The sequence below is a fragment of the Musca autumnalis genome, unplaced genomic scaffold (genome assembly GCF_047663935.1).
Source record: "Musca autumnalis isolate F117 unplaced genomic scaffold, ASM4766393v1 scaffold_5, whole genome shotgun sequence".
In the NCBI taxonomy this organism is placed as follows: domain Eukaryota; kingdom Metazoa; phylum Arthropoda; class Insecta; order Diptera; family Muscidae; genus Musca; species Musca autumnalis.
The window spans coordinates 140690695-140813501 of record NW_027412088.1 but is presented as its reverse complement, the minus strand read 5'-3'; the positions used below and the strand labels follow the sequence as shown (position 1 = coordinate 140813501).

At 35.6% G+C, this 122807-nt stretch overlaps 6 protein-coding genes and 1 long non-coding RNA gene across 12 annotated transcripts; 2 read left to right on the top strand and 5 right to left on the bottom strand.

Moving 5' to 3' along the window:
• Positions 1-42186: 42186 nt before the first annotated feature.
• Positions 42187-47750, bottom strand: LOC141386771 (tudor domain-containing protein 7-like). The gene is made up of 5 exons (XM_073955687.1): positions 47681-47750; positions 46832-47115; positions 46482-46607; positions 42674-42803; positions 42187-42608 (listed from the first exon to the last, which is right to left on the bottom strand). The coding sequence occupies exons 1-5, from the start codon at positions 47748-47750 to the stop codon at positions 42382-42384; spliced, it is 837 nt and encodes a 278-aa protein (XP_073811788.1). The 3' UTR covers positions 42187-42381.
• Positions 47751-51075: 3325 nt separating this feature from the next.
• LOC141404831 (uncharacterized) lies at positions 51076-51775 on the bottom strand. The gene is made up of 3 exons (XR_012413081.1): positions 51400-51775; positions 51222-51338; positions 51076-51165 (listed from the first exon to the last, which is right to left on the bottom strand). It is a non-coding gene; the product is annotated as an uncharacterized lncRNA (long non-coding RNA).
• Positions 51776-51920: 145 nt separating this feature from the next.
• On the bottom strand, positions 51921-53596 carry LOC141404830 (tudor domain-containing protein 7A-like). Its single transcript, XM_073988567.1, has 2 exons — positions 52960-53596; positions 51921-52244 (listed from the first exon to the last, which is right to left on the bottom strand). Exon 1 carries the CDS (start codon positions 53543-53545, stop codon positions 53009-53011), a length of 537 nt encoding a protein of 178 aa, XP_073844668.1. The 5' UTR covers positions 53546-53596; the 3' UTR covers positions 51921-52244; positions 52960-53008.
• Positions 53597-65333: 11737 nt separating this feature from the next.
• Den1 (SUMO peptidase family member deneddylase 1) lies at positions 65334-68612 on the top strand. The gene is made up of 2 exons (XM_073989925.1): positions 65334-65542; positions 67074-68612. The coding sequence occupies exon 2, from the start codon at positions 67156-67158 to the stop codon at positions 67801-67803; it is 648 nt and encodes a 215-aa protein (XP_073846026.1). The 5' UTR covers positions 65334-65542; positions 67074-67155; the 3' UTR covers positions 67804-68612.
• Positions 68613-76489: 7877 nt separating this feature from the next.
• LOC141404828 (fatty-acid amide hydrolase 2-B) lies at positions 76490-102103 on the bottom strand. Of its 5 annotated transcripts, none has more exons than XM_073988561.1 (4): positions 101961-102103; positions 78954-79383; positions 78671-78890; positions 76490-78060 (listed from the first exon to the last, which is right to left on the bottom strand). In XM_073988561.1, exons 2-4 carry the CDS (start codon positions 79230-79232, stop codon positions 76880-76882), a joined length of 1680 nt encoding a protein of 559 aa, XP_073844662.1. In that variant the 5' UTR covers positions 79233-79383; positions 101961-102103; the 3' UTR covers positions 76490-76879. The 5 variants fall into 5 exon arrangements, with proteins under 5 accessions (XP_073844662.1, XP_073844664.1, XP_073844663.1 ...); XM_073988563.1 differs by having other exon boundaries at positions 101568-101985; XM_073988562.1 differs by having other exon boundaries at positions 101701-101983.
• A 7967-nt stretch (positions 102104-110070) lies between these two features.
• On the top strand, positions 110071-113115 carry LOC141404827 (cytochrome b5 reductase 4). Of its 2 annotated transcripts, none has more exons than XM_073988559.1 (5): positions 110071-110175; positions 110539-110870; positions 110938-111940; positions 111997-112086; positions 112467-113115. In XM_073988559.1, exons 2-5 carry the CDS (start codon positions 110555-110557, stop codon positions 112678-112680), a joined length of 1623 nt encoding a protein of 540 aa, XP_073844660.1. In that variant the 5' UTR covers positions 110071-110175; positions 110539-110554; the 3' UTR covers positions 112681-113115. The 2 variants fall into 2 exon arrangements, with proteins under 2 accessions (XP_073844660.1, XP_073844661.1); XM_073988560.1 differs by having other exon boundaries at positions 110174-110460.
• SdhA (succinate dehydrogenase, subunit A (flavoprotein)) lies at positions 113100-122427 on the bottom strand. Its single transcript, XM_073988558.1, has 5 exons — positions 122116-122427; positions 115958-116472; positions 114149-115025; positions 113878-114080; positions 113100-113812 (listed from the first exon to the last, which is right to left on the bottom strand). Exons 1-5 carry the CDS (start codon positions 122167-122169, stop codon positions 113482-113484), a joined length of 1980 nt encoding a protein of 659 aa, XP_073844659.1. The 5' UTR covers positions 122170-122427; the 3' UTR covers positions 113100-113481.
• Positions 122428-122807: the final 380 nt, after the last annotated feature.

Sequence of the window (122807 nt, the reverse complement as noted above, 5' to 3'; positions counted from 1 at the left end):
GTACTGCAATTCTCTAACTCATTTTTTGAGTTACCGACAAAAATCGTTATCGTGTCGCGTCGCACGTTAAAAAAGTGATGCCAAGTTTATTTTCCAATTTTTCATGTGGTTGTTGTAACGCGACACTCAACGGACCGTATGTGCCGTGGCCTTGGTGGTATAGGTGCTCAACGTTTATATTTGGACTAGAAATGATCAGAGCGAGAAATACATATCCAAACCAATTACCGGGTGTCATATTTGAATAGAAGGTTAGACTTGGTGGAAAATAGATAACTATAGACAATAGTTCGCGACAGCAGCTTTACTTTTTCCACAGAATACATCCCAATCCCTCACATTTCCTTAAATACAGTCCACAGAATTTGTATTGAGTTCTGGCCTTAATATCTATAGCTCCACTATTGCTGGTCCAGCAAGAGATAAGGAGATCTGGATTCTGAAGCTCCAGTATTGACAGTTAATGATCTTGACACCCTTTTGAAGGAAGGCGCTGCGAACTGACGTTGACTGATTTTATTATCACAGAAAGAATGACAATCAAAAGATCGTTTTGGACTAGCCTAGAACAAGATGGTTGTCTTCTCGGTACTGATCTTATTGTCCTTGGCTTTCTGGGCAATGGCAGCTACTTGGATGATGGCCACTAGAAGGTCGTCAGCGGTCATCATAGGGCCGGTCTGGAATAAGGTTTATTGCGCCCTTGTCCATGTGCCTTGAAGGTTGTTTTTTTTTCGGGGACGTGGTTACTATCTCGATACTCATCTGCATAGGAGGTCGATGGGTTGACCACCTGAGAAATCATCGTCTTCTTGAGTGAAGGCTGGGGGCATTCAAAAGAATAAATCCGTTTTATACTATGTTTAAATTTACGATTTTTTTTGCTTTTCTACGCAGCTTGGAGGCTTTGGCTTGAGCATCTACAGGGTCTGGAAGAAAGATCGTGTCCACCTGAAGTTATCGTCGGGGTACATTAGGTTAGATTCTCTCGAATTTCCTGATATATGTATGTATCCCAGTCTGCTTCTGATGAAGAAGACATCTTTTTCAGAGTTCAAATCCTGAGCTCGCCCTAGACGTTTGTAGTGTTTTGTATATTTGACACCTCTAGCAGATCTGTACTTAGAGTCGTTGTCTCTTGTTGGATCCTCTTGGTCGTTGTCTCTTGTTGGATCCTTCTCATCATCAGTCAATTATGCTGTGGCATCCTGCTTTTGAAGATTATCACCGGCATGTGCCGATATAGGTCCATCTGGAACTAAGCTTGATGTCAGTTAAGCAAAACACATCCAACGTTTCAGTAAAGTTGGGCGCCATTTCTGATAAAAGAATAAAAGAGCAAGGGACAAAATAGATCGAATTTTCTTTATTCTTTTATCAACAATGACACCCAACTTTACTGAAACGATGGATGCGTTTCGCCTTTTCTCTCATCTTCCCTTGCAGACTTGGCTGGATTCACAGTGGTGTCCAGAACGTAGTCAGTTAGTTTCGAATTGAGTAGTATATCCTCCGGGGGTATGTTCTACTCCATACCTTGTATTTCTAAAGGCCTGGGTACATAAGAAGCTTCGCCGCCGTTTTTTCCTGCTATGCTTCATTTCTAACATAATAAAAGTAAAAGAATAAAGAGGAAAAGGGTAATCTAGTTCGAAATTTGCTCGGCCCCCTTTATTCTTATATTTTAATTATGTCAGAAATGAAGCTGAGCTAGGAAGCCAGCCGGCGAGGCTTCTTGTGTACCGAGGCCTAAAAGCCTGGGTAAATAAGTTGCCTCATCTGTATGCCTTGCTTGCTTCTGATGAAAGAAAGAATAAAGAACGGCCGTGACAGATTGCCCTTTGCCTTTTATTCTTTTACCAGAGATGATTTGACTCGGTCGTTCTTTATCCGTTTGCCTCAAAGTCTAGTAGCTAATGACAACTGAAGGTTTTCTAATGATTCTAAAATATTAATTTTGCTTTTGTTCGGGTTTGATTTTTCAAAGTAAACAAAAGACCTAGCAACAGTGGCTTTGATTGATTGCAACAGCAATCTGTTGAGATTACTCTTGAATTGGGTGATAAGGCTGAGCTGATTCTTTTTGTTTTTTACATGGCAATTGGCATCTTTCTTCACAGCTATTAACCATTTTAAAAACTGGTTTTATAAAAAAACATTTTCATACTATTTGTAAACGACAGGCAATCCAGTATGGTTTAATGGCTCATGAAAATAGTACACGAGTTCTTTAAAATTTAATTTTGTCCTTGTTTTTGTATTTCATCATTCAATTATACGTATTATGCTGATAACCCACTCAAATGGGAGGCCATATTAAGTTGGTCTTGTTTTTCGCATTCGTTTCGGTAATTAATCTTGTAAATTATAAAAATGAATGTTTTTCATTCTTTATATGGAAATTGGTGCCACCGTGGTGCAATGGTATGCACGCCCGCCTTGCACGCAGAAGGTCGGTGGTTCGATTCCCCGGCCAGGCAACACCAAACATTTTTCAACGGTGGCAAAATACCCCTCAGTAATGTTGGCGACATTTCCTGAGTATTTCAGCCTTGAAAAACTTCTCTATAAGTGGTGTCTTAGGACACGCCGTTCGGACTCGGCGATAAACAGTAGGTCCCATATCATTGAGCTAAATATGAATCGGGGTGCACTCATTGATATGAGAGAAGTCTCCCTTGTCCCGTATGGGATGTTGTGGAATAATGTTTTGTTTTTATGGAAATTGGAAGCAACTGAATTTAAAATATTGAAGACTCTTTCGGCAATGTGCATTGGCAAGGAAAACTTGTTATTGCCATATTAGTCGAAGTTCACACTAGAGTAATTTCAATGAAAAAATAACATGAAAGAACATATATGGTCTGTTCCAGTACTGCAAGAATCTACTAATTTCTACTATTTTTTTCGATAACATAAAGGAAAATTTTTTATCGTAGTAAAAATTAGTAGATTCTTGCAGTTTTGGAACAGACCATTTAATAGGTCTGTTAGATAACCCAGAAGTTTGTACAAATTTCGATAACAAACTTGTTCAGTGAAGCATAGTACACACGGTCCAACAAAACTGACAGTCATCGAGGTCTGTTTCGTTAATATCAAAGTCTAGCTGAATATTTACTTTCCTAATCACTAAATTATACCTTAAATGTTGTATTTCAATCATTTTTAGCTAACAAAAAGTTTTTATTTGCCAGAAAATTACCGTAGAAGTACGTTGACTGTCAGTTTTGTTGGACCGTGTGTACTATGCTTAAAAGAGAAATGATAAGTAGTTACAAGTACTTGCAAATATTTTTTACTTGCTAAGTTATCGAACAGTCCTAATGAGAAAATACATGCGTCAGGTTGCTTGAAAGGAATATTTAAACAAAACAACTATGACGAACACTTGAAAGCGTGTGAACTAGTTCTCATACGAAAACGCATAATTTCATGACATTTCTTTTGGGAAATTACCAGTTTGTTGACTTCGATTTAATTTAAATATTTCTGGCGAGATTATGCAAATCTGAGTGCAAAAGCTTTCTGACACATATTCGACATTCGGTTATTGACATTTTACATTGGACTGTTTACAACTGCAACAAAGTTCATTGGATTAATGAAAATCTTATCAATAAATTATTTGAATGCTGGCATGGAGTTTGTTATTCGCTTGGTGAATATGGAAGCATTTAGTCCCAATTTACATTGGGCGAGTTTACTTGCGGCAATTGTCATTTTGTGGGAGAGAGAGGTGAGGCATATGGTAACCCTTTTCTTCTCAGCACCCTCTCTTACCTACAAACTGACAATTGCCGCAAGTAAACTCGCCTAATGTAAATTGGGACTTAGGTGAGAATTAAAAAATGCTTTGCAGCTATACCTAACTCTCAGCGCGACGTACACAAATTATTCACCAATCTACCACAACCACGCTCTCTGAGCGTCCGTATTACCCAAATACGTTGAGTCCAAAATCACATTTAAAACACAAAATCCCCCACAAAAACTTAATTAAATGTTTTCATTCGTAAAACAAATAATTTTCCTTTGCAATGAATTGTATTTCATGTTTTGCTTTTGTTTTTAAAATACAAAACACACACACATACAAACAATAACGCTCTGTCAAAGTTAAATTTTTTCAACTTACGAAAAGTATACGCTCGACGTATTTCGGTAGTTCTCATAAGAATACATGTGTTCTACTTTTTTCACCACACACGCCCTGGTTATACGGACGTATATAGGTATGGGCCTGAGGTGAATATTTTCGGCTTATAACAGTGTTAATCACCACTGGGCACGCGAGCCGTGCCGTGTAAAATACCCATAAGGTAGCGTAAAACGGCCAGGTTTCAATCTGTCAAATTGGTCGTTATTAAGGCCTGGGTACATAAGCTGCCTCGCCTGGTTACCTTGCTCTCCTGCTTTATTTCTGACATAACATAAATTAAAAGAATAAAGAAGGCCAAGCCAATTTCGAACTAGGTTGCCTTTTCTTCTTTATTCTATTATTTTTGTTATGTCAGAAATGAAGCAGGAAAGCAAGGCAACCAGCCGAAGCAGCTTATGTACCCAGACCTTTATGAATAAATTGTATGAAAACGTAAACAAACATTTTAAATGTAGAAACACAAGGGATTTTTTTGCTTGCGTCGCACAGTGCGAAATTTGGGAAGTTTAGTGGAACTTTAAGGGATTTTCAAAGTACATGAAATTAATTAAACTTTTATTGAATTCGTTAGCTAAGTACTCCACTGCAAATGGTCCATACTCAGTTTGCCGATTTACTTCACTTTTGTTTATTAATTTTTTTGTAAGAAATGTATTTTTGATTCATTAAAAAATGGAGACAAATGTTAAGTCAGTATGCCATGATTTATTTTTCTTAATATTTTACAAAACAATTATGATATTTTACACTTTAAAAAATGCAAAAAACCCTTATTATTTTCGTGCAATTTTAGTCGGAAAGAAGTGATTTTTTGAAGTATTCAAAATTATAATTTTTTACTTTCCGCGGACATTTCAAAAGTGAGTTCCGTACATTCACGTGTTAAGATATTGTTACGAACGTAACTGATAGGTTTAAGTTAATTTAGTTTAATTTCCGTTAATTTAAAAATTTGAATTGTAACGTAAAGTTTTATTACGCAGTTACTTTATTTAAGCAACAACAATTATCATGTAGAATTATCTTCATTATTCTAGATGTTCTTTACCTTTCATTAATGTGCTTTTATTTTGTTTTGCAATAATCATGTAATTATTGTTTAGTTTGTTACTTCTTTGCACTTGTTTGTTGTTGTTACGTCATTACTGTGCTTGTCGTCCAATTGTATTTCCCCATGTATGTATGTGAGTATGGTTGTTCGCTTAGTGCGAATGTGCGTCTGTGTGTTCGCTGCACAGATTCGAGATGTTGCTATATGTGTTCTGGAGGACTCTAGAACAGGGAGACTTTGGGGTATAATTACCGGGGAAATGGCAATGACGGAGTAGTTGTGTTTTAAGCGTTGAACTGAACAGATCGCTTAAAGAATAGCTGCGTGCTAACTAGAGACTTGCTGTGTGCTTAGTAATTAAAGTCGGTTCCGAATAAGTGTAATAAAGTAAATAAAGCATTGTAGAAACGTAATCTAAAACGAACCCTGTTTTATTTGGTACAAATCGTACTGGGGAATAAAACAACGTCTACACGGAGATTAGTTAAATCTAATTCGGTAACAATATATATAATCTGAAAGATTGGATTCTCCTCTGTTCGCAAAGCTATAAAACTGGTGCGGTATCGCGCGGTCTTTGGAGATATTCAAGATTTTCTAAAAAGACTTCGGGAATTTCATTCAGTTGCATTTTCCAAAAGTGGAAGGTAAACGCGACAATGAACGCCATTGTTGACTGTGTTTTGAAGAAATGGAGTCACTAATTCTAACAATGATAATTTCTGTAAAATTAAGAAACCTCTCACAATTTGACCTCCAAATGTTGGTGATTTACATATAGTGCAACATTTTTAGATGCCGCGGTGCAAATACCAAAATACGTTAAAAATTGTAATGCAGTACAGACCTGAACTTGATCTAAAAGACATTATTAACAAAATTAATGGTGCAGACCTGCTGAATGGACCAATAAACATTATAGATACAAATGAAAACAAAAAATATTGACATTTTACTCCTTAATAGATGTGTAGGGTTGTGGGGCTTCACCCAGAAGTGGACCTATTTTGACAGCTTTTGTGTGAGGAGGTTTTTTATTCGCTAACATCTTAAAATTTATATTTGCATCAAAATTGGCTGCAATTTTTGTCTTTAACCTTTAAAATACCCAATATGAAGGAACCCGGCATGTGGGGGCTATTACAAAACGCGAACCTATATTGAAAATATTTTGTACATAAGTTTTCTATCCGCTGAAAACTCAATATACCAATTTGCATCAAAATCGATTGAAAATTAATGTAAAACGTAAAAACGGCAGCCACCGTTACATGAGCGCTACAGGAAACCGCGGGTCGTTGTGGCCCAATTTGAGCCCCACACTGTCCACTAATATAAGAAACATTTGTGCAAAATTTTAGGAATCTACACCTTTTCCTTTAAAAGTTATTAGTAAAGTTCCGCTAAAGTGCTCATATTTTGCACTGTGCGTCGCTTTATTTCGGGTAAAAGAATTAAGAACGGCCAAGACGAATTTGAATTAACTTGCTTTTTTCATTCACTCTTTTACTATAGCAAAGCGAAAAAAGCAAGCAACAAGCCGATTGAGTTTCTACCTTAACAGCTTGAAGAATTTTCGGTCAACATAGAGTTGATGTTGTACTCTATATATGACTTGGTAAATAGATCTTGTATCCAACGTTTAAGGTAGAAACTCAATTAGCTTTCTTCGCTTTGCTATAATAATAATTGTAGAGATGCGGCAACTCTACGCGGCTGAATGTGTGCTGAAACACGATTTTCGTATGTTTTGACTTTTGACTTGAAGCCGGAAGAACATGCAACTTAATGAATTAAGCCAGAAATCCTTTTATGTGACGATGCCTTAACCGTACTAAATGAACATTGGGCGCCATCAAACACTAAGACGATTCGAATTCAGATTCGATCGAACTACGACCAAACTTCTGTTTTTAAAAAAAATATTTGATTTGATTTTGTTTTAAATCAAACAAAAAAATTTTCACAACAACTGGAGTTTTGTAGTTGTTCGAACGAAATTGAATTCGAATCGTTTTAGAGAAACAGGCTATAATTCTATAAAAACGGGTCTGGATGTTTCAAACCGGCAACGACAACCATTACCCAAGTACAGTCCCTCGGCTGCAGGTGCCGTCACCACAACAATTACATAATTGTGTTCGAGTTCATTTGGTCCGGGATAGAGAAAATCCTCGAGCCATGAATATATTCCGCTTGCCAGATGCGCATCCATCACGTGTCAACATCGGTGAAATTTAATTAATGTACGGAACGGGTTCACTTCCGAGAATGCTCTTAGCCGCCTCCAGTAATACTGTGATAGGAGTCACGTTGCAGCTTGCTGCGTCAGAACATCTTCCAGTGTATCTCCAATTTCGCTATCGAACTCATTGTCGTAATACGCGTGCTCATCCCAATATCTAAAGCTGAAACCACATACAACGTTTGGTTAAAGTTTTATGTCGTTTTGGCCGTTTTTACACTGTTGGGCATGATGCCGAAAAATTCAAATTCATTTGAAATATATGCCGACAAACAGATAAACGCTGGACTTTGGTGTCGTCGTCGCCCTGTTGTTGTTGTTTTTTTTCTCGACGTCCAATGCAAAACTTTAATCAAACGTTGTATCTGTTTTTAGCTTAACACCACATGTTGTTATTCAGCGCCCTGGAAATTGCAAACTTTACGAGTCGAACAACGCTGGAGCTCGAGTCTAGATAACTTTGAGGTCGTTTCAGTAAAATTGGGCGTTTTTGGCTTGAGTAAAATTGTGCGTAATTTCTAACAAAATAATAAAGAAAAAATCGTACTTGGTTGCCCTTTGTCTTTTATTTTTTTTTTTACCAAAAATGATGCGAAGCTTTACTCAAGCGTTTATTGTATTTTCGGCTTCAGACCGGAATTCGACACCTGTGTAGTCGTACTAAATGAACATTGGTGCCGTCACCACAACAATTATTATGTTCAGAGAATGTACCAATCAATGGCGCGATAGTGCCAGATCCGAAGAGATGTTCGTGTTACTTTCACCGGCAGTGAGTGATAGGGTGAAGAGGAGATGTGCCAGCCCGTATGAGCCCTCTCAGTCGAGGAGGTACCATTACGATGAGCGAAGTTGTCACCCATAATTTCATGAAATTTATTTCATCATAAAATTTATTTTAGTGTGCAGGCGGCTTTGCATTGGAGGAAAACTGAGTTAAACTTCTTTATGAGGATTTGTTTGATGTATACGCAATGTAATTGACATTTGAAATCCCGTGGATTTATTAAATCCCGTTTTATGTAAATGTACTGTAACGCAACATTATACTCAAACGTTTATTTTGTTTTCGGCTTTAAACTCCTTTTTGAGGAAATAATTGATGTACACCCAGCAAAATTTGAAGGAAGGGGTTCTATGCGATGACGTGAAAGATCCGATCTTTTCATTAGCATTTCAACTCATGCAAAGGAAGTCGTGAAAGATCCGATCTTTTCATCAGCATTTGAATCATTTGAACAGATCACTATACAAACAAACAAGTAGATTTGTACATCCCTACAAGTAGCGACATCAAAACAAAAGAGTATACATTTCCAAAATTTTGGTTATAAAATTGCAACACTACAAATTAAATGTAGGTTCACGAACTAGAAATTCTTAAAGGAGTGCTGTTGGAGTCATGTCGAAATCTGAACTAGTGATGAGAAGATAATAGAAAAGCTTTTGTAAGATGAAACAAAATCAGTGGCTGAGAGTGGACGAAGTAAACTATGTTGCGGTGCAGCGGCGGTGATTAAATTGAAATTTTCGGTGTAAACTTTATGCTGATAAATTAGTTCTAGTTATTTCATGAATTAGTTTGAATTAATAAAGAGTTTGGTTTGTCCTGAAAATCATATTTCAATACAGAATTTTCCATTTTCCAAACAAGACATGAAAATGACATGCCAAAGGGTTGGTGCAAATGACATGTCAAAGCATTGGTCAAAATTACATGCTTAGGATCCGACGATGAATGTCATCTTAAGATCCGAAAATGAATGTAATCTTATGGTGGTCACGCTCATATAAAATTCATAAGTGAAAATGCTAAAAAGATGGCATGCCAGATCACTTGCACCCATGATTCAATAGCATCCTTGGCATCGAACATTTTGCTGGGCATATATGCAATGGAAATGGCATTGCAATCCATTGGAACAATTCAAATCCACTGGACCTACTAAATCCAGTACAAAGTATACGAACTGGAATGTTAGGTTTACATTTACGAAAGCCACTCGATTTCAACCTTCAATTCCTTTGCTTAAACGTCAAATGAAATCAAATGGATTTCAGACGATATTTCATGTGACGTATACACAAAGGAATTGACAGTTGAAATCCACTCGATTTAGTAAATGTAAATGTACTATGACATTAACTCAGTACTCTGCATCTAATACTTTTACTTACACTCACTACTGATATCAAGGAAATTGAATGGAAGATTCCATTATAATTTTACAATCAAAATAAACAGAAAATACCGTCGTCTAGTGACGACATGTCTCACCAAACGAAAACAAACCGCTAAGTGGTCATTCCACCAACAACGAGGACAAACAAAAAAAAGTACGAAGCACATGTTAACAATCTCCCTAAGTCCCGGTCCACACCAGAGTGATTTCATTGAAAAAATTGCATGAAATTATGCGTCTCTAGATCGACTTCCATAGTAGAGTAAAATCATAAAATTGCTGTAGTGGGGAATTTGATTTAAGAACGCCTAATACCATGTTTACATTTACGAAATCCACTCGATTTCAACTGCCAATTCCTTAGCGTAAACGTCAAATGAAAACTCATCTGAAATCGATTGGATTTTATTTGACGTTTGAGCAATGGAATTGACAGCTGAAATCGAGTGGATTTCGTAAATGTAAACATAGTATAATTTCATGAAATTTTTTAATGAAATTCACGCTAGTGTGGACCGGGACAAAGATTCCAAACTTTTAGGATAATTTGACGTCATGGTGTTAAAAAGTTCACATCAATGTTTATATAGCTAAACAAATGTTTGCTTCTGCAACTTAATTAAAAACTGGATTAAAGCAGATTAGGCATTTTGTAGTTTTAATGCATGCTGTTTTGTCACGTAGACATTTGATAATTTCGGATTTATAGTATACATATGCATATGTACATATATATTTGTTTATTTGTTTGGTGAAAATACATTTCAATAATAAAATAATTCACATGTTATATTATACACACTCAAAATCTGCGACCTCAAAGTTCATACCTGCTATAATTATGTGATGTATACACTTGAAAAGAAAACGTTTCAAATCGCGACTACTGTGCACCCTATGCCATGGTACAATCACTACAAGGTAGAAGACAGCAAACATATTATTAAAATTTTTTCTAAGGTCCTCCTATTGTGTCAAAATAGTTTTGACAAGGTTGACAAAGTAAATTTGTTTAAAATTAAATTAGATATAAATCATGGCACAATTACCACGGTAGTGGTATCGTAAAATTTGTTAGAGAATCGCACTACAGAAGAATAGTTATTTATATTATAGGGCATCACATGGTCAGACCAGATTATAGCCCATTTTCTTCATATACTTTTCTTGTTTATAAAGCTTGTTTTGATTATCATAACAACTACAAATAAAATGAATTAATTTATAAGTGTGCCTCGGATTATTAATTTTGGGATCAAGATGTCGTGTTTGTATTTGTTAATGTGGTAATGTTGTGTGATACTTTGACAATAATGCTTGGTTTACATTTACAAAATCCACTCGATTTCAACTGTCAATTCCTTTGCGTATACGTCAAATGAAAACTCATCTGAAATCCATTGGATTTCGTTTGACGTTTAATCAATGGAATTGACTGTTGAAATCGAGTGGATTTCGTAAATGTAAACTTACTATAAGACCACTCGGTTTGTGTTTTACAATCAATGGCTAGCGATAATAGTTCTGTCTTGTTACTTTCCCAGCAAGAACTATCTCAGAGTGTTAGGAGTTTTTATTCTCTTTTGCAAGAAAATTGTTAAAAGTAAACTTATACTTTCCCAGCAAGCAAACAGCTGACTTGCCAAAACAGAACAATTTGTCCGCCAACAAAAAACCAAAGGAAGCAAAAATGTTGTATCTTATTAAAAATAAAAATGACTTAGAAAAGGATTTTGGCTTATCTTTCCTTTACCGACCCACCTCAGAAAAAATAACCACAGATAGTGTTTTTATCCCATATGCTTTTTCACATGTATGTTGTCCCTTTCGATATTCTAATATACAGACCAACTGATGTCATACATGTTAAAAAGCATATGGTGTAATATAGCCATTAGTTATTTCCGAACAATTAGCTATGTATGTCGGCCCAACGTCATGGTAGAACAAACAAGGTAAAGTAAATACTACAACAAATACATCTCAACAACAACCACATAGAAAATTGTTTTTGTTTGTAATGTTAATGTCACCGGTAGATGTCATGGTAGATCAATAAAAGGTAACAGCAATACACAGCTGACTGAACTGGGTTGTAACGTTAGTATCAAATTCCATACGACATTTTATATATTTATTGCTATTTCGATATACATAAGGGATATATATTTTTTGAGGAAAAAATATATCATTCCGAAAAAACTATTTCCCAGAAAGACTTCTTCACATCAATGATATGTTACCTCCTCCAAGTCCACACGACGAGCCGCACAATAAAACACCGCTTATAGGTACAATATTTGTTAATATGTGAGGTATTTTGTTAAATTTGAAAAAAACAAAGCCCTAATAAACATGTGCTTCTTTGATTTCAAAAACAAAATATTGAACCAGCCACCGACTTAGCCAGGGGGGGGGGGCCCCGGGGGGCCCGTGATTCTCACACCAAATTTCAACCTTTATCCGTTCACAAAATACGAATTGGTACCAAATTTAGTACACTTTAGTACTTTTCGTACACTTATGGTTCAAATTTCTAAAAACCCTTTAGTACATCTTTCCTACACTCCATCAGCGAACTTCATTCCAAATTTCAAGGTTCTAGCTCTACCGGTTCGCCAAATACAAACGGTACCATATTTAGTACCTTTTAGTACTTTTCGTACCCTTCCAGTTCGAGTTTCCAAAAACCCAGCCTTATCTGACCCCTTCGGACCAAGAGTGATCCACACACAAAATTTCAGGATTCTAGCTTCAGCCGTTTCGTCTGGGCGTTGATGAATCAATCAGTCAGTTAGTCAGTCAGTCAATCACTTTACTCTTTTATTAATATAGATTATTTCCAATATTTCAAAATTACAATGAATTTCATCTTCAGCGATATATCTGTCGATTACTCTTTGAATAAAACCAGAAGAACACGTCATACAAATCCACAGAAATCTACAAAATCTACCCAAAAACTATGTATTAGGAGATTTTCAGAAATTTGTAGCCATTTTCGGACGTATAAACTTGTAAACAAAATATGGATTTGTATCATTGATCACAAGTGTTGCGGAGGAGGTATGGAGAAATGGACCGGACCGACATAGTTCATTTTGGGAGTAGATCTTATTTTGGGAGTCATTCATATTAAAAGATATTGCGCCCACCAGTCATTTCAGTTCGCAACAGTATAATTTTCACCTTTTGACCCTAATGTCAGGAAATATGGACTTGCCCACGAAAAACATAATACCGCTCTAAACACAAGGAATTCCTTCAGTAAAAATTTCTAAAGATCCTCAAATACAAATTAAACTGCACTTAAACAACTATTTTGAAGGTTTGCGAGTGAGGTACCGCATTTTCGAGCAAAAACTAAGTTTGGAAAAAATATTACTAAATCCAAAGTATGGACCAAATCTGTTGCTCCGTTAACGAAAACTCGCGCATACCACTTTAGCTAAAATTCTTGAAATTTGGAGGAAAATACCAGAAGAAGTATACCGAAAAGCACTATCTTCTAATTTTGTATATATTAGCCACAACACATTAGGTGTTCTTTACAGCTTTCGGGCCATTTTCTCTGGAAGTATATACTTGCCTCTAAAAAACTTGTACTGTAGTAATAGGGGCGGCCCGAGAACACTTGTTGCAAAAAATCAAAGCGTTTCCAGAGAGTTCTTTTTATTTATTAATTTATTTATTTCATATTTTTACTTATTACTAAATTATTAGCATAAAGGAAGTGAAGCCATGGCCATTGATGTCTTAAGCTTACACAGCTTATCCAGGGAGGTCTTAAACTGCACTTCGCTGAAAATTTTTGAAATACTCTGCGGAAGTTTGCCGAAAGAGTAGATCTATTTGGTCCATCTTCAAAGTTGATCAAAATATCACGAAGGCCAAATTTTGGACAGAATCGGTTGATGTGTTTGAGAATTATCGTGCTCTCCAGGCAGCTACCCAGACGAACGGACATAGCTAAGTCGACTCCAAGTTTTCTGAAACAGATTTCTTTCAAACACACTTTGGCCCTAAAGCCATTATTTAAATGAGGCACATTTTGGCGAAAGGTTGAGAGTATAAGAAATTTAGATTGGGAAAAATTGTGTTTATGCATTTTTGCCAAAAGAATGTATACCGCTATAGACCTTGGATTGGGCGACATAATTTCATTTTAAAAGAATTTAAGACTGGATTCCAGAGTTTACCTTGTTCCTGATCAATTTATGAGAAGATCCAGGATAGGAAACCAGAATTTCTGCAAGTGAAGTCCGACGATTGGACGCCAAAATTAGTCTATTGACAGATGCACGATTTGGCGACAGAATTTGTCATTTACATAACCGCGATTAGGTGCTACAATATCTTGATGGATAGACTAACTATTGCTCAGCATAAGTTCTCGACATTCAGAAATTCTTTGTGATAAGTAGACATCGGATTTTTGCATATTTTTGAAAATTATAATGTAAGATATTTGAAAATTAAATATTATGATATTTCTAAGGTTTTCCGATTGTATTCGCTTTTTTTTGGTCTTACCGAAGTGATATCACTGAATTTCATAACATTCACTGTAGTTGTGAATTATTTGATAAATGATACGCCCAAAAATATATGGGATTATTAATATATTCATTGTTTTGACCATATATTAACTGTGACATATTGTCAATAAGGTTTACGTCTTTGCTAAATAAGACATTTTCGCTAACATGAACTTTCAAAATTTTGGTCAGGTGGGCCCCCCCGAAATGAAATCCTGGCTACGTCCCTGGAACCAGCCAACCATTTTTGCAAGAATTCTACTTTCTGCGAGAAATTGTGCATTTAGTGGAATGATGTGGAAACATTCAAATTAAAAATGTAACGAATTTTCATTCATGTTTTCCAAAATATTCAATCAAATGTGACAAATTATTAGTTTTTTAAATTCAAATAATTTATAGACATTCCCCTATTTTGTTTAGCCTAATTTACCCTTGTAGTTTGGAATTTTGTATCTGCAGAGGTTAGAACACATTTATACCAAAAATTGTTTATAAAGTCCACGTTATGTTATAGCCCCCATACAACGGTACCGGCAGATTTTAGTTCAGAAAACTTGACGGCAGAGGATATAAAACGTTCGTCCGTCCCAGTGGACACTGAGCTCACCGTGATGCCACCTTCCGAGCTACCTTTACCATCTGTTAAGGGTAGTGAGTTAACATGTTTACTCATAAGAACGTTAAAAACTTGAGTTGGGCATTGAGTTAATAACCCATCTCTCCAAAAGATCGTACTATGAAAAACAAAGAAACAGAAAATAAACCCCTCTTAAGTTGACGACCTCGCAAACATTTTATGGACCACAAACAGCGAATCTATACCTGGAATGTGCAGTTTACGCTTTGGCAGATGTACTTGAAAAATACAAGCCCGATATTACAGCCATACAGGAAATACGATGGATTGGGAAAGGTGTCACAACACCTAAAGGTGACACACTGTATTATAGCTGCCATGACACAAACCCTGAGTTTGCTTGCGGATTTGTAGTTGGTCGGATGTAAAAGGATCTGGTATCCAGCTTCACACCAGTAATTGAAAGACTTGCTATAATTCGTATAGAAGCAACATTTTCAGCATCAGTTTTATTTGTGCTCATGCATCCACAGAACACAAGGACGAATATACATACCAAAGATACATTTTATGAGTTGTCCTGACCATGACATTACATTTATTTTATGAAAGGAGAATAACTTTGGTCCAACAGTCTGAAAATTCAGTCCCCCAGTGAAACTTCTGCCAAAGGAATCGGGTTGATAGACTTCGCAGCGACAAAAACATGGTAGTTAGCTGTACCAGATTTAAGCATCTCAACATTCAGCGTTACGAGGAGCTAACATGGACTCGGATCACCATATTGTTACGAACAGACACAACACGGAAGTTGGACATCGGTAAGCTGCAATCACAACACCTAGCCACAGCATATTCCACTCATCTCGCCCAATTGTTCAATGAAAGCACACGTCGACAAATTCTTATTATTATTATTTTTTTATTATTATTATTATTTTGTGCATTTTGCTTTTCCTTACCCTTCACCACTTTCACTTATTTTGCTATTTAATAAAGTACGGGAACAGGCCATATATATCCCACTTAAAGCCACTGGTCGTTTAAACGCCACCAAAAATGGTTATAAAAATTGACGTAAACCCCGGGTATTTTCGATGTTGAATCAACGAGAATGGTTGTCTTTGAATAACAAATAGCGTGGTAGAGTCTACTAAAACGGTGTTTGCACAGCGAAAGCGGATGTCGGCCTTGCATCAAGCGGTTCGCTATAGAAATGTGTTTTAATTTAGGTGGGATGGAGTGTATGATCTGGCAGCCCCAGTACCATTCTAGGATACTGTAGGTTAATCCCCTACATATCTGAAGATCAAATGATTACTGAAACTTCGAAAAGAGTAATAGATAATGAACCCCCTATAACGTTGACGAATATTGGAACTCGGAAAAGGATTAGGATTGGACAATGGAACGTAAGGACTCTTAGTGAAACATCAAGAGTGGCAAAACTGGAATCACAATTTGCTAAATATAAACTGAGCATTCTGGCAATCAGTGAAATGCGATGGTGTCGCACAGGAGAAGAAACATCCAGCAATGGAAACACTGTTCTATTCAGCGGAAAGGAAAAGCACAGGGAAAGAGGTGTCGGATTTATAATAGCCAAATCTTTGAGAAAAACTTTGAAATCATGGTTGCAGATTTTCGACCGAATAATAACATCACGTTTTCAGACAAACATTAGGAAACATATCACGATTGTGCAATGCTACGCACCAACTGAGGATTCGGAGGATGAAATGGAAGACAAATTCTACAGGCAACTTACTGATTCACTTAAAAATATACTATCTCGCGACATTCTTCTGCTTACTGAAGACTTTAACGCGACGATAGGAAGCGAAAACAATGGATTGTCACATATAATGGAAAAGAATGCCCTTGGAAGAAATAATAAAAATGGAGAGAGACTGATAGAAATCTGCCAAACGTTTGATTTAGTTATTAGAGGATCAACATTTTCACACAAGGCAATACACAAATACACATGGTCACATCCCAATGGCCATTCCCGAAATCAAATAGACCACAACTGCATTCGCCATAAGTTGACAAGCTCATTGCTTGACGTGCACACGAAGAGAAGTGCAGATATACATACATAGCGATCACGAACTAGTAATTGCTAAGATACAAATAAAACTAAAAAATATTAAAAGGAAATGTAACAACCAGGTCATTAAACTGCGAGAGCAGTCAAAAATAGAAAAAGTTGGCGAACTAATACCAGAATGTATTCCAACGACAGAAACATCATGGGAAAGAATATATACCCAAATTAAGAATATACTTGTCCAATCTATCGGATACATACAGAAAGCAGACAACACCTGGAACCTCATATAGGAAAGAAATACCTTAAGGGCGAAACCTATAGCTCTGCGTGTTGCGTGTGCGTTCAAAAAATACAAAAACAAAATACATGTATTTGTTGTTGTTTTCAATTTGAAATACATGTATTTTGTTTTTGTATTTTTGAACGCACACGCAACACGCAGAGTTATAGGTTTCGCCCTAAATATGCAAAAACTTGAAAATCCAAATCTTAAGGAGAGATTAGAGGACACGGCGAAAGCAGTGAAGAAATTAGCTCGAACAGACAAACGAAAATACTTCGAGAATATGGCAAAAGAAGCAGAAGTAGCCGCAGCAACACATAACGTTAGAGAACTGCATAATCTTATAAACCGCATTTCAAACAAAAATCCGAAAGTGAACACCGTCATTAAAGACTTAAATGGCCAGCTACTTACATACGCTGAAGACCAAACACGCAGATGGAAAGTGCATTTCGAAACAATAAAGCGCTCGGCACATACGATGCGTGGAGCGTCGCGCTACAACAACCACATGAAAAATGTGTAAGTGATGCCAAGTTTTTTGAAAAACAACAACATGGTTGGTTGCGTCAGCCATGTGGTTGTTTTTCAAAAACTTGGCATCACTTACACATTTTTCATGTGGTTGTTGTAGCGCGACGCTCAACGCACCGTATGTGCCGAGCGCTTAAGTAATATCAAAGAGGCAATTGCTCAATATCGGAAAACCCTTCCACTGTTGTCGAAATCGCCTCGGCAATACTGGAGCTAAAACGTAACAAAGCACCAGGAGAAGACGGTATACCTCCTGAGATTGGTCATCCTGTAGTCTCTGCGAAAATTCTCTACTCATACATTCATCACGCCCATATATCTCTTCATTACAGATACCAAACTCGTGGACGAAAGGCGAAAAACATGAATGAAAATTCGTTACATTTTCAATTTGAAAGTATCCATATCATTCTACTAAATGGATAATTTCACACAAAAAGTAGAATTCTTGCAAACATGTTTGGGGTCTCTAAAAATTCTTTGAAAAGGAGAAGCTGTTTGAACCTTTGTTTTTTGAAATCACATGTTCATTAGGGCTTTAAAGGCCTGCGTACATAAGCTGCTCTGCCTGATTGCCTTGCTTTCCTGCTTCATTTTTGATATAATAAATAGTCTGTTCCAGAACTGCAAGAATCTACTAATTTTTACTATTTTTTCCGATAACATAAAGGAAAAAATGTTATCGTAGTGAAAAATAGTAGATTCTTGCAGGTTCTGGAACATAGCAAAAAATAAAAGAATAAAGATGGCCGAGGAAATTTCGAACTGGGTTGCCCTTTTCTTTTTTATTCTTTTATCAGAAGTAAGCAAGGTAAGCAGGCAAAGCAGCTTATGTACGTAGGCCTTTATTTTTTCAAATTTAACAAAATACCTCACATATTAACAAATATTGTACCGCCTCTATAAGCGGTGTTTTATTGTGCGGCTCGTCGTTCGGACTTGGAAGAGGTTCCATATCATTAATATGAAGAAGTCTTTATGGGAAATAGTTTTTTCTGCATGATATATTTTTTCCTCAAAAAATATATATCCCTATTATACATCGAAAATAGAAATAAATGGTCTGTTCCAGTACTGCAAGAATCTACTAATTTTTACTATTTTTTCCGATAACATAAAGGAAAAAATGTTATCGTAGTAAAAAATAGTAGCTTCTTGCAGGTTCTGGAACACAGCAAAAAATATAAAATGTCGTATGGAATTTGGCACTAACATTACAGCCCAGTTCAGTCAGCTGGGTATTGCTCTTACCTTATATTGTTCTACCATGATTTTGGCCCAACACAATCAGAAACACAGAGCCATGGTCCTTGACAAATGAAGAACCTATATTGCGGCAATTATTAAGAAAAAAGTGGAGTTGGATAGGCCACACTCTGCGCAAGCCTCAACACAGCATTCCAAGGACAGCTAATAATTGAACCCACAGGGCAAAAACAAAATAAATCATTCCATGACTTAAAATCATTGTGCCATAATAAACCTCTGTACAAAACTCTTGTAGAAGCCCTATGTCGATGGTCAGACTAGCACGATTTCAAAAAGTTTATAGACGAGGAGTATGAAGTAGTGAAACTCATGTACATGGTTTTCTGTTTTTGTTGTGTTGCCTCTTCTTGTTATTCGTTGCAAGATTTTTTCTTCCATTTTCTTTCATTTTTATTTTCTCAAGCAAACGTTAACAACAAAACAAGCATAAAAAGATTTAATAAAAACAATTAATTAATGAAATAGTGAAAATTTAACTATTAATATTAATTTAATTATTAATGTTAATTATTTTGTGTTGTTTTTTAGTTTATTTATGTTTGTTTTGTTTTTATTGGTATGATAAACAGAACAAACGTGAATGGTAAAATAAAGAGGACATGCAAAAATCTCAAATTTCACGTTAACGTGTGTGGACACTAACGAAACTTGAAAAGACACTTTAACGAAATTGGTAGTCTGGCCTATCGACTATGTTCCCAAGTGGAAAAATAACCCTCACAGCAAAAAGTTTGCATCCGCGGATGCAGTTAAATCTCTAGAACAATTGCCGCTGGAGTACATATTTTCCTATGAATTTTACAAGAGAGCGCGCAGCTAGGATGCACTCCATTTTGCTTCCACGGCACACAGCTAGGATGCACTCCATTTTCGATCCAAATCACAGCCTTTGGTGTAGTGTTTTGGATTGAATTTAAATGCAGCCTAAAGATGCTATAAAATGCAAGCCAATGCAAATATCCCAAAATAAATAAAATACATTGGTTATTCGTGTAAACAAGAATATTAACTTTATTACACTAAAACGAATTATAAAAACTCTCCATTAAATTTGATCATAACTGAGTTTACTTCCTCTGCTCTGCTTTTTGTGACACCGCAACTGATATTGCTTCATCATCCAAATGGTTTTTAATTTTTCCTCCAACTCCAGTTCAGATTTCAAAAAAACTCTAACTCCATTTCAAAAATAAACTTATGCCAAGTTTACACTTGCGCTCCAAAATCCACTGGATTTCATGAAATCCTGAAATACACCCCGGTATTTACACTTATTTTTTGTTGATTTCAAACATTTCACAATGATCAAGGTAGATGCAAATGCGCAGCTGATCGAACATGAATTTTCAAAACAAGTTGTTGTAAATTGAATTAATCATAAAAAATATACGACAATATAGAACTTTACAACTTTATTTGGAAAATTATCTTTATATCGTATTAATTGTGTATAGTACTAACAAATGAAAAAAATAAAAAAATGATTTTATAGTTGAGACACCTAAATAATAAATTTTGATAGATAAAAGTTGTGCTCAGAACCTGCACAATATTAGTACTTGCTGTGGTTTTCCCGTTTAGTGCTAAAAATGCGTTCCCGTACTCCGAAATCTAGCAAGATTTGCACTTCTCTTTAAACAAAAATAGCGCCGAATAACACCCTCTTCTCCTGTTTTTTGCAATACAATTTTGGCCTAGTAGAAACTAGCAGCAAGCATGTTCATTGGAATCTAATATGATAGCTGATACGTTGATTTTGATATTTATGCTGAAGTTTTTGCAATTTCCGTTTCCGTATTTTTTAAGAAATTTTTATGTTGAAGCAATTTTTGACAATTCGCCCTTTTTTCTAACATTACCATTAAAAAGTAAGGGAACACAATGAAAAATGGCATTGTAACAAAGTAATTTAATATTTTTTCACATTGATTACAAACTTTGATACTAACATTTTTTGTTGCAGCAATTGACCATCTACCTTGTTTATTGTGATACGTGAAAAGTGTTGCAACTTTTGGTACTTTTTTAGGCAAAAACAGGGTTGTATTTCATGTGTACTGCGATTTCGATGTTGACTTCGCTGAAATCACGAAATGAGATGATTTCATTTTTGTATGCGAAATCATGATAAATTTTGCTTGATTCCGCGCGAAATCACGAAATGCCTTCGAAATCGCGAAACGACGCTGAATGTAAACCAAGCATTACGTCTCGTGAATTACAGCAATGTTCGTATCTTTAGTTTGTATTTCTTTCTTTTTTTAAACAAATTCTTATAATTTTAGACACTCTTTCTTGTGTTCAGAAAAAAAACTGAGACTGTAGGGATCAATAAATTGGCTTGCTTGGCTAGGGATCTATAAGCGAGTGCTTCTAAAATGTATCGAGCGGAGTGCATTTTTCATAACTCCGTGTGGACTGCATCGAAAGATGTATTGAAATCACAACTCTGCATTGCACTACTTCCAAACTTTTTTGCTGGGTGCGTTTAAGGCCTGCGTACATAAGCTGCCTTGCCTGCTTACCTTGCTTACTTCTGATAAAAGAATAAAAAAGAAAAGGGCAACCCAGTTCGAAATTTCCTCGGCCTTCTTTATTCTTTTATTTTTATTATGTCAAAAATGAAGCAGGAAAGCAAGGCAATCAGGCAGAGCAGCTTATGTACGCAGGCCTTTACACATGACAGGGCATTTGAGTTCATGTATTGATTGTCAAAAACCCAAAACTTGCCTTTGTGACGTAGGCGTCCAGACAACTGCAAAAACAGTTGTAATATTATGAATAAAAATCATCGATTTCTTTTCGTTTTCCGCTCACATACTGTCGAAATCACTTATAACGTCGTCGTTTATAACCTCATCGTTTATAACGACGACATCCAAAAGTCCTGAATTTCTGCCCTCTATAATCCACACAAATAAATATCGCTTATAACGTCATATCGGTTGTAACGTCGTTTTTTGTGAAATATTCGAATTTTGCTATCGGTTATAACGTCGAACCATTTTTTTTTTCCTTTATTACTCCTCTTGGGAGCATAGGGCTTCTACAAGATGTTTCCACTTATTTCTATCATTACAATATGTTTTTAATTCATCAAAGGATATATTAAGTTTCTTGATGTCTGTGAGGATTGTTCGTCGCCATGTTGTTATCGGCCTGCCTCGCCTTCTACTGCCTTGGGGGTTCCATTCAAGAGCTTCTCTGCATATACTTTGTGGCGGTTTGCGTAGAGTGTGTCCGATCCATGACCACTTTTTCTTCATAATTTGTATATTTATTGGCGTCTCGTTTGTTTTCCTCCATAGATCAGCGTTGGAGATTGTATTTGGCCAAAATATTCTGCATATTCTTCGTAAAAAATTATTGATCTGGGTTTGAATTTTTTGATTAATTGCATTAGTTGTTAGCCACGTTTCACTTCCGTATAATAGCGTCGGTTTGACGCAAGCATTGAAAAAATGCAATTTAGTTTGAAGGGATATCTGCGTTGAACGCCATATATGGTTTAATCTACCAAAGACTGAGCGAGCTTTCTCTAACTTGTATTGGACGTCGTCATATATGCCGCCATTGTCCGACATTATACACCCCAGATAGCAAAAGGAGGTCACCTATTCAATTTCTCCTTGTCCGTTTACAAGAAATTTATTGGTATTGTTGTGGTTAATATGCATGGCTTTAGTTTTTTTGATGTTGACTGTTAAACCGGCTTGTGCAGACAACTTCACTATCTCGTCCAGTTTGGATTGCATATCACTGTGTCTATGAGACATAAGACATATGTCATCGGCGAAATCAAGATCTTCGAGGTGGTTTTGAAGATTCCAAACTATCCCCCTTTTCTTTTTACTAACTTCACCCATTATGTTGTCTAGTGTGACGGCGAAGAGTAGAGGTGATAATGGGCAGCCTTGTTTCACTCCAGCGTTAGTGGAAAAGGTTTCGCTGTTCGTTGTGCCATGTCGAACCCTTAGTGTGGCCCCTTCGTACATTGCTTTTATTAAGTTGACAATTTTAGAGGGTACTCCTTTGGCTTCCAGTGCTGTCCATATTACGCTTCGGCGGATGGAGTCAAATGCCTTCTGGAAATCAATAAATACCAGGTAGAGTGGAGAGCGCCATTCGATTGACTGGTCTATGATAATTCGAAGCGTGTTAGCTTGGTCTACGCAACTGGGTGGGGACGGAACCCAGCTTGTTCGTCTCGTAGAGTTATTTCTATTTCCTGGAGCCTTGTGTTTATTATGACTGCAATTAGTTTGTATATTGTATTAAGTAATGTTATTCCTCTCCAGTTATTGCAGTCAGTTAGGTTGCCATTTTTTGGCAATTTTATAATAATCCCCGTTTTCCAACTTTCTGGGAGTTGTTCATGTTGCCAGGTTTCCACTATGAATGGGAGGAGGATTTCAGCTGAAACTAGTGGGTCGACTTGGAGAATTTCGGATGGTATGCCATCGTCTCCGGGTGCTTTGTTTCGTTTCATGGCTTTTATTGCTGTTGCGATTTCGCCAACACAGGGCGGATCGATGTTTATAGCTTCTGTCGCCGATGGTGATTGATATGTATTACCAGTTGCGACTTCACTTTCCTCATTTGGATTTATGTTGCTGGTTGTTTCGAAATGTTCCTTCCAACGCTGGGTTTGTTGTTCAGTTGATGTCAGAAGTTGTCCATTGACATCCATAATAGGTTTGTTTTGATTAAAGTTTTGTTTTCCTAGTCGTCCTATGATTTGGAATAGTTGACGCATATTATTTGATCCTGCGGCTTTCTCTGCTTCGTCTGCGAGGGATTCCAGATATTTTCTCTTGTCAGCGCGAGCAGAGCGTTTAACTGCTTTGGCTATTGCTCTATATTCAGCCCTTAGGCCGTTGTCTACGTTGCTCTGCATTTTGAGGATGTTTCGCCTTTGAATAAGATTCCAAGTATTGTCGCTTATCCAAATTTTACGTTCATTTTTATTTGCGTATCCTAGATTTGCTTCTGCTATATTGTTTCTTCCCACCCTATGCGTTGGTCCGCACTCAGCACTTCTCTCATTGAGTCCGCAATATATTTTTTCTTCCATTCACTAGAAAGCATTTTTAGGTCATATCGTTTGCTTGTTGCTTGTTTATTGTGCTGTTTATACAATTTGTTTAATTTGAGTTTTATGAGAGCTAGTACTAGTTCATGATCGGAGTCTATTGGCCTGTTCCCGTGCTTTATAAAGTGGTAAAAGTCGTAAAAGTTGTAAAAGTCGTAATCGATTTTCATATAAATTTTGTGTACGGGAACGCAAAATGTGTAAAAGTGATGAAAATTGTAAAAACTTTTTAGTTCTGGAACAGAGCTTATGTCTGCGCCGCGTTTAGTGCGCACATCAATTAAGGATGATTTCCAACGTTGGCGTATGCAAATGTGGTCTATTTGATTTTTGGTGTAGCCATTTGGGGATGTCCACGTATATTTGTGTATATCTTTGTGGGGAAATAGTGAGCCTCCGATAACTAGGTTAAATTCCTGACAGAATCCAACAAAACGCTCACCGTTGTCGTTTCTACTTCCCATGCCATGTTTGCCCATTATATTTTTTGCGTCGTCATTATTTGCACCAATTTTTGCATTAAAATCACCTGACAGGATCAGGACGTCACTTTGTGGTACTTTATTCATTACCGCTGTTAGTTCATTATAAAAAGTGTCTTTCGTGGTATCATCCGCATCTTCAGTAGGCGCATAACATTGAACGATCGTTATGGATTTCTTTATAGAACTGTAGAATCGTGCGGTTATGATCCGTTCATTAATGGGTTCCCAGTTTCTTAACGCCTTTTTAGTTTGTTTTGAAATCATGATTCCTACACCCCTCTCACATCGGCCTTTATTTCCGCTGAACAATATTATGTTGCCATTTGATGATAAGTGTTCGCCCTTATCGCACCATCTCATTTCACTTATTCCTAATATATCCAACTTGTATTTTGCAAACTGTGCCTCTAGTTGCGCAACTCTTGATGTTTCTCTTAGCGTCCTTACATTCCATTGAGCTAATCGTATCCGTTTTCGTGAGCCAAGGGTCGTCATCGTTGTTTGGGGTGGATTTGTATTTTCTCTTGTTGAAGTTTCATAAATCGTTTTGGTTTCGGATAGGCGGATGATCGGTCCACCGTATCCTAGGATGGTAGTGGGACTGCCACTTTAGGAGCGCCATCCCGCCCGCTGTTGCAACAGTATTTTCGCTGTGCTGATGGGTAGGTTATAACGTCGAACCATACGAAGAAGAAAAATTTCTCTCAATATTTTGTTGTAAGTATATTTTTTTCAAACTCAAACAACAAAATACTAAACATATGCACAACATGTTTGAAAATAGGGTTGGACAACAAAATTACGGTCTCAAGTCAATAATTTTTGCCACCCAATGTCACATCTGTTTTCCAAACCATGGACCAAGGTGTAATAAAATCATTAAAATCGCATTGACGGAATCCAGGCAAGAATAGAAGAGGATCAAGATACGAAATTAACAGCCTGTTTCTGTATGTCGAAAGAAGAATGTGTGCGCAAGAAACACTTCCAAACTCTTGTGTGTTTTTCAAATTTGTTTTTTCTTTTGAAGCAAAAGCAAAGGTAAAATTATTTCGAAAACTAAGGTTCGGACGTGTTTCATTCGCACACATTCTTCTTTCGACATACAGAAACTGGCTGTAAAGCTGAAAACACATACAACGTTTGAGTAAAGTTTTGTGTCGTTTTGGCCGTTTTTACACTCTTGGGCATGATGCCGAAAAATTCAAATTCATTTGAAATATATGCCGGCAAACAGATCAACGCCGGACTTTGATGTCGGCGTCGCCCTGTTGTTGTTTTTTTGTCAACGCCCAACGCAAAACTTTACTCAAACGTTGTATGTGTTTTCAGCTTAAATGTGTTGGATGCCGAGTTATTCTTAAGCGGGATACACACGATCAGTTTTGCTCAAATAATCGGTTGCTTGCCAGTGTGGCCGTTAATTTTTGTCAGTCATCAGGCAACCACAAAATATTTTGATGTTGCTGGGCAGTTTGACAGTTATCGATATTTCCGAAAAATTGTAATCTAGTTCATAGTTCACTGTCCAGTTCAATCATTCGGATCAAAATCTTTCACCGGCTCTTAATCGGTCGTTTGAGGAAAACGCATACATACACCAAATACAAACAAAAGACCAATATAATTTAACTACTCCATAACAAAAATATTGTTACGGAATTAGGTTTAACTAATCTCCGTGTAGACGTTGTTTTATTCCCCGATACGATTTGTACCAAATAAAACAGGGTTCGTTTTAGATTACGTTTCTACAATGCTTTATTTACTTTATTACACTTATTCGGAACTGACTGTTATAGCTAAGTACACAGCTTTACTTTACTTCTTTACTAGTCGATGTTTACACTTCGGTATAAAATTCACAACAACTCACTGTTTGCCCGGCATCTCATATTTATATGCCCACATTTGTCGTTTGGAAGTATCTAGAGCATGCATCTGGCAACATCGAGAAGCCAACTAACAACAAACACACAGACGCACACTCGCACCTAGCGAACAACAACACACATATACGGGATACAAACACAGAATACAGACATGACGTAATGGACAAAGTAAAGTACAACAAAAACAAATACTGGGCGATAATTGAACGATTATGGCAAAACAAATGGAAACAAAGGCACATTAGTAACATGTAAAGAACTAGAATGATGAAGATAATTCTACATGGTAGTTGTTGTTGCTTAAATAAAGTAACTGCGTAATAAAACTTTACGTTACAATTCAAATTTTTAAATTAACGGAAATTAAACTAAACTAACTTAAACCTATCAGTTACATTCGTAACATTGCCTCCCGCTTAAGCCTGTTCGTCCCGAATAGGCACAGTTCCCTCTCTGTGGTATGGACATTGGTAACACACTGCCTCCCGCTTAAGCCTGTTCCTCATGACCTGGCACAGTTCTCGTTCCATAGCGTGCCAACCGTTCTAGATGTACCACCTTCATCTTTGATCTAGGGCTGTCGCTCTTCTGTATGCGATACACGACGTCATTTATTTTCGTGACTACCTTGTAGGGGCCTTCCCAGTGCGTTTGTAATTTGGGGCATAGTCCTTTTTTCCGTTGTGGGTTGAACAATAGTACCAGTTGCCCTTCTTGGAACCCATCAGTATTTGCCGCTCGATCGTACCTCGCCTTCATGCGATTGCTGACCATTTTTATCCGATGGCGTACTGCATCGTGGACTTCACTGAAAGAGTTTTGACTGTTTTCATCGTTATCAATTTCGGGGTTTGGTGTGGCACCGAAGATCAGGTCACCAGGCAGCTTCAATTCATTCCCGAACAAAATTTTGGCTGGGGTTCGAGATGTGGAGTCATGAATGGCCGACCTATAGGCTAGTAGGAATTTTGGAATATGCTCATCCCAGTCTCTTTGGCCGCTATCTACCACCTTTCGTAGATGCTCTTCCAGGGTGCGATTAAATCTTTCCACCATGCCATCTGATTGTGGATGCAGGGGCGTTGTCCCCGTTTTCTTGATTCCGTAGGTGTCACACATTTCTTTGAAGATCGCTGACTCAAAATTTCTTCCTTGATCGGAATGAACCTCGGATGGGACACCATAGCGACAAATCCAATTCTTGCTGAACACATCCACTATTGTCTTGGCTTCCTGGTTGGGAATGGCATAAACCTCTGGCCATTTGCTGAAGTAATCCATGACCACTAAGACATACCGGTTCCCAGAGTCGCTTATTGCCACATCCATTGCGATTCTTTCAAATGGAGCTCCTGAATTATACTGTTGCATGTGGCTTCGACTCTTCCGGGTTGGACCTTTAGCTCTTATACACCTCTCACAGTTGGCAATCCAGTCTGCGATGGATTTCTGACAGCCGACCCAGTAGAACCTCTGCTTTATCTTTTCAGCAGTCTTTGTCACACCAAGGTGTCCTCCACTTGGCCCATCGTGAAACTCTGACAAGACATCTTTTATTTTGGAGTCTGGTACGACAATCAAGTTGCGGGTAGTTTTTCCATCGTCGCTCTCCCACTTACGATGTAGGCACCCATCTATTAGAAGTAGACTGTTCCACTGGGCCCAATAAGATTTCAAAAGTGGGCTTTCGGGCGCTATTTCTTTGCGACTAGGGCGTACGCCCGTTTCCATAGCAGAAATTATTTTGCCTAGGGTGCGATCTTTTCTTTGTTCTGTCGACCAATCCTCGCCGGACTCAACCTGCAGTAGCCGGGCATTGACGATACTTGCTTTGCCTTCAGCCTTCAAGCAATGTCTGCATTCAATTTTGCATGGCCGACGAGACAGGGCATCAGCATTACCGTGTTTTCCACCTTTTCTGTGCTCGATACTTAGGTCATAACTCTGAAGCCTCTCGATCCAACGGGCCAATTGACCTTCCGGGTTCTTAAACTGGAGCAGCCATCGCAGAGCGGAATGATCGGTTCTTAGCAGGAAGGGCTGTCCATACAGGTATTTGTGATAGTGTTTGATGCTCTCCACAACTGCCAGCAGCTCCCTCCTCGTCACACAGTAATTCCTCTCAGGCTTTGACAATGTTCGGCTGTAGTACCCGATGACTTTTTCTTGGCCGTCTACTTCCTGGGAAAGGACACCACCGATCCCGTATGCACTGGCATCAGTGTCCAACACAAACTTGCCGCCCGGTACAGGGTACGCCAAAAGAGGGGCTGTGCAGAGCATGTCTTTGAGTTTTTGGAATGCCTCTTCCTGATCGTTGCTCCACAGAAATTTCTGCCCTTTTTGAGTCAATCGGTGTAAGCTTGCGGCAATGCTGGCAAAATTGGGGACAAACCGACGGTAATAGGTGCAGAGACCCAGAAAACTTCGCAGCTCATGGAGGTTTCGAGGCTGCGGCCAGTCTCTGACGGCTTTAATTTTCTCGCTATCCGTCGATATGCCCTCCGTCGTCACATGGTGCCCCAGGAACTTTACCTCTCGCTGGAAGAGGCTACACTTCTTCGGGTTCAGTTTCAGACCCGAAGACGATAGCTGCTGGAGTACATTCCTTAAATTCGTGAGGTGTTCGTCGAAAGTCTGTCCCATGACTATGATGTCATCCAAGTATATAAGGCACGACTTCCACTGCAACCCTTTCAGCACCCGCTCCATCAGCCTTTCAAAGGTGGCCGGGGCGTTGCAGAGCCCGAATGGCATGACATTAAATTGCCAGAGACCGCCGTTAACGCCAAACGCTGTCTTTTCCTTATCTTTTTCGGCAATCTCTACCTGCCAGTAACCACTCTGCAGATCGAGGGTAGAGAACCATGACGTCCCGGCTAAGGTGTCTAGTGTGTCATCGATTCTTGGGAGCGGGTAGCTATCTTTCTTGGTGACATCATTTAGTTTTCTGTAATCCACACAAAATCTGGTGCTTCCGTCTTTCTTCTTGACCAGAACTACTGGGGAACACCAGGGACTCGACGACGGTTCGATCACACCACTCTCCTCCATTTATCCTTATCAACTTCTGGACTTCGTCCCTTTTTGCCAGTGGAACGCTTCTTGGGGCCTGTTTTATTGGTCTTGCGTCTGCTGTGTTTATTTCATGTTTCACCACCGATGTTCTTCCTTGATGCCCTTTTGTAGACGCAAAGATAGAGGCATGTTTCCATAATAACTGCTTGGCCTTGTTCTTCTCGGAAGGTGATAAGTTCTGTGTCCACTCTTTGATGTAACCATCGAGGTGCTTCTTTTCCGTGGCTGCTGATTTTTCGGTGTTATTTTCCAAATTGATTACAGCTTCGGCTGGTGTACATTGTCCAACGTCGGAAAATTGGCAAATTTGTTCTTGCTTATCTGACAGGTTCAAAACTCTAACTGGAATCAGTCCATCGTCGTTGCTTTTCACCAGGGCATTCGCTATTAAGATGTTACTGTTTTTGTTCTCTGCTGGTTCCATCACCCACAATTTCCCGACTCCACAATCTCCATCCATTGGTACCCATATCAATGTTTCGGCACAAGGCGGTATAATCTCTGGATGTTCCGTAGTCAGACGTCTAATAGGTGTGTTTTCATCGTAGCCCATATTTAATGGAATTTCCACATTGGACCATGTCATCACACGTTCTTTCATATCCAGATTAAGACCAAAGGCAATCATAAAATCTGCGCCTATGATAACTTCGTCTACGATATCAGCCACTATAAACTCGTAATCGAGCGATTTATTGGCAATAGTAAGTCTCACGGTTATCTTTCCATGTACTACCGCAGGCTCCCCCGTTGCTGTGCGCAGTCTGACTCCATTTAGTGGCGTTATCTTTCCTTTTGCCAGATCTGATCTGATGATTGACTTTGATGCGCCTGTATCCAAGGTCAGAATTCGCTTGTCGCCATTGATGTAACCAGTTGTTGTAAGGTTGTGGTTTTTCTGCTGTACAATCGCTATGGAGATTGTGGGGCCGTCGTCGATGGGAGCCAGTTCACGCCCCGCTGGACTGGCTCGATTTAGTTTAACGGTGACTCATTTGCAGAACGTTGAACCACTCTTTTACTTTCCCTTGACGGGGGTGGTGACGATGACCTCGATCGCTTGCGCTTCGCTCTACAATCACGCGCAAAATGACCCATTTTGCCGCAATTGTGACACCTACCCCTGGCCTTAGTTGGTGCTGCCGTATAACGTTCTTCCCTTAATGCCTGCTTCAATGCTGCCACCATCTCGTTAGTAAGAGATTTGGGTTCATCGAACTCGGTATCCAGTTTGCGGACCTTGTGAGTCTGGGGATTGGTGATTATTCTTGCCGTCTCTTGTGTAAGGGCGTACGACACGGTTTCAGCAAACGACGATTTTGGTGACGCATACGTTGCACGTTTGATCTCGGGGTCACGTATACCATTCACAAATGTTTCGATTTTCATACGGTCCAACAATGGATGGTTTTCTCCTGGATACGTCATTAGCACCAAACGTTCTACCTCCGTTGCGAAGTCCTGTAAGGTCTCATTTGGCTTCTGTATTCTTCCCCTTAATTCCATTAAGCCATAAGCCTGGAAGTTTCTTCATTTTTCTTATTCATTTCCAGCATCATCATAGCCAGCATTGATTTCAAATCGTCACCCCTGGCAGCTACCGACGAAACTTCCTCAACGCTGGATTCGCCCTTTGCCGATAACTCGACTTCCTCCTTACCGTCGAACTCATATTCATCGATGTTCATTCCACGGCGTTCGAACTCTTCCAACAAGCGTTTTTGTAGTTCGGCCTTGTTGCCAGTAGAACACAACTCCAACTTACTTAGCTCCTTCTTCAAGTCTTCCACTCGTAGATCCTTAAACTTCATTGTAGGATGATCGTAATCTCACTGCTGACACCAATTGTTACGGAATTAGGTTTAACTAATCTCCGTGTAGACGTTGTTTTATTCCCCGATACGATTTGTACCAAATAAAACAGGGTTCGTTTTAGATTACGTTTCTACAATGCTTTATTTACTATATTACACTTATTCGGAACTGACTGTTATAGCTAAGTACACAGCTTTACTTTACTTCTTTACTAGTCGATGTTTACACTTCGGTATAAAATTCACAACAACTCACTGTTTGCCCGGCATCTCATATTTATATGCCCACATTTGTCGTTTGGAAGTATCTAGAGCATGCATCTGGCAACATCGAGAAGCCAACTAACAACAAACACACAGACGCACACTCGCACCTAGCGAACAACAACAACACACATATACGGGATACAAACACAGAATACAGACATGACGTAATGGACAAAGTAAAGTACAACAAAAACAAATACTGGGCGATAATTGAACGATTATGGCAAAACAAATGGAAACAAAGGCACATTAGTAACATGTAAAGAACTAGAATGATGAAGATAATTCTACATGGTAGTTGTTGTTGCTTAAATAAAGTAACTGCGTAATAAAACTTTACGTTGCAATTCAAATTTTTAAATTAACGGAAATTAAACTAAACTAACTTAAACCTATCAGTTACATTCGTAACAATATTACATTTACATAGTTTTATTGCATTCTTAAATAAAGATTAATTAATTAAAAAAAAACATCCTTCATTTAGGTGGCAGGCAAAAAATCTTATGTTGTGTGTGTAGAAATTGTTATTGCGTTGTGCGTGTGTGTTTCTTTTTATTTTTTCCCTTTTTCTATCCATAAAATAAGCTGTTACTATGAACGAGGGTTATGACTGCCAAAATTGTGAAAATAATTGTTTTTACTTCTTGAAATTTATATTTCTTTACCGAAGGATCCAAAATGAGTTCAAAAATGTCAAAAGAATGAAACAAATTGTCCAGGAAAGAACGTGGGGTAACCTTTTGAAGAAATGCATTATTTTCGGGGAAATTTTCTTCCTTAAAAAATTATTATTTCTCGTAATTTCCGATATGTCTTGACATAAAATGATGTTCGAAACCGTATTCTAAAACTTCAAGACATTTAATGTCAAATATAAAACTAAACGTATGATTTTCACCAAGAAAAAACCAAAAATGTGTTTACTTTACCTAAACCCGGATTACGTTTCTTTGCATTTCCAAACGCTGACAACATTTATGTTCATATTAGACCTCGAATATTGGTACAGAAGGACTGCGATTAGCTAATTTCGTCCAAAATTCGGGAATAAATTGCAATAGTTAATCATATCTAGCACATTTTTCTTAATTATTTCAAATATTCGTCCGACTTTTTATTCATGCAAAATTTTTGATAAAATTACCGTTATTTGTACATATTTCTATAGCAGAGGCATTCCAAAAGAAGAAAAGAACAAAAATCTGTGGTATTTTGCTTTGAAAATCATTAAAAACACCAAATATATAGTGCTTATAGGTGTACGAATACGAACTTTGCCACCCACACAGGCGCCATCTATACCTAAATGACGGAATAAATTAAAAATTTGTTTTGTTATTCTTAAATCTTTCTTCGTTATGGTAATTCCCATCAATTATTTCATATTTGCACATAAAATATGGAATTAATAACGATTTTATTCATTTTTTAGGGATGTACGAATATAAACTTTGCATACTGAATGTATAAATGATTTAAAAACCAAATAATAAAAAATAACGATATTTTATTTATCATTCAGCAGATATATTACATTAATATAGGACATGGATATATTTCAAATAGTCTGTTATTTTAGTTTGGGCTTTTGAATTCCAACATACGTTTTAAATTTAACTCAGATCTGAGTTTTGAAATGGCTTAGAGGTAGTTTACACTATCTATCAATGTCATATGACACGAAATAAAAACATTCCATATCTACCCACGGAGGCAATGTGGAGACGTAATTTTATTATATTTTTGTTGGGGTGGACGTACAGAATAAATGGCGTAAGGAAAATCTCCAATATTCCACATATTAGTGAATATTTAACGATGGAAAATTTCATGTCATATGACATTTACATATAGTGTAAACTACCCCTTACAAAACACATTCTGTGCATGTAACATCTTCTGACTAAATACATTTTTGAAGAGTTCCTACAGCTAGACACTCCTTGACACTGACGGTAATTGAAATTCTGGTTCTGTAGTATCCTCAATTTCTTCGTATTACGTCGTCGTCATTATACATGACAGATGTGAAAACAAGTCTTCAGAATCGTTCAAAGGACCGCATTATTTATTACACTAGAGTTGTATAGTTCATGAACGAACTAGTTCAATTGAACGATTCATTGAAAAGAGCGTATGAACTAGATCAGTCGATATATGGTCTGTTCCTTTACTTCTGAAAATGGCAAAACCGGCAAAAGTAGTAAAAGTTGAAAACTGCTCCCATATGAATTGTATTGTGTCTGAAGTAAAGGAACGCTTTTCGAGTAAAATGTTGTAAAACTTGAAGATTCTTGAACGTAAAGGAACAGGGCTATAGTTCAATAGTTCACTGAACTATAATCAGTCGGTGACCGTACGATCAACGAACGATTCACAATCTAGTTCAACATGTCGTTCACAAATACCTAAAGTGACGGCGTCGTCAATGTTAAGGGATGCCTTCGTAATGTGATCAGTTTGTTTATGTTTTGGATCAAGGTACATGGAATAGCTGTCCGAAAATGGATTTCTACAAAAACATACATAAGCGTAGAATTTCAGTCGTACGCAGACAGTACAAAAACTTGTACAGTTTAATTTTTCTTCATAATTTCTCACAGTTTTCGACATAAAATGATTTTCGGAACCGTATTCTAAAACTTCAATACAATTATTGTCAAATATAAAACGAAACTTGCGATTTTTACCAAGTAAAAACCAAAAATGTGTTTATTTTACCTAAGCCCGGATTACGTTTCATTGCATTTCCAAACGCTAACAACATTAATTTCCATATTAGACCTCGAATATTGTTACAGAAGGACTGCTATTATCTATTTTTGTCCCAAATTCGGGAATAAATTGCAATAGTTAATCAGATCTAGCACATTTTTCTTAAGTATTTCAAATATTCGTCCGACTTTTTATTCATGCAAAAATTTTAATAAAATTACCGTTATTTTTACATATTTCTATAGCAGAGGCATTCCAAAAGAAGAAAAGAACAAAAATTTGCGGTATTTTGCTTTGAAAATCCTTAAAAACTCTAAATATATAATGCTTATAGGTGTACGAATACGAACTTTGCCAACCACACAGGCGCCATCTATAACTAAATGACGGAATAAATGAACAATTTGTTTTGTTATTCTTAAATCTCTCTTCTTTATGGTAATTCCTATAAATTATTTCACATTTGCACATAAAATATGGAATTAATAACGATTTTATTAATTTTCTAGAGGTGTACGAATATGAACTTTGCATACTGTATGTTTATAGAATGAAAAAGTAAAAAATTGAATTGAATTTATTTACTTATATTATACACCAAGGCATATTCATATAAGGTAAATGCATGAATTACAACAACTAACAAATTTACAAAAACAACATTGTTGTTATTGAAAATTAATTGTCAAAGAAAATATTGAATAATAGGGTCGTTCCAAAAATTTGTTCAGGAAAAACATAAATACATTTTGAAAATCCTCTAAAATAGAACAAATTTGAATCAAAATGTAAATATAAAGCATTCAGAACTGTCGTAGGTCATGGTTATTACACGTTTACGGTGAAAAGAAGAATTTTATGGTAGCAAATTTCGAAGTTTCAAATTTCATGAGTAGACCATATTACATTTTGAAAACTAAATTTACTAAAAAAGTAAGAATACAGCTGATTGTCACTTCTACCTTGTATAAATATGCCTTGTTATACACTGTATAGTATATTTTCACCACTTTTATAAATATAGGTTATTACGACTATCTCTTATAGCGTCCGATTTTGGTCGGTCCCTTGACCGACGTTATAAGCGATTTAGACTGTATTTTCTTTTTGTACTTCATTTCAGCACATTTGAATTATCACCTCACTTCTTTTTCACAAAAATGTCAAAAATTTGTTAACCCGACTGTCTGTGAAAAAATGACGGACAGCTGAATGACAGCCGACAAATGTATGTATGAATGAGTAAATCAGAGTTGTATTTGGAGACAAAATGTCTGTTGTACACGCCTAGTAAAGGAAAACAAATGAGTTCAAACTGTCCCGCTTAACTACTTTTCTATAAGTATCCAATTCGGATATTTGCCCGTCAAATATTTCCCCAAAAAGAACAGTTAATAATGTTTTTCTCGGTTTATTACCTGCACTGGTGTATTTATGAGAAAATCAATTTCGACGACTACGTGAACTGTGATAAAGATGTCCAGTGTTATGTTATGGTGTTATGCTCACTGATGACTAAATTTCTTATTGATTAAATAATATTAACTTATGTATATATTTTTAGACTTTTTTACTATAGACCGTTTTGTTTTTTGGCGATTATGTTCTAATTGTTGAATTGTTAGTTGTGTAAAACAATAATACAAAAAAACGTTATTATATAAACACAAATTAAAATAGTTTCCATTAAACTCCTGTTAGACTATGAACTTATACTATGATTTAAACTGTCAATCCCATACAATATACGTCAAACAAAATCTAGTGGATTTAGAACTACGATTTATTTGACGTATATACTATGGAATTGACATTAGAAATCGAGTGGATTTATAAGTCTAAACGTACTATTAAATTCAATCACATTTGAGTTTACTTTCTCCGTTCTCCAATTAATCCAAGCGCATCTGATTTTGCTTCATCATCCTAAAGGTTTTTTATGTTGCCTTCCCATCACTAGTTCAGCTTTCGACATGGACTACAACTGCACTCCACTTCATTAAAAATTTCCATCTCGTGAATTACCGCAAAAATGTTCGCAACTAAAGTTTTTATTTCTTTATTTAATAACAAATTCTTAGAAATGTGTACACTCTCTCTTATTTTTAGAATAAATGATTTCGCCAGCGGCGGGTAGGGATCAACCAACTGTTTTTTTTTTTTTTTTTTGGTAGGGATCTCTAAAGCAACTGCTTATAAATTTTGTCCAACGGAGAGCATTTTTCATAACTCCGTGTGGACTGCATCGAAGGTTGTTGTGAAATCATAACTCCACCTGCACAACTTCCAAGGTTGTGTCATCAATATTCCACCAAAATGGCTGAAATTTGGTATTTAGTCTTCAATGTGATATAAAACTGTTCGCCAGAAATATGTCTGTACAGGTCCACGCTTTCATATTGCCCCATTTCTGACTAAAATTCGTCGGTATAGGTCCACGTTTCGATATAGCCCCCATAGAACGGTACCTCCGGATTTTCGTAATACTGAAGATTGTGACGTCAATATCCAACCGAAATGGCTGAAATTCGTTATTTCGTCTTCCAAGTCCCGGTCCACACTAGCGTGAATTTCATTAAAAAATTTCATGAAATTAGATGTTCTTAAATCGAACTCCCCACTACAGCAATTTTATGATTTTACTCTACTATGGACGTCGATCTAGAGACGCATAATTTCATATCACAAGTTGAATGAAATTACTGTAGTGTGGCCCGGGACCAAGAGTTATAAAATATTCCAGAAGAGTATTATCAGTATAGGTATTATCAGTATAGGTTCCTATATCCCCATAGAAGCTTACTTCTTTATTTTCGGTATTTTTTTAGTTTTAGACACATTCTCTTACCGAAATATAGGATTATTCCATTTTACTTCAATACAACTTGTGGTGGAGGGTATAACAAGTTCGGCCCGGCCGAACTTAACGCCGTTCTTAAGGTAGAAACACAATGAAATACGCGGCTTTTTCACGCTCAGTTTCATGTAAAAGACTAAAGGCAAACTACTACCTAATTCAAATTAACCCAGATCATGGTTTAATAAGAAAGGTTAGCCAAAGCTTCATGTCAATTTAATTTTTTTCATTCGAGTATGCCCATGGTACAATTACCCAGGTAGTGGCATCGTAAAATTTTGAATATGTTATGTCAAAACTTTCTTTATGTTGTTGGGGAAATTACAACAAAAATTATTTTTTTAAAAAGGGATTTGACTTTTCATATTCGATCAGCTGGTGTGATACCACTACCTGGTAGTTCTGCCATGAGTATGCCTAAAACTTCAAAACAATATAAACAAACTGTGTATTAGGGCTATAACCAAAAAAATACCACCACATTGCCGTGAAGAGCATGGAAAACTATTATGAAATATGGCGTCAATTTTTCTCTATCGCGAAAAAAGTTTCCGCACCAAATGCATTGAAGTTCAATAATGCATTTTTTAATTTAATCTGTTATAACAACATGTTTGCTTTTCATTAAAATTTTTATTTTTTTGTAATCTAATTTAAAATCATTATCAAAGCGTTCTGGACCAATTTGATCTCAAATACGCGCCATTTCGGAGCATGTTAGGAACTTTTGACACTATTGCAATTTTTGGTTTTTCTTTATAAACTCGTGAATTTTATGTTTATATTTTTTGTACCTATCGGACAAGAGAATTTGGGGTCATTTGCAACGAATTCGTGAAAGATTAAAAATGCATTACTGAACTTCAATGCATTTGGTGCGGAAACTTTTTTCGCGATAGAGAAAAAATTACACCTTATTTCATAATAGTTTTTCATGCTCTACACGGCTATGTGGTGGTATTTTCGATATCTGCAAAAAAGTGCAAAAAGTTATATCCCTACTGTGTATGTGTGTGGTGTTTGAATAATATGCCAAACAATTTTAAAAACAATCGAATTCAATGATTTTTTAAATTGTTTTTAGACCATTTTAATGGAAGAAATTGGTGAGATTTGCAGTGAAACAATCAGTTTATCATATTCACAACTCGATTATGTGGAGAAAACTTAACGCTTCATTCATTTTTCGCGTTTTTTATAAAATGCTAAAAAAATGCATTGTAAACAAACCCACTTGTTGCTTTTATTTTGAAGTTTTAGGAATTCATGAAAAACAAGGGTTCTATAGATTTTTTTCATTTAAATCTACCTCTTTACTTATACCATGACCCAGATAAAGCCTCTGGTCGTTTAAACGCCACAAAAAATGGTTGCAAAAATTGACGTAAAACTCTGGGTTTTTCGAATATTTTTGTGGGGTTTTTTGCATTTTGTTATAGTATTGTCTGTTATCTGTATTTTCACGCTTATAACGCTTCATTTGATCCACGCAATTGGCCTAAAACCAAAGCTATTGAAAAAAATCGACTTTTTTGTAATTTTCGACTTTTGACAAAAAATTTAAATATGCGATAAAAATTTAACCATAAATGCATGGTACAATAATTCTTAGGTAGGCCACAGCTAACAGCTGATTACATTTTTTTTTTTTGTTATGGCTTAATCTGTCAAAACCGTGTTGACATGCAGAGTTGATATTTATTATTGATCAAAAAATTCAACTCTGTTTTGTTTTCATTTCAACATTTCGTTCTTCTTCTTCTTTGTATACTCATCCGTTATCATTCATCAAAACAATTTTGACGTTTTAAGCCATAGCGACAGGGTTGTATTTTTTGGCGATTCTCATACCTGGCCTACCTATGAATTATTGTACCATGCATAAATGTTAGAATAATATAAAGTCAGGGATTTGTTAGGAATATAGTAAGGCCATGTTTATATTATAGCCGTTTGTAGGGTTAACCTTCATTTTGAGGATTTATTTGAAATATAAGCAATGGAATTGACATTTAAAACCCAGTGGGTTTGCTAAATCCGGTTATATATAAACGTACTATAAGAGTATTATCTCAATCAAAAATCAAGGGATTGGCATGTAAGGATACACCAATATTAGCCTCCAAAGTTTTTGGCACTTTTAAAAGAAGGCCCGATTGTCGGAAAACTATACGTTTTAGAGAACAAAGTTATTTATTAAAAAATGCTTAAAAAGTCCCAAAAATATAATTTTCATGAAAAATTTTTCGCAAAAAAATTCTCGGCGCTATGTGGGTTAATAAGGCAGCATTTGAATTATGTAGTACATGGTTTAATAAGAAAGGTTAGCCAAAGCTTTATGCCAATTTAATTTTTTCATTCGAGTATGCCTAAAACTTCAAAACAATATAAACAAACTGTGTATGTGTGTGTGGTGTTTGAATAATATGCCAAACAATTTTAAAAACAATCGAATTCAATGATTTTTAAAATTGTTTTTAGACCATTTGTATGGAAGAAATTGGTGAGATTTGCATGGAAACAATCAGTTTATCATATTCACAACTCGATTATGTGGAAAAAACTTAACGCTTCATTCATTTTTCGCGTTTTTTATAAAATGCTCAAAAAATGCATTGTAAACAAACCCACTTGTAGCTTTTATTTTGAAGTTTTAGGAATTCAAGAAAAACAAGGGTTCTATAGATTTTTTCATTTAAATCTACCTCTTTACTTATACCATGATGTAGTACTTGGCCTTTAATCTTTGACATGAAATTGAGCGTGAAAAAAGCGGCGTATTTCATTCTGTTCACACCTTTACTTGTTTAATGATAAAAGTGTCAAAAGAGCAAACTGTCGAAAATGAGTTCCACATACACATTTTTCCAAAATGTACGGGAACGGAAAAATGGCAGAAACATCAAAAAACTGGAACAAATGTCAAAGTCGGCGAATCAACCAATCAGAAGCCGCAAACATGTTGCACATTTTTGCTCGCTCAAATTTGTCGTGTAAAAAGTTTCTAAAGAGAGAGCCATTCGGCGCCATTTTTGTTTAAAGAGAAGTGAACATTTTGCAACTTTTTGGAGTCCGGGAACGCATTTCGGTGCAAAATGTGTTAAATGTGTAAAAACTTTTTAGTTCTGAACGAAGCTTTATTTAATCCTTTAATCCTATCCACAACGCTTTAGAATCTAAAAAATGTGCAAATGTGAAATTTTCTGGGTCAAAAATAGGTGTGTTCGTTTACTCAATAATTTGTACAAGTCCAGTAACTTCTTGTAATCGACTAAAGTCTTTTGCATTGTACTGTAGAGTAAACGAACAACATCCAGCAACAATTCGTACAAATTTTGAGTAAACGACATCAACATCCAGTACTGCAAGAATCTACTAATTTTTACTATTTTTTTCGATAACATAAAGGAAAAAATGTTTTCGTAGTAAAAACTAGCGCAGATTCTTGCAGGTTCTGGAACAGAGCAAATGTTAACATTTCAAGTTGATTACATTGAACATCTGATTAAAAGTCAGTTGAGTTAGAGAATCGCACTACTGATCACGGTTGCCACCGGACAAAAAAATTGTCTACCAAAATTTTTCGAAAATGTTATAGCCCGTTTCCACGGTACGTCGTTCGTTCTCTATTCGTTGTTCGACCCATAACTACGAATAAATTACTTATTTCCCCACACAAAATTCTATGAACGAACGACGATTTTTCTACGTTGTTCGATTAGAAATACTCTCTGAACGACGAATAAGTATGTCCCATCCCTAACAAATGACAGAATTTATCGAAAAAAAATAATTATAACATGTCTAAATTCAAAATTGAAAAATTTGTTGAAAACACAAACATTTTTAGAAAAAAGGAAAATATGAATGAAAATTAATGAACTAAACATTTTATATAGATGCAGAAGGAAGATAGTTGTGTTTCCTTCTTAATTCCACACACATTTCTTGTCCATTAGTTCAAAATCGCGTAAAAAATCAGAAACAAAAAGGAAACAAATCACTGAAAGTCTGTATACACAAACATTGCTTTTGACATGTCTCTCTCTCTCTCTTTAATTTTGAAAATAGAAAAATATAAAAATATATTGAAAATATAAAATTATTCAGAATTTATGGAAAAAATGAATGAAATATGTGTAGATAAATATAGAAGAACATTTGAAGGAAAGTCTATTGTTTTCCCTATTCATTTAATGTATATTTTATGTGTTTTCGGTTCAAATTTTCGTGAAAACAAGGAAACAAAAGTGAAGGAAATTTTGTTTATGTTTCTGTTAATTACGAATGGTGTCGTGGAAACGGGTTAATTCGTGTACGTCGTTCGACAGGCGGCCAACGTAATTGACACGTTCGTGTGAACATGACATTACCAAAAAGTTACCAAGAAATTAAATTTGCCATTTCGTTTGTTACACACCGAACTATGCATCGAAAACTCCGTAAAATGTATTTATTCTAGATCAAGGCATATTTATATAAGGTAAATGCATGAATTACAATAACTAACAAATTTACAAAAAAAAATCTATTTTTTTACACTTTGAAAATCTTCTAAAATAGAACAAATTTGAATCAAAATGCAAATATCATGCATACAGAACTGTCGCAAGTCGTTGTTACTACACGTTTACCATGAAAAGAAGTATTTTATGGTAGCAAATGTCAATGTTTCAAATTTCACGAGTAGACCCTATTATGCTTGGTTTACATTTATGAAATCCACTCGTTTTCAACTGTCAAATCCATAGGTTAAACGTCAAATGAAATCCAGATGTTTATGTTAGTAAACAAAAATGAATTGTTGTTTTAAAAATGATGCTCGATTTTTTTACTTTTGGTTTTGATTAAAATAATAGTTTGAATGGGTAATTTAATTTAATAAAATAATATCGATATCACAATTCTTTCGTTTAAATAAAAAACAAATAATAATGAAGAGTCTTAAAAGAAATATTATTAATAATAAAAAAACAAAACAATTATCAAAACTAATTGATATCAAATTAAATTCTTAATGTTGTGAGTGATAGAAACGAAGGAGAAGAAAAAAGAGTTATAGTTGTGGGTTTTTGTGAATGTGATGAAATTTTCGAGAGTTCTCCATCGAAATGGAAACACTGTTCAATAGTTAAATTTACAAAGAAAAAAACGAAGTTTTGTTTTTAAAAAAAAGTCTTACACGATCAACGCGTAGCGTTATTCTCTTGTATGTATATCAAGAAAGCTGTCTACATACATATCATCAATTTGTGAATTACAACAAGGAAGTTCTCTTCAATTTTCTTTAATTGCTCGTTTTTCGTTTAATAGAAGTTCATGTACGAGGACATCTTCATCGGTTGTAACATCAATCAGTTCCAATTCCAAAATCTGGGTAGGTGGTGTTGTCTCATTATCATATTTTATATTCTTAATAACCGATACGAAAGTCTGTCCCACAGTCAGTTTACGAAAAAATAAACAATCATCTAGAGTCCAGTCTCCATTGACAGCTTTAATACCTGTTAAAGAAAGCAGAGATTGAGAAAAAGTGTTCGCTGCCATTGTTTTTAGGCGAAAAACTTACCATAAAGCTTGGCTTGTATAGCCATTTTGGGTAATTGACGAAATTTAAGGGGTAATATTTTCAATTGACTTGAATCTACCGTGGCCGAATCGCCAAAATCACAAAAACGTACATGTAACATATCGCCATATTTTTAAACGGCCGTTATGCCAAGTTTACATTTACGCTCCAAAATCCAGTGGATTTCAGGAAATCCTGAAATACACCCCGGTGTTTACACTTATTTTTAGTTGATTTCAATCATATCACAATAATCAAGGTAGATGCATATGCGCAGCTGATCGAACATGAATTTTCAAACAATTTCTTGTAAATTGAATTAGACATCAAAACTATACGACAATATAGAACTCTACTGCTTTATTTCGAAAATTATCTATATATCGTACACTCCACGTCAGTAGAATAGAACACCTAAATTTTTGTTAATGTTACCTTATTTATCCCAAAACGAAAGAATCTGCGTTATTAATCTTGTGGGGATTTAAAGACTATGATGTTCCGCATCAAAGACCGAAAACATTATGTTTCTAGCTCTTCACGAAATGATTTTCTGACCAATTTTCCAATAGTACTATGAAAAATAGGCATTTATTTTTGGTCATCAGGATAGAACAGTCACTTTATTATCGCGAATTTTTGAGGTATTAACGCCGAATTTTCTTTCAGTCGATAAAGCAAGGCTTTTTAATAATTTTTACCAAATCAAACCTAAAAATTATTCCGCGGACACCGAAATAACAGCGCGAAAGGGTTTAAATTGACAGATATTTGAAACATATCGGAATGTCAATAGGAGTTGCGCAGTTATGTCATATTTCTTCACAATAAGATAGAATATGACACAGACAACCTCGACGGATACAATCGAGTGCATCGGATGCTGATAAGATGGAACATTTTCAAAATAATTATGAAAAACGTCAAACTTTCTTATAAAAACCATGATGTTTTGTTCAATAAAATGGCTTTTTCGCGAACAAATCTGTCGTTCAAAGGTTTGGAAATATGCTCCAGTTTTGGAGGAAGATAATCTGATAGGAAAACAAATGTTATTTTAATACACTGAGAGAAATTTTAGTACTTTTTAAAACAACTTACGAAACCTAAAAACTCAATTTCCATGACTGTGTTTTTCCGCCGAAATGGGGCTTTTACATTTGCGAGTTCAGTTAAAAAACTACTAATTCGTAAAATTCGGTATGGAGAGCATAACCTGGTCCATATATTGGAGCATAACACTGTTGAGAACAGTCGCCGACACCGAAATAAGAAAACATATAAAATTCATAGTCCAAAGGGTGTGTTCAATTTGAAAAATGTGCTAAAATTTCCCTCAGTGTATTAAAATAACGGTTGTTTTCCTATCAGATTATCTTCCTCCAAATCTGGAGAATATTTCCAAACCTTTGAACGGCAGACTTGTTCGCGGAAAAATCATTTTATTGAAGAAAAATCAAGGTTTTTATAAGAAAGTTTGACGTTTTTTATAATTATTTTGAAAATGTTCCAGCTTATCAGCATCCGAAGCACTCGATTGTATCCGTCGAGGTTGTCTGTGTCATATTCTATCTTATTGTGAAGAAATATGACATAACTGCGTGAGTCCTATTGATACTCCGAGATGTTCCAAATATCTGTCAATTTATACCCTTCCGCTCCGTTATTTCGGTGTCCGCGGAATAATTTTTAGGTTTCATTTGGTGAAAAATTATTAAAAAGTCTTGCTTTATCGACTGAAAGAAAATTCGGCGTTAATACCTCAAAAATTCGCGGAAATGAAGTGACTGTTCTATCCTGATGACCAAAAATAATTGCCTATTTTTCATAGTATTATCGGTAGATTGGTCAGAAAATCATTTCGCGAAGAGCTAGAAATATAATTTTTTCTGTCTTTGATACGGAACATCATAGACTTTAAATCCCCACGAGATAAAAAAACGCAGATTCATTCGTTTTGGGGTAAATAAGGTAACATTAACAAAAATTTAGGTGTTCTATTCTACTGACGTGGAGTGTATTAATTGTGTATAATAGGAACAAATGAAAAAAAAGATTTTATCGTTGAGACATCATGATAATAAATTTTGTTAAATAAAAGTTGTGTTCATAACCTGCAAAATATTACAACCATGGTACAAATAAACAGGTAGCCGCATCGGCAATTGTTGGTAACATAAGATGTCAAAATTTGACATCAATTCAATGCAATTGACACATTATGTTACCATCAGCTGGCTTTATAATGCTACCTGTATTATTGTACCATGATTACAACTTGCAGTTGTTTTCCCGTTTAGTGCTAGAAATGCGTTCCCGTACTCCTAAATCTAGTAAGACTTGCACTTCTCTTTAAACAAAAATAGCTGTTGTTCTCTGCTACAGATATTTGGCCTAGTAGAAACTAGCAGCATGTTTATTGGCTTTTAAATACGATGGCTGATACGTTGATTTTGACATTTCTGCTGGAATTTTTGTAATTTCTGCCATTTTTCCGTTCGCGTATTTTTTAAGATATTTGTATGGCAAAGCAATTTTAGAAAATTCGCTCTTTTTTTTCTGACATTACCATTAAAAAAAGGACGTGAACACAATGAAGAATAATAGCATTGTAACAAAATAATTCAGTATTTTTTTACAAATTGTTTACAAATTTTGATACTAAATTTTTAATGCAGCAATTGACCATCTACCTTGTTTATTGTGATACGTGAAAACTGTTGCAACTTTTGGTACTTTTTTAGGCAAAAGCAGGGTTGTATGTCATGTGTACTGTGATTTCGATGTTGATTCCGCTGAAATCACAAAATGAGATGATTTTATTTTTGTATGCGAAATCATGATATATTTTGCCAGATTCCGCGCGAAATCACGAAACGACGACGAATGTAAACCAAGCATTACTCTGAAAGGCAAAATAAAAATAGTAATGTTTGGTTTACATTCGGCGTCTTTTCGTGATTTCGAAGGCGTTTCGTGATTTCGCGCGGAATCAAGCACAAATTATCATGATTTCGCATACAAAAATGAAATCATCTCATTTCGTGATTTCAGCGAAATCAACATCGAAATCACAGTACACATGATATACAACCCAGTTTGTGACTGAAAAAGTACCAAAAGTTGCAACACTTTTCACGTATCACAATAAACAAGGTAGATGGTCAATTGCTGCAACAAAAAATTTTAGAATCAAAATTTGTAAACAATGTGAAAAAAATATTAGATTACTTTGTTACAATGCTATTTTTCATTGCGTTCTCGTACTTTTTTAATGGTAATGTTAGAAAAAAGAGCGAAATGTCTAAAATTGCATCCCCATACAAATTTCTTAAAAAATACGGGAACGAAAAAATGATGGAAATTGCAAAAACTGCAGCAAATCAACGTATCAGCTATAGTATTTAGATGTTAATGAACATGTTGCTAGTTTCTACTATGCCAAAATTGTATGGCAGAAAACAGGAGAATAGGGTGTTATTCGGCGCTATTTTTGTTTAAAGAGAAGTGTAAGTCTTGCTAGACTTCGGAGTACGGGAACGGGTTCTATATACAATTAATACGATATATAGATAGTTTTACGATAATTTTCGAAATAAAGTTGTACAGTTCTATATTGTCGTATATTTTTGATGACTAATTCAATTTGCAACAACTTGTTTTGAAAATTCATGTTCGATCAGCTGCGCGTATGCATCTACCTTGATCATTGTGATATGTATGAAATCAACAAAAAAATAAGTGTAAACACCGGGATGTATTTCAGGATTTCGTGAAATCCAGTGGATTTTAGAGCGCAAGTGTAAACTTGGCATAAGGCTTGGCCAATTTCAACCATATCTGTTGTTGGTATAAATTCATCACTATTTTCACAAAAAGTTTGTAATTCTTTCATTAGGGTTCTCAAATTGGGATAGTCTTTATATGGTTGGATCTGGAAAACAAGAAAAAAAAACAGTTTAATTACTAATTGTAATTAACTTACAAACACCTGGACGACTTATGCTAAGTTTACATTTACGAAATCCACTCGATTTCAACTGTCACTTCCATAGCTCAAACGTCAAATGAAATCTCATCTGGATTTCATTTGACGTTTAACCTATGGATTTGACAGTTGAAATCGAGTGGATTTCGTAAATGTAAACCAAGCATTACAATGAAATTTGAAGGATTAGCCGACATTGTTACGCGCACTTCGAACAGCTCTCCAACAGACGGTATATTTGTATAATCACTGAGTTTTGGTAAATCGCTAACTTTTTGTGGTGAGCCAGGCACAGTGGTTAAGGTTAGACCTCGGGTAATATCGATAAATGAATTGCTTGTGGGTGTTGTTGGTGAAGCAAGGCTTGTGGAACTTGAATTATCCTGGGTATTTTTTGAAAAATCTAAACTGAATTTTCTTACTGACCCATCATGATACAATGATACAAGGTAACCTCACGCTCAGAGCTCACAGAGTTGTATTCGCTTTGCCGTCCCTTCATTGACAAAATGATTTTGACAAACTTTGTATGTATATGTTAAAGCATACATATGTCAGGTTTATTTACATTTCAAATTCCAAACTAATTTAATTTAAAATTTTTAAATTTTCAGACAATTTGGTGTCGATTTTGCCCCGTCTGCCCGCCCGTCTAAAGGATAACTCTCGAACGGATAAGCTGATGTTGTCCAAATATTGGCCTCGTCATATTTTTTCAAAAAATTTATCAATTTCAAGAATGGGGCATATCGGTCCGCATCTTCCGGTACCTCCTCCATAAAAGTTCAAAGATTTGGTGCGTACGATAACTCACGAACGGATTAACTGATTTTGCCTAAAACTTATTCCTCGCAATATTTTTTCCAGACATACATATATAAAGCATGGACTATAACGATCCAGTCCTTCAAGTAGCTGCTTTGAAATTCCTTATGATCCTGTTAACAGGAGATATGATGTGTTTCGTGATCAAGGCTATGCTTTCAAATATAATTGTTCAAAAACTATAAAGCTCCTACAGTGACCAATATAAATGGCTGGTCCAATCTTTGCACATCGGAACATTTCTCCCAACCATGGGCAAGTCATTATTTCCTGACATAATGACCCAAATCTCAAAAAATCATACGGTGACACTAAAATGGATGTTTGGCACGATAAATATTGAAATGACTCCCCAAATAAGATCCAGCGTGTATGATCATGTATATAATAACGTGTATAATGACTACAACATTATATGTTTTTTCCTTGTAAGATTTTTATTTTTGTAAAGACAAAATATAGATAGATGTCGGTTTCCTTAAGTTGGTTTTATATACATATTCTTAAATATTATAATATATTTTGTAGAATAAAAATAATACAATACACAGATTTTACATCTTGGGGGCAGTGGCGGTTTCTTCTTTCTAGCTTCACGTGTTCTATAGCGTTTTAGCGCGGTTGGTAGCAGCTTTAGTGTTCCAACTGCGAAATGTCTTAGTAGAGGTGAAAATCACGACGATGAATACCGCCACCACAGACACGAAGAATACATGTAACAGCACTACCAGTGTCCCATGATTCGACAGAGATTTGGTGACCTGTAACAAGCCGCACACATTCAACATCAAAATATAAATCCACTCATCTTCGCTCCAAACATTTACTTACCGGCTTTTTTGCTGCCAGCCAGCCATAAGGTTAATGCTAGTTACCGTAAGCGTGTGGGGATATCGTTGCCGAGATCAGGGCGAATAAAAACCTTGAACACTGCTGGCAATTAAATGCTCGTTTCTGTGATTTGTCTTTTGCTTCCACGAATAACAATGCAATAACATTCAAGTTAGAACTCTTTGTACTTTAAGAGGACCGAGAAACGCAAAAAATACAAACTTTTGTTCTCCATCCGCAGAAACGTTCTCAATGTACCAATTGAATACCGAAAAAGTAAACTTTTCACACATTCTCGTGAAATATTAAAATACTAGCTGAACCCGATGTGCTTCGCTACCCCGACTAAGATAATATACGAAGGAATGACTATACTTTTATTAACATTTAATGTTACCAATTTTTTAATATTTTAAATTATTTTATTCATGGTAATATTTTTTCCAAGTGCATATTCCATCTATGGTATTGATTATTATTACTTCAATAATGATTTAGATATGCCATAAGTAAAATATGCTTTGTTCCACTACTATTTTTCTACGATAGCATTATAGTTATCAGAAAAAATATTACAAATTAGTAGACTCTTGCAGTTTTGGAACAGGCCAACAGTTTCTGTTTCCTATTCACCACTTCACCAAATTACTTCGATGTCAATGTGTTCGGGTTAATGCCTGTAGCATTGGTTAAGTCATTCCCAAATATAATTGCACGCTTATTATAATTACGATTTCTATTGACTTCGAAGTTTTTACCTTTAATAATGCAATTGCTTAAAGGACAACTTCGAATGATTCCTCAGAAATAGTGATCAACAAATACACTATTGCAGATTAGTGTCCCCTCGCGGTACCTTGCACTGCAACTTCCGCTTTGCCTATTGCAGCACTGTGAATTACATTGAAAACGATACCTAAGAAGTTCAAACCGATCTAATAGTGCTGATTCATAAAATGCTGCATTTAATATTTGGGTTCTTTGAGAGTCATTGCTTCCCCCGAATCTGCCCGTCCAATTTTTTCGTGGCTATATACATATATCAACATAACATTTCTCACTCTTATTTTGAGTCAAATATAAGATCCTGTAGGGGACCTAAGCCATATGATAAACCGCTTACCATACCCGGAAGCGACATTGTAGAAATAGAAATCCGCGAAGTACCACGCACCCAACTATATATATGCTACGATCCATTTGCTGGTGGGTTAGTTCAGCTCATCAGGCATCTCGATGTGAACTGCTAGAAGACAAATGCGGAGTTCGATATTTTAAAATGTTGTATACAAAATGACGTGACTCTTGATTGCCCAAAAATTACAATGATTCCGGCAGCATATCCGGTCGCTCCTTTAGCGTCTTCATATTAGATTTTCCACAACCATGCTGAAAATAACAGCAGCAAATCGAAGCTAATAATAATCACTTACAATTTAGACCAATCTCACGTTTTTTAAAGTATTTTTCGCATAAGTTCCCACACAAATTGTTTGAATAAAATGGAAACTAAAATCTATTAAAATAAAAATTGACATAGAGATAAATGAAAAAGACAATAGCAGCTGGTACGTATAGAATGTTCGTTGACACTACATAATGCAAACACGAAAGCGCGGTAAAAATATGCGGAGATGCTGACTTCGAAATGTCAGCATCGATTTTAGGAGGATGCAATGTATATATCGAGAAGTCATGCATTAGAATCATGTTGCCCAAGGGGCATTATCCAATTCTTTCTTTGAGTTCAGGTCTGAATTTTCCGTGGTTTTACCAGAAATCAAGAAAGAACACAAAAAACTTGTAAACTTCAACACATTTTTACACTCTTTTTAATATTACCACCAACACAGCTTCCACATAAATTATTTGTTATGGTTCATTTTATGCGACCCCGGCTAAAACACTTCAATTAATATAAATATATTCATATTGTATAAAATAATATTCACAGTTCGCGACTTATTCAATGGTGAACCTCAACTTCAACGATTGTAAACTATTTTTGAATATTTCCATATACTTCTTTCGTATCCAAATACCATCACACATTCCAAATTTCATTGAAATTGGATATACATAGCATGTTTGGTGCATCAAATACATGAAATCGGCCGAAAATATTTATGGGAGCTATGTATATGCAAATCTGAACCGATTTCAATATGATTTAGCATACTTACGTCTAAATCATTTTCCGCTACACCTCCACATTTTAGAGACTAAATCTATTACCGTTCTATAGATATCCGCATACAACTTTTACATTTTTATATCTCCAGATCAACGTGGAATTTCAATGATTTATATATCCAATGTTACTTTCAGGCGATGCAGCATTATTCTCTGAAAATCCTTCTTCAAAATATATTTTTGCAAATTTTCGCGATATCTCAAAAATAAAATACGTCGGATCCTTCCTTGGATAAATACGAACATTTTGAGACAATTTTGTCTGACAATCTCTTTTCAAAATATATTTTTGCGGATTCTTCGCGATATCTCAAAAATAAAATACGTCAGATCCTTCCTTGGGTAAATACGAACATTTTAAGACAAACGCGAAACAAATCGGTTGTAAATTGGTCGAGTTTTTGATTCACGTACGAACGTCATTTGAGTTTTATATAATAGATTTATTCCAATAAAAATATAAATAAAACGTAAACAAACAATATGTTGTTTTTTTGTAATTGACATACAACAACAACTTTCATATTGTTTCGAATGCATGGTTGTATTTGGCAGCTCAGGGACGGTTTTTTCAAATGAGATTACCTTCTTATTATGCCATGCTGACCCATCATCTTCAGTGCCAACAGAGCTGGAACCAGGTAATAAGTGGGCACTAAAATGTAAAAACATTTTAATAAATCAAATTTATAATAATAACACAAAACCTACCCCCATTAGTTCATGTTCATTGCGTATAACGTCATTGATGGTAACCAAAATACCAGGGCCCTCTAAACGTGTGTGTATTGTTACTTGGGGTACTGGACCGGGAACAACCATTTTTGTCTAAAGTAAAATAAAACCAAATTTAAAAAGAGTTAATCTATGTTCTGATTCATGCACTTACCAAAACTTCACAATTCTTGGGCAACAAACCACGAATGCGTCCAACAATAGCTTTGTTCCTTTACTTTTTTAATGGTAAGAGTGGTAAAAGAGAAAAGTGTCAAAATTGTTCAAAATTGCTCTCTCATGAACATTTTTACTAGAAAAGTAAAGGAACGGAAAAATGGTAGATCCGGCAGCAATGTCAGAAAAAACAAAAAAATCAATTTTCGTCTTTTATTTCACAGTTTTTAATTTAGTGTTGTCAGTGTTCGACTTTTTCTTCGGTTTTTCGTCCATTTTGTGAAATAATCGTCAAACAAAAGTCGAAAAATCAGTTCTGCCATTTTCTACCTGCAGAAATTTTGCTGGTAGCCTGTGGTAGAAGAGAAAGCCATTTTCGCTATCTCTCCCCTTTCACACTCTTTAAAATTGCTTCCAGTTTTGCCACTTTTCGGGGTTAAGGAACGCTTTGCAGGTTAAAAATGCTAACAAATGGTTAAAATAGTAACCTCAGGTAAGTAAAGGAACACAGCTAATATTTTTCGATATTTCAGGAATATTATGTAAACGCACTTTAATAGCTTGTTCGGGGAATTTGCTCAAAGCCAAACTTAAACTTTCCAAGAGGAACATTTTCGAAATATCCACCGATTTTGTTATGCCTTGATCCACATAATACATTAGGTAATTGCTGCTATCTACCTTAATATTCTTGGCATCCACTAATGTGCCACGATACCATTTAATGTCATTGGCATCCGTGTCATCACAAATCAAAAACATATTGGAACGTTTCAAGTCCTCGAATGTGACTTTATGCTGGTCTCGATTAAAACGTGTCTCAATTATTTGTTGCATCAGCACCTTTACATGAAGAAATAAGGTTAGCTTAAGACAGTACTTTATGAATTGTATGAATCATGGTTTAATAAGAAAGGTTAGCCAAAGCTTTATGCCAATTTAATTTTTTCATTCGAGTATGCCTAAAACTTCAAAACAATATAAACAAACTGTGTATGTGTGTGTGGTGTTTGAATAATATGCCAAACAATTTTAAAAACAATCGAATTCAATGATTTTTAAAATTGTTTTTAGACCATTTGTATGGAAGAAATTGGTGAGATTTGCATGGAAACAATCAGTTTATCATATTCACAACTCGATTATGTGGAAAAAACTTAACGCTTCATTCATTTTTCGCGTTTTTTATAAAATGCTCAAAAAATGCATTGTAAACAAACCCACTTGTAGCTTTTATTTTGAAGTTTTAGGAATTCAAGAAAAACAAGGGTTCTATAGATTTTTTCATTTAAATCTACCTCTTTACTTATACCATGGTATGAATATACTTAGGGGTAGTTTACACTATATGTAAATGTCACATGACACGAAATAAAAACATTCCATATCTACCCACGCAGGCAATGTGGAGACGTAAATTTATTACATTTTTGATGGTGTTGACGCACAAAGTAAATGGCGTAAGGAAAATCCCCAATATTGCACATATTAGCCACTATATAATGATGGAAAATTTCATGTCATGTGACATTTACATATAGTGTAAACTACCCCTTACTTGGACATATTTAAGCTCTGGACTCTTAACCTGTACAAATATATCACCATTATACTGGCATGTGAAACGAAGATATTTGTAACTGTGTTTTGATTAAGTTCTCTGGAGGCATAGTTTCCTTACAAATAATATTGGATAGCTGATTATTTAGATTGATATCTTCCTGGGTAGATGTATCGAAAAGTACCACCTGTATTTTACCATTACACTTTGATTCGGTGTCATAGAATTCGGATTCTTTTGTGAAAACTTTGCCCACCACAGACTTCGTCGGTAGCAAATCATCCAAACACTTGCGACCAGCAGGATTACCTTCAAAATCTTCCAGGCCATAAAGGGAAAATGGTACAGCTTGGGCTGGTAATCTTAAGAAGTGGGTTTCACAAATAAACAATTGATCCACAGGCAACCAATCAGCATCACCAAAATCAATAAAGAAGCATAGGCAGCTGGTCTTTGATTTGTCCAGTTCCTCCACACGAATACGATGCCAACAGTCATTAATGCTAACCAAATAGATATTCTTGCGTGTTATGGAAACGGGTCTCTCCTTCTTATTGGCCATAAACACCTCAATGTCATTCATTAGGGCACTATAACGTCCACTATAGTCTGGACCAAAAAGACGACCCCACACTGCCACATCAAGACAAAAAATCAAAAAACCGAGCATTACACCCCCCCTTTCCCAACCACAATAACAATATCATCAATATTGGATTTCTTCAGTTCCCGGGCTCACCGGAGACTTCGGAGAGTATTTTGGATCATTTACGCTAGAAGCAATAACAGAACCAACTTCATCACTATCGCTTTGATATTTCTGTAATCTCCGATTGAAAGTTGACGGGTCTACACCGTGTATCATGGCTGCCTTCCTTTTGCTCAAGCCATGTTCATTCTTGTACGTTTTTATTGCATTAATTATGTTTTTTTCATATTCAATAACTTGTTCTGGAGTTTTTCTAGATTTTATTGTTCGAATAATTGTTCGTATGGTTGGGTTGGGAGGGGTTGGTGCATTGTTTTCACACATTACATTTCCATATAATTCCACAAATAGATCATCGGATGAATCTGACTCCCACTGTGGTTCCGTGTGTGATTGTGGTTCCGTGTGTAACTGCGGTTGTTTTTGCCGGGAGGTTCCAGGTAACTGCGGTGATTGTGGTTCCGTGTGTGACTGCGGTTCCTTTTGGCAGCGTGGTTCCGTGTGTGACTGCGGTTGTTTTTGCCGGGAGGTTCCAGGTAACTGTGGTGACTGCGGTTGTTTTTGCCGGGAAGTTCCAGGCAACTGCGGTGAGTGTGGTTCCGTGTGTGACTGCGGTTCCTTTTGGCAGCGTGGTTCCGTGTGTGACTGCGGTTGTTTTTGCCGGGAGGTTCCAGGTAACTGTGGTGACTGCGGTTGTTTTTGCCGGGAGGTTCCATTTAACTGTGTTGACTGCGGTTGTTTTTGCCGGGAGGTTCCAGGTAACTGCGGTGAGTGTGGTTCCGTGTGTGACTGTGGTTGTTTTTGCCGGGAGGTTCCAGGTAACTGTGGTGACTGCGGTTGTTTTTGCCGGGAAGTTCCAGGCAACTGCGGTGAGTGTGGTTCCGTGTGTGATTGTGGTTCCGTGTGTGACTGCGGTTCCTCTTGGCAGCGTGGTTCCGTGTGTGACTGTTGTGGGGGTTGAGATTGTGGTGGTGGGGGTTGAGATTGTGGTGGTGGTGCTGACTGTGGCTGTGGAGGATAATATGGAGATTGTGGCGGTGGTGCTGACTGTGGCTGCGGAGGATAATATGAAAATTGTGGTGGTGCTGACTGTGGCTGTGGAGGATAATATGAAAATTGTGGTGGTGCTGACTGTGGCTGTGGAGGATAATATGAAAATTGTGGTGGTGCTGACTGTGACTGTGGAGGATAATATGGAAATTGTGGTGGTGCTGCTGACTGTGGGGGTTGAGGGAATGGGAAGTAAGGATAATGGGGAAGGGTAGGATAATGAGGGAAGGGATTGTATGGTTGTGGTTGAGGGGATGTAATGTATGGGGGATAGGGATATGAGGGATATGATAAATATATAGTGTATGGTGAATATATGTGTGTGGTATTTTGTGTTTCTGGTGTTTTATTGAGGTTTGTGGTCACCTCACCCCCATTTTGTGCTGTATTATTTTCATTTGCTTCTGAAAAGAAAATGAAAATAAGACGTGTGACTGTATAATGCTTACAATCATCCTGTAGTCTCTGCGAAATTCTCTACAAATATATTCATCACGCCCATATATCTCTTCATTACCGATACCAAACTCGTGGATCCAACCATTTGTGACAATTGGAGAGGGATAACTCTCCTTAATACCATGGTAGAACAAATATAAGGTAAAGTTAATACTACAACAAATACAACTCGAACAACAACCACAAAGGAATTTGTTTTTGTTTGTAACGTTACTGCCAGTTGTATTTGTAAACAAAACAAGGAAATGTCTATAAATTATTGGAATTTAAAAAACTAATAATTTTTCACATTTGGTTGAATATTTTGGAAAACATGAATGAAAATTCGTTACATTTTCAATTTTTATGTTTCCACATCATTCCACTAAATGCATAAATTCTCGCAGAAAGTAGAATTCTTGCAGAAAAGTGTGGGGTTGCTGGAAATTCATAGAAAAAGGAGAAGCTGTTTCAATGTTTTGTTTTAGAAATCAAAGAAGTACATGTTTATTAGGGCTTTATTTTTTTAAATTTAAACAAAATTCCTCACATATTAACAAACGTTGTATCGCCTCTACAAGCGGTGATTTACTGCGCGGCTTATCGTTCGAACTTGGAGGAGGTTACGTATCATTGATATGAAGAAGTCTTTCTGGGAAATGGTTTTTTCCGAATGATATATTTTTTTCTCAAAAAATATATGTCTCTAATGTACATCGAAATAAAAATAAATGTATAAAATGTCATATGAAATTTGACACTAACGTTACATCCCAGTTCAGTCAGCTGTGTATTGCTGCTACCTTTTCTTATTCTACCATGCCTTAATACTATCTACAAAACAGTGGCAACTTTAATAAATAAAAGGTTGGAATGTGTATAGGAAGCTTTAAGAGAAGAACAGTCAGGGTGGTCGAAACCCGCAGCAGCTTCGATCAGATCAACACTCTACGAATCACAATTTACCAGTCAATTGAATGGCGAGCTCCATTATACCTGGTGTTTATTGACTTCCAAAAGGCATTTGATTCTATTAAACGAATCGCCATATGGGAGTGCCTGCGCATAAGAGGTGTACCACTAAAAATAATAAATATAACCAAACGAATATACGACGGATCCACTCAACATGTTATACACAATGGGGTGCAAAGCGAAACGTTTACAACAAACGCTGGAGTGAAACAAGGATGTCCTCTATCAGCCCTCCTTTTTGCTGTTGTTTTGGATGAAATCATGACAAAAGTATGCCAGACGAAAAGAGGAATAGTATGGAAGTAGATAATTTAGAGGACCTTGACTTCGAGGACGATATCTGCCTAATATCACACAAATTCAGCGACATGCAAACAAAAATAAATGACTTGGTGGATATAGCAGATTCAATGGGCCTAGAAATAAATATACAAAAAACAAATGCGATGTGCATAAAGAACACTTCATGGAACAAAATAAAAATAAAAGGCCAGGAAATAACATACGTGCAATCTTTCTGTTACGTTGGATCGATTATCTAAATAATACTTGGCGGTCATGGTAGAACAAAGAAGGTAAAGTAAATACTACAACAAATACAATTCAACAACAACCACAAAGGAATTTGTAAACAAAACAAGGAAATGTCTATAAATTATTGGAATTTATAAAACTAATATTTTTCACATCTGATTGAATATTTTGAAAAACATGAATGAAAATTAGTTACATTTTCAATTTGAAAGTATCCATACTATTCTACTAAATGGATAATTTCACACAAAAAGTAGAATTCTTGCAAACATGTTTGGGGTCTCTAAAAAATCATTGAAAAAAGAGAAGCTGTTTCGAACCTTTTTTTTTGAAATCACATGTTTATTAGGGCTTTAATTTTTTTCAAATTTAACAAAATATCACACATATTAAAAAAAATTGTACGGCTTCTATAAGAGATGTTATAGTGTGCGGCACGTTGTTCGGACTTGGAAGAGGTTACATATCATTGATATAAAGAAGTCTTTACAGGAAATAGTTTTTTTTCTGCATAATATATTTTTTCCTCAAAAAATATATATCCCTATTATACATCGAAAATAGAAATAAAAATATAAAATGTCGTATGGAATTTGGCACTAACATTACAGCCCAGTTCAGTCAGCTGGGTATTGCTCTTACCGTATATTGTTCTACCATGATTTTGGCCCAACACAATCAGAAACACAGAGCCATGGTCCTAGACAAATGAAGAGTCTATATTGCGGCAATTATTAAGAAAAAAGTGGAGTTGGATAGGCCACACTCTGCGCAAGCCTCAACACAGCATTCCAAGAACAGCCAATAATGGAACCCACAGGGCAAAAACAAAATAAATCATTCCGTGACTTAAAATCATTGTGCCACAATAAACCTCTGTACAAAACCCTTGTAGAAGCCCTATGTCGATGGTCAGACTAGCACGATTTCAACATGGCGACGTCAAGTTTATAGACGAGGGGTATGAAGTAGTGAAACTCATGTACATGGTTTTCTGTTTTTGTTGTGTTGCCTCTTCTTGTTATTCGTTGCAAGATTTTTTCTTCCATTTTCTTTCATTTTTATTTTCTCAAGCAAACGTTAACAACAAAACAAGCATAAAAAGATTTAATAAAAACAATTAATTAATGAAATAGTGAAAATTTAACTATTAATATTAATTTTATTATTAATGTTAATTATTTTGTGTTGTTTTTTAGTTTATTTATAGCTCTGTTCCAGAACTAAAAAGTTTTTACAATTTTTACCACTTTTACACATTTTGCGTTCCCGTACACCATGGTATAAGTAAGTTATTAAACCATGCCGTACACAAAATTTATATGAAAATCGTTTACGACATTTACAACTTTTACCACTTTATAAAGTACGGGAACAGGCCATATGTTTGTTTTGTTTTTATTGATATGAGAAACAGAACAAACGTGAATGGTAGAATAAAGAGGACACGCAAAAATCTCAAATCTCACGTTAACGTGTGTGGACCAGCCAAGATCGCCCGTATACGTTAACGTGACTGCAACAACAACATATGTTCTCTTTATTCTAAATCTTTCATGGTTTAGCAACGGAAAGACTCGATCAGAGAGACTAATGCAGAAAATATTTTGAGCACCAATGGTGTGGACTCTAACGAAACTTGAACAGAAACTTTAACGAAATTGGTTTCATGAAACCTTGCTAGTCTGACCATGTTCCCATGACTATGTTCCCAACCCTGCGCTTACACCTGACTGGAAAGTTGAGTTCATGTATTGATTGTCAAAAACCAAAAACTTGCCTGTGTGACGTAGGCGTCCAGACAACTGCAAAAACAGTTGTAAAATTATGAATAAAAATCATCGATTTCTTTTCGATTTCCGCTCACATACTGTCGAAATCACTTATAACGTCATCGTTTATAACGACGAAATCCAAAAGACCTGAATTTCTGCCCTCTATAATCCACACAAATAAATATCGCTTATAACGTCATATCGGTTGTAACGTCGTTTTTTTGTGAAATATTTGAATTTTGCTATCGGTTATAACGTCGAACCATACGAAGAAGAAACATTTCTCTCAATATTTTGTTGCAAGTATATTTTTTTCCAACTCAAACAACAAAATACTAAACATATGCACAACATGTTTGAAAATAGGGGTGGACAACAAAATTACGGTCTCAAGTGAATAATTTTTCTGATTTTGCTTCATCATCCTAAAGGTTTTTTATGTTGCCTTCCCATCACTAGTTCAGCTTTCGACATGGACTCCAACTGCACTCCACTCCATTAAAAATTTCCGTCTCGTGAATTACCGCAAAAATGTTCGCAACTAAAGTTTTTATTTCTTTATTTTACAACAAATTCTTAGAAATGTGTACACTCTCTCTTATTTTTAGAATAAATGATTTCGCAATAAATGATTTTTTTTTAGGGATCTCTAAAGCAACTGCTTATAAATTGTATCCAACGGAGAGCATTTTTCATAACTCCGTGTGGACTGCATCGAAGGTTGTTGGGAAATCATAACTCCACCTGCACAACTTCCAAAAATTTTTGGTGGGATCTTTTTCTATGAATTCACTTATGAATCATAACTCCACCTGCACAACTTCCAAAATTTTTTGGTGGGATCTTTTTCTATGAATTCACATATGAATTTTACAAGAGAGCGCGCAGCTAGGATGCACTCCATTTTGCTTCCACAGCAAACAGCTGGGATGCAGTCCATTTTCGATCCAAATCACTGAATTTGATGCAGTGTTTTGGATTGAATTTAACACACAGCTTCTTTAAGGATGATCACAATGGACCTCAAGCTCTCAGAGTGAAGTAGCTGCCAACAACGGTAGCTGCGCGTCCTAAAACCAAACCAAACCAAATGCAGTCTAAAGATGCCATAAAAATGCAAGCCTTGCAAAGTATCCCAAAATAAATAAAATTAATTTATTATTTGTGTAAAACAAGAATATTGTTACGAATGTAACTGATAGGTTTAAGTTAATTTAGTTTAATTTCCGTTAATTTAAAAATTTGAATTGTAACGTAAAGTTTGTATTACGCAGTTACTTTATTTAAGCAACAACAACTACCATGTAGAACTCTCTTCATCATTCTAGTCGTTACATTACCTTTTGTTAATGTTCTTTTGTTTGTTTTGCCATAATAATGTAATTATCGTTTAGTTCCTACTTCTTGTATTTCGTGTAGTTGTTTGTTGTTGTTACGTCATTACTGTGCTTGTCTACTTGTATGTATGTGAGTATGGTTGTTCGCTTAGTGCGAATGTGAGTCTGTGTGTTCGCTGTACAGATTCGAGAGGTTGCCATATGTTCTAGATATTTCTAGACCAAGGAGATTTTGGGTATAAATAGAGTTACGAATGGCAACATTGAGTTGAGTTGTGTTTTAAGCGTTGAACTGAACAGATCGGTTAAAGAAGTGCTGCGTGCTAACTAGAGACAAGCTGCGTGCTTAGTAATTAAAGTCGGTTACGAATAAGTGTAATAAAGTAAATAAAGCATTGTAGAAACGTAATCTAAAACGAACCCTGTTTTATTTGGTACAAATCGTACTGGGAAATAAAACAACGTCTACACGGAGATTAGTTAAATCTAATTCCGTAACAATATTGAGAACTTTATTACATTAACACAAATTATAAAAACTCTCCATTAAATTTAATCGTGACTGGGTTTACTTCCTCTGCTCTGCATTTTATGCCACCGCAATTGATTTTGCTTTATCATCCAAAGGGTTTTTATACATATTGTCCTTCCACTCAGGCTCAGATTTCGAAACTAACTCCAACTCCACTCCAAAACTAGTTTCCGAAATGCTTGTATTTCTTTATTTTTTAAACAAATTCTTAGAATTTTAGACACTCTTTTTTATTTGAAAAAAAAAACTGCGACATCTTTTCTAGGGATCAACAAATTGGCTTGTGCATGCAGGGATCTTTAAGCGAGTGCTTCTAAAATGTATCGAACGGAGTGCATTTTTCATAACTCCGTGTGGACTGCATTAAAAGATTTTGGGAAATCATAACTCTGTATTGGACTACTTCCAAACTTTTTTGCTGCGTAGTAGAGTAAAATCATGAAATTAGGTGTGTACGATTACGATAATTACTCAGTCAGTTCCAGCAACCTCTCTCAGTGAATTTTACTCTCTCAAGCAAGAAAAATTGCAAAAAGTTATCGAACAGCATTTTGCAAAAACTTGCAAGAAAGTCAGCTGTTTCCTAAAATGTATGAAATTTGTTTTTGTTTCTTTTGATGTTTTAAACCAAACCGAACATGGTATAAGTAAAGAGGTAGATTTAAATGAAAAAAATCTTTAGAATCCTTGTTTTTCTTGAATTCCTAAAACTTCAAAATAAAAGCAACAAGTGGGGTTGTTTACAATGTATTTTTTGAGCATTTTATAAAAAACGCAACAAATGAATGAAGAGTTAAGTTTTCTCCACATAATCGACTTGTGAATTTGATAAACTGATTGTTTCAATGCAAATCTCACCAATTTCTTCCATACAAATGGTCTAAAAACAATTTTAAAAATCATTGAATTCTATTGTTTTTAAAATTGTTTGGCATATTATTCAAACACCACACACACATACACAGTTTGTTTATATTGTTTTGAAGTTTTAGGCATACTCGAACAAAAAAAAAAATTAAATTGACATAAAGCTTTGGCTAACCTTTCTTATTAAACCATGAAACCGAACAAAAACATACAGCCTGTTTCTGTATTTCGAAAGAAGAATGTGTGCGAAAGAAACACGTCCAAACTCTTGTGTGTTTTTAGATTTGTTTTTTGTTTTGAAACAAAAGCAAAGGTAAAATTATTTCGAAAACTAAAGTTCGGGCGTGTTTCATTCGCACACATTCTTCTTTCGACATACATAAACTGGCTGATAAATTTTAAAATTGCAGTTTACTTAAGCTTCGTTCCAGTACTTTTTATACCCTCCACCATATGGAGGGTATAATTAAATTTGTCATTCCGTTTGTAACACATCGAAATATTCGTCGGAGACCCTATAAAGTATATATATTATTGATCAGCATAAAATTCTATGTCGATTTGACCATGTCCGTCTATCTGTTGAAATCAAGATACAGCTCGCAGTTTTAAAGATAGTCAAAAATTTGGTACAGAAGTTTTTATTACTTGCAGGATGGTTGGTATTGAAAATGGGATATATTGGTCCACGTTTTGATATAGCTCCCATAGAACGGTACCTCCCGATTTTCGGTATTTTTAAGGTTTTAGCTTCATTATCCTACCAAAATGGCTGAAATTTGGTACGTAGTCTTCTTTAGGGGATTAAAACTTTCCCCCAGAATTTTGTCGGTATCGGTTCACACCTTCATATAGCCCCCATAGAACGGTACCTCCCGATTTTCGGTATTTTTAAGGTTTTAGCTTCATTATCTTAGGGGTACAAAACTTTCCCCCAGAATTTTGTCGGTATCGGTCCACACCTTCATATAGCCCCCATGGAAAAGTACCTCCCGATTTTTCGTATTTTGAAATTTGATATTTAGTCTTCAATGTGATATAAAACTGTTCGCCAGAAATATGTCTGTACAGGTCGGTATAGGTACACGTTTCGATATAGCCCCCATAGAACGGTACCTCCGGATTTTCGTAATACTGAAGATTGTGACGTCAATATCCAACCGAAATGGCTGAAATTGGTTATTTCGTCTTCCAAGTCCGGTCCACACTAGCGTGAATTTCATTAAAAAATTTCATGAAATTAGGTGTTCTTAAATCGAACTCCCCACTACAGCAATTTTATGATTTTACTCTACTATGGACGTCGATCTAGAGACGCATAATTTCATATCAAAATTTGAATGAAATTACTGTAGTGTGGCCCGGGACCAAGAGTTAAAAAATATTCCAGAAGAGTATTATCAGTATAGGTCCACGTCTTCCTATATCCCCATAGAAGCTTAATTCTTTATTTTTGGAATTTTTTTAGTTTTAGCCACATTCTCTTACCGAAATATAGGATTATTCCATTTTACTTCAATACAACTTGTGGTGAAGGGTATAACAAGTTCGGCCCGGCCGAACTTAACGCCGTCCTTAAGGTAGAAACACAATGAAATACGCCGCTTTTTCAGGCTCAGTTTCATGTAAAAGACTAAAGGCAAACTACTACCTAATTCAAATTAATTAGGCAGCATTTGAATTAGGTAGTACTTGGCCTTTAATCTTTGACATGAAATTGAGCGTGAAAAAAGCGTCGTATTTCATTCTGTTCACACCTTTACTTGTTTAATGATAAAAGTGTCAAAAGAGCAAACTGTCGAAAATGAGTTCCACATACACATTTTTCCAAAATGTACGGGAACGGAAAAATGGCAGAAACATCAAAAAACTGGAACAAATGTCAAAGTCGGCGAATCAACCAATCAGAAGCCGCAAACATGTTGCACATTTTTGCTCGCTCAAATTTGTCGTGTAAAAAGTTTCTAAAGAGAGAGCCATTCGGCGCCATTTTTGTTCAAAGAGAAGTGAACATTTTGCAACTTTTTTGGTGTACGGGAACGCATTTCGGTGCAAAATGTGTAAAAACTTTTTAGTTCTGAACGAAGCTTTATTTAATGCTTTAATCCTATCCATAAATCCACAACGCTTTAGAATCTAAAAAATGTGCAAATGTGAAAAGTCGTGTTTTACACTTTTGCAATTTCTCGTATGACAATTTCTCATATTGGTATATTTTACACACAGGGATACATTTTTGTATCATGGTATCAAGCGTACTTTTTGTTTAAAAAAGTGTCTAAAGTAAAAAAATAAATAATTTTATGATTTTCAAATGACTTAAGATTTATTAACTCCATAAAATCTCATGCGACCAATCGTAAACGTGTAAAACACGACTAATACCCCGGTTACACTATTGAAGGTTAACCCACTGGGTTTAATAGATCCAGTGGGTTAATCTTTGCTGGTTACACTTAGCTTTTCGAGGATATAAACTGTCAGCTGTTGTTTGTTTACGTATACATACAAAATAACTAATAAAGTCGTGTTTTACACTTTTACGATTTCTCGTATGAGATATCGTCCCTCTTTGGTCATATTCGATTATATTACACGCAGGGATACATTTTTTGTAATTTGGTATCAAGCGTACTTTTTGTTAAAAAATTGTATAATGTAAAAAATAAATAATTTTATGATTTTCTAATAACTTTAGATTTATTAACTCCATAACATCTCATGCGACCAATCGTAAATGTGTAAAACACGACAAACTCTGTTGCAAAAACAGTTGCAACTTTTGGTACTTTTTGAGTAGAGTTGGATTTTTTTGCACAAATACCGAATACAACACTGTATTTTTGGTGGATTTGTGCCGGATTTAAAATAAACCCAGCCGTGAGAGGATTTAATTTTTGTATAGCAAATCTGGTCAGATTTGACCAGATTAAGCAATAAATCCTCATGAAGTGGGTTAACCCGGCAAAAAGCTGTAGTGTAACCGTGCTATAACTCTGTTGCAAAAACAGTTGCAACTTTTGGTACTTTTTTGAGTAGAGTTGGATTTTTTTGCACAAATACCGAATACAACACTGTATTTTTGGTGGATTTGTGCCGGATTTAAAATAAACCCAGTCGTGAGTGGATTTAATTTTTGTATGGCAAATCTGCTCAGATTTGACCAGATTAAGCAATAAATCCTCATGAAGTGGGTTAACCCGGCAAAAAGCTGTAGTGTAACCGTGCTATAACTCTGTTGCAAAAACAGTTGCAACTTTTGGTACTTTTTGAGTAGAGTTGGATTTTTTTGCACAAATACCGAATACAACACTGTATTTTTGGTGGATTTGTGCCGGATTTAAAATAAACCCAGTCGTGAGTGGATTTAATTTTTGTATGGCAAATCTGCTCAGATTTGACCAGATTAAGCAATAAATCCTCATGAAGTGGGTTAACCCGGCAAAAAGCTGTAGTGTAACCGTGCTATAAAAAATGTGCAAATGTGAAATTTTCTTGGTCAAAAATGTTAACATTTCAAGTTGATTACATTGAACATCTGATTAAAAGTCAGTTGAGTTGGTCCCGGTCCTCACTAGAGCGATTTCATTGCAAATATTTCATGAAATAGTATAGTAATATCATGAAATTGCTGTAGTGGGGAACTCGATCTAGAAAAGCCTAATTTCATGAAATTATTGCAATGAAATTGCTCTAGTTTGGACCGGGACTTAGAGAATCACACTACTGATCAGACTTGCAAATTTTTGCGGGACAAATTTTCCCAGCAAAAATTTGCAAATTCTCAGTCGCAGAACTCTCCTAAAATCTCTCCAAACTCGCTCTCTTTTGCTGGATAATTTTGTTATCCATTCAGTATAAATTTGTACGAATTTGTAAAAATTTTTGGGTTATCGTACAGACCTATTGCTGTAGTGGGGAATTCGATCTAAGAACGCCTATTTTCATGAAATTTTTTAATGGTATTCACGCTAGTGTGGACCGGGACCAATATACAATTTTACCGTGCAGAAGGAATTACATATGGACAAAAAACATACCGTGCAAATCTTAAGCCCCCTTTTCACGATATGTATTATGCAGATGAGCTAAATTTTACAAGTCGATAATTGAACTAAAGAAACTAATCCAACGTCGTTAACGTTGTTGAATACAGTTCCCATAGTTCATTTTACAAAACCTATCCTTTAATTTGGTTCACGGACACAACTCTGTTGAGATGCATATTTATTTGCGTTGCTAATTTTTTATTGCAACTGTTTGATTTGCGAAATTCATTTATAAATGTAAATTATTGATTGAAAACAAGAGCAAAAATATTACTGAATTGTGAGAAATTTTAAAGATTCTCCATCAAAGAGAGGTACAAACAAATCTATTAACCTGCATCAAATGAAATATGGCTGGCTAAAGCTAACCAAGAATTGTGTGAGCAAAAATATAGTATGGGGCAAGTCCAGTTCGTTCGGTTCGTCTGGAATATTAACGAAAAAATATGATAAAACATTAAAAAAGTATATAGGCAATATGCTACTCCAGTTCAATTTGTTGTAAAAATATCTTGGAAAATAAGTGCGTCACAGCGCTCTTCATTAATGTAAGTAGTATGGTCGATGAGTTATGGCATCATGCAACAAATCTAGACATTCTTCGGCGATGCAGAATGAGTTGTCATGTGCGATGTACGTGTCATAGTTTTTTGTTTATTTTTTATGAAACTGGAAATGTATTTGCATTTGTTCCGCTACAACGTTTTGCCAATATACCACCACATATGACGGTATTTTAAAATAAGCAACGTTCAAATTAGCTAGTCTCATTCAATAAATATTCACAATGATTGAGTTAAGATTAAATTTGTAGTCAAGGATATAATTTTTTAGAGCTTAAGTTGATTTTCTCCAAAATAAGGGCAATATTTTTAAAATGCGATGATTTATCCTTTGTTTTCATTACTCCTTCACATAGAAGAGGAACGAGTTATATCCCAAAGGGACGAAGTTTAAAACAATATGTACGGAAATATTTACCAGTAAAAACGAAGTTGGAATTCCCACCTGTTGATTCTGTTATTGACTAACAAGGATTAAGAAATGTGGATAGCTTTTTAGCTCTCCAAATTCTGTTTGCCTTCGAGCATTTTGCCGGTTTATGAGTATTTATTTTGACGTATACACAATGGAATTGACATTTGAAACACAGTGGGTTTATTAAATCCGGTTATATGCAAACTCACTATAATATTGACAAGGGACAAAATGCGCAAGCATACGCCGTTTGTTCATGGGGTAGAGGAAGAGTCTTTTCTTCTCGATGGTTCAATGAGATGATGAAAGCACGGCTGTAAAATTTATGCTCACTATTGGTCTGTTCCTTTACTTCTAAAAATGGTAAAAGTTGTAAACTGCTCTCATATGAATTGTGTTGTGTCTGAAGTAAAGGAACGCTTTTCGAGTAAAAAGTAGTAAAACTTGAAGATTCTTGAACGTAAAGGAACAGAGCTTATCATTCCTGTTCGTGAATTTTCAACTTTTTTACTTTCGCTGCGCGTTAAATCCCCGGTTTTATTTTAAGTTTATTGATATGAAAACTCGAAACCGAACTAAGTGTAGAACATATTATGACACGTCTTTTAGAGACGTTTTCCATAGCAGAAATATTCAGTAAACGTGGTAACTTTAATTTGTTGAGATACGCCAAAATATGATGTAGTTTAAGAATGAATACTCACCGCTGGTTGACAAACGGAAAGCAACAGCATACTTTCAAAATATGCCTACCTGTGTAATATTTGAAAAACGAATAGGAACTTGCTCCATTCTAAATTTTGTTACCATTGAATTTTTCAAGCTTCCACATTCTCTAACTAACAACACTCTTTACCCATATTTTAGACAAGAAGAAGGAACTTCCTCACCGTAATTTAATATATGTTCGTTGATTCGAATTCAAATAAACTAAAAATTTACATTCAAAATGAGTTCCTATTCTCATGCCGATCCGATTGCTTTAAGTTTCAATGAGACCTGTCTAAGGACATCCGATGTACAACTCTTAAGTGGTCCATATTGGTTAAATGATCAAATAATCTCATTCTACTATGAATATCTGGAAAGAGTGAAATATAAAAACAATCCAGACCTGTTGTTTGTACCGCCTGAAGTGACACAATGCATGAAATTTTCCGATGATGGTGAACTGGAAACGTTACTCAATCAATTGGAAGCACCAAAAAAACCCTTCATATTCTTTGTACTCAATGACAATGAAACGACAGAGGCGGGTGGAACACATTGGTCACTGCTGGTATTTTCACGGCCCGAAAAGACATTTTTCCATTTCGATTCTTGGGGCAACAACAATTCGAATGCCTCACATCAGTTTGTGCAACGTATTAAGGATGCATTGAATTGTCGAAATAGCCATATGAAACCCATACGTTGTCTACAGCAGGCCAACGGTTATGATTGTGGAATACATGTGATCTGTATGACGGATAATATTGCCGATAATGTGAATCGATTTGAGTGTGTGGAAGGCGTGGGGCCATTGCATCAGGACACTATTTCGGCCAAACGTTCAGACCTTCTGAAATTGATACAGTCGCTGGGCGGCAAAATCTAATTTTTGGTTTTTAAGTGATTTCAATCGTTTTTTATTTTAATATTTGTATTTTTTCCTTATAAAATAATATTGTATTGATTTTTATAACGATTCGCATTCGATCGATCACATTTACTTACTCTTAGTTTAGTTTGTAGCTTTTCATACAATACAAGAGATAGTTATGTATGTGTTTTTGATTCTAATCCTTCCAATAGAATGGACTTCCGTTGCGTTTATTTAATCATAGCGCCTGATGACGGCGTAATAAAATAAGCACCACTCTCTCTTTGTGTAAAGGACTGCAGCCTATGTTTTAATAATTTTGGATTAAATAAGTAGACCTAAAAACAAAAACCATGAATTTCTTGCTTTTGATTATAACCCAGCTTCCTTATAGTTTTAAGAGTACTCTTTTTTTCCTTTTATACCAAACTCGAGAGCCCACACCATCGAGAAATAAGTATAATTTTCGTATTATACAAAGGAATATTGTGATATGCTTTTAAAATTCTTTTGTTTTACTATGAAATTATTATTTTTCTCATCTTAATTTTGTTGTGTGCACTACATTTCATTTCATTTACTTTTTTCATCTTCAAAAAAACTTAATGATTGTGTGGGTTCGTATTTTGTGTTGGAATTTCGAATTTTATGCAGAGAAATTATTAACATGGAACTCGTAATATACATAAATATATACAACAAAAAACAACAACTATTTACATTTATATACATACATATAAAAATATATATAACTACAAATACCGTAAATTACCTACCTTAAAGCTTCATTTTAAATGAAATAAAAATCAAATTTTCAAATAAAATTTGTAAAAATGCTTTGCAATTATTAAGTGGTAAGTCGATTATTTAGAGGTAGTTTACACTGGCTATCAATGTCATATGACCTGAAAATTTCCATCGTTATACAGTCGCTAATGTGTATTAGGGATTTTCCTTACTCCATTTACTTTTTGTGTCCACAGCAGCAAAAATGACATATGACATTGATGGCTAGTGTAAACTACCTCTGAAGAGTCCAGATAAAAGTCCAATGGAATATGACAAGTGAAATTAAATGTTGAGTCGAAATGGCGGGAAACTCATTTTCCAAATATAAGAGAACGCTAACGTCATATTCTAAAAATTCATTGGAATGACGTTTTTCAAATGAAGTAAGTACAACGCGGATTAATGTCGAACGACAAGTAAAAAGCCAAAAAACATCTTCCAAAGCATTATCCAAACCACAATCAAGGAAGAAGACCAAGGACAGAAAAGAAACATCATGGATAAGAAATATTCAAGAATGGACGAGTCTGCAAGAGGAAAGAAGCCTCCTGTAGTGCGATTCCCTAACTAATTTTTTGAGTTACCGTCAAATATCGGTTTGAAATGCTTATTTAAACTTTTCATTCATAATTTTGCGTTTTACTGCGCATTACTGAATGCTGCCAAGAATCGAAACCTCTCTGTAATAGAATAAAATATGTACATGCATATTGGATTGTTAGTCCCAATTTACATTAGGCAATTTTACTTGCCGCAAGTAAACTCGCTTAATGTAAATCCGGACTTAACAATGTAAAACATAATTGTAACACCCGAATACGGGTTGGCAAATTAAGAAGAATGTTTATTTCTAATTTTAGCTTCACTTCTTTCATGGACATCTTTTATTAGTGAAACCCTCTAGAATGAGTTTCAAACAACACAGGATCAATGATCATATGCATTTGGAGCAAGATGTTCACATAGAGTTTCAGCATCAATCCCCTAGATTCATCAGAATATCGTTCTTTTAAACATAGATGTCTTTGCCGACATAAATATACCCTCAGTATGTGTGGATTGAAACTTTAATCTTTGGACAGATGGATCTTATTTTGAAAGTATATAATTTCTTCCGATAGATATCGCGCTCACCAGTCATTTTATTTTGTCGCTTTGAACAGGATCACAAGGATTACCTTTAGTAAAAATTTCAGAACTGTTCTCAAAAAGGCTTTCAACTGCACCAAAGCAAAAATGTTGAACTTTTTTGAAGAAAGTGCCCAAAGAAGTCTTCTTGGAACTTGATGTATGCTTGGAAGAAATTTAAGAAGTGCATAGTTTCACCCTAATTGTATACACAATAGTGATCATAAGTTGTTGTAGCAACGCAATATGTTCGTCCGTGTATTATTTCAGTTATCTGATTCTTTTGTAGGTTAGGTTAGCTGGAACTGAGTGGGGTTAGCTGGGTTGCTAAACAAATGTAGGATGCAGGACATGTCGTCGGTGTCATGCTTAAGTGTTCCATACCCCATTCTCCCATATAGAGATAATCGCATTTTAATATTTATTTTAATGAAAATATTTAATATTTGGGTATTTTGGACATGGTAGAACAAATACAAGGTAAAGTTAATACTACAACAAATACAACTCGAACAACAACCACAAAGGAATTTGTTTTTGTTTGTAACGTTACTTACGTATTTTGGACTTGAATTATTAGTAATAGTATATATTACATCTTTGCAAAAATATAGAGGAATATCTGTTGGGGTATAAAAGTTACAGACACTTTTTTTAAACAGAAGTTTTGTCGGTTTGTTCCATATCCACACTTATGACGCACATGGAACAAAGTGACAAAAACATTTTCCCATTTTTACCTCAATAAAATCAAACCTTCTAAATCGAAAATTCATTTTTTTTAATTCGTTTCTATATTTGTAAGTTATTAAAATATTTATTACATACCTGAAGAAAACGTATGCTTTCGCATCGAAGCGTGTATATCTCGGAAACTAGAGAAGATAGGAAAAAGCAGACCAAAAATTCAGAAAGTGCATACGCGAAAACCCTGGAAGCCACCTATATCTCAAAAATGGCGTATGGAACTATTAGGGTAACCCTAGTACTACCACATAAAATGCAACAATCTGGCATCATCATAGCAGTGTTGCATGCATCAGTAGTTTTAAGTTATTATCTCTCTACTCATTGTCAGTACACAGTCAGTTACTAGGCGTTTACACACGGACAGTATTGGCAAGACAATAGCAAAGTTACAAACCATTTTCACCAATACATTCACACTTTCCTCTATACATATTTAAAAATTTATAAATGTATTTGTGAAAAAGGTTTGTATTTTTGCTATTGTCTTGCCAATACTGGCATTTGTAAACTCAGGGTTAGTTACTTCGCAACCACCAATTAATAGACATCTCATCTGTACATATTTCGTTATAGTTCATTGTTCTTCATAATTAATACTTAATTTCAACTCATAAAACAACTTAAAGTTTTATTCAATAAATGAATTGATTGTTATGTTTAATCATCGTCTTTCATTCAATCGACCACCTCCGTAAGAACATAACAATTTGGCGACGAGGATTTTGGAACAAAGATGTATCATTCTCGCTAACAATTTGGCGACGAGGATTTTGGAACAATATGTATCATTCTCGCTAACAATTTGGCGACGAGGATTGTGAATTGAAAGCAACACTCAGTAACAAAAGGAATTTCACAATTTCATCAGAACTTTCAACAAGGCTGCGTAATAACATCAAGACATCGCACACAATAAAAGTTGCGGCAGGAAGATTTTCAAGGAAAACATCAAAACGCACAGGCGCAAGTTCATCAGGAACATTCTAACAAGAATTTTCAAGAAATCTTCAGCGATCAACACTCACACAAACAACAGTTTGCAGTCTCACACATACAGAATTTTTTTTCAGCTCAACACACACACCATAGCAACGTGGGAAATTTCATCATTTTTGCAGCGCACACATACAGACATACGACGGCAGCGTCTCTAACAAAATTGTAACGGCTAAAAACACAGACACTAGAAAAATCTAGACATGTCGGAACAAGCGAATATTGTAAAATTACTTGCACAACAGCAAGAGCAAATAGCAAAGCAGCAGGAACAATTTGCGCAACAACAGGAATTACTAAATAAACTCACACAAATCATCGCTGGACAACAAGTTGCAAACGCAGTTTCATCATCAGTTCCAGGTGGAGAATCATCAGTGGCAAAAGCCCACCTCATGGAATCTTTAGCTAATTCCATGACGGATTTTCACTATGAGCCTGACAGTGGTTTATTATTTGAATCGTGGTACAATCGTTTCAAACACATCTTCGAAAGGGAAGCAAGTGCACTGGACGATGCAGACAAAGTAGGACTTTTGTGGAGAAAAATGTCCAATCACATTCATGAACGATTCAAGAATTTCGTGTTACCAAAACAACCTCAAGAACTTTCATTGGCAGACACAATCAAGCATCTCACAAGACTATTTGGCCGAACAGAAACACAAGTAAGTTTACGTTATAAGTGTCTCCAAATCACAAAGATGGAAAATGAAGATTTTAAAGAATACGCTAGTCGTGTCAATCTTCAGTGTGAACTTTTTAAACTGGATGACTTAACTACAGACCAGTTCAAGTGTTTAATTTTCATACTTGGTCTTAAATCATCACAAGACAGTGACATCAGAATCCGTTTATTAAGGCATCTCAATGAAAGTAAGGAAGTAGTCAACCTAGAAAAGCTAGTTGATGAAACACAAAGCATTTTGGATTTGAAAAGTGACACAGCACTAATTGAGGGAAGTCAAAAACAGTGCAACAAAATTGGTAAGCCTCAACAAAAACAAAAGATACCAAAAACAGCATGTTGGTATTGTGGAGATATGCATTATGCAAAACATTGCCCCTACTCCAAGCACAAGTGTACCAAGTGTCAACAGATTGGTCACAAAGATGGTTTTTGCAACAGCATGCACAGGCAGAGCAAACCAAATCACAACAACAACAAACATCAACAAAGCAAAACCAATCATGATCAAAACTCAGAACAGAACAATGTGAGTCATCAGAATTTTAACAACAACAAAACAAAATTCAGCACAAAAACAGTATCTACAACAGATCCAGTCAAAATCAAGCAGGCAAGAAAATATGCTACAGTGAGTATTAATTCAAAGCAAGTAAAACTACAGTTGGACACGGCATCAGACATTACCATAATTTCCAAATCAACGTGGAAAAGAATCGGAAAGCCGGATGCATTTGAAACCACAGACACCGCCGAAGATGCAGGTGGCAATAAACTCACATTTTTTGCAAAACTTTTTCCAATAGAAGTGTCAGTTGCAGGAAAATCAAAAATTGTGGATTGTTACATTTCAAATTTGGAATCATTAAATGTCCTAGGCATAGATTGGATTGAGAAATTTAATCTATGGGATATTCCAATAGCGAAATGGTGTCATCAGATCAAGTTCACAGGAACTAAGTCATTTAACAATGTTTATCAAGTACTCAATGCTCACTTTCATCCCAGCCCAAATAGGCAAGTCAAAAAAGCACTCAAAAAAAGGGAAGAGGAAGGAGCGACCGCAAAAACATCTTCAAGAAGAAAAACTCACAACGTATTCAACGTTCATAAAAATCTATGTTCATCAGTCATGGCCAGAAATCAGAAAAAGGAAAGTCAGTATAATTTCAAACACGGAAGTCGCATCAAGGTACATGCAGATCAACATCAAACAAAAACAGGCGATACTTCTGCTTCATCAAACAAATTATCACCTTTGGACATATTACTTCGAGAATTCAACATTAAATTGCCGTATACAGATTCTACAGCATATCAACCTGAATCATCCGCAGAAGACAACCAGTTGAAGTAATATCCAGAACCCAGGTTCAAACTTAAAAGGGGAGATATTAGGGTAACCCTAGTACTACCACATAAAATGCAACAATCTGGCATCATCATAGCAGTGTTGCATGCATCAGTAGTTTTAAGTTATTATCTCTCTACTCATTGTCAGTACACAGTCAGTTAGTTACTTCGCAACCACCAATTAATAGACATCTCATCTGTACATATTTCGTTATAGTTCATTGTTCTTCATAATTAATACTTAATTTCAACTCATAAAACAACTTAAAGTTTTATTCAATAAATGAATTGATTGTTATGTTTAATCATCGTCTTTCATTCAATCGACCACCTCCGTAAGAACATAACAGGAACACTTAAGCATGACACCGAAGACGTGTTGGGTATCGTTGTATCAATTCGGACCCAATATTAATTGAGGCGGCTGCATCGTCCGGATCTTAACACGAGTGAGTTTAGCTCGTCTTTGTCTTGGCAACTGGCGTTCTTCTGCTGCGATGGATGGGGTGATCTCTGTACTGCATGCGCGACTTCATCAGCGTGAATGCTATCCGAGCTTGCCTGATAGGTAGAGTTGTGCCAAAGGAACTATATTGAACTATGTAGTTCACTTCGCAGTTCTAATGGCCCACATTTTTCTATGAGCAAACTGCGTATACTTAATATCGCACGTTACATTTAATGATGTTACTCATACGTGTAGGAACTAGTACAAGGAACTAGGAACTAGATTATACAACTCTACTGATAGGCTCGTTGGTCCAGAGTTTTTTTTTTATAAGAACCTCTCTCTAGATCATGAACATATCTCCTGACGTGCCTGGGTGGGGGAAGCCTGTCCACTAAATAGTGTCAGGAATGCTCAATGGGATAACATCCAAGCAGGTACTGCATCGACAACATCCTGCTGTGCTGATGTGTGGTATACTGGTGTCATGAGGAGGAACTTTATTGCGGTCCTCAAGGCGGCATTCTGGCAGGTTTCAATATTCTTCCATTGCATGCGTACCACACTGGCTTCGAATAGTTCATACACAGGCTGGCTTATTTCTTTGTAATAGTGATTCATCTATGTATCGGGTAGGATCTGAGACACACTTCACTCCTCAAGCATTTTGTTCAACCCATTAACGCTTATTTTTCGTGTATTTTATTGACGGGCTAGGGTGTACTCTTCTTTTTAAACATCCTAATGAATCTTAGCCCTAATAAACTCGCAAAAAAATAGGTAAATGGGGGCAAACAAAATGCTTGAGGCGTGAAGTGTGTCTCAGAACATACCCGTATATCTGGAAGAAATATTGCGATGTCTAAAGTTTGCACAAAATGGGTTACTCCCTCGTTATCATAAAGGTTGATGATATAAAAAGGCCTTAACAGCATTGCGGTGAAATTATTTGAACTTTAGAGCGAGCGGCACTCGAAGGAATGGACAGATCTTTATCTGAGATTCGCAGTAATATCACGATAAGCAAAGTTTGGGCCAACGCAATATCCGGTTCGAAAGTTGTCGCACCAGCGCACAGTGGTCGAAACCACTGACCTAGCGGCGCGAAATTAATAACTTGGAAACGAATGAAGATATCTTTCTGAAATTTTGCACAAACTCAATCTGTGTCTGTGGGTAATTATGGACTAAATATGAACAACATAGGCAAATATTTTGGTATAGCCCCCATATAACGGTACCTCCTGATATTCGATATTTTGAGGATTTATGCCACCTTTTCCTTCCAAATTAGTTGTAATTTGGTACTTAGGGTTCCTAGTGATCACTAAACCTTTCCACCAAAAATTGTGGACATTGGTCCACGTTTGAGTATAGGCCCCTTTTAAGGTACCTCCCGACTTTCAGTAGTTTGGGGATTTAAAGCTACATTTTCCGACCAAATTAGGTGTAATTTGGTATTTGGGGTTCCCAGTGGACACAAAAATTCTCCACCAAAAATTGCGAACATAGGCCTACATTTTGATATAGCCCCCATATAACCGTACCGACAGATTTTGGGTATTTTGAGGATTTAAGCTATTTATCAGCAAGATTTGCAGCTATTTGCAGCTAAATTTTGGTTATTCGGAATCTAGGGAGTCCAATTTAATTATTAAAAAATAACTGGACCGAACCTCGGTGGACCTTTGTAGTTACGCTCCATCCAACAAAAGTATATTGCACTAAAAACATACAAAAAATAATAATTTTTGAAAATTTATTGCTTTATAACTATGTAACTTCAGGCCCCAAACATTTTATTTTAATTTAACTTAAACCCTCCCCTATCAATAAAAAATAAACTTTGTTTAGTTTTATTACGAATTTATTTAACAATTAAACAAATATGAGATCAGGTTTTTAGCAACAATTTTATTAAAATCTGATCCGTCAAAATTTCTTGCACTTGACACTGAATAACTGAGTGAATATTTACAACAACAAAAAAGTAAAAACAAAATCTTAGTCAGCAGAGTGTCTGTAATCGATATAATGGAAAACATTTCGCAATTTTATACTTCGATTTTTTGACTTTCGCGCCGCTAGATCAATGATTTCGTCCTCTGTGCAGCGCTCTGAACAGCGACACATGCGGGCCGTAGTTTTTGTATGTCTATCGGGCCATTTTCTAAGGAAGTATGGACTTGCCACTGAAACCCCGTCGTAATAGGGGTCGCGAGGACAAGTTTTTGCAAAAAATGCAAAACGAATCGAGAGCTGGTCTTATACAGGACGTTTCCGGAAAATTTTGAAATTTTGTGTTGGAGGTACTTGTGGGATTGAACCGATATGGTCCATCTTCAAACTTGATCTAAGTTTGGACAAAATATTACGAGGTCCAAATTTTGGAATCGGTTGTTGCGTTTGAGAGTTAACGTGGGCGCAAAGCAGATGAACGGACAGGGCTAAATCAATTCCAAATTGTCAGAAACGAATTTCGTCCGTAAGAGGCACGCCCCCATTAAAAAAAACTGCAAAATGCAATATAACAAACACACATAACTATATACAATGTGTAAATATATATTTTATTTTCTTTTCACTTTTAATACATACAAAACACTTAACTATTATACAACATTGTTAATTGAACAGTTTCGGAGTTCAACACAGATGCAAACTAAGAAAATAATTTAAAATGCCAAAAAAAACCTAAAACATTTTTCCAACAATGTCAATCGTCATAGTTGATCTTACAAACGTAGAGTTATAACACGTATAAATACATATCTATATATGAATGTATGTAAGTAGTAATAGTAAAGGTAAATTAGTAAATAATTCAAAAAATACGTACATATGTATGAATGAATGTCTATTTCATATACTTCGTTTATTTTAATAAAATACCGAATCACTGGTTTTTGTTTTTTCCTATGCATTGCTTAAACACTAAGCTATATGCGTATTTCCGGTTTCTTCCAACCGCCAAATGCTTTCTCCAGTTCTTCGGCAACGGCCAGGCACAAACGATCCTGATTAAAATTGGCAATAACCTGTACTCCAAGTGGAACACCCTCGGATCCTAATCCTAAGGGTATATTTGTTGCCGGAAATCCTAGAACATTTACAATACCGGTATAGGAAAAGTTGATGGGTCTAATGATGGGCTCATTGTGATATGGAGCTACGGTGGGATGGGTAGGGTAGATGAGAACACCATTTTCACCCAATAGTTGTTGCATTTCTTCGCGCAAGTCATTGCGTTTCTTAACCAAATGATGATATTTCGAGGAACCATGTTGAGGCTGCGATTTGTCCAGTAATGCAGTCAGCAAGGCAATCAATGTGTGCTTAGATGATCGGAAAATCCATTTTACCAATTCCAGTTTGGTATTTATGGCACGTTTACAATTGCCCAATTGGTAATCAAAGGCATGTCCCGAATCATCCTTCATATTGGCAAACCAAATGGAAGCTGATTGGCGGAAAGCTGGCAATTCTACCTGTTCTACAGGTACTTTGAGTTTCGTTTGCAAATGATCAACAATGCGATGTATGGCATCAATGAGGTCCGAATCAACCGGTGATACAAAGCGACCACCACCGTCTGTTTCCTGATAGAAGAATTTCAGTTTTTGTACATCGACGGGTTCGTCTAGTTTTAGCAGAGATGCTTTTTCTCCAGCAATTATCTTTAGTACGGGTTTCAAATCTTCAGCATGTCTGACCATGGGACCAATACCCAAAAATGAATGCTGCTCTTCACTGTTCGGCAAGGGAAATTGACCCACATTGGAGACAACAAATTTAGATGGTTTATGCCCGAAAATACCATTGAAGAAAGCCGGCATGCGTATGGAACCACCAATATCTGAGCCAAGGCCAAATGGGGAAGCAGCGGCTGCTTGAATGCAACCTTCACCACCACTGGAACCACCCACAATACGATTGGTATCGTAGGGGTTGCGGCTGCGGCCATGTACGGTATTATTACTCTCCCACCACATGCAAACTTCGGACACATTTGTCAATGCAAAGGGGATAGCACCAGCTTTACGCATTAATGCCATGGCATCGGAATCTTCAGAAGCTCGATTGTTACGTCGTTCATACAAGCCGGATGTGTGTAGCATACCTGAGGAATAGAATTAATAAAATTGGATTTAGTAGTATTATATAAGAGAGTTGGTTAATAGATGGATCAATTATGGTTCAGGCTATGGGCTTTTCCAATCTTAGCAACAATGTACACTTGGAATAAATAAATAAGGAGCGAATGTGTACCGTTGCTGTCTAAACTAGTGTCAGCCAAGCGAATGTATATGGGGGGGCAGCTGTCCCTCCCTAGCTATTCTTGGCTACGCCCATGTATATAAGGGAGATTTCTCTCATATCAATGAGTGCACCCGATTCATATTAACCCAATGATATTGGACCGAGTCTGAACGGCGTGTCGCCATCATGACGAGGGGTATTTTGCCGCCGTTGAAAATTTGATGTTGCCTGGTCGGAGATTTGAAACCACGACCTTCAGCGTGCAAGGCGGGTGTGCATACCATTGCACCACGGTGGCAACCGTATAAATAACTTTGGGGAAATAGATTGTGAACTCCCCAAAATTGATTCTCTCGTACCAAATATATGCATTTGCACTTTGAGGTTTGGTACATTAATACCTAGACATCCCTCTATTGATCCGCATTAAAAATCAAAATAAAAAAGTTGAATGTCTATCTCTCACTTACCTTTGACAGCAATACAGTCTTTGGTGGAAATTGGAACACCCAAGAATGGTTTTTGATTAGCCAATTCCTCTTCGGTATATTGACCGGATTTTATTAACTCATCAGCTTCTTTGGCCTCTTTCATAGCATCATCGAAGCGTTCATCAACCATACAATTCAATAAAGGATTAACTTCCTTGGCTCGTCTAATAAATGATTCTAAAACTTGTACGCTGGTGAGCTGGAATTGCAAACAAAAATGACATAAATCTCTCCCTCGCACTTTCATTAACAAACTACTTACCTCTTGTTTGCGTATTTTTCTGGCAAGTGATGTCGCCGATTCCAATAGTATGGGATCCGTTATGGCCGGCATAGATTGTCCCTTTTCGCCATAAATAAATTTGAATATAAATCTGGCAACCATTGTATAAAAACGAAAGAATATGTTTTCAAAAAATCTCAAAACCGGAGATCCTCCTTTTCGCTTAGTTGAACTGCGTTTAGGACGACTTGACGATCTACGACGAGAGGATCTTTTACCCATCTCATGATTCGAGGTAAATGCATTAGTTTCGGTCATTGTGTGGGTGTGTGTTCGATTTGGTGGTGCAACTTAAGAAATGTTGCCAATAATTGGAATGTTTTGGCTTTCGCTAAATTGAATGGCGATTTAAAAAATCTGTCTAAGATAGATTTGTGCTCCGTGTGAATTACATTTAATGGAAATCAAACTGAAATGGAAAAAATTAAACAATTTTTAATAACAATATCAGATATTATAATATTAATATTCCAACAATTGACGTCAATTATCTCTTCGAGAAAAAATTAACACATTTAATTTTAAGAGCATTTATTTCTTTATGTGTATATACCTTTAAACAGGTTGGTCAGATCAAGGTTACATATACATCCTTACATACATTTTCATGTTGAATATAGCATTAGATATATGTACATGTTCTCAAACATTTCATATTATAGGTACCTAAACAATAGAACATGCAATATTTTCATGTGCAGACGATACGGCTATAGACCTATAAAATCTGGCGAAATAGAATTGCCAAAGTTTAAAAAAGATGAACTGAAGAGCTATCTCAGCGAAATATTGGGAAATAAATCTGCATGAGTTCGAAAGCTTCATTCGATATACTTTTTTTACCCTCAAACGACTTTTTTAACCCAATAACCTTATCTCGCCTTAATGGACCAAATCATATAAAACTAAACAATTCTTGGCAATTCAAACCACAATAGGGAAAGAACTTGTCTACTTGGAATACGAATCTTTGAATCTTATCCACATGCTCTAATATTCTTCTAATTAACAGTTAAAATTGATAAAAAGAACCCCGTCCAGCAAAGCAGTTAGCATTGTTCACTTTTTTACGGTTCAAAGGTCTGTTTATATAAAATTCATTATACAAAAAATCCCATGATATAGATGCAAGTCATCTTACAGGGTTAAACAATTGCTTACCATCATCAAAATTCAAACGCATTCTATTAATCAGCCATTTTAATAATATAAAACATTTCGATAAAATTTGCAATAAACATTGCGCGTACATACATTTTTACACAAATAAAATCATTGCATGTCACTTCACGTTCATTATTATGGTTTGTTTTTTTTTGTGTTTGCATTCGCATTAAATAAAAAAATTTGCATTATGCCTGTTGACACTACTTATTGTTGTAAAGTATGTACATCAGGGCTATACATTTTTGCAGTTTGTCTGCAATTATAAAAAACATCGTTTTGGCGTAATATTTGGGTATAGTACGAAATCTGAACCATTGTGGCCGTTAGAACTTATTAGCCTCGCTTTACTGTGTTGACAAATGCTAAATCTCTCACGAATCTGGGAAAGTACGGTGATACTTTCAACGTGGTGACAGTGACAGATCCGAAGTTTTTTAGCCGGTAATTTATAGAGCACCACGAGAGTGATAGGGCGAAGAAAAGTGTGCTACACCATATAAGAGCCCTCTCAACCAAGGAGTTATCACCACAATTTACGATGAGCGATGTTGCAGATGTCATTCGAACGTATGACACGAAAATCATCAAAAGCGTTGGGTCCACATGAAATCTCGTGAGTAATGCCTAAAGTGTTTGAAAAGTGTCCTCAATTTGTCGCATATTGAACCAGAAGCCTCGAAAGTTGTCAGGATGTTTCCGCTACTGAAGCCAGGCAAAAATGCCAGCAGAGGCGAATCGTACAGACCGATCTCCCTCGTGGCACCAGAGGCAAAGATTCTAGAGGCACTACTCTTCCCCATTATGAAATGCAGTTTCCCAGATGACCAACATCAGCATGGATTTCGTAAAATACACCATATCCACACATATCAGCCGAGGACTGAATCAGAACAGGCTGTGTAACCGAACAATCTCGAAGGCATTCGATACCGACAACCATATCAAGCTTTTCGAGGATATAGAGAAGAGTCTCCTGATATCTCAGAAAAAGTTTAACCTACATTTCTTAAATTCCACACCCTCCAGACGGGACCTATCGCCGATAACACATATATGTCCATATAGCTGACTTAGTACAGTCTTCCATCTGGAGAATATGAAAATATCAATCACTAAATCCATTGCCACACTGTTCATATATTGGTAGATGGTGACAGCTATTTGCGATAAAATTAGAAGTAGGAACAAGATTATCAAGTGGCTGACCGGCAGCACTTGGGCTGCTGACAAGAAATCTTGTTGACCTCTTACAAAGCAATAGGCCGGTCTGTGGTAAGCTATGGGGCGCCAGTGTGGTATGCACATGTTAACGCTACGCAGTGGAAGAATATTCAACCATGTCATAATGTCGCCTGAGGACTGCAACAGAGTGACTTACCCCATGAGACCAGCAGAACATTTGCGTAAGGTGACGAAGATTTTACCGGTGCATCAGCACAACACGATGTTGTAGATGAAAAACCTGTCTGTCCATCTAAACCTTGTAATCCCGCTACAGGTCGCAATTTTAAACCGATCATCACCAAATTTTGGGTGTTGATGAAGGTCCCGGAGGGGAAGAAGCCTATTGATTTTGGTGATGGTCGGATAATATTCAGGTGTCGGAATGGGCAAAAAACTTATTTGGAGAAAAAGTCAACACTTTATTTCAAAGCGAATATCTCCGATTCTATATGGGGTATATCAAAAGCAAAACCTGATAATGAAAGTAGAAAATATCACCTTTACAACGATGTGAAGTAGATTGCCATAGGTGGTCAAACAACAGAGATATCACAATAGTCGGTAATGGATCCCCTTTTCCAATTTTTGTGCAACCACACTACAGGTCGGAATTTTGATCGGATCCTCACGAAAGTTTAGGGAGTTGATTGGGGTCTCACAGAGAAAGAAGCCTATTGATGGTTGGTGTACATCCCACTTTTCCATTTTTTATTTGAATTGTACTGACGATGCACTTAAATGCTTTTGAACAAAATTGACCTCAATTAAAGAAGGCATTCAGAGCAAAGACGCTAAGCTACCCAATTTTAATATTTTAAATTTTACCAGTCAGAAGCTTATGCACAGGGGTAGTGGTGTAGGGTATCACATAGTCGCACCGACCCGACTATAGCCTTGGCTCACTTGTTTTTTTATAAAGGGATTTGAAACTCCATATTCGAACAGCTGGTGTGATACCACTACCTTGGTAATTGTGCCATGGAAAAAATTAAATTAATTTATTCAGTAAAAACAACAACAACAAAGGCTTATATTACTCCTAGGATGTATCGTATTGAAAATGAATTCTATCGGTCCACGTTTTGATGTAGACATTGTAAACTTTGTTTTACGTCAGAAACCAAAACGATAGTCGGACTATCGATAGTTTGCCAGCCCTAATATAACACCCATAGAAGAGGTATTGCAGGTTCTCAGATTGGAAGGTACTACGATACCGCTCGAAGTGAAGTCTTTTAAATTATTAGTCTACTGTAGTGACTGGATTCGGATTCTCGAAGAAAAAATAATCAATGTAGGTTTATATGTGGTAAATTCCCAGATTTTTAAAAATGTCAATCTTAGAAGCAAAGTGTGAATTTTGCATTTTTAGTTTCACATAAAATTTGTCAACGTGTGGGCTAGAGTATGTGAAATGATACTAAATTGGTCGCGGGGGTACTTCGGTACTTTTTGTAGTGTAATGGTACTGAAAAAAGTACTATTGTACTGAATTTTTCATCCCTGTTGGCGGCCATCGCTGCTCTAGATCAACGAGCCTATCAGGCAGGCTTGAATAACATTTACACTGATACAAAGGGACGGGATAAACTGGGTTCTTGAATTTGCTAAAAATTGGACGGGGTAAATGGGTTTCTTGAATTGGCTAAAAACGGGACCCGTCAAGGGGGTTCTTGAATTGGCTAAAATTGGACGGGTAACTTGGGTTCTTTTATTGGTTAAAAATGGGACGGGGTAAGTGGGGTTACCCGCCAATGGGTTTTTGTAAGAGAAAGACTTGCAAACAATCAAAATGTAGACCCGTCCAAATAATCGGATGTACTCTTTGTTGGATATTCAGCGATATGGCGACCAAAACACAGGTATCTGAACGTACTGCAACTCGAACAGTAAATGTGCGCACCGGCTCATACAATATCAACAATCTGGGCTCGTAGTAACAATGTAAACTACAAAAGATGACATCTTTTCAGATTTTTTTACCACCCAGTCACAAAATATGAATGCTGCATAAAACATATCCCAATACTGAATGGAACTTGTCCACTTGTGATGTAGGAGAAACCAAGAAAAACCCTTTGTCATGTTAAAGTCCATCAGGACTGTACACTGACTTTTGAATTAAAACGAGAAATTCCCATTTTAGAACGAAATTAAATTATGTTTTATTTGTTTTTATGGTATTATAAATAGAATTATTTACGGGGTATATTTTTTTCAATTTTTTTTGGTTAGAAAACACAAATAAAAAAAAAAATACTTTCAAAAAATGGCCTGTTCCCGTACTTTATAAAGTGGTAAAAGTCGTAAAAATTGTAAAAGCCGTAAACGATTTTCATATAAATTTTGTGTACGGGAACGCAAAATGTGTAAAAGTGGTAAAAATTGTAAAAACTTTTTAGTTCTGGAACAGAGCTATATTTTTTTAATAATGTCTATGAACTTTTATAACGATGCCACTCCTTATTTAACAAACTAGAAACGATCATAAGCAAAAATAAACAATTTTATTACTTTCCGTTTTACTTGAAATTAATATTATTTTACAATGACTTGAATTTGTTTCATCGTACATACAAATATTTTTATAATTTGTGCAATTAATGACACTTTTGTTGTTGTTGCTGCATCGTACATATTAATAATAACAAAAGATTTCTGAACTCTTACACCAATATACACAATCACAAAATACATATGTATGTACATATGTATATACATTACAATAAATTTATCCGATTAGTATTGCAATTCATTTGTTGTTAAATTGCAAAAGCAAAAAAATTATTGTGAAATTTTACGCGCGCAATTAAATTGCATTCAATAAATGCAATCTCGAGGCTTATTTTCGAGGAAATTTGGGACAGAATTGCATAAAACACACACACAAAGCTATTACGTTGGTCCCGGTCCACACTAGAGTAATTTCAATGAAATTTTGACATGAAATTTTGGATTTTTTGATGAAAAACACATAATTTCAAGAAACGAGTGTACACGCTTTGTTATGAAATTTTGCTTTGTTGCAACATTTTCTTTTACTTTCATTTCAGCGAAATTACTCTTAGTGTGGCCCGGGACTTGGCTAAAAAGGAAAATGTTTACCGTCGCACTTCTTCTACTTCGGTTCTTTACACCATCAAAAACATTCAATGACTAAAATGATAAGACAAATTTTATTTTGGTATCATAGACAAGCGTTTAGTTTATGGTAAGTATATACTACAGTCTACAGTTATGACAGCTCAATGAGAATACCACCAAAAAATATCTAATAACATTTTATATATGCACATTTGTAAGCTTGATTCGGTCGATTTTCGACCTTTTTATTCTACTTTTTGAAAGTTCGTCTAATATTGCTTCAAACCTCTTAAGTGATTATAAATGTTCCATGCTTATGGGAAAAGAAAAACTTGTTGTTGAAACCATTGACAAAATGAGTTTGTTTTGTTGGTTTTACGTCATCAATGGAAAGTAAACATTAGCATCGACTATTCCACACAAATGAAGGAAAAATACAGCCACAAACTTGTTTGTTTATCTAACTTTAACGTTATGAATACATATGTATTTGAAAGAAGAACAACAAAACAACCTATATTAGTTTGAATTAATTATATTGTGAAGTCATTATTGTTGTTTTCCTTTACAAAGTTTTCCTTAGTATATACTTATCTATATATTACTTGGAAGGAATAGGCAATACACATTTATGCATTTATAGTATGTGGGTTCACTAAACTCTTCTTACATCTGTTATGTAAATTAAATTGGGTTATTGTTAAATTAAAGAATAGAACTAGGAGGTAGGTAGTTTAAACTAGCTATCAATGTTAAATGACACGCAATAAAAACATTGCATATCTATCCACGCAGGCAATGTGAGACGTAATTTTACTGAATTTTTGCTGGTGTGTAGGCAAAAAGCAAATGGCGTAAGGAAAATCCTCAATATTGCACACATTAGTGACTGTATAAGAATGGAAAATTTCAGAACATATGACATTGATAGCTACCTCTAAGATTGGAATAGAACATTTTGGAAATTTTGCCCGATATCATGGAACTTGATGCACATTTGAAAGATGTTTACCGAAGCCCAAAGTTTAGGCCAAATCGTGAGCTCAATTCTTAAGTTATCGTGATCATCAGTCATGTTGATTCGTGACGGCAGGGGTTTTTAGAGCTTTCGGGTCATAATCTCAGGAAGTATGAAATTGTACCATCGAAGTAGGGACCACGATTATAACCTGCTGCAACAAATATTGGAGTGACCGGAAACTTGTACTTCAAATTTTTAAAATTTGTGTGGGATAAGATGCGATTCCCTCCCACAAAATTATGCCGTTGTAAATACCTCAATTAAATAATGGATGTGGTGGAAGAAGAATTCAAGCTAATGTTCATCACGCTACAACAACGAGACACAAATCGATAAATCCTTATAATAGAAAAAAACGGACCAATAGACTAGGCTAGACTAGTGCATCCAACAATATCACATAACCTACCATTACTACGTGCAACCGGAGATAAATTAAAGAGACGCAGTACCCAAATTTAATTAGCAAAAATATACAGTTTTTTACTGTCATTCCAAGATTTTTACAAAGTATGAGAATTTTTAAATTCTACCCCGTTTCGCCCTCCATTTATATTTAATCACTTTTATCAATGTTTTCTTTACAAATATAGCAAAACTATGGAAATAAATATTTGACATAATTTATGATTCATTAAAAGCTGTTGTTGTTAACTATGAAAAATTCACATTTCGTTTAAACTTCCAACAACATCGACCGATAACAGAAATTTTGTGATAGGGTAGTAAAATCAAAATAGTTCAAACATTAAAATTAATTTTAATTAATTTTTGTTTAAAATCTATATATATATAAAATTCTTCGAGTCTGCCATGATGTTCGAAATTAAACTCCTCCGAAACGGCTGGACCGAATTCCAGGAAATTTTGTATGTGGAGTTTTTAGGTCTGAGAACAGGTTTTTAGCTATTTTTTATACTGGTCAGTTGAGTGACCAGGGTACCTTCCCCACAAATTTTTATAAGAAAACGTGAAATCAAAGATATTATTGAACGTATTTTTAAAAAATTGCTTGCAATACTATGGTAATAATTGTCTTGATCCTGAATGGTCATCTCGGAAGTGGAATATCGCAGTCAGCCCAATTTTTCAAAATTGTATAATTATAGGTAATATACTTAATTTTAGTAAGCGTAACTACAAAAACGCTATAAACACTGGCTTCAATAAGTGGGAAAGCGCGATCAACCCCACATTTTGGTATACAGTACAACCCCGATAATGTTTAATGTCGCTTGACCGAAGTTCTAAAAAACTCGATTGAGAAATCAGGCAAAACCTAATTTTAAAGATGGTTAAATAACTAGAACGTCTAAAAAATTAGCATTGGTTACTAAAACGACGGTCCAACAATGCGGTGTATCTATAATCTATCTAAATGTATGTCAAGTTCTTTAAGACTGACATGATGTTCTAAATTAAACTTCCGAATCGGCTGGAGAATACCGAAAATGGAATGGGTGGGGGACCTCCCCCCATAGCGTTTTAACAAGTCGCGAAATCTCAGAGATTATTAGACATATTAGTATTCAATACATCAGCAATGGTGGCCTCTGCCATTAATGTGTGTTTTGGAAGCAAAATGCCGCGATTACGTCCAATTTTTGAAAACTTTATTCTTACTGCAAACACGCCATGAACGTTGACTTCAGTGCTTGGAATAACTCGATCAAGATTACGTTTTTTATACAGCAAAGTCTAGATAAATTCAACTAGCATTTTGAATTAATTTTTCATGAATCACTGATGTTTACATGTTTAGTAGCTTAAAATAATAACGTATTCAGTGAATCAGCACTTTGTTAACAAGAATTAAAAACGGCGTTAAGTTCGACCGCGCCGAACTTTTTTACCATTCACCACAATTTATATTGAAACCAGATTTTAGCCATTTCGGTTGGATAATGTGGCTGAAACCTGCAAGGGCGACTAAATACCAAGTATAGCCATATCGGTTGAATAATGCGGCTAAAACCTTGCATATACTGAAAATCGGGAGGTACCGTTCTATGTAGTCTATATAAAATCCTAAACATGTACCGAATAGTCTATGTGGGAATGTCTTCTACTCACAGCGAAGACTAAATTCCAAATTGTAGCCATGACGGAGGGAAACCTCCAAACTGTTCTATGGTACCTATATCAGAACGTGGACTTATACCGACAAGTCTCTGCAGGTATGTTTACGACCCCCGACGGACACCAACAACAACCATTTCAGCGGGAAAATTAGCCAAAACCTCTTTATTAAAGAAAATCATGAGGTACCGTTCTATGGGAACTTTATCAAAAAGTGGACCTGTAGCGACAATACTCTGCAGGAGTATTTACGACCCCCGGCGGACACCAAAAAACCAAATTATAGCCATTTCCGTGTAATAATTTGGCTAAAATCTTGAAAATACCCAACATCGGGTGCTTTATCAAAAACTGGACACAGAATGGGAATGCTTATACCCCAAGGAAGACTAAATCCCATTTAATGGCGAATACCGAAAATCGGGTGGTACAGTTCCATGGGGTTTATATCAAAACGTGGACCGGTATAACCCATTTCCAATTCCAAACATCCTAGGAGAAATTCATTACAAAGTTCAATGTTAAACATTGCGGGTTGTATCTTGATTTCATCTGAAGAACATCGCTACATTAACTCATTTTTATTCTGATCGAAAAAAAAATCGACGTGTTACAAACGGACACAAAAAGTTAGTTATACCCTTCATCTTATGGTGGAGCGTATAATTAAAAGAATTTTCTATTTTGAATCTGGAGATACAATTACATGAGAGTTTTGCTAAAAATTTTATTTTATGAAGTTTCAAGAAGAATGCATAGTCAATTCGGTTCGAAAATTATTATCGATTATTCTATTTGTAATTCAAATTATTCCATTTGTAATTCGACTATTATTTTGTAATTCAAAATATTCCATTTGTAATTCGAATTATTCCATTTATAAAATTATTCCATTTATAAAAAAGAAAGGAACAAATGAAATAATTCGGATTACAAATAAAATAGTTAGAATTACAAGTAAAATAAGTCGAATTACAAATGGAATAATATAATTACAAATATAATAATTCAAATTACAAACAGATAAATTCGAATTACAAATGGAATAGTTCGAATTATAATTGAAATGTTTCGAATTACAACTGCAATCTTCGAATTACAAATAAAATGTTACGAATTGAAAATCGAATTCTCGATTTACTACCAAAATGATTCGAATTAAATCTGAAAAGGTGTAGATTTATAAATATGTAGATGGGTTATTAATGTTTACACGGAAAACTAAAAACGGGCCAGCAACGCGGACCGGGTCAGCTAGTATATATATAAGAATTTGTTTGAAAAATACAGAAAGTAATAAATTGGCGAAAGACGCAAATTTTTTAATAAAATATTTTAAAAAGGCATCAGTAAATAAGAAGCATGGCTTTTTTGCCAAATCGTTTCTGGTAGAAGACTAAGGGCAACCTGTAGTGCGATTCTCTAACTCATTTTTTGAGTTACCGACAATTGTCGGTAAAATTAAAATGCTTATAATTTCGGTAAGTTATATATATATATATATATATATATATATATATATATATATATATATATATATATATATATATATGGGGAATTCCAAGTGAAATCGGACAGTTCGGAGAAAAGTAATTTTTGATTTCAATTGTTTTTGGTTCAATTTATGCTCCTAGCCAACAGAACATTTTAGTATATTTTAAAATTATTTTTTGACCAACGGTACAGAGATATCGCCTATTGAAATTATCGCATTTTTAAAGAACTATGTTCAAATAAATACTCATAACTTCTTTAATATTGGTCCAAATGGGACCATCTTTTTTTGATTTGTTTGTTTTTTTATCAGCTATCGAAAGAAATATTTAAAAGAAAAATGCACAGTGGGCTTCAATGCAATTTTCGGGATTTAATATTTAAAATCAATTTTTAAACATGATTGCACCCTTCGATTTTTTCAAAAAAATTTTATGTTAAACTACGTTCAATTACAAAAATTTTAAGCCCTATGTGGTAATGGGTTTCGGACAATTACTATTTTTTCTGAATTTTTTAAAATTTGTCAATACAATTTTTCAATACCGTTCTATGTAGTCTATATAAAATCCTAAACATGTACCGAATAGTCTATGTGGGAATGTCTTCTACTCACAGCGAAGACTAAATTCCAAATTGTAGCCATGACGGAGGGAAACCTCCAAACTGTTCTATGGTACCTATATCAGAACGTGGACTTATACCGACAAGTCTCTGCAGGTATGTTTACGACCCCCGACGGACACCAACAACAACCATTTCAGCGGGAAAATTAGCCAAAACCTCTTTATTAAAGAAAATCATGAGGTACCGTTCTATGGGAACTTTATCAAAAAGTGGACCTGTAGCGACAATACTCTGCAGGAGTATTTACGACCCCCGGCGGACACCAAAAAACCAAATTATAGCCATTTCCGTGTAATAATTTGGCTAAAATCTTGAAAATACCCAACATCGGGTGCTTTATCAAAAACTGGACACAGAATGGGAATGCTTATACCCCAAGGAAGACTAAATCCCATTTAATGGCGAATACCGAAAATCGGGTGGTACAGTTCCATGGGGTTTATATCAAAACGTGGACCGGTATAACCCATTTCCAATTCCAAACATCCTAGGAGAAATTCATTACAAAGTTCAATGTTAAACATTGCGGGTTGTATCTTGATTTCATCTGAAGAACATCGCTACATTAACTCATTTTTATTCTGATCGAAAAAAAAATCGACGTGTTACAAACGGACACAAAAAGTTAGTTATACCCTTCATCTTATGGTGGAGCGTATAATTAAAAGAATTTTCTATTTTGAATCTGGAGATACAATTACATGAGAGTTTTGCTAAAAATTTTATTTTATGAAGTTTCAAGAAGAATGCATAGTCAATTCGGTTCGAAAATTATTATCGATTATTCTATTTGTAATTCAAATTATTCCATTTGTAATTCGACTATTATTTTGTAATTCAAAATATTCCATTTGTAATTCGAATTATTCCATTTATAAAATTATTCCATTTATAAAAAAGAAAGGAACAAATGAAATAATTCGGATTACAAATAAAATAGTTAGAATTACAAGTAAAATAAGTCGAATTACAAATGGAATAATATAATTACAAATATAATAATTCAAATTACAAACAGATAAATTCGAATTACAAATGGAATAGTTCGAATTATAATTGAAATGTTTCGAATTACAACTGCAATCTTCGAATTACAAATAAAATGTTACGAATTGAAAATCGAATTCTCGATTTACTACCAAAATGATTCGAATTAAATCTGAAAAGGTGTAGATTTATAAATATGTAGATGGGTTATTAATGTTTACACGGAAAACTAAAAACGGGCCAGCAACGCGGACCGGGTCAGCTAGTATATATATAAGAATTTGTTTGAAAAATACAGAAAGTAATAAATTGGCGAAAGACGCAAATTTTTTAATAAAATATTTTAAAAAGGCATCAGTAAATAAGAAGCATGGCTTTTTTGCCAAATCGTTTCTGGTAGAAGACTAAGGGCAACCTGTAGTGCGATTCTCTAACTCATTTTTTGAGTTACCGACAATTGTCGGTAAAATTAAAATGCTTATAATTTCGGTAAGTTATATATATATATATATATATGGGGAATTCCAAGTGAAATCGGACAGTTCGGAGAAAAGTAATTTTTGATTTCAATTGTTTTTGGTTCAATTTATGCTCCTAGCCAACAGAACATTTTAGTATATTTTAAAATTATTTTTTGACCAACGGTACAGAGATATCGCCTATTGAAATTATCGCATTTTTAAAGAACTATGTTCAAATAAATACTCATAACTTCTTTAATATTGGTCCAAATGGGACCATCTTTTTTTGATTTGTTTGTTTTTTTATCAGCTATCGAAAGAAATATTTAAAAGAAAAATGCACAGTGGGCTTCAATGCAATTTTCGGGATTTAATATTTAAAATCAATTTTTAAACATGATTGCACCCTTCGATTTTTTCAAAAAAATTTTATGTTAAACTACGTTCAATTACAAAAATTTTAAGCCCTATGTGGTAATGGGTTTCGGACAATTACTATTTTTTCTGAATTTTTTAAAATTTGTCAATACAATTTTTCCTTTATACCTTTGTCCCAAATTTATTATTTTATTAAAAAAATAAAAGTTTCATTTATAAATATTTGTTTTGATTTTGTATTTATGAATTTATCTCAAACATCTTAAAAACTGCGTCATTTTTCGGTTTTGAAAATGCATCAGCGAAAATTCCATTAAAGTCCACTGTAGATTTTTTTCTATTTTTTATGATAAATATATAATATATAATGATAAATATGTACTCTTAGCATCAAAAATACAGGAAATACATATTTTGGACAAAGGTATAAAGGAAAAATTGTATTGACAAATTTTAAAAAATTCAGAAAAAATAGTAATTGTCCGAATCCCATTACCACATAGGGCTTAAAATTTTTGTAATTGAAGGTAGTTTAGCATAAATTTTTTTTGAAAAAATCGAAGGGTGCAATCATGTTTAAAAATCGATTTTAAATATTAAATCCCGAAAATTGCATTGAAGCCCACTGTGCATTTTTCTTTTAAATATTTCTTTCGATAGCTAATAAAAAAAACAAACAAATCAAAAAAAAAATGGTCCCATTTGGACCAATATTAAAGAAGTTATGAGTATTTCTTTGCATGTAGTTTTTACAGAATTTGACTTTTTCAAGGCGCGATATCTCTGGAACCGTTAGTAAAAAAAATTTAAAAATATACTAAAATGTTTTGTTAATCAGCAGCATCGCCACAGCAAAAAATAAAGGAAATCAAAAACCTCATCTAGAAAAAGTGTCCGATTTCACTCAGAAATCCCCATATATATATATATATATATATATATATATATATATATATATATATATATTTTTCGGTAAGTTAGCGACGAATACAAATCAGTCGTAAAGTTCTACCGATAGCAAGAGTGTTGCCATATTTTATTTGAACTTTTCATTCATAATTTTGCGTTTTAATTTTACCGATTTTTGTCGGTAACTCAAAAAATGTGTTCGAGAATCGCACTACTGGTTCGAATTTAGCTCGACCGTTCTCTTTTCTTTTATAATAAACTAGCAAAGTGCCCGCTACTTCGTATGCGGAAAGGATATAAAAAACAAATAAACAGTATAAAATATGAAAATGGCGAACACTGAAAATTTTATTGCACTAATACCAATTTTAATCAATATTTATTGTTATTTTAGTACTGTTCGAATCCTCTTTAGTTCGATTTGAAAAAGATCAGCAGTATCTCACCCTTACATATTAACAGCGATACCAACTTTGCACACCAATACTCACCCTAAATCCAAAGAATACAGATTTCAGCACTGTCTCTACACCCAACAACAAATTGAGTGCCATTAAGTACTCTTCGTACCCATAAGTACGAATTTCCAAAACTACCTCAATCCTACTCTTCAACAATAATCTCAATTCCAAATTTCAGGATTCCAGATTCCAAATCCCAATTGTACGAAATGTAATACTTTTCGTTCTCATAAGTACGAATTTCCAAAACAACCACAATCCTACACTCCAACAAAAATCTCAATTCCACATTTCAGGATTCCAGTTTTATCCATTCACCCAAATCCCCATTGTACAAAATTTAGTACCATTTAGTACTTTTTGTACTCTAAGTACGAATTTCCAAAACTCCTTAGTTCTACACTGCAACAGTAATGTCAATTCCGAATTTGAGGATTCCAGCTCTATCCGTTCACCCAAATCCAATTTGTACTATATATAGTACCATTTAGCACTGTTCGTACACATAAGTAAAAATTTCCAAGAGTACCTCAATTCTATACTTCAACAATAATCTCAATTACGAATTCAGGATTCGTTCACTCAAATCACCATCGAACCAAATTTTGTACCATTTAGTACTTTGGTCACTTCATCAGCGACACTCAGTCTAAATTTGAGGAATCAAGCTCTATCCGTTCACCCAAATACAAATTGTACTAAATTTACTACCACTTAGTACTGTTCGTACACATAAGTACGAATTTCCAAAACTTCCTCAATCCTACACTCCACCAGTAGTCTCAACTTCAAATTTCGAGATTCCAACTCTATCTGTTCACCCAAATCGTAATTGTACCAAATTTAGTACCACTTAGTACTTTTCGTACCCATAAGTACGAATTTTCAAAACTATTTCCATTCTATTCTCTAACATCAGCCTTAATTCAAATTTCAGGATTCCAGCTCTATCCGTTCGCCTAAATCGTAATTGTTCCAAATTTAGTATCATTTAGTACTTTTCGTACCCATAAGTACGAATATTCAAAACTACTTTCGTTCTACTCTCCAAGAATAGCCTTAGTTCAAAATTTCAGGATTCCAGCTCCATCCGTTCGCCCAAATCGTAATTGTACCAAACTTAGTATCATTTAGTACTTTTCGTACCCATAAATACGAATTTTCAAAACTACTTCCGTTCCACTCTCTAATAGCAGCCTTAATTCAAATTTCAGGATTCCAGCTCTATCCGTTCGCCTAAATCGTAATTGTTCCAAATTTAGTATCATTTAGTACTTTTCGTATCCATAAGTACGAATTTTCAAAACTACTTTCATGCTACTCTCCAACAGTAGCCTTATTTCAAAATTTTAAGATTCCAGCTCTATCTATTCGCCCAAATCGTAATTGTACCAAATGCAGTACCATATAGTAATTTTCGTACCCATAAGTACGAATTTTCAAAACTACTTTCGTTCTACTCTCCAACAGTAGCCTAGGTCAAAATTTCAGGATTCCAGCTCCATCCGTTCGCCCAAATCGTAATTGTACCAAATTTAGTACTTTTCGTACCCATAAGAACGAATTTTAAAAACTACTTCCATTCTACCCTCCAACTATATCTTTAATCCAAAATTTCAGGATTCCAGCACTATCCGTTCGCTTAAATCATAATTGTACTAAATTTAGTATCAAAACTTCTTCAATTTAGCCCTCCAACTGCAGCCTTAATTCAAAATTTCAGGATTCCAGCTCTATCCGCTCAGCCTAAATCCAAATTGTACAAAATTTAGTACCATTTAGTACTTGTCGTACACATAAGTACGAATTTTCAAAACTGCTTCCATTCTACTCTCTAACAGCAGCCTTAATTCAAATTTCAGGATTCCAACTATATCCGTTCAGCCTATATCCAAATTGTACCAAATTTTGTACCCTTTAGTACTTTTCGTACCCATATGTACGAATTTTCAAATCTACTTCCTTTCTACTCTCTAACATCAGGATTCCAACTCTATCCGTTCGCCTGAATCATAATTGCACCAATTTTAGTATCATTTATTACTTTTCGTACCCATAAGTACGAATTTTCAAAACTACGTCCATTCTACCCTCTAACAGTAGCCTTAGTTCAAAATTTCAGGATTCCACCTCCATCCGTTCGCCCACGTCGTAATTGTACCAAATTTAGTACAATTTAGTACTTTTCGTACCCATAAGTACGAATTTTCAAAACTACTTCCATGCTACCCTCCAACTGTAGCCTTAATTCAAACATTTCAGGATTCCAGCTCTATCCGTTCAACCTATATCCAAATCGTACCAAATTTAGTACCCTTTAGTACTTTTCGTACCCATAAGTACGAATGTTCAAAACTACTTCCATTTTACTCTCCAACGTAGTTCAAAATTTCAGGATTCCAACTCTATCCGTTCGCCCAAATCATAAGTGTACCAAATTTAGTACCATTTAGTACTTTTCGTACCCATATGTATGAATTTTCAAAACAACGTCCATTCTACCCTCTAACAGTAGCCTTAGTTCAAAATTTCAGGATTCCAGCTCCATCCGTTCGCCCACGTCGTAATTGTACCAAATGTAGTACAATTTAGTACTTTTCGTAACCATAAGTACGAATTTTCAAAACTACTTCCATGCTACCCTCCAACTGTAGCCTTAATTCAAAAATTTCAGGATTCCAGCTCTATCCGTTCAACCTTTATCCAAATTGTACCAAATTTAGTACCCTTTAGTACTTTTCGTACCCGTAAGTACGAATGTTCAAAACTACTTCCATTTTACTCTCCAACAGTAACCTTAGTTCAAAATTTCAGGATTCCAACTCTATCCGTTCGCCCAAATCATAAGGGTACCAAATTTAGTACCATTTAGTACTTTTCGCACCCATAAGTACGAATTTTCAAAACTACGTCCATTCTACTCTCCAACAGTAGCCTTAATTCAAAATTTCAGGATTCCAGCTCTATCCGTTCAACCTTTATCCAAATTGTACCAAATTTAGTACCCTTTAGTACTTTTCGTACCCATAAGTACGAATGTTCAAAACTACTTCCATTTTACTCTGCAACAGTAACCTTAGTTCAAAATTTCAGGATTCCAACTCTATCCGTTCGCCCAAATCATAAGGGTACCAAATTTAGTACCATTTAGTACTTTTCGCACCCATAAGTACGAATTTTCAAAACTACGTCCATTCTACTCTCCAACAGTAGCCTTAATTCAAAATTTCAGGATTCCAGCTCTATCCGTTCGCACAAATCATAATTGTACCAAATTTAGTACCATTTAGTACTTTTCGTACACATGTGTACACTTTTCCTAAACCACCTCCTTATGTCAACCGTACCTTTTAACCTTGATTCTCACACCAAATTTCAACCTATAACCTTTATCCGTTCGCAAAGTACGAATTGGCACCAAATTTAGTACACTTTAGTACTTTTCGTACACTTATAGTTCGAATTTCTAAAAACCCTTTGGTACACCTTTCTAACTCTCCATCAGTGACCTTCATTCCAAATTTCAAAGTTCTAGCTTTACCGGTTCGCCAAATACAAACGGTACCATATTTAGTACCTTTTAGTACCCTTCCAGTTCGAATTTCCAAAAACCAAGCCTTATCTGTCACCTTCGGACCAAGAGTGACCCTCACCCAAAATTTCATGATTCTAGCTTCAGCCGTTTCGTCTGGGCGTTGATGAATCAATCAGTCAATCAGTCAGTCAGTGAATCAGTCACTCTACTCTTTTATTAATATAGATTACTCAAACATGAATGACACGCTTCCTATGCGGAAAGTACTTAAGAGGACTCGAAATCAAATTCTTTCGATCAAAAATATTTTTTTATTAAAGTTTTTGCTGGGTAATTTACCATATCAACAGAAAAATTTCGATTTCGCTGAGAGCCACTTATCTCAACGGATACTTAAATAAGTTTATTCGATGAATAGCGATTATAGAATAGCAACATTTGCATGCTAATACATGGTGATATAGATAGCAAATGCTTATAATTCAGTTCATAAATGTTAACTTATTCCAGCAAAGGAAAAAAAGAAATGATAGCAGAGTGCATTTGAAGTCGAAAAATTAAACTTGTTATGAGAAAAGTGAATGGGGTGATCAAAGTCTAAATTAAAAAAAATATATAAAATAAAATTGCGTATCTTTGCTGCTTCACTCCTAAGAAAAAAATGCTTCAAACAAAGGCTTTTATTAACACAAATTAATAGCATTTCTCGTTTATTTTATTAATATACTTTACCCCTGCCATACCGCCAGACCAAGGGCATTTTGTTGTATGACTAACAACAGACAAAACACGGTTTATATGGTTTTATCTATCATTTGCTGTCGTTATTGATATTTACAATAAACAACATACAAACTTTGGGGTTGTGTTATGATAACGTCTATCAAATACCGTTTTTTCGTGTATTTGAAAGTCATGAAAATATTTTCCACATGGGGACGGGACATCTAAATGGCACTACGAAATATTTAATGTTTTGCAAAATATTCAAAAGCAAGACGAACATTTGTAAAACAAAACAAGCTACTAAAAATATACCTAGTTTGACAAATTTGTATGTTTCTAATATATAAGCTTCTTTCGTAAGTTTTAATTAAATATCACTTTGTAAGGTATCGAATGTATATTTATTTATTTATTAATTAAAGTAATAGCTGTAAGTTATGCTAGCTAATTGTAATTAACTGAAGTTACAACTAGATAATATTAATTACAGAGGAAATTAATTGATTTTATAACACAATGGAGCCATGAAAATATATGCCTGTTCCAGAACCTGCAAGAGGCTATTAATTTTTACTACGAAAACAATTTTCCCCTATGATATCGGAAAAAAATAGTAGCAATTAGTAGATTCCTGCAGTATTAAACACCATTTACAATATGACTTATTGTCATGATAAGCAATCTCTCTATATATATTTAATGAAAGTGTAAATTATAATGCTAATGGCCACTAATATAAGCGTTGACTTATCCGATTATTGGAGACAAATAATCGAGGTCCAATTATATACATTATTTATTTTGCATACAAACTCTAAAATATGTAGGATAAAGGTTAGAATGCAAAAAAGAAACAATTTCAAATTCACATAAAAAATACCTATAATACTAATCGACTATTTACGTATCAAAGAATGACATAATATATTACAATTTATGAATACTTTTACCCTTTTACTAGCAATCTAAATTGAATAAAAAGAGAGGAAGACCGGAAATTTTATTAAATATGTCAAATTAATTCAAAAATAGTCTATGCGAAATACTAGGTGAAATCGATCAGTGGTGCGATTCTGTAAATATAAACTTTTTAAACCAGTTTCAAGGAACAAGATATAGTAGGTAATTGTAACATCGCACCCATCACATCAAACCACTTTACATCAACAAACCGGAATAGACCAACCACCTCATATTACTTCAGAATAAAGCAGTCACCACTTTCAACACCCATCTTATAAATCAGCATCCACCATAATCATATCCAACCCATCAAAACAACTCTACAATCATAAACTTACATCCACCATCACAACCTCAGCAACAACCTATAAACTCATCATCACAGCATCACCTACATACTCAACTTCACAACAAATCCGCAATAGTCCAGCATCTATCATCATCACACATAACCCAACCACAACACACAGTTTCTTTAAGGATCATCACAATGGACCTCAAGGTCTCCGAGTGAAGTAGCTGCCAACAACGGTAGCTGCGCGTCCTAAAACCAAACCAAAACCAAACCAATTGTAACATTTTTTAACAAAAAATCTTAGAAGTTTTTCTAGGTACTTCCTCAAACATCAAGAGTTAATGGCCTAAAAGTTAAAAAAACCCTGCCGACACCAACTTAGACGACTGATGAGCACGACAACATACGAACTCAGTATCAAATTTGGCCAAAACTTTCAATTCTTAAAATTTCTTCTAAATGTACATGAAGTTCTTAGAACTTCTGGCGTATCCTTCCTTTAGTGGCACATTGCGGGATAAGTCCATATTTTACCTTTTTATTCTGATTCCGAAAATGTATATATTCTGAGTTATGGACCGTCAAAGTTCATGAGAATGCCATAAACCCCATTTGAACTTCTAGTTTCATTCCAAATTTTTTTGCAAAAGAAATGCAAATTCTTAGCTTAGTTTGATTAAGATGTTCTCTCTATAGGAGAAAATCTTAAGTGCAGGGCGGCTACTTACTGGAAACGTAAGTTCAAGGGTATTTTTTCGCTAAAGGAAACTTGGCCGAAGGTTTATATCAGCTAACATCTTCGGGTACCACCATCACGGAAGTTCAAAATTCTGCTAATTGCTGTTTAACGACTACTCGAGAATCGAAATGTATATATTCTGAGTTATGGACCTGACGGTCATGAGAAAGCCATAAACCCCATTTGAACTTCTAGTTTCATTGCAAATTTTTGGCAAAAGAAATGCAAATTCTTAGCTTAGTTTGACATCTCTCTATAGAAGAAAATCTTAAATTCAGGCCGGCTACTTACTGGAAACGATAGTTCAAGGGTATTTTTTCGCTAATGGAAACTTGGCCGAAGGTTTATATCGGCTAACATCTTCGGGTACCACCATCACGGAAGTTCAAAATTCTGCTAATTGCTGTTTAACGACTACTCGAGAATCGTTTTGAAATTTATACCGAGAGTACTCCATTTGCTCCAATGTTTTTACAAATTTTCGTGACAATGTCCATGCTTCCTGACATAATTGTCCAAAAGCTTTGAAAATCCTAAAAAATAACTGATAAGTCCGCCCTTTGCACGTCGTAATATATCTCTCAAATCGGATACACCTTGCGGTTCCTGCCTCACAAAAGTTCAAAATGTTCCCTAAGGGTTCGAGTCAATGATTGTTTTGAATTTTTCTTCGAAGGCAGCCCTTGTGTTTCTGATTACAACTGGAGCTTCATAAAGGTGTTTTTATAAGCTTCCAACTTTGCCCATATTAATCGATTTAGTAAAACTTGGTACCCGGACTTTCGGTCAAATAACCGGGTAATCAGCATAAAAATACCTACTTCTGGGATTTTTTTAAATAAATCTGGGCATATCTTTCCTTTACCGACCCACAGCAGAAAATTATGAAAAAATTACCACAGATAGTGCTTTTCATGCCGATTCCAACAATGTATTTCTTTTGTTGGGGAAATGTATACTTACCGAGATATAGGCCTCCGAAGTTCCGAAAATTCCCTTGTTTACTTGGGAAAAAATTTACGATTTAAAAAAGTTTGTTCGCGTAGCCGAAATTCGCTCCTGTCCATAGGAGAAAGTCTTAAATCCCCGGCCGAAGGCCGGCTATTTAAGAATACTTGCGATTTAAAACAAAATTTTTTGATTTTTTCTGCGAAGGGTCGCTAAAGGAAATTTGTTCCTAAATCTGAGACTTTTTGTTGAACTACAGTTGTCAAAATGTCCAGTAGTTTACCTGAACCCATAGAAGAAATCCTACCTTCATACCATTTTATTTAATCCATAATCGGACTCTAATCACACTCAAAATTTTCTGAGTCCAGCCACGCAACTACATTCATCTTTTACAGTATGCAAAGTTCATATTCGTACAAACTTCAAAAATGAATAAAATTGTTATTAATTCCATATTTTATATTAAAATATGATACAATTGATGGGGATTACTATAACGAAAAAAGATTTATTAGTTTTGTTGGTTCGAAAACAATAACTTGACAAACTGTATGTATGGGGGGAATTTTTGCATTCATGCTTTTATTTGTACACTGCAATCCCTAACATGTTGTTATTCGATATAAACATTGTTCTTCTAGTTTGTTCGGGCGAAATGAAGTGTAGTGAAATTTTCCATAAAAGTATTGAGTTGTTATGGAGAGCTTAGAATCCAAAACTCATTACTTTTCTTACGTAATCTTATACAAATTGCGAAATTAATAGCTCATTTAGACTAGCCATAAATCCTCGAGTGGATTTAATAAATCCAGTACAAATCTCATTGCATTTAGATATACATTTTGGAGGATTTAAGTGGCAGTCAGCTGATTTTTGTTCATAGCACAATTACCAAGGTAGATGCATCAGCCCATCTGAACGAATGTGAAACGTCAAAAGAATTTTTTGTAAATTGAATTCGTCTCAAAAAACATACGTCAAATTACAAATGTATTGTTTAATACTGAAAATGTTAGCACATTATGCTACTAATGCTTACTAAAGAGCAAATAAATTATTATTTTATCGCAGTTTGCCCATCTAAAATAAATAAACGAATTATTTTATCGTTTAGACATCATAAATATTAGTCTTGGTTGATTAAAATCAACTTTGTACATCAAAACAAATTTAATTTTTCTGCCTTGTTTACAAATTTTTACATTTTAAATTATTTTTAGTGTAGCAATTCACCGATGCATCTACCTTGTTTCTTGTGCAGGTTGCAACTTTTTGTATTTTCTAGCAACATGTTGCTAAAAACAGAGTTGTATACGAGGATTTATGCCAGATTTAAAACAAATCCACTCAATACGAGGATTTATTTTTGTATGGGAAATCTGGTAGATTTTGGCTGGATTTAGCAAATAAATCCTGATAATGCGCTAAATCCGGCTAATGGTGTCATATCTAAATGGCATATAAGAAACATCAATAAAAAAGCAGACATCACCCATAATTGGTGGATTTTGTTTGCAAGGCAAAACAAGTTGTTGCATCTTTCTTTGTTGTTGCTAGATCTTTTGGGAAACAAAATGTGGTTAATTCTTATTGTTGTAACACCCGTAAAACTTCATATACACTACTTTTTCTTTTGCTCTTCCACTTTTGCAGATGATGGGTGGGGGGAGTTGTAACAAAGAAACACTACGTCAAATTCTTTGCATGACTTCACAATATAAACAAATTTTATTGTTTCAACACACAATCACTAGTTAGTAATTTCCACCACACAGATTATAATACATATGTATTTAGCACGTAATTATTTTATTATCCAAAATTTTTGTATTGAGTATTTATTTTTGCCTCTTTTCACACACACAAGGCGTTTACACAAACTTACCGGGACCGGCAGCTAAAACAATACTGGATTTTACACAAAAAATTTAATTAAACAATGACCGTTGTTGAGAGAGACACGCAAATATAATAACAAATTTTTGCACCAGCTGACAGTGTTGCCAGTGTGAGAGGTAAATTATGTATTTTGGGTGGAGTCATAGATACCAGATTTATGAAATTCTTTCAGGTGGGAATATTTTTTCCAATTAATGCCATGTTCATACTGTTACGAATGTAACTGATAGGTTTAAGTTAATTTAGTTTAACTTCCGTTAATTTAAAAATTTGAATCATGGTTTAATAAGAAAGGTTAGCCAAAGCTTTTTGTCAATTTAAATTTTTTCATTCGAGTATGCCTAAAACTTCAAAACAATATAACCAAACTGTGTATGTGTGTGTGGTGTTTGAATAATATGCCAAACAATTTTAAAAACAATCGAATTCAATGATTTTTAAAATTGTTTTTAGACCATTTGTATGGAAGAAATTGGTGAGATTTGCATTGAAACAATCAGTTTATCATATTCACAACTCGATTATGTGGAGGAAACTTAACTCTTCATTCATTTTTCGGGTTTTTTATAAAATGCTCAAAAAATGGATTGTAAACAAACCCACTTGTTGCTTTTATTTTGAAGTTTTAGGAATTCAAGAAAAACAAGGGTTCTATAGATTTTTTTCATTTAAATCTACCTCTTTACTTATACCATGATTTGAATTGTAACGTAGTTTTTTATTACGAAGGTACTTTATTTAAGCAACAACAACTACCATGTAGAATCAATCCCACGGCAGCGGGTTCTTTCGTACCGGATTGACCCGGAACAACACAAAACCAATGTTCCGGCCAGCGGCTGCCACCTCAGTGTGTACATGTTCGTATTTGTTTCGTTTTTCTGTATTGGGAGCAGCCTATCCCGGAATGCCTGCTCCGAATTCTATTGGTCCGAGCCGGGATGGAGGAAAACCCAGGACCAATATATATATCTGTGCTCAGTTTGTCACATCCGCATCTTCACCCACATCCAACCTTCGGTGAGATGCAATAGATGTCTGGAGTGGGTGCATCTAAGGGGTTGCTCTGGACTCGTCCACGTGAGGGACTACGACAGGGACTATGTTGCTGCATGCTGTCTAAACACAGTCCCCAGTGAGTCGTCGTCGGATTACGAGACTCCCTCGTCGTCTGATTACGAAACTCCCACGCAGTCCCCTCGACAACAACCGCACACGCAGCCTTTAACACCAGCAGTTGTTGTCCCAATCCCCGAAAATTCTGCCTTTTTGCAATTGAATTGCAATGGATTCCGAGGTAAGATCGAGGAGATAGTCGATTTTATGAGTCGGAAGAACATCAAGGTCGCGGCGGTGCAGGAAACCAAGCTGAACATCTATTGCATCTCACCGAAGGTTGGATGTGGGTGAAGATGCGAATGTGACAAACTGAGCACAGATATATTGGTCCTGGGTTTTCCTCCGTCCCGGCTCGGACCAATAGAATTCGGAGCAGGCATTCCGGGATATGCTGCTCCCAACACAGAAAAACGAAACAAATACGAACATGTACACACTGAGGTGGCAGCCGCTGGCCGGAACATTGGATTTGTGTTGTTCCGGGTCAATCCGGTACGTAAGAACCCGCTGCCTGGCATCCTTGCCTGGCTTCCGTAGTGGGACCACCCTGCCCATTTTCCAGACTTCGGGAACAACGAGGGTGGCTAGCGACAAATTGAAGACTTTGGTGAGATACTCGACTCCCGGCTCATCCAGCTGCTTCAACATTATCATGGAGATTCCATCAGGGCCCAACGCTTTGGATGATTTAGCGTTCCTGATGGCATTGGCAACATCATCCATCGTAAATTGTGGTGGTTCATCCTCGACAGGAAGAGATCTGATGCGACGTAATACTCTTCTCAGGGCGAATAGAAAGGAGGAAAGACTTATCGGTCTGTAGTCCTTCGGCAACGCGTGGCTTGGCTTCCCAGCCTTGGGGATATAAGTCACTGTTACCTCTTTCCACAGTGCCGGTACGTGCGACAGCAATAGACAAGCCCTAAAAATAACCTTCAGTATGGTGATCAATACCGGTGGTGCGTTCTGAAGCATCGCCGGAATGACACCATCTGGGCCAGGAGATTTGTAGGGTTGAAAAGTGCTGATCGCCCAAGAGATCCTTGAGTCACTTATCAACCTATCGACGAAGAACCTCTCATCGGGTGTATAGGTTCTGTTCGTTTCCGAGCTCGGATACGAAACAGCGTCCATGCATCACGGGAAATGAGTCTCTGCCAATAGGTCAAGAGTCTCTAGAGCAGAGTTCGTCCACGTGCCATCATTTCGTTTGATGCTCCCAATATGTTTGGGGTCCTTTGAGATTACCTTACGAAATCTTGCCGCATCGTTTACTCCCTCTATCGACTCACTAAAGTTAATCCAGGAGCTTCTCTTAGCTTTCCTGACCTCACTTTTGTACTTATTGAAACTGTTCTTATACAGATCCCAATCCGTACTAAGTTTGGTCCTGTGGCCGTATTTCGCCTATTACACACTCGTAGATTATTAATTAAAATAAAATCGAATATGGATGCACCTCTCGTATTAGTGTCACTGCTGCCCCAGTGGAAGTGATGGGCATTTGCATCACAGCCCATTATGAGATTACAACTGCCCGAGATCTCATCCACTAGCTTGCGCACCAATCGACTAGGTGGGTCAGGTACCTCGTACGGCATGTAGACCGAGGCTAGCACCAAGGCCCTTCAGGAGCCTGCTTCCAGCCTCACTACCGCCGTGTCGCCATCACTGTAATTATAGAGATGAATAGGGTTTAAACTTTTCTTCACTATAATACAAGATCTTACCTTCTCCCCATTCGACGAATAGAACAGGGAGTACCGCCCATCGTTTAGTCCAGAAACCCTATTTTTGTAGAGATAGGGTTCCTGGACCAAAGCGATGCCAATTACCGAATTTGTAAGGGAGAGAAGGAGTTCTGCAGCCGCCGCCTTGCAGTGATTGATCTGCACCACGCGAAGGCCCTGCTACCCGAACTCCTTACTGAGGCTGCGAGAAGCGGAACCGAAGCCAACCCAAACCGAAGTCCAGCTCTCCCTTACAATTCTTGATGAACTCTGCGCTTGAACTGTCCATGCTGAATTTCATCACCGTGCCTTCGCCTTCTGGATAGGATCTCACCAATTTCCAGCTGTCAGTCTGGATGGGCCTGTTTTGCTTCCTGATCAGCTTCAGCACCTGTGCCACATCCGAAGCAGGAGGTGGCACCCATGTTGTAGCCGCTACTCTTGATGGGATCTCGGCGATGGGAATCGCAGCCAGCCTGTAGCCGTCCCACAGAGCGCCAGAGCTATTTACTGTTTGGGTGAGGAAATCACGCGATTCCTCATCCTTGCAGTTAATAACTTTGACTTGTATACGGATGCTCTGCCAAAGCCGGTCTTCCTCTCATCCACATCATCGAAAGTAATGCCATTCCTCAGAAGACCTTCTACCAGCAACCAGTGATCGTCACTGATCCTACCTTCAGGGTCAGTTCTATCAATGATTGCCACCAGAAGGTCATCTGGGGCCGTCATTCTTGCAGGCCTGGGTCTTGCTTTTACCTGTATTATTAGGTCTGTCTGGTTACCCTAATCCCAGCAAAAAGTTTGCATCCGCGGATGCAGTTAAATCACTAGAACAATTGCCGATGGAGTACATCTTTTCCTATGAATTTTACCAGAGAGCGCGCAGCTAGGATGCACTCCACTTTGCTTCCACGGCACACAGCTAGGATGCCCACCATTTTCGATCCAAATCACAGCCTTTGAAGAAGTGTTTTAGATTGAATTTAAATGCAGATGCTATTAAATGCAAGCCATTGCAAATATTTTATTTAATTAACTTTATTACACTAATACAAATTATAAAAACTCTCCATTAAATTTGATCAAAACTGAGTTTACTTTCTCTGCTCTGCTTTTTGTGACACCGCAACTGATATTGCTTCATCATCCAAATGGTTTTTCATTTATCCTCCAACTCCAGTTCAGATTTCCAAAAAAACTCTAACTCAACTTCAAAAAAAAAAAAATTGCGTCTCGTGAATTACAGCAATGTTCGTATCTTTAGATTGTATTTCTTTATTTTTTTTAAAACAAATTCTTATAATTTCAGAAAAAAGACTGCGACTGTAGGGATCAAAAAATTGGCTTGCTTGGCTAGGGATCTATAAGAGAGTGCTTCTAAAATGTATCAAGCGGAGTGCATTTTTCATAACTCCGTGTGGACTGCATCGAAAGATGTTTTGAAATCATAACTCTGCATTGCACTACTTCCAAACTTTTTTGCTGGGAATAGCTCATTTAGACTAGCCATAAAGGCCGTTTACATATAACCGGGTTAACCCAGTGGGTCTGGGTTTCAAATGCCATTTCCATTGTGTATACTTCAAATTAATCCTCACAAAGAAGGTTAACCCTGCAAAAAACTATAATATAAACGCCGTATTAAATCCTCGACTGGATTTAATAAATCCAGTACAAATCTCATTGCATTTAGATATACATTTTGCAGGAATTAAATGGCAGTCAGCTGATTTTTGTTCATAGCACAATTACCAAGGTAAATGCATCAGCCCATCTGATCGAATTTGAAACGTCAAAATAATTTTTTGTAAATTGAATTCGTCTCAAAAAACATACGTCAAATTACAAATTTATTGTTTAATACTGAAAATGTTAGCACATTATGCTGCTAATGCTAACTAAAGAGAAAAAAATTATAGCTTCGTTCCCGTACTTTTTAATGGTAAAACTCGTAAAAGAGAGAACTGCAAAAAATTTGTTATCACACACAAGTTTTTTGAAATAGTTCGGGAACGGAAAAATGGAAAATACGTCAAAAAAACTGGAACAAATGTCAAAGTCGGCGTATCAGCCAATCAGACGCCGGCAACCATGTTACTATTTTTTTACTCGACCAAATTTGTCGTGTAAAAAGTTTTTAAAGAGAGCGTCATTCAGCGCCATTTTTGTTTAAAGAGAAGTGAACATTTTACAACTTTTTTGTGTACGGGAACGCTTTTTCGAGTAAAATGTGTAAAAGTCGTAAAAATTGTAAAAACTTTTTAGTTCTGGAACACAGCTTATGTAATCGCGGTTTGCCAATCTAAAATAAATAAACGGATTATTTTATCGTAGACATCATAAATATTAGTCTTGGTTGATTAAAATCAACTTTGTACATCAAAACAAATTTAACTTTTCCGCCTTGTTTTTCAATTCAATTTATTTAACTTGTAATTCAAAGCCAACCGGCCCATCAATGTAAATTACAAAATGCATAAGAATTGCTTAACCAAATAAAAAGGAAAAACTACTCGAAAAAATTTGTTTACAAATTTTTTCATTTTGTTTTTCAATTTTTTTTTGTTTTAGTAACTTTTTGTATTTTCTAGCAAAATGTTGCAAAAAACAGAGTTGTATACGAGGATTTATGCCAGATTTAAAACAAATCCACTCAATAGGAGGATTTATTTTTGTATGGGAAATCTGGTAGATTTTGGCTGGATTTAGCAAATAAAACCTGATAATGTGCTAAATCCGGCTAATGAAGTCATATCTAAATGGGCTATAAAATTTGTAACAATTTGTACCAATTGTTGCTGGAAGTCGTCTGTTAACACAAAAAACCAGCAAAAGAGAGCGATTCGAGAGAGACAGTTCTTTCACTGAGAGATTGCAAATTCTTGCTGGACAAATTTCTTCCTAGCAATTCTTCTTCTTCCTGAAAACAATCAATCATCTGTTTTTAATTTGTTGTTGATTTATGTTTGTGAAAATTGGAAACCATTTTATTGTGGAAATAACATAAGCTTCGTTCCCGTACTTTTTAATGGTAAAACTCGTAAAAGAGAGAACTGCAAAAAATTTGTTCTCACACACAAGTTTTTTGAAATAGTTCGGGGACGGAAAAATGGAAAATACGTAAAAAAAAACTGGAACAAATGTCAAAGTCGGCGTATCAGCCAATCAGACGCCGGTAACCATGTTACTATTTTTTTACTCGCCCAAATTTGTCGTGTAAAAAGTTTTTAAAGAGAGAGTCATTCAGCGCCATTTTTGTTTAAAGAGAAGTGAACATTTTACAACTTTTTTGTGTACGGGAACGCTTTTTCGAGTAAAATGTGTAAAAGTCGTAAAAATTGTAAAAACTTTTTAGTTCTGGAACACAGCTATAGTCTAAGCTGTGTTCCAGAACTAAAAAGTTTTTACAATGTTTACGACTTTTACACATTTTACTCGAAAAAGCGTTCCCGTACACAAAAAAGTTGTAAAATGTTCACTTCTCTTTAAACAAAAATGGCGCTGAATGACGCTCTCTTTAAAAACTTTTTACACGACAAATTTGGGCGAGTAAAATAATAGTAACATGGATGCCGGCGTCTGATTGGCTGGTACGCCGACTTTGACATTTGTTCCAGCTTTTTTGACGTTTTTCCCATTTTTGCGTTCCCGAACTTTTTGAAAAATATTTTGTTTGACAACAAATTTTCTCTATTTTTCTCTTTTACGAGTTTTACTATTAAAAAGTACGGGAACGAAGCTCTAATTGTATTGTTTTATGGAAAACAAATTTGTAAAGTGAAAAAATACTTTTCTGTTTCATTTTCTTTTTTTATTTTTAATAAAATACAACGTGTTTGCTTCCTTTATTGGCGGACAAATTGCTCTGTTTTGGCAAGCCAGCTGATTGCTTGCTGATTTTTGCTGGGAAGTTGTCTGTTTACTTGTTACAATTTTCTAGCAAAAGAGAATAAAAACCCCTTACTCTCTGAGAAAGTTCTTGCTGGAAAATGTTTGCTGGGAAAGTAACCAGACAGACATGGTAGAATAAGAAAAGGTAGCAGCAATACACAGCTGACTGAACTGGGTTGTAACATTAGAGGTAGTTTACACTATCTATCAATGTCATATGAAACGATATAAAAACATTCCATATCTACCCACGCAGGCAATGTGGAGACGTAATTTTATTACATTTTTGCTGATGTGGACGCGCAAAGTAAATGGCGTAAGGAAAATCGCCAATATTTCACATATTAGCGACTATATAATGATGGAAAATTTCATGTCATATGACATTTACATATTGTGTAAACTACCCCTTAGTGTCAAATTTCATATGACATTTTATACATTTATTTCTATTTCGATGTACATTAGGGACATATATTTTTTGAGAAAAAAAATATATCATTCGGAAAAAAACCATTTCCCAGAAAGACTTCTTCATATCAATGATATGTAACCTTCCCCAAGTTCGAACGATAAGCCGCGCAGTAAATCACCGCTTGTGGAGGCGATACAACGTTTGTTAATATGTGAGGTATTTTGTAAAAATTTAAAAAATAAAGCCCTAATAAACATGTGCTTCTTTGATTTCTAAAACAAAACATTGAAACAGCTTCTCATTTTCCTATGAATTTCCAGCGACCCCAAACTTTTCTGCAAGAATTCTACTTTCTGCGAGAATTTATGCATTTAGTGGAATAATGGGAAAACATAAAAATTGAAAATGTAACGAATTTTCATTCATGTTTTCCAAAATATTCAACCAAATGTGAAAAATTATTAGTTTTTTAAATTCCAATAATGTATAGACATTTCCTTGTTTTGTTTACAAATACAACTGGCAGTAACGTTACAAACAAAAACAAATTCCTTTGTGGTTGTTGTTCGAGTTGTATTTGTTGTAGTATTAACTTTACCTTATATTTGTTCTACCATGCCAGACAGACTTGGCCTATGTTTAGTCCCAATTTACATTAGGCGAGTTTACTTGCGGCAATTGTCAGTTTGTAGGTGAGAGAGGGTGCTGAGAGGCAAAGGGTTACCATATGCCTCACCTCTCTCTCCTACAAAATGACAATTGCCGCAAGTAAACTCGCCCAATGTAAATTGGGACTTTCATTTACGAAATCCACTCGATTTCAACTGTCAATTCCATTGCGCAAACGTCAAATGAAATCCAATCGATTTCCATGAACAACGACATATTTTTTCGATCAGCTGGGCGGACGCATCTACCTTCATTATCAGCGATTCGGTGATTTGAGTTATAGATCTCTTAAGAAACAGCTGTTTTTTGTTATTAATTTATTATTTTATTTCATGAATTAAAATATTCGCCGTTAATAGCTATTACATATTTGTGTGAGTTTAAAATCAAATATAGCCAATTGAGTTTAAGTAACCCTGATCACAAATATATATAACATTTAGTACTTCCCGAGATATGCTCCAAAATTCATTTGTATATAACGGATAACACCATTGTAAAGCTCTTGTGGCTTGTGGAATAATAAATTCTTCTTTAAGTAGAAATTTAAGACTTTCTTCTATGGACAGGTGCAAATCCTTTATATTGGGGTTTGTTCTCCTAAATGTTATATATATATTTGTGATCAGGGTGACGAGAGCTATTTGTGGAACAATTTGGTACCTATCCGAGCTTAAGCTTAAACATAACTTAACCGAAATTAATAACTCTACTGGATTCCTCTTTGCCTTATCCAGATATTAAAACCACACGATGTCCAATAATACGAGGAACAACTTGCTACCACCGACTTCCTTGATGATTCCGCAAACAATACTAACAAATTCTGGAGGTGGTGGAGGATCTGCTACCGGCAATCCGCGCAATAAATGTGCCTTGAAACCCGGGCACTCATTAATGGATTGGATACGTTTGGGAAACTCGGGTGTTGATTTATCGGGAACCAAAGGGCGCATTGTACCTGTTACACCAGAAGAATTGGCAAAACACAATACCAGAAATGATGCTTGGATGGCCATACGAGGGGTGGTGTACAATGTAACACGTTATATGGATTTTCATCCAGGGGGTCAGTGTACAAAGTAACTTAAACATTCCTTGTTTAAAGTATATTTTTCTTGCTGTATTGTTTTAAGGTGTTGACGAACTTATGCGTGGTGTGGGTAAGGATGCTACAAAACTTTTCAATGAGGTACATGCTTGGGTAAATTATCAACAGTTACTTAATAAATGCGTTGTTGGTCCACTGAAACATGCCAAAAAAGTAGACAAAGTGCTAGAAGAAACAGCAAATTCAATAACAAAGAAACCTTCACCTCAATTTTCAAAACCTCCATTGCCCCCCGTAGCCCAAGATATTATACCACGGTTAGATTGGATACAAAACCGTCAAACTTTAACGCTATACTTCTATACCAAACAATTTTGCAATCCCGGTTCCTTAATACGTAAAGTGCCTGATTGCGCAAGCAATCAATTAGAGATTTGGATATTAATAGACACGCATTTGCATAAATATGAATTTGAGTTACATGATGAGATCCGATGGCCACCAAAAGATGTAAAAATAAATACAGAAAGTGGAAAAATAGAAATTTGTCTCGAGAAACCTGAAGAAAAGAAAAATTTATGGCCACAACTGGGAAAACAACAAGTGAAGAAATTACTTAAAAATTCTGTGGATGAAGAATTGTTGATGGACTTTAATATATTTCAACAGAAGGTATATAATCACGATAGTTTTTCTCTGTTGTTGAATAATCCCAATGTCATTTACCTGCTACCTCTCTGCTATCATGTATCGTTTGAATGTGTAATAAATTCTAAAAATTTGAGCAAATGTTATACACCCATTCCTAGTAAATATGTAAAAGATAATTATGGCCAAGATAATAAATGTGAAATGGAACTGCATAATTTGAATTTTCTTATCAAAAAATATTCACATCGAAATAGTTTTTCTGGACACTTACGTTCAATGGCAAATGGTGCAACGATAAAAGTATCAATACCTAAAGGCAACTTTAAATTAGCCACACTAGCAGGTCATCGGAGTATTTGTTTTCTTGCAGCTGGTAGTGGCCTGACGCCATTTCTCTCTTTAATTGACCACCTATTGAAAAGAAATACAAACCGGATGTAAGTTTTTTTATTTTTTACATGGGATTTCCTTTGAGTTTTTATTCTTCTTCTAGAGAACTTTTGCAATTGTTTTATTTCAATAAAACTTTGGACGATATTTGGTGCAACGACATGCTTTCCGATGTGGCCAAGAATGATGAAAGGTAAATTTCAAAATGTTTGTAGTCATTTATTTAGGTTTAAAAAACCCAACGGACAATAACCACAAACTTCTACATCAGCACTACCTCATATCCTTCTTCATCTTCAACTCATCGATCAATCACTCATAACACGTTATCATAGTCTTTATCTGATAATCATCTTTACTCTACCTTCATCAACCTTATCACTTTTACCAGAACTTCGTCTTCACTAAATTTCATCCACCCAGGATAAATAGAGGTCTCCGAGTGGAGCAGCCACCTGTACTACTAGAGAGCTGTGCATCCTTAAACCTAACCTACGTTTAAAAAAACTTTAACCTTTTTTGCCATTTTCACTTTCTCCGTATAATTTTGAATTTTCTTTACATTCTTTTTAGATTTGAATTCACAAATATCCCCTCGAACGCCGATGATAGTTGGACAGGAACCAAGGGCCACGTATCCGCTGAATTATTAGCACCTGTCTTGGATAAATCAAAACCGGATAAAGTCACTTTTATAGTGGTGTGTGGACCATCGGCTTTTAATCAAAAGGTTGAAGAAATACTAGAAGAATTGAAGTTTCCGAAAGAGAACTTATTTACCTTTTAACAGGACTATAGATCTATCCTTATCATAAGTCAACAGTACTTAGCAAATTATATACAAATATGCTGATTCTTGTCTTCTTAAAGATTAGTTGTGGGACCCTTCAAATCGTTAACGAAATAATTAGCAATTTCCGATAAGCTAAAATTTTTTATTCTCATGACTACCACAATTACCAGCAAATTAGTCAATAAAGTTCTCACTAAGACTTACCAAAAATAACAGTGTTGCTAACTTTAAACTTGTAATTAAGAAGGTTAGGTTTTAATTTTTATCGATGTTGGAAACTAATAAAGAGTAGAAGAATTCTGTTGTTCCTTTAGCTATCTTCCATTATATAACTTATATTGACTCCCAATCTTTTTATGTATTTATATGTATATTAATATTATGTATATTAATAAAAACGCTGCAAATATATGTATATTTTAAATATCATTCATTTATTGTATTTCTTTTAAAAATTTACAACTACAACTTTTTTCGCGTCAGATTATTAAAAAGGATTCTCAAGGAGGTAGAACAAAAATACACATGTTTTCAATAAATAAAACAAAACAAAATAAAAACTGATAACAAAAAAATCTACAAGGAGGAAAAACCCAGAAAGTTCATAAAACAAAGTGCAGATTTGTTTGTTGTCGTTTTCTGTTAAAAAAGGAAATTAGCTCAGTTGTAGACAATAGCGATTTGTGTGTTTTGTGTTTTCTTAGTATCTCGTATTTTTATATTTAACTTATAAAAAAATAGTTTGGAGGGAGGACATAGGAAAAAAATCAAAAAATATTTTTGGAGAAACAAGTTTTAATACGAGCGAATAGCAGGAGGTACAGTTGTTACGGTATCATCCAAAGTGTGATCGATAACAGGTCTGTACTTGATTTCGACGGTACCCTTATCATCGGTAACCCAGAGGAGTGTGTGTTTGCGCCAGTGTTCTTCCAAGGGTTTCTTTTGTTGGCCTTCTACAGGCTTGCTGTAGTCGTATTCATCGATACGTGTCTTGTAATCTTCACGGGCATGGGCACCACGAGATTCCTTGCGGTTTTCAGCAGCCACAATGGTCATTTTGGCATTGGCCAACAGATTTTGCAATTCCAAGGTTTCAACCAAATCAGAATTCCAAACCATGGATCTGTAAAACAATGATGTATGAACATGAACAAGATAATCCTTTGACGTTTTCAATAACACACTTACTTGTCTACTACTTTAACGTCCTTGAATTGTTGATAGATGTCAGTCATCTTTTCAACACCTTCCTTAAGTACGGGGCCATCACGGAAGACAGCAGCATGATGTTGCATAGTCTTTTGCATTTTCAAGCGCAAATCGGCAGTGGTGATGCTACCATTGGCATGGCGCAATTTGTCCAAATTGGCAACAGACATTTCACCAGCATTCTAAGAAGAGAAACAAAAAAGTTTTTTTGGTTTCAAGACTCGTAAAAGGAATTTCGAACATTACTTACATCTTTAAGAGATGGTGGAGTGGCACCAGGTTTGTTTTCTTCGGCAATGGTCTTGGCACAAGCACGACCAAAGACAACCAAATCCAACAAGGAGTTAGCACCCAAACGATTAGCACCATGCACCGAGGAACAGGCAGATTCACCAGCAGCATACAAACCAGGAACAACCTTATCGTTACCGTTCTCATCGATGGTCAATACTTGACCCTTATAGTTGGTGGGAATACCACCCATGTTGTAATGTACAGTGGGCAATACAGGAATGGGTTCACGAGTGACATCAACACCAGCAAAGATCATAGCAGTTTCAGAGATACCAGGCAAACGTTGAGCCAATTGCTCTGGGGGCAAATGGTGCAATTGCAAGTAGACATGATCCTTTTCGGGACCAACACCACGACCTTCCATAATTTCAATGGTCATGGAGCGAGAGACAACGTCACGAGAAGCCAAATCCTTGGCTACGGGAGCATAACGTTCCATGAAACGTTCACCCTTGGCATTGACCAAGTAACCGCCTTCACCACGGCAACCTTCGGTAATAAGGCAACCAGCACCATAAATACCAGTGGGATGGAATTGAACGAATTCCAAATCTTGTGAGGGCAAACCTTGTCGGGCAACCATGGCAGTACCGTCACCAGTGCAAGTGTGAGCAGAGGTGCAGGAGAAGTAAGCGCGACCATAACCACCAGTGGCCATGACAGTGTTGCGGGCACGGAAACGATGCAATGTACCATCTTCCAAATTCAAGGCAATAACACCGCGGCATTCGCCGTTTTCCATCAGCAAATCCAAGGCAAAGTATTCAACGAAATAGTTGCAGTCGTAGCTTAAAGATTGACCGTAGAGGGTGTGCAAAAGCGAGTGACCAGTTCTGGAAAACAACAAATGAAACAAAAGTGTTAATAAAAAACAACTACAAATAAACAACGTCGTATATTAGGCGGGAAAAATTTGTGAAAATCAAAGTGGACCTATTAGATCCTCGTGGGCCAAAAATGGATTGGTATAATCGCTGTAAAATAAATAAGATGTCTAATGAAAGGAAAACGTTGCGGTACAGGACGACGATAGTCATGAAGGGTGTAAACCAGCCTTCGGCCGACAGGATCGAAATTATGGCTGGGGAGACCTACACGGGATTTAAAGACTATTGAGAATAGTTTAGGGAAGCAAAGCTATTTCATTGGAAGGGATCCGATCTTACACTCTGAGAAGGAGGTATCCTTAACTAAAAGAGAAATCAGGTTCCTCAAAAAAAAAAAAAAAAAAAAATTGAAAGAATTTAACATCATGCGCATCGACGCGAGCTTTATGTGGATAAGATCTTCCAGAACATAGAACTGTTCAATGGTAGAGTCTGGTAACGTTCCAAAGCCAAACTCAAATCCGTAGGGTATGACGAGGTTGGACAATTGGCCAAGGAGTCTGCTTTTAAGCCCAACACAAATCCGAAACGCAAGGGTAAAGCTGAAGGGCAAACTGTTAAAGCAAGTCTACAGTCTGTAACGAAGCTAAGATGGCTTGGTTGACTGAGAAACACTAATCTTTTAAGAAGACAAGTCAATTTTTGTAGTTTGTTCGGTTCGGACTATACTCGTGTGCAGCTTTCTGTACGCGTAGATTTCAGAGATATGGCCTGAATGGATTAATTTTTATGAAGGAACTACAAATTCCTGCTTTGTAAACAAAGCTGTTTGGAAGCAGTAGAAAAACTTGAGAATCTCGAATATAAAGGAACAGATCTTTTGTTTGAAGGCCCACCATGTAATGCTGAATAAATATATTTTTCCTCTGGACACTTACCTATCAGCAACAGCACAACATCTGTGGGCTTGACCACCCTTGCCGAATTTCAAACTCTGACCACCAAAGGCACGTTGGTAGATTTTACCATCAGGAGTACGGGAGAAGGGCATACCATAATTTTCCAATTCAATGACAGCCTTGGGGGCTTCACGTGTCATATAGTGGATGGCATCTTGATCACCCAACCAATCGGAACCCTTAACTGTATCATACATGTGCCATTTCCAGTCATCATCTTCCATATTGCCGAGAGCAGCATTGATACCACCTTGAGCAGCAATTGTGTGTGAACGGGTGGGGAACAATTTTGTAATGACAGCTGTTTTGAAACCTTCAGCAACCAAACCGAAGGCAGCACGCAGACCAGCACCACCGGCGCCTACAACAACGGCATCATAGGCATGATCCACAATTGGATATTCCTTGGAGATGGCATCAGATTTGGTAGAAGCTTCACGACGGCCATTACCAATGTGCAATTCACGTTGTGGAACAACGGATGAGGCGCGGAGCTGTAAAAACAGAGAAAATTAATCAACAATTTGTTTCCCACTAATTCAGTGTAAAGCGGCAGTGGTGTGTGAAAGGGGAAGGTTCTAATATATACGTAGAGCAAGTGCAAATTATGATGTCTCAAAAAATTGAGAAGGCAATTCGCGAAATTACCAAACCGAAATATCCATAATATTAGCATATCTCTCAGTATTTGTCTAATCTAAGGAGTGTGTTTGGCATTTTTATATCAACAAAATTCTTATCGCATGTTTTTTTACTGGCTATTGTTGTTGTTTTTCGCTATTATAAACTAAATGCCATTAAACTATTGTTGTTTCTTTACGTAAGAGACTGACTTGCAGCACTTTTTTGTCATTTGTTGTTGTTAAGTAAAACATAGATGTTTTTTTAACTTAACAATTGTTGAATTGTGAAATAACTACTACTGTTTTTGTACTAATGGAGGAAATAATAATTGATCAACTGATGATAATTTATGAGAAATAGAGATTCGTGTAACATATTACAAACATATTAAATTTATAGTATTTTCAAATAATTCTGTTGAAAAGAAATAATGTTGGTAGATGGTGGAATGGTACTTGGAACACACTAGCTCTACATAAACAGTATATAAACTTATTAAGAAAACTTCGTTTCGTTTAAGATAAAATTTCACCCATCTAAGAAGAGAAGCGGACATAGAAATTCACTTTCATTATCAGTTTTTTGCAATAATACACATTACGAAATATATAATTCAACTTTGTATTACTATAAATCAATACAAATCGATTGACAGCTCCTCCAAATGCATTACGGTTTAATAAATCTATGAACTTACAATGAAACAGGTATACACACATACATATGTACAAATCTACTTACTACTGCAATTTTATAAATTGCAAATTATATGGGCTGATGAAAGTGAAATGTCGTGTTAATTATAATTTATTGTTGTATTGTATGTAGCTACAGTTAAATGTTGTCGAGAATTGCACGACACAAATGTTAAACGATTTGATGAGTTTTTATTTAAAGTTTTTGCACACACATTTACATGCTTTTATGTTTGTTTACACCAGAATTTCAGAAGAGAACCATAAATAATTTTTTATGAAGTATAAAAAGAGTGTTTAATAAAATAAATAACTGTATTAAATTAAAATAAACTTAAACTCCGATTTAAAATTGTTGAAATCATATGAACAATTATTTTTAACGCACCAATTCATTTGGAATTGGTTTTTATAGTTTTTTTTTTTTTTGAATATAAATAATGGAATTGACACAGGTATACACAAATTCTGGTGCATTTGAGTAGTGGTCAATGGCTAAGTCACTGTGGAACCGTATTTTTGACATGAAGAGGAAAATCAAACGCGATGAAAGACAAGTCTCCAAATCGAGTAGGTACGGCTCTAATATAATGTTTGTCAAGTTGAGGAAAAAGTCGAAAACGAGGAGGGCGTGTATTCTGGGGATATTTTTTTCCAATATTTCGACATTTGTAATAGGTTAATATACTAACTGAGAGTAATTCTCGATTTTTCTGGCGGGAGTCCGAGTGAATTGGCTTGGTGCTTACACGAGGCCAACTACTGTTAACGTCCTTACGGGCAGTATAATAGGAATAAAACAAGTAAAAAATTATCTGTCGGCTTTATCGAAGGAGATATACACTCAGCATGTGTGGATTGAAACTTATATCTGTAGACAAAAAATTATGTATTCCCAAAAATTATGTATTTAGGTTGTTTTCAGGATATAGAGCGTTTTCAGGACGTGCTCACGTGTTTCGAATGAGGTAACTAAAGGAAAGGACTGACATAGTCCATTTTGGAAGTGGGTCATGTTTTGGGAGTGATTCGTTTCGATATCGATAGATATCGCACCACAAGGAGTAGTAGCTTTGATAAATATTTTCAAAGGATTCTCGAACAGATCCTAAACTGCACTTAAACAACCTAAGGAGTGGACCGATATAATCAATTTTAAGTTCAAACTTAATTTGCGCTTTTCCGAAATTTTGTGTATGAGATACCCGAAGGAGTGGACCCCTATAATCCATATTAGAACTTGATCTATTTCTCGTAGAAATATTACAATGAATCAATATCATATGGATCAAATCGGTTATTCCATTCGAGAGTTATTGTTCGCACAATTTTAAAGAAAAATTTCGAGTTTTTGTGGAGGAAATGGCCCTTCTTCGAACTTGATCTAAATTTGGACAAAATATTACAAGTATCAAATTGTGGAACGAATCTGTTGATCCTTTCGGAAGTTAGGCAGAAAGGCGGATGGACATTAGGGTTATAACTTTTTGCTTTTTTTTTGCAAATATCAAAAATACCACCATGAGCATGAAAAATTATTATGAAATGAGGTGTAATTTTTTCTCTATCGGGAAAAAATTTCCGCACCAAATGCATTTTCAGTAATGCATTTTGTAATTTTATTTGTTATAATGACATATACGCTTTTTATTAAAATTTATATTTTTTTAAATCTACTTTAAAATCAATATTAAACCATTCTGGACCAATTTGTTATCAAATCGCGGCAATTCAGAGCATATTAGCAACTTTTGACAATATTGCAATTTTGTTTTTTTATAAACTCGCGAATTTTATGTTTATATTTATTGTACCTATCGGACAAGAGAATATGGTGTCATTTGCAACAAATTCGCGAAAGTTACAGACCGTTTTTAATGACTTTACCTGTGAGAATTGTATTTATTTTCTATAAATATTTATTCAAACAAAGCAAATTTAAAATTTTAAGTAGAAAAAATATTAAAAGGGTTTTAGTAATCGCAGTCGTTGCGGAAACTTTTTCACCGAATCGTTTTCGTTATCAGGACAAAATTCCCCACACGGTACTGGTGTGGTATTTTTTTTTTATTTTTAGTTTTTTTTTTTTTTGTTATAGCCCTAATGGACATGGCTAAGTAAACTCCAAATTGTCTGAAATGGAGTTCGTCCAAGCATACTTGGAGTCTAAACACATTATTTCCATGAGGCACAATTTGGTCGTACAAAAGTGTATAAACCTATTTACCCTAAAAGCTGGGGGTAAATAAGTGTAAAGTTGAAGTTCGTGCCAAACTTTTACTTTTTATACCCTCCACCATAAATTATTATTATTATTACAGCAATTTGCAAATTTAATGGAGCTAAAATCTTCAAAATACCTGAATTGGAGAGGTAACGTTCTATGGGAGCTATTATCAAAACTTGGACCAGTATTTGTCTACAGGAATGTTTTTCACCCCCAACAAAAACTATACACAAAATTTACGCCATATCTGTAGGACATTGAAAATTACGAAAATCGGATGCTACTTCTCTATGTTGGCTACATCAAAACGTGGGCCAGCACCGACAAATATCTGGAGAAAAGTTTTGTAGCCCCAAAGAAGACTAAATGCCATATTTTATATTTTTTTAATGAGGCGACACAACCACAATGGGAGGCACCGTTCTATGTGAGCTATGTGGACCGACAACGATTTGACAACACCATACATCTTGGGAGACAGAGAAACGGACGATAACGGACATCTGGACCCAGGTCATTGCAACATTGAAAAAGATTAAAGGGCAGGTGAACTGGCGCCTCGCGGTTTGGAGTCAAACGATGTACATTTGTGACTCTTCATGTGGCTGTTAGAACAAGACTGGTCAGACAGATTGGGCTTAATGAACCAACATGCAAGATTTTCAAATAAATCTGGTCAAACGCAGAACTACTTTTCCTAAAAAAGTACGACGTAAAATTAGCGGAATAAACTCTGCAACATTAGATCTATGTTTTGCAAATGGGAATTAGACGAAATTGTTGACGACTGCAGGCTATGCGAAGATGAAAAAGAAACAGAGACAATTGAGCAAATAAAATGTCGCTTTCCAATACACATGACCAAAAGATTGCGAATTATAGCCAAAAAGTCTGCTTGTTTGCCATAGTTCTGAAATGGCTGCAACGAGAAGAATTTACCCATGACACTACAGGCCAAACACTTGTTTAGTACTCTTATTTGCTCTGTTTATGTTATCGGAAAAATAGTAAAAATTAATAGATTCTTGCAGTTCTGGAACACGCCTATTATTTTAATATAATCTTTTCACAATGAACACTACTAGTCCTTTCAACTAACTTAAAATGAATTCAGATTTGCTGATCATATTTGGTGTAAACATTTGGTCTGTGTCTGGAATTATCCATATTTTTCATTCTGTATTCGGATGGTAATGGTTGCGCCAAACAGAATTTATTATTTAAATTAGGCTCTTGGACACATTATCATAAGAATATAAAATACACAATGTCTATAACTAAATAAAGAACATACTGTTTCTACTCTTCCATCCTAGAATACCACTTGTGCAGGTAAAAAACTAGTTCTAGTAGGTATTTTAAACCATTGTTTACATATACTAATTAGTGTACCCAAGAAAATGTAATTTCAACCTGTTGTTATAATGCCGACACAAATGAAATGCTGTCAGCTTTTATTTTCTATTCAAAATCTAATGGACATAAATTTAATAAAGACCGTCTTTTCTTCTCAAAAGATTACTGGACCACTGCTGAGCGATAGAAAACGAGGCTCATAACTTATCAATTTTATTCCATCGAAAACGCATTAAATAGAAGAGACAGGGAATGTGGGAAAAGTGAAAACATGAAATACACTTGACCCCTCAAGTAGGTAGAATTCAGCATGCTCTAGCTGGAGAGATAAGAATTAAGTAACAACTAAATGGAAATCTAGACAAATCACACAGGTAGAAAATTACACCCAGCAAAGAAGAGGGATATTTGATTACAAATAACAATAAACATACACACAAAAACACAGATTACCTAATAAGAAATGTTAATGGTTGGTCCCCAACGAAATAGTTTAAATTTACAAAAGATTATCAATATGTAAATGACATTTTCCTCTTTACAACAATTAAGGATTAATGAAAAATATAACAGCGGGAGCCCAGAAGAAGACAATGAACTTATCTGGCGACAACATAACCTTAAACAAGCATAATAGAGAAAAAATGACAACCAAGAGGCGAACGAACAGTCAGTCAATCAACAGGCGCATTATTTGAGAATCATTCTTTTCAGCAACTTAAAGATGTGCATATTTTCCATTAATTTTTTACGTGGACAAAAAAAAACAATTTTACACATCTATTACCTAACAATAACAATCACATGGTTTTGTCCAGAAAGCATATTCGCTGTTTTCTAAATAGAAATAAACATTATTTATCCAACACAGCTAATTTTTGAATGTCTCTTTCGTTTAAAGTGGTATCATTACATAACCGCACAATTTCGTTGGGAGTTTCGAAAAACATCTTAACATTTCTAAAAGAGGGTCTGACTGGCTTTTGGGGAGTGGGTGGTATTATCCAATTCCATCATCTTTCTGCTGCATTGAGCATGCTAGTCTGCTAGTTGTGAAATTATTATCCTGTCTTTGGAAAATTTTGATTGTGTAAGCTTACGAATTTCTTTGCACACATTTTTCACATTTTTGCTCTCTCCCAAAAAAAAAACCAAAACAATCTTTCGTTTTTACCATCCCACCTAGCACACACCGCATGCAGTTTTTTAATATTTCCTTTTTTTTCTTAACGTACCATAGCAGCCGCATTTTTAGCCAAAATCGATGGCACTCGCATTAAACTCGCCATTTTAGTTGAAGTTTTTCTATAATTTCCTTAACGATATTATTTGTTCTTTTCTTTTAAAATATCGAAAACCGTTGGGCGACTTGTGCCAAAATGTTAGTCGCCTTTCAAATGATTTTTTTATTTTTTAATCGCACCGATTAAATGTATTTTTACACAAATTTTCCCCAACTACTACGACACTCTCTCTCACACTGAGCACTTAGCTAAAAGAAGAGATCTATAAATCGTTTTTGTTTTTATCGATTAGATACTATCGTACTATCGGGTTCTCAGTCCATCGATTTATTTTTCGATAAAAACTGTAATCAGCCAGCGATTATTCTGACTAGGCGTTTACACAAGACAATTTGTCTTCAAATACAACCCTGATTTACTAACACATAATAAGTGTGCACGATAACTTTCCCAGCAATAATTACTCAGTCAGTTCCAGCAACCTCTCTCAGTGAATTTTACTCTCTCAGGCAAGAAAAATTGCAGAAAGTCAGCTGTTTCCGAAAATGTATGAAATTTGTTTTTTTTATTCCATTTGTTTTATGGAAACATATGTCAGAAGAAGAAATTTATTTTTGTTTCTTTTGATATTTTAAACCAAACGGAACAAAAACATAAATTTTAAAATTGCAGTTTACTTATTA

Bases quoted from the DNA above. Each gene is read 5' to 3' on its own strand.
- LOC141404828 (XM_073988561.1), bottom strand. From the start codon at position 79,232: ATGACCGAAACTAATGCATTTACCTCGAATCATGAGATGGGTAAAAGA. The intron at 78,891-78,953 runs GTAAGTAGTTTG...TTGCAATTCCAG, and splicing joins GAAAAATACGCAAACAAGAG to CTCACCAGCGTACAAGTTTT. The intron at 78,061-78,670 runs GTAAGTGAGAGA...TCTATTCCTCAG, and splicing joins AGACTGTATTGCTGTCAAAG to GTATGCTACACACATCCGGC.
- LOC141404827 (XM_073988559.1), top strand. From the start codon at position 110,555: ATGTCCAATAATACGAGGAACAACTTGCTACCACCGACTTCCTTGATG. The intron at 111,941-111,996 runs GTAAGTTTTTTT...TTCTTCTTCTAG, and splicing joins AAAAGAAATACAAACCGGAT to AGAACTTTTGCAATTGTTTT. The intron at 112,087-112,466 runs GTAAATTTCAAA...CATTCTTTTTAG, and splicing joins GTGGCCAAGAATGATGAAAG to ATTTGAATTCACAAATATCC.
- Den1 (XM_073989925.1), top strand. From the start codon at position 67,156: ATGAGTTCCTATTCTCATGCCGATCCGATTGCTTTAAGTTTCAATGAG.
- SdhA (XM_073988558.1), bottom strand. From the start codon at position 122,169: ATGGCGAGTTTAATGCGAGTGCCATCGATTTTGGCTAAAAATGCGGCT. The intron at 114,081-114,148 runs GTAAGTAATGTT...TTCTCTTCTTAG, and splicing joins CTCCACCATCTCTTAAAGAT to AATGCTGGTGAAATGTCTGT. The intron at 113,813-113,877 runs GTAAGTGTGTTA...ATTGTTTTACAG, and splicing joins GACGTTAAAGTAGTAGACAA to ATCCATGGTTTGGAATTCTG.
- LOC141404830 (XM_073988567.1), bottom strand. From the start codon at position 53,545: ATGAATGACATTGAGGTGTTTATGGCCAATAAGAAGGAGAGACCCGTT.
- LOC141386771 (XM_073955687.1), bottom strand. From the start codon at position 47,750: ATGACTTGCCCATGGTTGGGAGAAATGTTCCGATGTGCAAAGATTGGA. The intron at 47,116-47,680 runs GTAGGAGCTTTA...TCTGAGCGTGAG, and splicing joins AGCCATTTATATTGGTCACT to GTTACCTTGTATCATTGTAT. The intron at 42,804-46,481 runs GTTTACACTTGC...GCCGTTTAAAAA, and splicing joins TTGGCCAAGCCTTATGCCAA to TATGGCGATATGTTACATGT.